Consider the following 133,118-nt stretch of genomic DNA (forward strand, 5'->3'; position numbering starts at 1 on the left):
TCCTGCAGTCCCACTCCTAGACATGTAACTTAAGGGACTGGGAGCAGGGACTGAAACAGATACATGTCCACCCATGTTTGTGGCAGCCTTGTTCACAATAGCCAAAGGTGGAAACAGCCCAAATATTCATCAACACAGGGCAGACTAACAAAATGTGGTATAGACATGCAGTGGAGTATTATTTAGCCTTAAAAAGGAAAATCTGATGCATGCTACAACGTGAGTGAACCTCAAAAATATGCTAAGTGGAAGAAACTGGACATAAAAGGACAAATATTGACCAGGTGCAGTGGCTCATGCCTATAATCCGAGCACTTTGGAAGGCCAAGGCAGGTGGATCACTTGAGGTCAGGAGTCGAGATCAGCCTGACCAACATGGTGAAACCCTGTCTCTACTAAAAATATAAAAATTAGCCAGGCATGGTGGTAGGTGCCTGTAATCCCAGCTACTCAGGAGGCTGAGGCAGGAGAATCGTTTGAACCCAAGAGGCGGAGCTTGCGGTGAGCCGAGATCGCGCCACTGTACTCTAGCTTGGGTGATAGAGTGGGACTCCATCTCAAATAAAAAAAAAAAAAAGAGGACAAATATTGTATGATTCCATGCATAGAAAGTACCTGGAATGGTGAAATTCATAGAGATAATTGAACAGAGGTTACCAGGGTTTACCAGGGGCGGTGGGGAGGGAGAATTGGGGAGTTATCGTTGAGTGGGTACAGAGTTTATGTTGGGGATGAGAAAAAGGCATGGAAAGGCACAGTGATGATGTTTGCACAACACGGATGTACTAAATGCCAGTGAACTGTGCATTTAAAAATGATGAAAATTGGCCGGGGGCAGTGGCTCACGCCTGTAATCCCAGTAGCACTTTGGGAGGCCAAGGTAGGTGGATTACCTGAGGTCAGGAGTTTGAGACCAGCCTGACCAACATGGTGAAACCGTGTCTGCTAAAAATACAAAAATTAGCTGGGCTGGGGGCACACACCTGTTATCCCAGCTACGCAGAAGGCTGAGGCAGGAGAATCGCTTGAACCCGGGAGGTGGAGGTTGCAGTGAGCCAAGATTACACCATTGCACTCCAGCCTGGGTGACAGAGCGAGACTTCATCTCAAAAATAAATAAATAAATAAAAATAAAAATAAAAATAAATAAATAAAAATATTAAAAATGGTAAGCTTTACGTTGTGTATATTTGGTCACAATTTTTTTTTGCTTGTTTTTTGTTTTGAGACAAGGTCTGGCTCTATCACTCAGGCTGGAGTGGAGTGGCACCATCTTTGGCTCACTGCAATCTCTGCCTCCTGGACTCAAGTCATCCTCCAACTTCAGCCTCCCAAGTAGCTGGGATTTGCTGGGATTACAGGCATGCACCACAATGCCTGGCTAATTTTTGTATTTTTTTTGTAGAGATGGGGTTTCACCATGTTGCCCAGGCTGGTCTTGTACTCTTGGGCTCAAGCAATCGGCCCACCTTAGTCTCCCAAAGTGCCGGGATTATGGGTGTGAGCCACCACGCCCAGCCCTTTATCACAATTTTTTATACAAGGTTTTGTGTCACTGAGAGTGATGATTCTGTTTGCAATCCTTCTTTTTTTTTTTTTTTTTTTTTTCCTGTTCACCATCGTGCCTCCAGGCTCTGTGTTCCCAACACACAGTAGATCTTTAATCATTGTTTGCTGAGTGGACAAATGGTCCCGGCTGGCACCATGGCAAGCTAGTTCGGCCAGCAGTTCATGTTTCCTATCCAGGCAGCTTCTTTCCTTGCGCTCTTCATCTCCCCAAAGCCAATAGCCCCTTGCTAGGCTGCAGGTGGTCAGGGATGGCGCCCGAAAATGCCTGTTCTGGGATTTGGGGATTAGACACAGCCTCAGAAGTGACAAAAAGGTGATTTCTCATGGAAGCCTCCTTCCAGTACCCGTCAGAAGAGGGGACATTCCACACAGCACACTCAAGAACTGGCAAGTTGTCCAGACAAACGGCCCAGACCCTGCTTTGGTTGTATTTAATATTTCACACTCGAGAGGATTCCTTCTTGTTTGACGGCAGTACTTGGATGTGGTTTTTAAGATGTTCATTGCTGTGTCATTGATTTCTTCCCCTGAGCAGTGGACAAAAACAACCAGTACTGGGATAGAGTCAGGCTGTCGGGGATCAAGAAGTTTGCCCCACAGTTGATCAAATGTGAAAATTGTGCTTTAGCTTCAAGGCGACAGAGGCAGAATATTCAAGGTGCTGACTGTGTCACTGAGTCATGTTTCTTAAAATCAAAGGAATGGTTTTCAATGGCATTATTGTGTCAGAGACTTTTTTATTTTTTATTTTTTTTGAGACAGGTTTCACTCTAGCCCAGGCTGGAGTACAGTGATGCGGTGATAGCTCACCAAAGCCTTGAACTCCTCGGTTCAAGTGATCCTCCCGCCTTGGTCTCCCAAAGTGCTAGGAATACAGGTGTGAGCCATGGTGCCTGGTAGAGCAAGATTTAAAAAATTTAAAAAAAAATTTAGGTTAGGCGTGGTGGCTCATGCCTGTAATCCCAGCACTGGGAGGCTGAGGTGGGTGGATCACTTGGGGTCAGGAGTTCAAAACCAGCCTGGCCAATGTGGCGAAATCCCGTCTCTACTAAAAACAAAAACAAAAACAAACAAACAAAAATTAGCACATGCCTGTAATCCCAGTTACTTGGGAGGCTGAGGCACGAGAATTGCTTGAACCTGGGAGGTAGAGGTTGCTGTGACCCAACATTGCACCACTGTACTCCAGCCTGGGTGACACAGTAAGACTCTGTCTCAAAATAAAATAAAATAAAATAAAATAAAAGAACAAAACAAAAAAATTTAAAAATTGTTTTAAAAAGCAAGATTAAAAAGATTGAAAAAATCTTGCCCCTCATTTCAAAAAACTTGACATGCACATTTATTCCACAGTGAGAGCTGCTCAGGTTGGAAAAGCAGTTTTGTTCTGCCCATCTCTTCTGACAGCTGGCTAAAACGACGTCCACTCAGTGGCCTGGGTTTAATTGTAATGTTCTCAGTTTCTCTCTGTGCTGCATGAAGATTGGGAGGCACATTGTTGCCCACCAGCTGCTTGCTGTGAATAAGTGCCGAGTGCTGGCATTCTGAAGCAGGTGCCTCCATCCACATAGCGGTGCCCTTCCTGGCAGCCCACATGGTGGGCACTCTGCCGGTCTGGTTCCCAGAGTCCCTTTCCAGCTCACAAAGTATTCATTAACTTACCCCGTAAACATCCTCCCTTGCAGCATCACTGTTACGTGATGAACAGGACCCAAATACATAGTGGTACCCATTTCCCTCCTGGATGGATGGATCAAGTTGCAAGTTATGGAAAATCAAACTACAATTGGTTTAATAAATAACAGTGCATTCCTCAGAGTACAGGTCTGTCTGCTGTAACAAAAGCCAAAATCACCATGATTTGAATAAGATAGACATTTACTTCTCTGTCAGTGGCAATCTGAACATAATGTGACCAATGCTGAGCGGGTGCCTCTTTTATTACCCATTTTCCTCAACCTGCAGGTGGCTTCACCATCTGGTTTACGATGGCTGCTGCAGCTCCTGCCATCACATCTGCATTTCAGCCCATGGAAAGGGCAGAAAAACAAAGGGAGGAACGCAACTTTTCTTTGGCGGGCTTGAACAGGAAATTGCACAGCTCATTTCTGCCCTCATTTCATTGGCCAGAATCCAGTCATGTGGCCATGCCCATGTGCATGGTAAGCTGGGAAATGTAGTCTTTATCTAGGCAGCCATGGACTCAGCTAAAACTATTAATATTGCTATAGAAGAAAGGGAGAGTGGATATTGAGGGACAACCAGCAGGCTCTTCATGAATTCAATGAAGAGAGATGAGCCCCTACTCTTGCTAAGCACTGTTTTAGGTGGTGAGGATACAGCAGTGGGCAAGATGACAAACATCCTGTTTCTCCCAGAGCTTACATTCAAGTGAGAGAAGAACCTGGTGTCCTGGAAGCCAGAAGGAGAGCATTTCAAGGAGGAGGGAGTGATCAGCTGAGTCTATTGTAGCTGATGGGCGCATCAGAGAGAGGCAGGGTGAATGTCTGGCCGTTGGAGTCCCTGGAGACCTTGACAAAGTCATATCAGTGACATGGAAGGGCAAAGCCTGGAGAGTCTAGTACCTAATGCATAGGAATTGGGGTGAAAAAAAAAGGCAGCTCTTTGGATGTATCTTCTTTCTATTAAGGAAAGGAGAGAACTGGGGATGTGCTGTTGAGACAGGTTTTTTTTTTTTTTTCTTTTTTTTGATGGAGTCTCGCTCTGTCAGCAGGCTGGAGTGCAGTGGCTCAGTCTCAGCTCACAGCTCACTGCAACCTCTGTCTCCCAGGTTCAAGCGATTCTCCTACCTTAGCCTCCTGAGTAGCTGGGGCTATAGGTGTGTGTGTGAGACAGGTTTTTAAGATGGAGAAATGGCAGTACATGCATGTGGTTATGATGGGAATGATCCCGGAGAAGGAAAAATGAAAATACAGGAGGGCTGGGTATAGGGCTCATGCCTGTAGTCTCAGCTACCTGGGAGACTGAGGCAAATCACTTAAGCCCAGGAGTTTGAGATCAGCCTGGGCAACATGGCAAAACCCTGTCTCTACAAAAAATACAAAAAAAAAAAAAAAATTAGCCAGGTGTGGTGGCACACACCTGCAGTCCCAGCTACTTGGGAGGCTGAGGTGGGAGGATCACTTGAGCCCAGGATCAGGAGTTCAAGGCTATAATGAAACATGATGGTGCCACTGCACTCCAGCCTGGGCATCAGAGACCCTGTCTCAAAAAAAGAAAAATGAAAATGCAGGAGAAAGAGGAGAAAGAGGGGTACACACTGCAGGAGTGCCCTCCTTAAGGAAGTAAGAGGGCTGGGTATAGGGCACAGAGGAGGTGGACCTTGGTGAGGGGCAGAATTGATGAGTCAGCCTCGGAAAGAGGAATGTAGGTGTTGGTGGAGCCTCTTCAGACAATTTCTGCTCCCTCAGTGAAATGGGAAGCAAGGTCATGGATGTCTTGAGTGAAGATGGGGAAGAGCGGTAGGAAATTTTGGGGCAGAGGAGGTGTGTTTCTGCTGCAGGGGTTGGGGTTCCTCACATGACAACAAGCCTCAAGGTGGGACAAGATGGTTTCCTCAGTGGGCTCTGGCATCACCACCAGCATTCCAAGCAGGTGGAAGAAAGGTGGGGCCCCACTGGTTGTGTCTCATATCTTTTAAAAGAAAAGGAAAAAACTTCTTTAGAAATGCACCAGCTGCTTTCTGGTTAGATCTCATTGGCCAGACTGGGTCACATGGGTATCCTTAGCTGCAAGGGAGGCTGGGAAATCAGGAACCAGGATCTCCAGACTGGCTTAGAACAGGGTGCACTGCCTCCTCGAGGGTTCCATTAAGAGAAAGATGGGTTCGCTAAGAGAAAGATGGGGGTTGTGCCTGCCACCCAAGTCTGATACGTCCTGTTCACCAGCAGCTTTGCTCACCTGCTAGTGAAATAACTGCTGGCATGCACATGTGACGATTATGGACCTTCCATACTGTTTGCCATGAATTTCAAGCACCTCTCCACCAGTAGTGTTACTTGCCAATAGCCTAACCTGTTTTCTCTGACTTGTCACTCATTGTGTGACTAGCTTTATAAGTGTCTTGGCAATAGAATGGCTTGTACCTGGCTTTTCTACACGGCACACCACTTTGAATAATACCTCTGTGCTTTTGGTCGCTTCTCTGCCTTTAGTGATGGAAGTCATCAATTTTGGACTGGAAAGTTTTATTTTGTGCTTGTTCTAAAAAAATTCCAATGGTTCCCTGGAGTGATACCTTGTTTTGTAGGGGAAAGATGAAAACATTTCAAAGGCTTCCAGCCACCGCCAGCCACCTGAGATAAGAGAGCCCACACTGGCCAGAGGTATGATGCGTCTCCTCTTTCAGGTATTTAGGGTTGCACTTTCTATTTTTACTTTTCTTCTTTGTTTGTGCAAAATCATACATTTCCGAACCAGCACATTCCACAGGCATATAAAAATCCTACTTACCACTTATGATTGTGTTGTATTCTGAATCATAGAATTTTTGTTAATATTTTCATCCCCACTTTGATGTTTCAACAACCATTTTGCCTTATCCATCCATTTTTGTCATTTGGGGCTTAGCACGACAGGAAACACATAGGGCCAACTCTGTGCTGGGCACTATTCTAGGTGTTTTTTTTTTTTTTTGTTTTTGTTTTGAGACAGAGTTTCGCTCTTGCTGCGCAGGCTGGAGTGCAATGGCACGATCTTGGCCCACTGTAACCTCTGCCTCCTGGGTTCAAGTGATTCTCCTGCCTCAGCCTCCCAAGTAGCTAAGATTACAGGTGCGCGCCACCACACCCAGCTAATTGTTTTATATTTTTAGTAGAGATGGGGTTTCACCATGTTGGCCAGGCTGATCTTGAACCCCTGACTTCAGGTGATCTGTCTGTTTTGGCCTCCCAAAGTGCTGGGATTACAGGCATGAGTCACCACACCCGGCTCTAAGTGCTTTTTATAAATACTGTGGTGGTTTTAAAACATGACCCCAATTTTGGACACTCTTCCTGTTGATGGGTGGGGGTCTATGTCCCTTCCTCTTAAATGTGGGCTGGACTTAGTGACTCGAGTATAATCAATAGAAAACAGCAGAAGTGATGTTTTGTTGTTTCCAAGGCGAGTGTTTTCCTCCTGGTTCTCCCGGGATGCTTGTTCTGGGGGAAGCTGGCTGCCGTGTAATAAGCCCGGCTCCTCTGGTTCTGCTATGCTGCAGATAGCCACTTCAGTCACCAGCTCCAGCAGAGCTGCCAACTGATGGCAGGCATCAGGTGCCAGCTGTGCGGGCGAACCATCTTGATTGCACCCATCCCAGCTGAGCTATCAGATGATGGCAACTCCAGCAGACATCTGAGGCCAACTGCATGAAAACCCTAAGCAAAAACAACCCAGCTAAGCCCTTCCATTCTTGACCCACAGAATTTTGAGCAAAATAAAGCAGCTGTGCCTTTTTTTTTTTTTTTTTGCACCACCAGAATTTCTAATTAGCAATGATCACCAGAAGACATAGAACTCATTTAATCTCCATTTCTCAGATAAAGAAATTGAGACCCAGAGAGATTAAGCAACTTGCACATGTTCTCATGGAAGAGATAAGAGATGAGTACAGTTGATTCTAATATTCTGCCTCTTGACAATAATAAGGCGGAAAAACGCAAAGTTAACAAGTAGTTATGCAAAACATGTAAAAATGTGCCAGCCAGGCTCAGGGCTGTTGAGAAATCCATTGTTTTTCTTTTTGTTTTTGGAGACAGGTTCTTGCTCTGTTACCCAGGCTGGAGTGCAGTGGTACAATTGTAGCTCACTGTAGCCACACCTACTGGGCTCAAGTGATCGTCCCACCTCAGCCTCCCGAGTAGCTGGGACTACGGATGCATACCACCGTGCCTGACTAATTTTGTTTTTTGTTTTTTTTTTGGTAGAGATGGGGTCTTACTGTGTTGCCCAGACTGGTCTAAAATTCCTGAGCTGGATGATCCTCCCATCTTGGCCTCCCAAAGTGCTGGGATTATAAGCATAAGCCATGGCATCCGGTTTCATTTGGACCCATTTTGGATGGGTGGACTGTATAGTACACACAGCACCTTTAAGAACTGAGAAATTCCTGCAAAAATCACAATTAATTTCACACTTCAAATTTGCAAAACATCAGTAAATGAAATTCTAACAACCTTTCTTCTTTCATCTGAAACCTCCAAACTGCCCGGGGATCATCACAATTTTGAGACCGCACAGGGGAAGCTCTGACCCCTTAACTCTTAGCATTTTTAGGTCATGGAAGCTCAGAAGCTTCCTGGTGAAAAATATTAGAGCCGTAAAATTAAAGGACATCAAATTTAACTGTTGGATGCCCCTTGGAGTCCATCGCATCTAACCTTCCACCCAGGGCAAGACAAGAAAAAACATGTGTGAGTGAAGCAACCGTTCGATGTGATGGTCTGAGCAGCTGCGGCAGACAACTTGTGATTAACAAGGAACTGCAGAGAAAATATGGACATCAGATCACAGGGCTCAGGTGGTCACTGAGGCCAGGGACGGGGCCAGCCTCAAGGGTATGTAACCTGCACAGTCGCTCAGGGATTCCCACCTGGAAGGATCCCATGCTTGGTTTAATGCTCTGCTATTGCTGTCTTGAAATTAATAATAAATTTTTGAACGAGGAGTCCAGAGTCCAGTATTTTCATTTTTTTTTTTTTTGAGATAGAGTCTCGCTCTGTCGCCCAGGCTGGAGTGCAGTGGCGCGATCTCCACTCACTGCAAGTTCTGCCTCCTGGGTTCACACCATTCTCCTAGGAGCCTCAGCCTCCCGTGTAGCTGGGACTACAGGCGCCTGCCACCACGCCCAGCTAATTTTTATATTTTTAGTAGAGACAGGGTTTCACCGTGTTAGCCAGGATGGTCTCGATCTCCTGACCTCGTGATCTGCCCGTCTTGGCCTCCCAGAGTGCTGGGATTACAGGCGTGAGCCACCGCGCCCAGCCTAGTATTTTCATTTTTCACTGAGCTTCACAAAATCGGCAGCTGGTTCAGTCTGGGGAGGTCAGGGGCTGGTTCAGGAATGACTATTTCAGACAGGGGAGCAGGACAGGCAAGACCTGGGGGCTGAAAAACCCCACCAGTTTGGGAAGCAGTGGCTTGCCCAGGATCACCGGTCAGGAAGTGGTAGCACAGGGGTTTAAATCTAGGCCTCTCGGACTCTACGGCCTGTGGTCTTGTTTTTTGAGCCCAAGTTTTGCTCTTGTAGCCCAGGCTGAAGTGCAATGGTGCAATCTCTGCTCACTGCAACCTCCACCTCCTGGGTTCAAGCAATTCTCCAGACTTAGCCTCCCGAGTAGCTGGGTTTACAGGTGCCCACCATCACACCCTGATAATTTTTGTATTTTTAGTAGAGCTGGGATTTCACGATGTTGGCCAGGCTGGTCTCGAACTCCTGACCTCAAGTGATCCACCTGCCTTGGCCTCCCAAAGTGTTGGGATTACAGGTGTGAGCCACCTTGCCCAGCCTGGCCTGTGGTCTTAAATACTTTACTCTCCTGTCTCCTGGGAAGGACCTCACACCTGAGCTGCTCTTCTGACTATTCTTAAAATTGTGGCTTTCTCTTCCAAGAAGCCTTCCTGGATTGCTCCAGCTCAGTTGTGCTCACCACTCCCTCTTTCCTTCATTCTTTCCACAGTCCTCATGCCCGCCCCCGTTTCCTTTCCCCACTCCTCTTGGCTGGCATCTACCATGACTTCCAGGCCCCCAGGCCCATTCTGATGGGGACTCACCTCCCAAAAAAGAAGTCTTGGGCTCAGTTCTCTTGCTGCATACTGAATACAGACTCCATGGTACAGCTTTTTTTTCACCTTCCAACTCTTAGAGCTGGGCTTCTGCCTCAGTTTCCCTGCCTAAAACTCCAATGAATTGTGGGATGATGGGAGTCAGATGGGCCTGGTTCACCTCCTGCCCTACCATCACCCCAGTGCAAGCAGCTTCACCTCTCCAGGCCTCAGTTTAAGGCCTATCTGTTAAGTGAAGGAAGCCCCACCCTAACCAAGTGACCAGGGTTAGTTTCACCAGCGATGCATCCTGTACCCCCGACACGCAGCAGTATCAATGTACTATACCTCTGGGCTGTTCTCCCCCACCGTGACCCATATTAATGATAAGAAGGCATCAGACAAGCCAGGCGTGGTGGCTCACACCTGTAATCACAGCACTTTGGGAGGCCGAGGCGGGCGGATCACCTGAAGTCAGGAGTTCGAGACCAACCTGGCCAGCATAGAGAAACTCCGTCTCTCTTAAAAATACAAAAATTAGCTGGGCATGGTGGCGCACACCTGTAAACCCAGCTACTTGGGAGGGTGAGGCAGGGGAATCACTTGAACCCAGGAGGTGGAGGTTGCAGTGAGCCGAGATTGTGCCATTGCACTCCAGCCTGGGTGACAAGAATGAAACTCTGTCTTAAAAAATAAAAAAAAGGCAAGCATCAGACAAACCCAAATTGAGAACAGTCTACAACATATCTGGCCCTTCAAAACTGTCGAGGTCAAAGCAAGCATAGTACAATAAACCGTCCCAGGCTAGAGGACTAAGGAGACATGATGGCTAAATACAATGTCGTGTCCCAGATAGAATCTGGGAACAGAAAAAGAATCCGTGGAAAAACAGGTAAATCTGGATGAAGGCTGGAGTTTAGTTAATGGTAATGCACCAATGCTAATTTCTTAATTTTGACAAAGGTACCATGGTTATATAAGATGCTGGCTTCAGGGGAAGCTGGGTGAAGGGTATCTAGGAACTCTCTGTGCTATCTTTGCATTGGTTCCATAAATCCAGAATTATTCCCAAATAAAACCTGTATTTTTAAAAAGTCCCTGCACTGCTGCTGTTGCTGTTGTCTGGCCAGGGTCCCTCCCAGTTCCTCTGCTGACAGGTCCTCTCCCTGGTTACAAGGGCGGGGGTACCTGACCCAGGCTGGGTCACCCTGGCCACAGCGATTGGTGCAAGGGATAAGCATGTGACCCATGCTGGGCCAATCAGAGTCCTTTCCTAGAATTGTTCAGCTTGGAATCGGAAGAGAAGCTCTTCCCACTCTGGCCATGAATCTGTCAGGACGTAAGTCTGGGCCTGTGGAGGCTCCTGGTTCTCCTGCAGCAGGGACAGTGGGCCAGAAAGAACTAAAGTACAAAGAGAGGATGTTGATGGCATTCAAGATGGCCTCCTCCTCCTTCCCAGTCTTCCTCAAGGCACCCTGCCCTGTTATGGGAGTCAATATATCACCTTTGAGTGTAATCCAGTTCAAACTGGTTTAAGTTGGGTTTCTGTCACTTACAACCAATGAGTCCTGGGGACTGATGACATGCTCTCAGGTTGTCATGAGGACATGGTGGCATATCTACAACCTGGCACAGGGGAGCCACCCCTACATGGTGAGGGGTCTTGTTATCCTCTCCAAGGAGTCTGGGAACTGCCCCGAACTCCAGCCTGCATGGTTGTGGCCCTGACACAGGCTCCCCTCCTGGTCCTACTCAGCCCCTGGTAGGAAGGAGAGGTCCTGCTTCAAAGGAGCCCGCTTGGTTCACAAATCCCTTCCCATCTCCAGGCCCCGCTCCAGCCTCCTCCAGCTCCTGGATGTGGGGAGCTGGGGTCTTGGCTGTGACCAGAGCTGGGTCTATGGCGGAAGAGAGGGGAAGTCCCTATTACTGCCCTGGCCAGACCTGGCAGAACCAAGGCACAGCTAGGTGTCAGATGCCAAGGCTGTGCCAGTGCTTGCTCTGAGAATGAGTTGTGATGGGCTGTGTGAGCTGGAGTTCCATGGCCTCCAAGCATGAGGGCAGACGGAAAGTAGGAGATGAGAGAAAATGGGGAGATTTTGGAGAAACCAGTCAGAACTACCAGAAGGATCTCAGTGAGACCAAGGCCTCTTCTCTGGCCCGCTCTCACTGCCCCCTCCCAAAGCTTCCTCCACACCTTGCCCCTTCCAGGTGCCCTGCCTGCGTGCTCCTCCCACCTGTCAGGCAGGTTACTGGTGCATCTCTTCTTGTGTGAAGATTTCCTTTGCCCAGTGCCCACCCCCGGCCCCCAGGGCAGAGTCGAATTCACCGACCTTCCTGCTCACCCGTCCGTTTCTTCTCCTCATGCTCGCCACTCCTTTTTCTTTTCTTCCTTCATTTGTTCATTCAGGCATACACTTGATCATTTTCCTTAGCAAATATTTTTGGAGTGCCGTCTGCATGCCAGACCCTGAGCACACAGAGGTGAATGGGACCCACCTGCCTTTGCCTTTGTGGCAGCGAGGGAGAGAGGAGGGCCTTGGTTTAGCAGGCAGAGCTGACAGGAGCCCAGGTGGCATCCAGATGGCATCCAGGTAGCATCTGGGATTTGGGCCTGAGTAACTTGGTAGCAGCCAAACAAACCATCCCTTCCGCATGGAGTCTTGGGAATATATACTATGCACCCCCCTCCCCAGGGACCGTCAGTCCCCCAGATTCTACACTGAGAGAACCTCAGGAAAGGCACGACTCTGGGAAGTGACAAGTGATCGTGGGGCTAAGAATGGGGCTTTGAGCCTAAAATATCCCCAGCGTCTCGTGGCCACAGCCTGGCTGCATCAGCAGGAAAGCCTGGGGGAATCATCGCCTCTTCTTCACTGTGTGATCCTGGTTAAATTGCTTAGCCTCTCTGAGCCTCCGCAGTCAAATGAGAATAACAGAAGTACCTCGTAGATTGTTGTCATTATTCACAGAGACTTTAATTCATGTAGAGCACATGGCACCAAGCCTGAAGGAGAGTAAACACCTCCTTTTTGAGCTCTTATTATGATTTTAGGAAGAGTGTGGCCAGGCTGCAGAAAACTCCAGATGCCAGTGTAAGGAGCTGGCGCTTTACCCTATGGAGTCAGAGACTAGGAGCTTTTAAGCAGAAAAAAAAGAACATGAAGAAACCAGCCAGTCAGCTCCTTTCCAGCCCCTGCAGCATCTGGAACCTCAGAGCCGGCAGCAGGTCAGCAGTGACAAGCCCAGCCATGAGGCCGGTGACCTCTAGCTCCCAGGAGCTGCCAGCTGCCCCAGTTCCGGACCCAGGCAGCAGCCTGCCCCCACCCCCAGCATCTCCCTGGATGGAGCCAGATAGATGGTTTAATAATGCAGGCTGCCGGGTTGACCTCGTGGCCGCTGAGCCAGCTGAGGCTCTCACTCCACTCCCTCTGCCGTGGCTCCCGCAGAATCCCGGGACGGCAGAATTCCAGAGCTCCCTGCAAGGGTGCTCAGATCCAAATGGCAGCCACACAACAGTGCGGGGTGCAGTGGCCTCTGGCTAGGGGACAGGATAAGTCAGGCAGATGCAGAGACCTGAGCCTTCCTCCCTCGTCCTCCAGCTCTCCCTGGGGTTGTCTCAGAGGAGTCTCCTGGTTCAGAGAGCTGGAGGGGAGGCAATCTGCCGTGGGGCCGTACACACTCGGCAGATCCCACTTCTGTTGGAGCAGGCCTCGGGGTTGGGGGAGGGGTGAACACTCTCAGTCTGGCCCTTGCACCATTGGGTGGGGCAGTTCACCAGGACCCTCTCCAAGCACCTGCTGTGACTGGCACAGATCTGGATTAGATGGTTGAATTGGCTGAAAATGGCTCACCTTCTAGTGGAGGTAGCCGGTATGTCAAAAGGGTTACCCCTTATTGTCCTCTTGTCCCCTCCCTGTCTGACAGCACACTCCGGGGCTGCTCTACTAAGACTGGTGGGGAGGCAACAGGGCAAACCTCACCATCCAGTTATCTCAGCCCCAAGCCAGGCAAGCAGGGTGCCATCAGCACCTCTCAAACGGTTCTCTGGGGTCTCTCCCATAACTGGGTCTCTGGACCAACGGGCATCCACCTGGACCCTTCAAAGTATCTCCCAGAGTGTGACCCTGGCCTCTGGTCCTCACAGGCACCCCCTCATTGGGGCCACACCCTTGGCCGCCCTTGACTCTTGTCCAACCCTAGGGTCTTTACGCACATTCTTCATGCATCATTAGCCTTGAGCTGCCCTTGGTCCATAAACAATGAAGACCACAGGCTCTCAGAATCATGGACTCCTAAGGAATCAGGCCATCCTGTGTTGACCACCACAGGCTCTCAGAATCATGGACTCCCTGTGTTGGCCGCCACTCCTCTCGATCTGTTTTCAGCTTTGCTAGTCTGCATACAGAACACAGAACTTCCTCAACTTCCCCAAATATAATTGATTGATCTCAAACCCACTGGCTCTTGATGATACCTCCCTCCTGGGCTCCACCCCCTGTGTGGCCCCTCACTACAAGGAACGGGTCAGATCCGTGGAACCAACAGGAAAGCAAAAATGAGTGTTACTTCTGAGGACAGGTCATAAGAGACACAGGCTTCCTACTTGTTCTCACTCTGGAGAAAGCAGCCGCCATCTGAGTGTGAGGACACTCAAACAGTCCTATGGAGAGGTCCACGTGACAAGACACAGAGGCCTCCCACCAACAGCCAGCACCAACCTGCCAGCCATGTGAGCGAAGCATCTCAGAAGCAGATCCACCAGCCCCAGTCCAGCTTTCAGATGGGTGGAACCCCAGCCAAACGTCTTGACTGCAAGCTTATGAGACATTCCAAGGCTGAATCACCCTCTCCCAAATGCCTGACCACAGAAACTGTGAAATAATAGGCATGTCTCTTTGCAAATTTAAGCCACTGAGTTTTGAGGTAATTCATTACAAAGCAATAAATGACTCATAGGAGAAACATGCAGACGTTTCTGAAGGGAGTGGGGGGAAGGAGGTGGTAGGGAGACTGAAGTAGGGGGAGGGAGCTCATACTGTACACACCACAGCAACAGAATGTCCAAATCCTTTCTAGAAATACACGTAGTCTTCGCAACTAGGCTTCCTGGGGTGGGGGGAGGGGCTTCCCTCCACTTCACCTTCCTCCTGACCTGTGGTCTCTTCTCTCTCCTACTCATTCTCCCCTAAGCCCCAGCATCTGACAACTACCTTCACCCTTGCTTGCCCTGGCCTGTCGCAGTAACCAGAAAAACAAAACTCCTAGATAAGAGGGCCCACCTTCCCCAGAAGGCAGCTCAGCCCCCATCTCTTCCTAGTCCACTTTGGATGGTTCTGCCGTGGGCAAGCACCATGCTTTTCCTTCCAGGCTCATCTTTTTCTTCCAGGCTCTGTCTCACCACTGGCTCCTGTCCTCAATGAACTGATGTCCTCAGTTCCAGCACTGGAGGCACAACAGAAATGTGATTTTAGGTCTGGATCCAAAGGAGGAATGTGACACCCCGCACAGGCTCTGGTGTGTGTGTGTGTGTGTGTGTGTGTGTGTGTGTGTGTGTTTCTCTGAAAGAATCACTTAACCTAATTTTCTTAGCATCAACTCAAAATGCCACGGAGACCAAGTGAAAAAAATGTCACCTAAGTACAAAGGGTAAATCTTGTTATTCACCTTAAACAACGCGCGAAGCTTTTAGCATTTCTGCGTTCCTCTCGCTCTTCCTCCTCTGTTCTCTAAGCCTTGAAAAAAGGAGGACTTTCTGGAAAAAATGTCCTTCTGGTGACATGGCCGGGGCAGTGGGGTCATTTGGATGTGGGCCATGCTTGTTCACCTTGAAGATAAAGGGCACTTTCTGGTGAGCTGTCAGCCAGGGGCAGCTCCTGTGCACCTCTGGGAGATGGCCGAGCAGACGGGGTTCTGGGATGCAGGGCAGGGGCCCAGCCCACCCGTGTCAGCTGGCACTGACATTTCGGGGATGGTTCTGCTCTGGCTAATTTTCCTACCCACGCGTCACTCCACCCACAGTGCAATTAGCCTACCTAAGGGCAGGAAGAGGTACCTGGATTCACATTCCTCCAAGACCGTACATGGCGGTGGAGAGAGGAGAAATTGGGGTGCTGGTAGGAAGGGGGGTGGATGCTGTGTGCCTGGAAGAGAACCTCCTCATGTCTAGATTTGTGGCTTATTAATAAGAATAATGTGTGAAAATGACCCTGCACAGTGCCTGGCCCTGAGTGAGCCCCTGACACATGGTTGCTACTTGATAGAGGTGACCAAGTGAAGAATAAGTTGGGGGAGGTGGGCACATAGAGAATGAATGATGACATGATGTGATGTGTGCTGTCATTGAGGCCTCTGCAGAGTGTTCTGGGAGCCAGTGGAGAAGGAAGTAGCTCAGCCAGCTCAGTTTAGGAGTGGTCAGGGGAGGCTTCACTGAGGAGGTAGCCTTCAAGCAGTACCTGAGGATAGGTAGAAAGTAGACAGGCAGGGAAGGGATCTGAGAGGAGGAGAGGCTTCCCACGTCAATGGAACAGGATCAAAAGCACAAAGGTGTGAAGATGATGCGGTGAGAGATTCGTGGCATAGTCTGGAAAGGGCAGATCTTGGTGTTGCTGGGACTCAGAACATTTGTGGGGTGATACTGAAGATGCTGGAGGAGTAAATAAGGACCAAGTGCAACGGGCCTTATTTGGGCAAGTTAAAGAGTTTGGATTTTTGGTAGGGTGCTGTGGCTCACACCTGTAATCCCAGCACTTTGGGAGGCCGGGGCAGGCAGATTACCTGAGGTCAGGAGTTCGAGGCCAGCCTGGCCAACATGCGGAAAACTCGCCTCTACTAAAAATGCAAAAATTAGCCAGGCATGGTGGCGGGTGCCTGTAGTCCCAGCTACTCGGGAGGCTGAGGCAGGAGAATCACTTGAACCTGGGAGGTGGAGGTTGCAGTGAGCAAAGGTTGCACCACTACACTCCAGCCTGGGTGACAGAGAGAGGCACTGTCTCATAAATAAATAAATAAATAAATAAATAAATAAACAAAGAGTTTGGATTTTATCCTGTAGCAGAGAGGGCTTACCGTCCATCTCTGTTTATTCCTGAGGCAGACATCACCAATCGATCATGCCATTTTCTGCAAACGGTGAGCACCTCTAGGCAGCTGCTGCCAATCATTCGTCATGAGAAAGAGAACATATTTGCTTCCCTGCACAGGCTCTGGGGAGCTATGGGAGGGTTTAAACAGATGGGTGATGAGGGAGTTTGTTGCAAGTATCCAGGTGACGGCAAGGCTGGCCTGGGACAGTGATTGTGGGAATGGACATGTTACCGCTCATGTTTGTCTCAGTCTTAACCATCCAGCTAAAGATTCCAGGCATCTCCTGAGCTCCCCACTTCCCGCATCCCCAGGTCCTCAGGGTTCCCTGTGTGCGTGTGTCTCTCTGTGTGCGTGCATTAGGTCTGTCTGGGCTTGATTTTAGCAAGGAGCTTGCTATATGTCTAGAGCTGCACTATTTCACATGGCAACCACAAGCCACATTATGGCTATTTAAATTTAAAGTAATAAAAATTAAAATTAAAAATTTAGTTCCTCAGCCACACTAGCCACAATTCCAATCACTCAATAGCCACATGCAGTTAGTGGCTACTGTCTTTGTCAGTGCAGACGTGTATCCTTTCCACTATGGTCTAGAGAAATCCCAATCGAGTGTCTAGATGGTGTGGTCCACTATGACCCTCAGACCAGGCCAACTCCATCTTCTATATGGTGGCAGAAAGTGAGCTAAGAGCTGAAACTCTTGTCAATGCACATCTGCTCAGTAAAAGCAAAGTCTCCAAAGGGAGATTCTTAGACCGTTTTAGAGCTTCAAACCAACTCTGAGCGAATCCAGCCAGACCTGGAGGTCTCCAGGGAGAAGGGAGCAGCCGGCACTGTGCTGGGGGGACTGGCTGCTTCTGCTATATTCCTTTCACAAAGGAGTAAACAGGCGCAGAGAGGGTTGTGACTTGCACTCTGGAAGATGACTGGGAACGTCTCAGAAACGGAGCCGCAAAAGGTTGTTTTGCCACTTGCTGCCTGGTATTCTTTGGGGTCATCACTGCTGAGTTCCTTGGGCAGGAGCGGATTAGGTGGCATCTGCCAGTGCCCATCTCAGAAAGTGTCTGGGCCTGAGAGCCACAGGGGGGCTGTTGGATTGGGGAGCACGCTCGTTTCTCGAGGGATCCGCCAGAGGGCGCAGAGGCCATTATGTTCCGCCTGAGGGGCTCTTCCGGCAGGGTCTGGGAGCTGGGACCCTGCTTCTTGCCCAGCCTTGCGGGGGTTACAAACCATGTGTTGGACACCGCCCCTGCCCTGTAGGAGGGCTCAGTTTAAAGGGCAGAGACAGCATATAGCTTGCTTGGGTTTGCAGCGAGGGACCTTGAAGGATAGGTAGGAATGTGCCAGGCAGCCTGGGGTGCAGGTGGGGAACGCCCAATAGTCCTTCTCCATAACCCGGAACAACCAGTGGCCTGTGACCCAGTGCTTGGTTGCCCTCCCAGCCCCATCCTGGGCCGTTCCCTGTTCTTAGTTGACAGGAGGGAGGAATTTCTGGACAGACCTTCTTTCTGCTCTACTAATACCCAACTCCGTGGAGTTCCCTGTACACACATACAAAGCTGTCTCATGCCTCTGTGCCTTTGCACATGCTATTCCCACAGTCCGGGACACCCTTCTCCTCCTTCTTCAGCTGGCCAACTCCTACTCATCCATCAGGATTCAGCTCAGGCAGTGGCTTCTTCTGGGGAGTCTCCGCATTCCAGACCTGCATGAGATGCTCCGACGGGGAGTTCCTGAAGCCTGGACTTCACTTCTGATGTGCAACACCTGAGAACAGGCGCTGGTGCATGCGGTCCTATAAAAGCGATGGAGAAGTACAGGGCTTGCTGGCGGCAGGCCTCCGGCATGCAGCTCACAGGACCTCGGGAGGAGGTGCCTGACCAAGCACCAAGGTATAGGCCCCGGGTGCCAGAGCTTCTTGTATATTCCACGGCCTCCTCCTCCCCTCAGCATACACCCCTTTGCAGGTGGCAAGGGGCTTTAGGGTAAGGGGTGGGGAACTGGGCCTCTGGAAGGCTAATGAAGCTTCTCTAGGCTGCAGATGAGCCCAGTATCTCTTGGACCTACTCCTGGAGGCGTGGGGAAAGGCAGTGAGCGCCCTGGCACAAGGTAGGGGAGCGTAAAGTCTAATACTATCTGCAGGTTCCCTGTGTAACCTTGGGGGAAATCACTCCTCTTCCGAACCTCAGTTGTCTGGCCTGTAAAATGGGAACGCAGCAGCCGCACTTCCCCAGTCGCCAGCGGTTGAACGCCGGACCAACCAGCAGGGCGCAGGCTGCAGGTCATGGAGGTACAAGGCGGAGAAGGGGCCCATCCGCGGAGGCGGAGTCCAGGGGGAGGGCGAGTCCAGGAGCACCTCCGGCGGCCACGCCGCAAGTTTGCCCCCAGCTGTTGAATGCGCTGGCGGAGGCCGGACCCGGACCCGGACCCGGATCCCGCGGGGTGAGCAGCGCAGGGGGCCGGGGCGGGGACTGGGTGCGCCTGGCCGGGGCTCGGGGCTCCGCGGGGCCGCCGCCGCCTCCCCCGGCGCTGCAGCTGCAGCGGCGGCGCCAGGCGCGGCCCCCGCCCCGCGGGCGTGTGTCTGCGAGCGCGCGTGTGTCCGTGGAGCGTGCGGCCGGCTCGGGGGCGGGAGCGGGCTTGCTGCGGAAAGGCCTGCTGAGGGCGCCGGGCGCGGGCGGGCGGGCGGGCGGACGGACAGACGGACACGACCTGCCGCGGTCCCTGACGCGCGCCGCTTGGCCCCTCCCGGACGCCCTCCCCGCCGAGGCAGAGGCAGAGGCGCGGCGGCGGGGAGGAGGGGGCGGCGGCATCTGCGCGCACACGCGCGCTCCCAGACACACACACAGACACACGCGGGCCACCCCACGGCCACGCGCCACGCACCCCGCACCCACACCCGCGCTCACACTCACATTCACACACACACACTCACACTCACACGCGCAGGCCCCGCGGCCGCCGCTTCCCGGAGGCGGTGCTTGGCCCGGATCCCGGCTGGGGCTGGGGTAAGTGAATTCCTCCGGATCCGAGCGCCGCGACCGGGGAGACGGTGGAAGTCAGGGCTGGAGCCGGAGGGTACCCCCTCCGTCAGTGGGGGTGGGGCTTGGAGAGGGGCACGGAAGGGGGGATGAGACGGGAAGAGCCACCTCCAGTGTCTCCTGGGTCTGGGGATCCCCGTGAGACCCCCGGGGGACCACCCTGCGCGAGGGAGGTGGTGGTGGCGGTGGGCGGAGGCGGTGGGAGGACACCGAGGACGGTCGGTGAGGTGAGCGTTTCTGGGGGTGGTGCAGAGGCTCGATGGTGGATGCTGTGCCAGCCGGTGCCACATTGCACCTCTCTGCCCTCATCTTTTCGAATCGGGGCCCTAATCCCCCTCTTTCACGGGGTGCTGTCGGGTCAAGGCATCCATCCTCTAGCTGGTAAGAGGGGTTGACAGGGTGGATGTCTTCTAGGGAAAGGGGGGCCAGGGTGGGGCTTGACGGCGGTGGGGTTGGTAAGACCAGAATTGGGGGGTGGGGACCCTTGCAGAGGCGCTGGCCAGGGACAAGGAGGGAGGCAGCCCCAGGAGGTGGCATAAATCGCAGAGACTGCAGCTCTGGCAGGGCCGGGGCCATTGCCGTGTGTGTGTGTGTGTGTGTGTGTGTGTGTGTGTGTGTGTGTGTGTGCGTGCTCGTGCCAGCGTGTGTGTGTGCATGTGTGGGCTCCAGCAGCTGTCAGGGGAGGGGGAGCGGGTGGGTGTGTTGGCCGGTGGGGCGCCGTGTGCATGTGGGGAGAATTGTGCGTGCTGTGTGTGTGTGGTGTGTGCGTGTGTGTGTGGACAAGGGGTGGACCCTGCTCTCTGTCTGTACACACACAAGCGCACACACGCACACTGTCAGTGGCCAGGCAGGATTTCCTCGCAATGTTTGGAGGGAAGAAAGCTGGTGTGTGTGTGTGTGTGTGTGTGTGTGTGTGTGTTCGCATGCACATTTGGGGAACTTGTGTCCAAAACAGAGGCCACCAGGCCGTGGTATGTCAGGTGTGCCCAAGGAGGGAGACGAGGGGACAGTGGTGCTGACCGTGCACTCAGCTGAGGAGGAACGTGGTACTCGGCACTTTCTGCAGCTCAGGGCTCTGTGCTATGCCCCTTCCCCCTGGACTCCTCCCACCCAGCAGCTTTGGGTGGAGGGCACTGCCTTGGTCCCTTGCTGAGACACAGGTGTTGGGCTGGAGTGTGTGTGTGTGTTTGGGCTGCGGCTGTCGCTGTCAGCAGGCCAGGCTGTCAGAGGCAGAAAGCTGGAGGGAGGGGGGCGCTGGCAGCACCTGGAGGAATGTGGTGGAAGCTGTGGGGCACGGACTGCCCGGCGCAGTTACTGAGGGGCGTTTTAATATGCAAGCTGCATCACGAGACGGGACTGGGAATGTGTGCGTGTGTGTATGTGTATGTGCATGGCTGACACCCCTCTTCTCGTGGCCCGTGGACACCTGTGGGACGTGTCACGTCTGGGCCATCAGCAAAGCATGTGGGTATTCACATGTGTGCAAATGTGTGTCCCGTGAGAGGGGTGCACAGGCAGGTGCTGTCCTGATGAGCCGGGGGCCCTGCAGCTGTGTGGGTGGGGAGGTGGGTACCTCTGAGCCATCAACCCCTAGGCAGGAAGAAAGAGGGTTAATTGTGGGGACATCAGGAAAAAGTATGTATGTGACGTCAGTGAGAACCTCAGGTGTGACATAAGCTCCAGGCCGCAGGTGACATCAGTGGGACAGTTTTGTCGGGGGTCGCTCTCCCCAGCCGGAGTGTGTGAGTGGGATGTTAGGGGAGTGTGTGTAGCCGGGTGTGGTTATGTCCCCTGTGTATGAGGGGTGGGAAGGGGAGAGGGATGGAGGCTTAGGATGCGTGGTCCCTCGCAAGAGGCCCCCTTTCCCAGCATCCTGAGTGGGCATAGGACCCTTTTTCTTAAGTCCTGCCCCCTGAATAGTGCACCTCACCTGCCCCGACGTGCTACAGCCCCCCCATCTGACCCCACCAGTCCCTGTTTTCCTCTTCATCCCAGCCAGCCCACCACCTCTGGGTGCATGTGCTTTAATGAGTGTGTATGTGAGTGTGTCGGTGCATGTGACAGTAGAAAATGGCCATAGCCAGGGAGCCTGAAACCATTGGTTCGAATCCCATTTGCTACTTTCTGTGTTTTGTGATTTAAGCATTCACGTCGCCTCTCTGATCCTCAGTGTCTCCTCTGTAACATGGGGTGGGAGGTTAGAGAGGTGAATGGGGGTTAAGGAGACCATGGGCCTTGTGGGGGGTGGGTGCTGGTGCCTGGCATATGGTGGGGACTCAGTCCACGTGAGCTCTGTCGTCTCACCTGCTATCCCGTCAGCCCAGAGTAGCTGCTTTCCTGTTTTGGTTTAAGTCTAACTTTGCAAAGGACTTTCTTTTCTTTCCTTGGATTTCCACGACAGTCCTTTGAGGTGGGTGAGTTGGCTGCTGTTATGTGGATATTTGACAGATGAGTAAACTGAGTTCTGGAATAAGCTGTCTGTTGATTTAATGTGAATTCCCACCCCCCACCCCGCCCCTTCAGTGGCTGCAGGGAGACACAATTGATTAGCCAGTCCCTTCTCAAGGGGTACCTTCATTTCATGGAGAGATATGGAGCTATGAGGAATTGGGGGTGGGGTGCCAGGTGATGAGCCGAAGGCCAAGAGATCTCTGGCTCGAGGAGAGGCTGCTCTTGACTCACAGGTCAGTGCTCTTTTGCTCTTCCACCCACAAGCTCCAGAAATAGTCAGGGTGATAGAAACGGGCACACCCAGCAAGCCTTCTCCAGAGGGGCATGTCTGGGGCGGTCACTGGGGGCTCCATGCCTGTTCCTCAGTGTTCCCTGAGGTCTTGTAGGATGCCTGTTTTTGGCGGCAGAACTGGGTTCCAGTGACACCCCTGCCGCATCTGCATCCTGGCTGTGTGTGACAGGGGTCAGCCTCTCCTGTCTCGGTAAGAGGGCGTTGGCAGCTTCCCTTGCAGGTGTGATGAGTGACTGTGAAAGTGTGACAACCGCGTGCGGGGCTGGGAGGCACACGTCGCTGCTTACCCTCACCTGCTCCCGCCACAGTGCCTGGGGACCAAGCTCCTCTCTCTTGGTGCCGCCACCCGCCCTGTGTTGTGACGTGTGCTGTGTGGAGTGGATGGCCGAGAAGTAGGATTGCCTTGAAGCCTGAGCCTTCTTAGCAAGTCAGACCTCTTTAGGAGCTGTGTTAATAGTCTAGAAGGTTAACCCAATCCTCTGCCTCCTGCCATCCCAGTCCAATCCCTGATTAAATTAACCTTCTCTTGGCTCAATTACCACCTGGGGCAGAGGCATTGACATTATTACTGGAGATGGTGTCTGGGGGTTGGAATAATTAAGCCCCCTCTCCTTCCCCCAAGCTCTGCAGACAGTCCCCAGGAAAGCCCCAGAGAAGCCCTGAGGACTGAAGAGCCACCTGGGCAGGCTTGCTTATGCCTGGGGTGCCAGAGGAAGGGTGCTGGCTGCACGATGCTGCTGATTGAAATAGTAATAATTATAGTGATAATAATAATAATGACATCAGCTAATATTATTGAGCCCCTACTGAGAGCCAGGCCCAGTTTGAAGCTCTTTGTGTGGGCGGCATTCGTTTAGTCCCACAAAAGCCAGCTGCGGTAGGCGCTATTATTATTCCTCATTTTGAAGGCAAGAAACAGAGAGGTTACCGACCAGTCCAGGGCCACACAGCGATGGAACCAGGACTGGAACCCTGAAGGGAGACTCTCATATCAGCACCACTGGCGGCCGAACTCCTTTGCCAGGTGGGCCTGGAGGCCTCTACATCTTGGCATACCCCTCTCACTGAAGGCCCTTTCTGGGCCTTGCTTTGCTTACCTGTAAATGGGTCCAGTGACCCTGCCCTAGGGAAGCGGGGGTGGGGGACGCCCTTTGCTTTGGCTACAAGAAGAGACAGGAAAGGGGGGGGCCTCGTGGGTGGCGCCTGCATCTTAATCCCGCCATCCCATTCCTCCTGCGCCCCTCTCCCACAGTGATGGGACACCCCCAAAGGCAGCCCCTCGCTCCCTGGCCCTCCCACAGTGCCTCGAACAGCAGCGCTTGGAGGGCTCCCCCGGGTGATGGTGGGGAGGCTGCCGCAGCGTCAGTATCTTCCTCAGGTCCCGAGTCTATTGCAGCCTCAGCTGTGGCCCCCTGGACTCCCCACTTCCTGACCATCTTGCTTGTGGAAAGGGCAGGGGCCCAGGCTTTCTCCAGGGCTCCAAATCTGACCTCTTTTCCTCCTTGGTGTGTGACCTGAGCAAGTCACTTCCTGTCCCCGAGGCTCAGTTTCCTCAATGTGAAGTGGGGACAAAAGTACCCAATTCTTGGCTGGGCGTGGTGGCTCACACCTGTAATCCTAGCACTTTGGGAGGCCAAGCAGAAGGATCACCTGAGGTCAGAGTTCGAGACCAGCCTGGCCAACATGGTGAAACCCCATCTCTACTAAAAATACAAAAAATTATTCAGGCATCATGATGCATGCCTGTAATCCCAGCTACTCAGGAGGTTGAGGCAGGAGAATCGCTTGAACCCAGAAGGCCAAGGTTGCAGTGAGCTGGGATTGTGCCACTGCACTCCATCCAGGGTGACAGAGTGAGGCTCTGCCTCAAAAAAAACTTCCCCAGTAGCTGGGATTATAGGCACGCACCACCACACTCGGCTAATTTTCGTTTTTTTAGTAGAGACAAGGTTTCACTATGTTGGTCAGGCTGGTCTCGAACTCCTGACCTCGTGATCCTCCCTCCTCAGCCTCCCAAAGTGCTGGGATTACAGGTGTGAGCCACCGTCCCTGGCCAAAACAACAACAACAACAACAACAACAACAAAACAACCAAAAAACCAGAAACGAATTCTTAACCCTTCTGGATTGTCCTAAAGGTCGTGCTAAAGGTTAGGTAACAGAAGAGCACGGGTATAACATCCCCTGGCATGCGGGATGCCATTATTTTCCTCCCCCTTCCCATCTGCCTCCTCCATTCATTCTTGGCTTCCTGGAGGGGGTCTGTACTGTGTGTACATGTGTCTGCTTCCTTCCTACCCTTTTCGCTCTCTGCTTTTCACCCTCTAAAGTGCATGGGAACTGCTGGGGGGAGCCTAAGGACGCATGAGAAGAGCCTGGGTGCTGCCAGCCCGCACCCCCCACCCACAGCTGGAGTGTGCAGTGGGGCCAGGAGGGGCAGGCTGTGTCTTCGCATGTCTGTGTGTGCGTGACTGTTTGTATACACTGGTCCCCACCTCTCTCAGGGGGAAGTAGGGATTGAATCCCAAGGGCTGCCTGACCAGCCTGCCGTGGGCCTAGTCCCAAGACTCAGGCCTGACTCAGTTTCCCTCCTTGGCCTGTCTATTATCCCTCTCCCCCTACAATTGTCCCTGAATCTTGGAGAGACAGAGGCTGTGGGGTCAACCTACCTGCCTCCCTCCCTTCCTGGCCCTTCTCATTCCCCCAGGGGATTTCCTACATCTGCCTATTTCCTGTCTATTTCTCCCACTGCATGTCAGCTCTGCGCAGGCGGAGAGTGGTAGGCCCTCAAAAAATACTTATTAAACAAATTCCTTTCATGTACATGCTACCAAGGACGGATCGCTGCATTTTGCATTCAGATGGTGTGTGCACACACACCCTTATTAGCATGTTTCACCCAGGGAGAAATGCTGGGCCCCGGGGCTCAGGCAGGAACCCCCAGAGAGGAGCCCCTGCCTGGCAGAGCTCAGGGCCCTGGAGGAGAGGTGAGACATGGGAACCTCTGACAAGTGTCCCGCATGGGGTCTGCCCACAGTAGGGCTTGCTTGACAGGTGATTCTTGTCCCTCTGTGACCTGACCGAGAGGGGGTTGCTGCTACAGGCTGGTGACCAGGTGCGGAGTGAGCCTCCCGGGCAGGGCTGGAGAGGTTGTGCCGACTTCTGCTCTGGGGTCTGCAGAATTCCCTCAGTTGTGCACCTGCTATGCGCCAGGCATCGAGTAAGGCACTCTCTGTTATCTTGTTTAATTTTGGCTGGAGGATTGTGAAAGAGGTCTTGCCTGCCCCTGGGTGGGGGCGTGCCAGATGGAGTGACCGTGTGAGTAGGGTCCCGGAGGTGGGGAAGCCCAGAGTGGATTTTGAGAAAATGAGTCTGGATGTGTAGTTTGAGGATCAACCACACGGGACCATCCATGCTGCACCAAGAAATTGAGTAATATCCTTTTTGTCAGGGAGCATTAGAGTCTCTGGGTGTTCGTTAAAATGCAGATTCTTGGGCCCTGTCCACTGAGATTTTGATTGGGAGAGCGGACGAGGGGCCCAGGAACCTGCAATTGTAATGCTTTCCCGAAGATTAATTCACTCACATTTGTTGGTTGGATGGCAGCTGCATGTTCCTCGGGGTCTCTGAGACTCCTCCCAGAATCCTCCGGAGCCAGCAAAGCCATCCTCATTTTCCAGAGGAGGAGCTTGAGCTCAGAGAAGTGCCTAACCTTCGGTGCCACAGCAGCAAGACTGGGGCCCATACTGACTCATACTACTGGCTAATCATCTTCCGTGTTCGTTGCCTGCTGCTCTAAGCCTGTTTAAGGAGTCCCTCATTAAATCCTCAGAATGCCCCTCTGCATCATTCCTGTTGCACAGATGAGGAATTGGAGGCAGAGTGTGCGGTCACGGGTTCGAGGCTGCACAGTTGCTAAAGCTAGGCACGTTAGCAGCCTGAAGTGCGGTCCGGATGAAGTGGGGCTGGAGCGGGCCTGTCCCAGCACCTTGAACAGGGCGAAAGCCCTCCGTCTCCCTTCCTGTTGAGAGAGGGCGCTGGTGGAGCTGAGCTTGCGGCTGTGCACGTGAGCAGAGGCCAGAGGCGGAGGTGGAGGTGAGGGCAGAGAAGCGGCGAAGAGGGCGGAGAGCAGAGAAGACGTCCTGGAAGAGGCGACGCACAGCCGCGTAGCGGTGGCTCGATACGGTCCATCCACTTGGCGGAGGCAGACCTGGGTCTGGCGAGCGGCGGGGCTTGTCCGTCCTGGGGGCGTACTGGTCAGGTGCGCGATGGCGGCTTGGCCGGAGGAGGGGGCGGGCGGGAACTGCCGCGGACCTGGCGTGGTGGGGACGGGAGCGCTCGCTCGCAGCCCCGCCGGGGCCGCACCGCCACCCCGCCCCCCGACCCCGCCGCGCTCGCCACCCCTGCACCGTCCTCCGCAGTCCGCTGCTCTTCGAGGCTCCCGGTTCCCCGCGGCCCGCCCCGCCGGCCTCCGGAACTTGCGCCCGGCTGGCCCGGCCGGCCGGGCTTTCCGCCTTACTTGCCTGTGTTTAGAATTTGCATCCGCAACCCCTGACGCTCGCAACCAATTTCGCAGCCTCTGGGCTCTGCTAGGTGCCCGGGATCCGAAAGCGGCCGGCAGGGGCGGGGGCTGGCGGCGGGGCCGGCCGCGCTGGGCAGGGGTACAGGGGGAGACCGGAGCTGGGACCCGGAGAGTTGCTGGTGAGGGGCTGTGTGTGCCAGGTGGGTGTGGACGGCATGGGGAAGCGCCGCGTGAACTGCCCTGGGAGCGCTGTGGCGTGCAGGCGTGGCTGGCTGGGGGTGTGTTGGCACATGTGCATTGGCACGTGTGTCCGGGAGTGGTTCCCTGTGTGTGGGCATGCTTGGGGCATGTATGTTTTGGCGTGTGTCTATGTTGGGGGCCCTGTGCCCCTGGGCACGTTTTTCTGGGTGTGTTTGGTGAGCCTGGGGTGGGGCAGTCCATGGTGCCCCTGATTCGTGCGTCTGTGCAGTGGCCCCATGCATTTTGGCACCAGCGTGGGCCTGCGCGTAGGGGAGTGTGTCTGTGTGGGGCGCCCCTGTGTTCTGGTTCAGCCGTGGGCAGTGAACCTTGGTCTCTAGGCACGCAGGTGTCTGGGTCTGGGATGTGCGTTTCTCTGCGGCCCTGGGAAGTTCTCCTGTGTGGATTCTCTCTGGGTGTGCTCCGGGAGGACTGGGGTGTGTGTGTGTGTGTGTGTGTGTGTGTGTGTGTGTGTGTGTGTGTGTTTGGGTATAGCGTGTGCCTCTGGGGTGCTTTCCCATCCCTGCTGGCTGAGGGGCTCAGGGTCAATTGTGTGCTCCCAGCTAGGCCTGGGAGCCATTCCTGGAGAAAGCCAGCCCTACTAGTTCTCTCTGCCTTTGGGTAGGGGTGAGGGAGTTGAGGTAGTGTAGGGGGTGGGGGAAGGGAGGCCCGAGTGTGTGTTTATTTTCCGTCGGGCGCCGCTGGCTGCCAGCACTTGGTGGGTCTATGTTTGTGAATGGCAATGCCGAGGGGGCTGAGGTGTGAGCCCCTGCCTGCGGGGGAGGGCCAAGAGTACCATCTGGGCTGGTGGGGTGCGGGGCCGGACCGGGAGAGGGGCCTCCTCGGGAAGGGCTGAGTGTCTGTGTGCACGTGTTTGCGCAGATGGAGGCGAGGTTCCTCCGAGGCCCGTCTTTCTGGGAGCGCCTGTCTGTGCAGGTGGAGGTCAGCCAGGTACTGTGCTCTTAGGCTGTGTGTGAGCCCATATGGCGGGAAGGTGGGCCAGAGGCATTACACCTGGCTGGGCACAGGCTGGGCACATAGGGGAAGGCGTGTGCCAGTCCTGGCAGAGTTCTGAAGAGGAGAGGGTGTGCCGAGGGCGAGGGTCTTTGTTCCCTGGGGCCCGGCTGATGATGGGGTTGGGCGGTGTTGATGATCCGAGTGACCAACAGGAGAGTGGAGTGGTTGGGCATGGAGGAGGCGAAGGCTGTGTGGGGGCACTGGGTGTCAGGGGAGTGTGAGAGTGTGTGTGCATACACACGTGGGTGTGACATGTGTGACCGTGGCTGTGAGTGGGGTGTGAGTCTGGGATGTGACTTGGGAGGCACCTCCAGGCTGTGGAGCCCAGTAGGGAGTGTGGGACAAGGCGGAGGGGTGGGAGTAGGGGCCCCCCGGTTCCCAGAAAACTCACTCATCTGTGCGTGCTCCTTCTGCCCAGCGGCTTGAAGAGCCCCTGTGGCCCCTGACCTCTCCCCTGACCCCTGAGCCCATGGGTTATGATGGGAAGCCTCAGCCCTCCATCCCTCCTGCCTCATCATCCTTCTGTCTCTACCTCCATCTCTTCTCCTCTCCCTGCACCATCTCTCCATCTCTGTGCCTTCGCGTCTCTGCCTCCATCTCTCTCTGCATCTCTCCATCTCTCCCCACCCAGTCTCCCCCATCTCTCTATCTCTGTCTCTCTCCATCTCTCTTCCATCTCCCTCCATTCTTCCTCTCCCTTTACCTCCTCTCTCTGTCTCACCCTGATATTCATTTGTGGTATATTCGGTTGCCATGGGAAACCCAAGAAAGAAGTGAGTGTACCCTTCAAGACTTCAGCATTTTTCCCTCCTCCCTCCCTCCTGCTGTCCCCCCTCCCTCTCCTCCCCTTCTCTTCCCTCCCTCCCCTCTCTCCCCCTCGCCTCCCTGCAGAAGGAGAGGACTTGGGTGAGGAGCTGCTGCCACCCGGGCTGGGCCAGGACCTGAGATCTCATTGCTCCTGCTGCCGCTGCTGCCTGGGGGACCTTTCTGAGACCCAGGTCGGGGACAGTGCTGGAGGGGCCTCCTCTGCTGCAGACATCTGGTAAGGACAGGGTCCTTTTGCCTGTGTGTGTGTTGCTGTCTGTGAGCATAGCAACACATGACCCGGCCTTGCAAACCTGTGATGTGGCCCAGCCTCAGGCTTCTGTGTGTTCCTTCCTGCGGGCCCGGCCCCTGCCCCCAGCCGTGGGCACCCCTCCCACCCAGCTTTCCTTCCATAGGGCCTGTGAGGCAGCCTCCACAATGACAGGCCTGTTGGGGGCTAAGATAGGCCCACTGGGGAGGGTGGGCAGGAAGCCCCTATTGGCTCAGGGACCCCAGCTCCTGCCCCATCACCCGGCAGAGAGGCTGAGCCAGGCCTAGTCTGCACCCCAGAAGGGCAGGGGGCATCTGTACACCTGCTGGGGGTGGACAGCCAGCTTGCAGGGGAAGGCCTGGGAGAACGTGGTGGGGGTCTCTCTCAGGTGGGGGTCTTTCCATTGTAGAGAGAGGGGCTGGAAGTGAGCTGGGAGCAGGGGAAAATGCCAGCGGAATTGATATGGGGCCTGATCCTATGTCATTGGATTTTGGAGGCACAGGGAGAGCTGTCTGGCACTAGGAGGCCGCAGGCAGGCAGACAGGCAGGCAGAAGGAGCTGCTCCGTCCTGGCTGGGGCTGGTGGCTGCCCTGGAGAGGAGAGGAGAGGCTGGGGCTGTCGCTGAGGCTGTGTTGGTGGCGGCCACGTGGAGGGAGCTGTTGTCCAGGCGGCGCTGAGTGACGGTGGTTGCCGTGGCGAGGGAGCCGCCTCTGTGGCATTGTGGTCTCCGTGGAGAGAGGAGGAGACAGAGGAAGGAGGCTGGCTGGCTGCGCACAGTGTTGGTGGTTGCTAAGGATAGGGAGGTGCTGTCTCCAAGGTGCGGTGGTCCCCACGTGGAGGGGCTGTGGCTGTCGAGGTGTTGGAGGTCCCCAAGAAAGGGGTAGTGATGGGTGCCCTGGAGGGGGCTTGTGCAGGGTGGTGGGTGCACCCCAGAGGATGGAGGAGGTGTGGTGGGGGAAGGGCTGCTGCAGGGGACTTGGTGCTGCTGTCACAGGCTGAAGTGGGGATTCTTGGTGGTGGAGGGGTGGGGAGTGAGGCACAGTGGGCGGGTCTGTGCTTATCTTGCCTGCCCTGTGGAGGGACTGGAGACCCTGCTGCACCAGCACATGCTTGCTCCGAGCGCCTCCACCCAGCCCTTCCCTCCCACTTCTATGGCCACTATCTTCCCACCTCTGCCTCCTTGAGCCCTCTCGCTCCCCAGGGCCTCTGGTCACATAAGTCTCTCCTCTGGGCACATGCTCCTTTCTTGCCCCCGAGTGACTTTGTCCCCATTCGTCATGCTTGCTGAGGACCTGTTGACCCAGTGCCGTTCTCTGGGGGGACCACATTGGTACCTGCCTTTGAGGAATCAGACAGGGGAAGTGACTTGCCCAGGGTCACCCAGCAGGCACATTCTGGGGAGCGTCTCCCTCCCTGAGTGCCGGACTCAGCAGGCCTAACTCCTTCCTTGAGCCTGTCTGTCTGATCCCGTTGAGTCCTCTCTCTCCCCGCAGTCCCCAGGGGTTCTCCTGAAGCAGCATTTCATTCAAATACTAACAACAGGAAGCTGCATAGGAGAACACAAGTTCTGGGTTTGCAACCTGGCTCTGGTTTTTACGGTGGGGGACCTCTTGCCTCAGTTTCCCCCTCTGTGAAATGGAGATGAGGCACATGCCTCCTAGGGTGGCTGTTATTTGGGCTCCTGGATGTGATACCCTTTGTGTGGCTCCTGGTATGTAACAGACTCTCAGTAACTGGGAACCACCACCACCACCACCATCATTATTCCTTTTTTTGTTTTTTGTTTTTTGAGATGGAGTCTCGCTGTGTTGCCCAGGCTGGAGTGCAGTGGCATGATCTCGGCTCACTGCAACCTCCGTCTCCCAGGTTCAAGTGATTCTCCTGCTTCAGCCTCCTGAGTAACTGGGACTACAGGCACGTGCCACCATGCCCGGCTAATTTTTTGTATTTTTAGTAGAGATGGAGTTTCACAGTGTTAGCCAGGATGGTTTTGATCTCCTGACCTTGTGATCCGCCCGCCTCGGCCTCCCAGAGTGCTGGGATTACAGGCTTGAGCCACCGCACCCGGCCTACCATCATTACTTTCAAAAATCGTTTTAAAATGATTTTCTGACGCGCGCGGGGAAGCCAGATCTCACTAGAGTTCTGTGGCATTGTACCTTTCCCCATGACCCTTAGTGGCGGGAGTACGGTCCTGAGTTCATGGTAACAGGAACGGGGCCGGAGAGGCAGAGAGCCTCCTGACAGGCACATAGTGTCCTGGTGGCTGAGCCAGGATGGAGCCGGGTGTGGCTCCCTGTCTGGTACTCCTTTCCAGCCTGCCCCAGGGCCTGTGTGTGCACTTTCATCAGGCGAGCCCTGTCCCCCAGGCGTTGCCTGAGCCCCTGGCCACTGGTCTCCTTTGTGGGACTTGGGTGCTCTGAGCTGCTCAGCCAGCCCTGGCCTAGGCCACAGCATGCCAGGCATGTGACTGGTGGTGCCCTGAGAATAACCGAGTCAGGGGAAGCCTGTCCTGTCTACCATTTGGGCATCACCAGGGGGACAGGCCAGGCAAGGGACTGAGGGTGATGCCCAAAGAAGGCCATTTGAGAGGCCTGGGAAGTGACAGGTGACTGTCTTTCAAGTGACAAAGGCCTGCGTTCAGATCCCAGCACTGCCACTTTCCTGACAGCTGCCGTTGGGCATGTTTCTCCACCTTTCTGGGCCTCAGTTTCTTCACCTGTACAATGGGGATGATAAGAATCCCTACTTCACCTTGCCAGAGCAAAGCCAGGGGACAAAGTAAGGCACAGTGTTGGCACTGGGAGATAATCTGGGTGGCAGCCGCTAACATTTCAGGGTGACCTGGGAAAGAGGAGAGAGGGCTGTCCTGGTTGGCCTTAAAGGGCAGGCTCAGACCTTGGTTCATGCTAGAGATATTCTGACAGGCTGCGCTGTCTTGGGATGGGAAGGGGGAATGTAGTGAGAGCCCTTTGTAGGTGAGACTGCCCAAGGCTGCCAGGAGCATGGGGTTTGAGACCACTAGAGTTCGGTTCATGTCTCGATGCTGTTGTTTATGGGTTATAGGATCTTGGGAACCTCAATTTTCTCACCCGCAAAATGGGAGGACTATTAATGGAAGCAGAGTTACTTTAAATGAATGAAGGAATGTGGAAGAGACCTAGGATGCACTTCAAGCTGCATCACAACCTGGTTTCCAGAAGAGGAAGGCAAGGAACAAGGGGTTTGTGGGGTTTAGAGTAATAATGCTCACAGCTGCAGTTTATTGAGCATCTACTATGTGCCAGGCATTTCCCCACAGGCTCTAGCTCTCATTTGATTCACTGGCCTTTGGCCTTGCTGTTCCTTCCGTGCTCACTGCCGCTCCCCTGGCTCAGTGCATGGCTGTCTCCTGTTCTGGTTAACTGTCACCTCCTCAGGGAAGTCCTCCCTGACCACCCTGTTCTTTGCCCTTGGCCTACTCCCTCTGATTTCTTAAAGCCCTTAACACAACTCGATGCTGTTTTATTTGCTTGCTTACTCTCTGCCCTCCCACTGCTATTGAGTATCAACGCCCTGAAGGCAGCTTTTTTTTTTTTTTTTGTCTTGTTCTCTGCTCTATCTCAAGTACCTTGAGTGGGGCCTGGCACATAGTAGATGTTCAATAAAATTGTGGGACTGCATGGGTAGGTAACCCCACCAGCCACCCTGGGAGGTCAGTCTTGTTATTCCCATTTTACACAAGAGGACAGTGAGGCCAGGGAGGCCTGGTAAGTTGCTGTGGGTACACAGCAGGATGTGAGTGGCAGGCCTGGCATTTGACTCGAGGTCTAGTGCTATCTTCTGCTGCTGTATATATACCACCTTGCGGGGAGGCCTTGCGTTTCAGGCTAAAGAACTTGGACCTGACTCTGGATGCAGAGTCAAAATCACAGATTGTTAGGGAGTGCTTGTGCCATAACGAACAGCTTTTGGTAACAGCCTGAATTGTCAAAAGAAATCACTCCAGATGCTCACTAGCTGTGTGATCTCAGGCATATGACTTAACTACTGTGTACCTCAGTTTACTTGTCTGCAAAATGGGGATAATATCTAGGCTGGCTTCTAGGAGGCAGTGGGCTTTGAGCTTTGATTTGCAGGCTTGGCTCTGAGGCCTCCTCCCCAGTGTTGCCATTAATAGGCTGTGGGATCTTTTTTTTTTTTGAGACAGGCTGTTGCTCTGTCACTCAGACTGGAGTACAGCGGTGCAGTCATGGCTCACTGCAGCCTTGCAGCCTTGACCTCCTGGACCCAAGTGATCGGCTCATCTCAGCCTCCTGGGTAGCTGGGACTACAGGCACATACCACCATGCCAAGCTAATTTTGTTTGTTTGTTTTTTTTTTTTTTGGTAGAGATGGGGTCTCACTGTGTTGCCCAGGCTGGCTGTGGGGTCTTGGGAGCCTTAACCAGCCTCGTCTTAGGAGACTTCACTGCCGGCTGTAGAGGGATTTGAGACTTTGATTTTGGAATAGGCAACCTTTTAAGTGCCTGGGACAGGTCATTTTCTACCTTGCCAGCCTGTGCCCTCTCACCCCCACTTCTGCCAGCCCCACCTCTTATCCCCCTGGGGCAGAAGAGGGAATGGAGAGAGAAAAACCGGTTTGTACTGAGCACCTCTTCTGTGCTGGAATTTTCTGCCTGTACCCCACCCCATCTGTGGCCACAGCAGCCCCTACAGCATGGGGAGTGTCACACCCACTTACAAACGACCAGACAGAGGCCTGGAGAGATTCTCTTCCCGGGTGCAGAGCAGGGATTTGGACCTATGCTCAGAGGTTGCCGCCCACACTGTGTCAGGGGAAGGGAGAGAGGAGGAAGTGGGGAGTGTGGTTAGGGGCGCCTGACCCAGGCCCACTCCTGGGTCACCTGGGGAGGCGGGCTGCTGGTCCCAGCCCTGCCAGGACGAGCTTAGAGTGCCGGGCTCCCAGTGCCAGAGACTGGACCTGGAGGGGCTGTGGAAGGGACAGACCGCTCCGCGAGCCTGACTGCCCACCCCACTGGCAGCAGCACCAGTCCAGGGAATAGATCTGGCCTTGTGCGTGGTTGTCCTGGTGCCTTACTCAAGACCCCATTTGTTTGGGGAGGAGAAAGGGGGGTCTGTGGTGCCCAACAGAGGTGGGATTCATGGACAGGGCCCGGTGGTGCGGGGGTAGCCTGCCTGGTACTGGCCAGGCCTGGAGGAGTGCCAGGAAGAAGGGAGAGGAGGGGCTGAGGCGTGGCCTGGAGTCCTGCTTGGCCCCTTCAGGCAGAGTCCTGCAGTCGGGTAGGGGGCTGGCTGTGTGGATGGAGGTGCTGGAGGAGGGAGTCCTGGGACTTCTTAGTCTTTGAGAACGGGAATGCCCCGTCTGAGGGAGATAGAGCCTCAATTCCCAGGAGCCCCAGTCTGAGGGTGGAGGCACTGTGGGTGTGCTGGCCTCAGTTTGCTTTCTTTTTTTCTTTTTTTTTGGAGACGAAGTTTTGCTTGTTTGGCTAGGCTGGAGAGAAAGCTGAGATTACAGGCGCCTGCTACCACGCCCAGAAAATTTTTGTGTTTTTAGTAGAGACCGGGTCTCACCATGTTGACCAGGCTGGTCTCGAACTTCTGACCTCAAGTGATCCACCTGCCTTGGCCCCCCAAAGTGCTGGGATTACAGGCCTGAGCCACGGCGCCCGGCCTCAGTCTGCTTTCTGAATGTCGGAGGAGAGATGGTCCACTGAGCCGAGGTTCCAGGAGCTCAGGGAAGACTTTTGTTTTTGGGAAGAGGCTGTCCCTGAGGGCTGGGAGTGGTCGGGTTGGGGCAGTGGCTGCAGGAAGGTCTGTTTGGTGGTGGGAAGTGAGGCATCCTGAGTTAGATCCCATGCCTGAGTGGTCACAGGTCCCAGTCTCAGTTTGCTTATCTGTGAAATGGGGATACCGCCAGGCTCCTGGAGGGGACGGAGTGAAATAGGATTGGAGATAAGAGTATATGCACACAGTAGGCCCACAGGGTTGCCGAGGGCTGCGTGGTAGGGCCTAAGGAGTTCTAGAAGCTACTGAGAACCCATAGCCCCATCCCTGTCTCCACACTGGGTCACAGCAGCTCAACCTGCCCAGCATAGGAGGTTGGGTGCCCTCCGTGCCAAACTGGGAGGCAGAAATGAAGGGATGTCGGGCCCCTTCCTGTCTCCCACTTGCTGTGTGAGCCTTGCTTGTCTCACACTCTCTCTGGACCTCAGGCAAAGGACAGGCCTTGTCCCGGAGGACACTATTTGAGGTCTGTGGGGGCACAGACCTTCTCCGCTTCCCCTCCTCACCTGGGGCTGGGACTCAAGGATGGAGGTGGGGGCTCTCCAGGGACCCCAAGCATCATCCTGAGAGGAGATGGGCTGCAGAGAGGGGTCGGCACTGGGGTGCCCCAATGGCAGTGGCTCTAGAGCCCCTGATCTAAGCAGAGCTTCTGGGTGAGGCCTTTACTGCCCCTCTAGACACTCCTTGGCTTGGGGGTGGCAGGTCAGAGTGGAAAACCTCCCAGGTTGCTGGATGGGGCGACACAGTGATCAGGCCCATGGGCCCAGCTGTCAGTTCCCGATTCTACCCATGGCAAGTTGCCCCACCTGTGTGTGCCTCAGTGTCCTCACCCGTCAAATGGGAATGAAAGTAGTACCCACCTCCAAAGGGTGACTCTATGAAGCGCTTGGCGCCATGCCTGGTGTGCAGTGAGCGTTCAGGAATGCTAGTTGTGGGCTTGTTTCTGGCTTTCCTGGTGGTGGGAGCAGGGAGGCAGGGCTTCAGGGGCCATTCTAGAGTCACCTCTGAGGCTGCTGGAGACAGGCTGGGGCCTGTGGAGTCCCGGGTCTGGGTGCTAGGTCAGGAAATGTGGGGGTGTCTGCCTCTATGGCCCCTCCTGCTGCCTGCTGAACAGGATGTCGTGGAAGGAGCCGATGGGCTTTGAAGTGGACGCGTGGGTTCCATCCCAGCTCATTCATATTCATTCATCCCCCGCCGGCCGTGGGGCTCTGGCCCGATCGTGCTCTGAGCCTCGGTGGTTTCGTGTGGTAGAATGGGATCAGGGCTGTGATGGGGATTAGGTGAGATGAGGTAGGAAGACGGCAGTATCCACGCCTGCGGTTTCCGGTCAGTGCGCGGCTTGTCCCTCTCCGATTTGGCGCTGGGGCTGATGGCAGGGGAGGGAGGGGCTTTGGGAGTGATTTCCCGGCTGGGTTGAGATGGCAGCTGACCTGGACACTGTCCTCGGGACCATCTGGGGAGAAGGGAAGTGGGGCCTCGACAGGGAACCAGGACCCCCGAGGGCTGGAGGGTCGGAGCCAGCAGGTCTCCCACCCACTGCCTGCACTCGTGGGCAGGCTGCAGCCCAGAGAGGTGAGGCGCTGGCTCGGGGCCACACCGCAGTGAGTGGCCAGGCTGAGGGTGGAGCCTTGCCTGCTCTCCTCTTGGGCACTTTGGCTTCCTGCAGCCCCTGGGCCAGTCTGAAGTGGCTGCTCTGAGCAGGATCACCCTAGGGCCTGAGCTGAGCTCATTCGTTCTGTTTCTGTCTCTCTCCGTGTCTCTTCGTCTCTGCCCACCCGTCTCTCTGGCCCTGCCCCGTCTGTTTGCCGCAGCCGCCTCTCTCTCTCTCAGGCCGCGGGAGGGAGCTGGCTGGACAGAAGCTGGGCGCGCATGGGCAGGTGTGTGTGTGTGTGTGTGCCCTCGTGATCTCTGTGCGCTTGCCATTTGCTGGGTTTTGGGACACGTACATGTAAAACAATGTGCAAGTATACAAACCCCCTTATACCTGGGGAACTGACGCATGCTCTCGGCGTGCACAGCAGAACGGAACGGGCCACTGCCTGTTCCCAAGGCCTCCTCCCCAGAGGCTGTCACTGGCCCGTGTTTCCTGGCACCTACAAACACATGTACACCATCTGTTCTTACCCAGGAGGGATTCTCCTCACAGCTGGCCCTGCAGCCTCCTGCAGCCCCTGACTGCACCCTGAGCACCCTCCTCAGGAGTGTGGCAGGACCTGGGTCCTAATCCATCTTGGAATGGGCTTTCCTTGAAAGGACATTTCCCTGTTGTGAGTGCCTGGGCCGTTTGCACTTTTTCTACTTTCCCCGACTTCAGATCTGAAGTGTCCGACTTCAGAATCAAGCTCCTCTGACCCGGCCGGCTGTCCCGGGGCATGGGTGGGCTGGTTTGCGGGGATCTGTTTCTAAGGCTGAGTGTGGACGTCTGGGCTCCTCTCGCTCTTGGCTGAGCAGTTGAGGCAGGAGCCCATTCTGGCTGGGATTCCTGCCTGCGGGCTCCGTGGGACCTGGGGAAAGGTAGGGTGTGGGGGTCCAGGGCCAGGACCCCTGGCTGTCTCTGGGGACAGAGTACCCAGGGACTTGGAAGGCGGTGCCAGGAGACCACACGATTCCCTGCTGTTCTCTACCTGCTGTGTTCCAGGATCACTGGGCATTGGGCTCCTTGGGGCTACGGGGAGCTGCTTCAGGGCCCAGGAGCTTCCCAGTGTCCTTGAGCGCCGACAGGAGTGCCGGGGCCTTCTGGAGCTGGGGGTGGGGCTGGGTAGGCGAGTGCAAGGCCCAGAGGAGGGAGGTGCAGGCGATGGAGCAGGCTCTGGCCCCTGGCCTGTGGCTCTCATCCCTTTAGCCTTCCTCACAGACTGTCTTTCCTGCTGGGGGCTGAGCCTGGGCCAGTCCTGGCATGTTTTTGTTCCCTTGGCCAAGCTGGAGATTCCTTAATGCTGTAGGGAGAGAGCGCTGGACAGAGAGTCCTGAGTCCAGTGTTTGAATTGCAGATCTATCTCTTACCTTCTGTGGAAGCCAAGGGTCAGGCCATTCACAGAATCAAAGGGAATCATATCTTCCTTTTATCAACAACACTCAAGTCACACCATGTGCCAGGCACTGTTCGAAGAACTTTATAGAACTTAGCAAAATCCTCACGACAACCCAGCAAAATAGATATTATCACTATCCCTACTTGACAGACGGGGAAACTGAGGAACAGAGAGGTTAAGGATCCTACCCACGGTCACACAGCGACTCGGTGATGGAATCAGGATTTGAACCTGGCCATCTGAACCTGACTGCCTTGCTGTGTTGGGTACCCTTGGCAATCCCTGGAAGGCGGTTATTGGGCAGGGCTGGTCCAGGCTGGTCCCCTGGTTTGAGCCTTGAGAGTGGTCCAGGAAGAAGATCCTGGCACATGGTAGGGGTGGCAGTTTAGGATCAGGCCCAATTTGAGTGCCTAGCTGATCATTTACTGAGCGAGTGACTTGACCTAGCGGAGCCTCAGTTTCCCCATCTGTAAAACAGGGTAACAGCCCTTCCTTGGCAGGGCTGTTGTGAGAATTCCATGCAGTGAGGCTCAGGTGCTCAGCACATGGTGGGCCGCTGCGAAGGCCCCATGACCAGGTGCGAGGGAGGCAGTTCAAGGGACGCCTATGCCAGCAGAGCTGAGTATATCTCCTGGAGTGCGGACCCCAGAGGCCGTGATTGGGAACTGATGGGCCCTGGGGCATGTGATGCCCTGCCCCTCTCATTATCAGGCACATACCTGTCTACCTGGTATATCCATCATGCAGCTGGACCCAAGACTGGGGACATGGTGGTCATCTGTGTGTGTTTCTATAAATGTGTGGGCCAGACCGCAGCCCCTGGGGGATCACGCAGACATTCTCATGCACACACTCGGCAGGGAGAAACTCGTGAGAACTCCCGCTTGTGGGACCGAATCAGCCTTGGACAGTGTCTCATCCAGCTCCCGTGCTGTGTGCATGAAACAGAGGTCCAGAGAAGGGAGGGGGTTGCTCTGAGGCCCTCTGTGAGTTGGGATTATCTGAAGTTTAATTGCTGGGTAGGGCCTTTTCTTTTCTTTTTTTTTTTTTGAGACAGAGTCTGGCTCTGTCCCCCAGGCTGGAGTGCAGTGGCATGATGTTGGCTCACTGCAAGCTCCGCCTCCTGGGTTCACACCATTCTCCTGCCTCAGCCTCCCGAGTAGCTGGGACTACAGGCGCCCACCACCGCGCCCGGCTAATTTTTTGTATTTTCAGTAAAGACGGGGTTTCACTGTGTTAGCCAGGATGGTCTCGATCTGCTGACCTCGTGATCCGCCCTTCTCGGCTTCCCAACGTGTTGGGATTACAGGCGTGAGCCACCGCACCTGGCCGCTGGGTGGGGCCTTTTCTAAAAAATGCTGCCATGAGCCCTACCTGCGGTGGCCCCGATGCTTGCCCACATTCTATGGTTCACTTCTCTACAGAGCATTTCCCTCTATCTGCCAATGCCAAGGCACTTGTTTCTTGATTTTCATGTTTACTCCCTGGCTCCCCCATCACCGTGAAAGCACCGTGAGGCCGGGGACCTTGTCTGTCTTGTTCACGAATGTGCCTGTGGTGCCAGCACAGAGCCGGCTGCATGATTATTGAGTAGGTGCTCGTAGGTGCTCAATAAGCATTTTTTGAAGAATAAGTGGCCTTGTGGTCACGTCTGAAATGATTTCTGAAAATCGTGCCCTCCAGCTCGCTCATGGTACAGTCTGAATTTCAGAGGGGCAAGGACTTTCCCAGAGCCTGAACAGGGAATTGAACGCAGGCTTCCTGGCTCCCAGTCCCGAGCCCTCTTGTTCTGTGTGCTCATGTACACACACGACACACACACACACACGCACACACAAGCACACACACATGCACACACCCAGTAGGCCGTGATCCAGAAGCTTCCCTCTGATCATTGCTCAATTATCCAGCCTCAAATTGTCCATCTGTCCTCTTGGCCAAGGCCATGGGCTGCATGCCTACTGGGGCACCTGTTCTGGGCCTCCCCCCAGCCCGTGGCTGCCCAGAGGATGGGGCGGGAACCCTGGGAAGGTGGGGCTGTCCGGGTGACCACGGGCACATTCCCTGCTTTGCCCAATGGACTCTGTCTCCTGCTTCTGACCACGTCTCCTTCATCCCACCCTGAAATCCCACCTGCCCAAGCCTCCCGGTCCCCCTGCACCACCACCCTCCCATTGCTGGGCTCTCAGGCTTTAGGGGAAGGAGGTATCATTCTCAGGGACCAGCTTCCCCCTCAGCCTCCCCCAGGAAGTCTGCCCTAATGCCCGGGAGGATGGTAATTAGTATGAGGCAGGCTGATTAGCTCAGAAATTAAGTCTTTGTTTCCCTCGCTCCCCAGTTTCCCTAATTGAGCAGATGCAGAGCGGGGGACGGGGAGGGGCTGCTAGTTGGTCACGGGGCTGGGGCGCACACGTGTGGCTGTGTGGTTGCTGCAGGGATGGTGGGAGTGGGGGTGGCATGGATGGGAGGCACCGTCTAGAGGTCCCTTTGCTCTCTGCCCTTTCCCTGATGGAGTAGTGCCAGGGAGGGCCACCTGGGGGTGAATCCTGAGACACGCAGCCCTCTGGGGTGTGTGATTGAGCTGACAGGCACCACACCCCGGCACTCTGTTGTGAGTGCTTATATGCAGTCATTCGTCCCCATGTCCAGGTCTTCATATCCAATCACCGATCATAACTGCTGTCACTTGTTGAGCACCTGCTCTGTGCCATCACTGGACTGGACACCTTTTAGGTATCTCCTCGTTCAGTCCTCAAGACAAGGGTGCAGATAGGGGACGCTTGCTTTTTATTTTTCATTTGTTTTATTATTTTAGTTTTTGAGTTTCACTCTGTCGCCCAGGCTGGAGTACAGTGGTGCAATCGAGGTTCATTGCAGCCTCAACCTCCTGGGCTCAAGCGATCCTCCCATCTCAGCCTCCAGAGTAGCTGGGGCTACAAGTGCATCTCACTATGCCCAGCTAAGTTTTTTTTTTTTTTTTTTTTTTTTTTGAGACGGAGTCTCGCTGTGTCTCCCAGGCTGGAGTGCAGTGGCGTGATCTCGGCTCACTGCAAGCTCCGCCTCCCGGGTTCACGCCATTCTCCCGCCTCAGCCTCCCAAGTAGCTGAGACTACAGGCGCCCGCCACCACGCCCGGCTAGTTTTTTGTATTTTTAGTAGAGACGGGGTTTCACCATGTTAGCCAGGATAGTCTCGATCTCCTGACCTCGTGATCCACCCGCCTCGGCCTCCCAAAGTGCTGGGATTACAGGCTTGAGCCACCGCGCCCGGCCGCCCAGCTAAGTTTTTAAACAACATAGCTCTCGCTATGTTGCCCAGGCTAGTCTCAAACTCCTGGGCTGAAGTGATCCTCCCGCCTTGGCCTCCCAAGGTGCTCAGATGACAGGTGTGATCCATTGTGCCTGCCCAGGACCCCCTGTTTTTTTGAAGGGAGGAATGTGGGGCTCAGAGAAGTGAGATGACTTGTCCAAGGTCACACAGTTCGGAGAGGCCAGGAAAGGGTTCAGATCCTGGCAGTCTCATGCAGCCCTGTCTCAGGCTAAGGGGACCGTTTGGGCCGGGAAAGGGGATCCTGTGAACACATGGTGGTCAGTCCAGCTCCTGGATGCTAGGTTGAGGCCTTTGTCTTTCTTGTTTGTTGTTCGAGCATCAGCACGTCCCTCTTCTTGGGTCATTGGGAGGAGCAGTGACAATAAGTGTAATAATGACAGCAGTGATGAATTATTTAGTGCTTGCTGTGTCCCAGGCAGGTGACCCATGCCTGACATGTTTTCTTATTTCATGTTTACAATGACCCCATGAGCCGTGGGGTTGATACCTTCGCTATCCCCATTTTACATTTTAAGAAGCTGAGGTGGCCGGGCACAGTGGCTCATGCCTGTAATCCCAGCACTGTGGGAGGCCGAGGCGGGTGGATGACCTGACGTCAGAAGTTCGAAACCAGCCTGGCCAACTTGGTGAAACACCCTCTCTACTAAAAATACAAAAATTAGCCGGGTGTGGTGGAATGCACCTATAATCCCAGCTACTCAGGAAGCTGAGGCACAAGAATCACTTGAACCTGGGAGGCGGAGGTTGCAGTGAGCCGAGATCACACCATTGCACTCCAGCCTGGGCAAGAGCAAGACTCCGTCTCAGAAAAAAAAAGAGCTGAGGTTCAGGGAGGTGAGGGGCCTTGTTCTGGTTCCACAGTTGGTAAGTAGGGGACCCAGGATTCAGCCCAGGGCCTGACGCCCAGCCCTTCCTTCTTGATCACCACTCCATGTGGTCTATTACACATGTGAGGTGCCTGGCACATAGTGGGTGCTAAACACAGGTTCGTGTCCTGACCCCCCTCCCTGAAAAAGCAGGTAGCTGGAACTCCTGTGTCTCTGGGGCTCAGCTAAGGATCTGGACCCTCCTCACAACAACCTATGTGGTAGGTATTGCTTTTATTCTCATTTTACAGGTGGGGGAGTTGAGGCTTAGAGAGGTGAAGTGACTTACCAAGGATCCCATAGCTGGTGAGGTGTTGTGTTCGGGCTTTGAATGCAGGCGGGTGTGGCAGGCTCCTGAGCACCAGCATCCACTCCCTGCTACACCTGTCCCTGAGCGCTGACCCTCCCAGCCCGGGTGTCAGCCGCTGCTCTTGGGCCAGCATCTTAACAGCTGCGTGCGAGGGATGCCTGAGTCTCCATCCTCCGCTGTCACCTGCCTCTGGCTGTAGGACATTGCGTGTGGCCACCTGCTGACTGGTCACTCCTTTGGGGTGTTCCTCTGACCCCTTAAACTCAACTGGTCCCACCCGGGCTCTGCCTCTGTCCTCCTGCACTGCTATTTGCCCATTCTCTGAGGCTCCCTGTTCCAGGGCAGGCACTACCCTCACTCAGACACCCTCCCAGACCCTGGGCGGCATCCCTGAGCTCCCCGCTTGGTCTCTGTCTTCATCCTGCCCGACTCTCTTAACCACGCCTGACTCAAATCTGCCTTCATGTGCCCACCCTGCTGTCTTTGCCTGCAACAAGTCACCCTCCAGCCCGTCTCACTGCAGCCTCCTCACAGGCTGCTGGTGCCATTCCCGCCCCTCCGATGCATTCTGAACCCTTCCATTGGTGGCACCTCCCCAGCATGTCGCTGGCTCCCCACTGCCCTTGGGCCAAGATCCAGAACCTTGAGATCTGCAAGGCGATGGCTCGGCCTCAGGCTCCCTCTCCTCCTGACGTTCTATATCTTGATCTCAGTTCTCCTGACCTTGTTCCAGTTCCTCAAAAGTGCCACCTTCTGCGTACCGCGTACATGGTTCCCTCGCCAGGATCACCCTCAGCAAAGCCTTCCTGGACCCCAGGACAGATGAGGCCCCTCAGATGTCCCTGCACTGGGGACGTCCCTCTCTTTCTCCCAAGAGCTCTTTGAGGAGTGGTGTTGGCCATTTTGCAGATGGGGAAGCTGAGACTCAGAAGGCAAAGCTAGCAGCCAAACCCAAGGCTCTCTCATTCTGGGGCCTGTGGTCTCCTCAGCGTGTGCAGGTGTGTGTACACGTGTGCACACACGATGGGCACCGCGGATGGCTGTCTGTGTGAGACCTCGTTTGGGCTGAGATGATCATCCTCGTTGGGGAGAGGAGGTCCCAGGTGGTGTCTGGGTGCCTGGCCTGACTTTTCTGCCTTTTCCTGTGGTGGGGGTGAGGGCATGCTATATGAATTTGGGGCGAGTGTCAGCCCCTTGCTAGACCCTGAGGTCACAGCCTCCCAGACCCTCTTGCTTCTCTCCCTTTGCTTCAAAACAAACACGTGTGAGCCCAAACTACCCATCCAGCCAAGGCACAGATGGAGTCAGAATTAATTAGTGCTGTTGCCAAGGCAACCGGGACCCAGACCAGGATCCAGTCTTCTCTCGGCCCACCCCCACCCTCCAACCCCTTGCCCCGCCTCACATGGCCCCGCCCCTTAGGGGCCTGGCCCCGCCCTCTGCCCTGGGGATGCCCCTGGGGACTTCTAAATCGGGAAGGTGGTGGTCGGGATGTCTAGGAGCTGGGTTTCACTCTGGGCTTGGTGGGACCTTGGGCAAGTCCCTGCAGTGCTGGGAGCCTAGCTTTGTTCTGCAGAATGAATGGATGGACAGGTGGACCTGCCTGAGGGTGGGGGGTGGAGCCTCATGGAGTGACACGTCATGGAGGACTTGAGACTGGTGACAGAGGGAAGAATGAAAGTGGCCTCAGCTTGGGATGTTGTTGGAGAAGATGTAGCTGGTAGTAACTGGGATAGGCTGGGGCTGTGGCTTTTTCTGCCAGCAGGAGGGGGCAGTTGTAGGCAAGTGGGGCATAGTCTCTGGCCCAGGCCATTCTTGGAGGTGTGCTTAAGCGGAGGATGTGGAGACGACCTGAAGGAAACAGGCCCCCTCTAACCCCCGTCTCCTATACTTCAGAGTCCCCAGTGCTGTGCTCGGTACACAACAATGCCACCCTAGCTTGGCATGCCTTGGGTTGGCTGGGACGAGGCCCCGGGCACGCTCTGGCTTCTGCTCAGTCTTCTGCCTGGTCCTGGGAGCCACCGAGCCCCTGGAGGCTGAACACCATCTCTCCTGCCACCTGCGTCACTGGCCATTTATTTGCTCCTTCAGCTGCTGTGGAGGCTTCCCTCAAACTGTCGTGGTGGCGCAGGGGCTCAGGAGAGAAGACAGGCTGGGACTGGTGGCTACACTCTCGCCTTGGCTCCACAGCCCCTTCCTTGGGGACTGTGGGCAAGTGGCTGCCCCCCTCATGAGCCTCAGTTTCCTTTTCTGTCAGCTGGGCCCAGTGATGCCTCTAATGAGATCACCAGTTGGAAAGGCTTTTGAGAGGCAAGAACTAGGGGTGGGAGACTCAGACGCTCACCAGGGCCGGGTCACTGCAAGGTGCACGTCTGGTCTGTGTAGGGTGTGGTGGGGCCTGTGGCAAACTCCAGCGGTCAGTTTGGATGGCATCAAAACTCAAATGTGTGTCAACACCGAGTCTGCCAACAAAACCGAACCACAGGCTGCCTTTGGAGCTGCCAGCTTGCCCCGGAAGGCAAACTCTACAAATGGATTAGCTGGGGGATATTTAACTCTTCTTTACATAATAACAAGGGCTAACATTTATTGAGGGTTTGCTCTGTGCCAGAGACAACTAAGCACTTTACTTGGATTATCTCCTCTGATCCTCCTAGGAACCCCAAAGCAGGCAGGGTGCAGCTACCGTTCCTACTTTGTAGATGAGGCAATTAAACCACAGAGAGGTTAAGTCAGGAGCCCATGGTCACACAGCTGCGGAGGAGGGAGCAGGGCTCACTCCTGGGCCTTCTGATTTCTTATCTGGGGCTTCTTCCTTCAGCCTCCCTGGGGCAGGTTGAGGCGAGGGCAGACCCCATAGGCAAGGAAAGACAGAAGACGAAGATGGCGGCTTTTCCCTTGTCGCCAAGGAGGCTGGGGGCAGGGAGAGGAGAAACAAAATTAAACAAACGAAGGGTGTTGTGGAGCTGGGGAAGAATAACTTATTTTTTATGGGCTTGTTAACATTTGTGAAGTTAAGTAAGCAGGAATTTATACCCCTCGTTTGCATGCATTAAAGGGAGGGCTGCCGGGGCCAGCTCAGTTACTGGGAAACCTCAGACGCCTCCCAGGGTGGTGGCCCCCAGGCTCGCATTAGGCAGCTCCTGTGCAGCGATGGTTTGTTTGGGCTGTTTCTAGTCATTTCAGCAGGTCCAGCTGGGGCCGTGTTTCCTGAGGGCCCACTGTGTGCTTGGCATTGGCCTACCCTGGCTGCTGGGAGTGGAGCAGCTGGCCTGAATCCCATCACAGTGGCTTGGCCCTTAGTTCACCGGCTGAATGTTCTAGAAACTGTTCCAAGCCTCCCCAGGGACCTGAGAATGTGCAGGAGGTCCCATGACCACCAATTTTGCTGCCAAGAGCTGTGACACCTGAGGCATGTTGCTCTGGCTCTCTGGGCCTCAGTTTCCTCATCTTTAAAATGGGGACAATGACAGTGTATATATACTGCCCAACTGTGTGTCCCCTGCTTAGACACTGCCCATCTGAGATGACACTGGCTAGTTGGGAAGCTGTGCTCCCTTTGCTAGTTGACCTGTGTTTTTGGAGACGCTTTGTCTCCAATAGACCTGAGAGCTTGGTGTCCCTTCCTCTGGAAGACCAGGCAGCCCCACCTGGCCTAGGCCCCACGGTCCCCACACGTTCCACTTGTAGTTCCTGCTCCCCTGCATGACTGACTCCCTTGGGGCTGTGAACTTCCTCAGGGCAGTGCTGCATCTGTTGAGGTCATTGCCAGTCCCCTGCACCTGCCCCAGTACTTGGCACAGAGCCAGGACTTGAGACGCGGTGTGAAATGAATGAGTGAAAGAAATACTTAACCTGTGTCCGTTTTCGCCACTTAGGGATTACGAGTCCCTTCCAGGTGTGTAGTGATTAATGGGTTTGAAGGCACTTTCAGGCTAATGCCCTCATTTGATCTCCACCTTTAGATCCCCCTACAAGAAGGCAAGGCAGGGCCTGTGTTCGGCATGGACTGTCTCACGCTTTTGTTTGTTCAAGGAAACTCTTGAACTCCTGTTCTGGGCCGGGTGCTGGGACCCTGGTGGGGAGTGAGGCTGTGTCCTTCCCTCCAGGGGCTCAGGGGCTGCTCCCAGCAGGCGTGCCCACTGAGGGTGGGTGGGGAGGCTGAGGGGGCTTTGGGGAGTCCTGGCACTGTTGCAGGCCTCAGGCTCCCATCTGTCTAATGGGTGACAGCGAAGAGGTTTAAGCTCTCCCAGTTCTGCCAGGCTGTGGTTCTTCGTTGTCAGGTTTTGTCACCAGGCACCTGCTAGGAGGCCCTAAGATGCCAGGATGGCTTTGCCCCAGCCCTGCCCAGGCAGCCCTGACCCTCCCGGTGGCTGAGGTGCCCCTCAGGCACAGGTGTGCGGGCCTCTGGGGGTGGGGGGAGGAGGCAGCTGCCCCTGCTGCTACCCTCAGGCCCGTGTCAGTGGGGGCAGCTCTCTGTCCACAGTGGGAGTCTGCCTGTGGACAGAAGGTGAAGTCTCATTGGACCGGGGTGGGGTGGGATGGGGGTAGACAAGAGGGGGTGGGTCAGCATCTCTGAGTGGAGTGGAGGGTGGTTGAGGCCCCTGACCTCGGAGGATAATAACCCCACCTTCCCTTACATTCTTCTCCCTTGCACCCCCTTGCCCCTCCCGGTTTCCCGGGGACCCGCTGCATGGGCTGGGGACATGGAGGGCCTGGTCTTCGGAGGCAGGGAGGGGGTGGTTGCAGGCCTCACCCTGTATCTTTGGGCAGTTGTTTCCCCTGTCTGTGCCTCAGTTTCCTCCTCTGTGCCTTGCGGATGATACTGGTTTGAGGGTTCAGTGAGTGCTGAGGAAGCATTTGGTCAAGCTCTGCAAGCCCTTCCTTCTTTCATTCACCAGGAGGAGCAAGGCGGCCATGGCGGGGAGGTGGTGGCTGGAGCGAGTGAGTGAGGTGGGAGGTGAAGAAGTGAAGTCTGGGAAGATTTTGGATACTATTCCAATCTCATGGGAGCCAGCAGCCGGTGAGGGCAGAGGCCGGTGGCCCAGGTGGGCTACATGGGGGGCTCGGTGGAGGTGGGAGAGGTGGGCCAGTGGTCTCCGTGGTCGGTGGAGGTGGCAGACGTGGGCCGGTGGTCCAGGTGTGCGATGCGGGGGGCTCAGTGGAGGTGGGAGAGGTGGGTCTCTGTGGTTGGTGGAGGTGGGAGAGGTAGGCCGGTGGTCTCTGTGGTCGGTGGAGGTGGGAGAGGTAGGCCGGTGGTCTCCGTGGTCGGCGGAGGTGGGAGAGGTAGGCCGGTGGTCTCTGTGGTCGGCGGAGGTGGGAGAGGTGGGCCGGTGGTCTCCGTGGTCGGCGGAGGTGGGAGAGGTGGGCCGGTGGTCTCCGTGGTCGGCGGAGGTGGGAGAGGTGGGCCGGTGGTCTCCGTGGTCGGTGGAGGTGGGAGAGGTGGGCCGGTGGTCTCCGTGGTCGGTGGAAGTGGGAGAGGTGGGCCGGTGGTCTCCGTGGTCGGTGGAGGTGGCAGAAGTGGGCCGGTGGTCCAGGTGTGCGATGTGGGGGGCTCGGTGGAGGTGGGAGAGGTGGGTCTCCATGGTCGGTGGAGGTGGGAGAGGTGGGCCGGTGGTCTCCGTGGTCGGCGGAGGTGGGAGAGGTGGGCCGGTGGTCTCCGTGGTCGGTGGAGGTGGGAGAGGTGGGCCGGTGGTCTCCGTGGTCAGTGGAAGTGGGAGAGGTGGGCCGGTGGTCTCCGTGGTCGGTGGAGGTGGCAGAAGTGGGCCGGTGGTCCAGGTGTGCGATGTGGGGGGCTCGGTGGAGGTGGGAGAGGTGGGTCTCCGTGGTCGGTGGAGGTGGGAGAGGTGGGCTGGTGGTCTCCGTGGTCTGATGAACTTGCTTGCTCTGCCTCCAGGCACTCAGGGGCGGCACAGGAGGGAGCGTATTTCCTCAGCAGACAGTTCTCAGGGAGCCAGTATGGGCCTGGGCGTGAAAAGAATCCGTGCCCTCAGGAAGCCCACCACAGGGGCAGACTTGCCGGCCAGTCCTTACAGTCCTTACAGGGTGGCTGAGGCCTGGTGGGCTGGAAGGTTTCCTGTAGGAGGCAGCTTTGAGTCCCGCCTGAGAAGCAGCACTCACTGGGCAGGGATGGGGCAGGAGGATACTCCAGGCCTGGGAATCTCAAGGGGAAAGGCCAAGAGGTGCGAAAAGCCTCTCCGAGTTCAGAGAGGGGTAAGGAGCTCAAGTGCCCATGTCTGGGAGTGGGAGGGAGGATCCAGGAGTCTGGGGAGGAGGCCAGCGGCCCCTGAGCTCCCTCCGGGCCAGGAGAGGGCTGGAGGCTGTGTCTTCCAGCAGCAGGGAGCACGTGTGTGTTTGGGAACAGGCCATGTGGATGCTGTGCTGCAGGAAGGAGCTGGTGGGGGGAGCTGAGGAATCGGGGGGCATGTTTCTTGGAGGTGCTGTTCTGGGGTGGGGCTGGAGGTGGGAAGATGGATAGGGCAGGAGTGGAGGTAGGGGCCCAAGCAAGGGAGGAGCCTAGGAGATCCCGCACCAGCTGGAGAGGTGTACATGTGTGCACACGTGACGTATAGATGCGTGCGTGTGCACGCCTGCGTATGTGAAGCGGGGAGCAGTTTGTCCGGATGGTGTTGGAGGGCACATTGCAGAGACAGGGCCCAGCCGGATCACGAGAGGCCTAAACTGTGGAGCAAAGGAGCTGGGGAGGCACCGGAGGCTTCAGAGCAGGCCGGCGACGTGACTGTGCTGCAGGAGGCTTCCTTCCACTGCTGTGCAGAGGATGGGCTGAGGCAGGGTAGGCGACAGTCAGTTAGGAGACTGCTGTGCTGTGCTGGGGGGTTTTACTGGGGTCGGGGGAAGGGGCCGGAGAGGAGCGGGGTGGTGGAGCCCAGGGCAGCTCAGTGGAAGAGGTAGCATTTGATCAGAATGTAAAAGGGGAGAGGTTTGCTTTCTGGAAGTGGAAGGAGAGACACAGCAGGTGGCTGGAACAGTCCCTACAAAGGCTCGCAGGAGGGAGAGGCCAGGCTGGGGGCCAGTATATTCAGGGGCCTTTGAGGAATAAAGGGCAGGTTGGAGTCAAAAAAGAATGTCGTTTAGTGAGGCCCTCCGTGTGCTCGGCACGGTCTACCCAGGACTGAGCGCTAGCTCTGCCACCCACAGCTGCCTGGGCTTGGGTAAGGTGTTTGACCCCAGCACCTTCATTTCATTGTCTGTCAGATGGGGACCCTGTTAGACTCAGCCTCACGGAGTCACTGTGAGGATTAGATGAAATAATCCACCCGCAGCGTGGCCTGGAAGATGTTTGGCCGTTATTGGCTGTGTCCTTACCATCTCATTTAACACAGCAACCCTGCAGGGCAGCCTCGCATCCCCGGGGTCCAGTGAAGACATCGGCTCAGAGAAGCTGCGCAGGCTGCCGAGGCCACACATCTGGGAGGGGAACCGAACAAGGATCTGAGTCCAGGTTATGAGGACCCCAGACTTGGTGTTCTTTCCCGGGTGCCCACAGCCTCCCAGAACGCCTGTAAAATGCCCAGCCCGATAAACTCGTTTCCCTCCTCACGCTTAGGAAGCTCCTGGATCCAATGTAAGAAGAAGCGGGCAGGAGACCAATGCCGATCTCTGGGTTCAGGTCAGCTGCTTGCTCTTGGAGCCTCAGTTTCCTCATCTGGAAGTGAGAGCCCCATGTCCCCTGATAAGATCACACGGGGCTCCCACAAGGCCAGCCGTGTCAGCTGACCCTGTGGTCTAGGCGAGGCTCCTGGCAGGGTCTCTGTCCATGTTCCTCCCCTTTCTCTGTCCCTCTGCACCCGCCTGACCAGACTGTCCTGAGGGCAGGGCCAGCATGGGGGCCATCATACTGGATGGCTTCCTGATGGTCACAGCAGCCAGAAGGAGCTGGGAGGCCTGGCTGTCATCAGTCATAATGGGCACACTCAGAGTGGAGACGGAGGCCAGCTGGGAATTACATGCCCGGGGGCCTATGTGGTTCTTTTGCTTTTTCAGTTTTCACTCCCTGGGTGCCTTCTCTGTGCCAGGCTTCTCACTGAGGGCACAGAGGGGACACAGAGGGGCACGCCGTGCTTCCTGGCCCTCTGGAGGGGACACAGTGACCCTTCAATGGGATGCCACTTGGAGCTGGTGAGCATGGGGGTGCTGTGGAGTGGAGTGGTGAAGCCAGACCAGGGATTCAAAGCAGGCTTCCTGGAGGAGGTGATGCCCGAGCTGAAGCTGGTAGGAGTTCACGGTGTTAGTGGTCACTTACCAAGAAGGAGCTTAGTCTCTGGCCCTGGGGCTGCAGGGAGCCCTAGAAAGATTTTGAGCAGGAGGGACAGCGTCAGAGCTGCCTTGTGGAAGGCTCCCTCTGGCTGGAAAAAAAGGAGATCCCTGTGAGGGACAGGCAAGTGATGATAGTGGCCTGTCCTGGCATGGACTTGGAGGCTGGTCTGATCTTCATCTTCCAGTGGGAGAGGCAGGAGTTGATGGGAAAGCTGGGATCTGTGACCTGAGCAACCAGGCAGGCGGTGGTGGCCATGACCGAGTGAGATCTGAGCAGCCAGGGGCATGCATGCAGCCACCCTGGAGGAGAGGGCAGATGAGGGCGCCACAGGCCAAGGACAGAGCTTGGAGGAGCAGCGGTGGTTAGTGGGTCTGGGCAGGAAGGGGGCGCCTGGAAGGGGAAGGGGCATGGCTGGGAGGCCATGGGGCTCAAGGCTCTTGTCCTCTCTGGGTTCAGTTTCCTCACCTGCTGCATGACAGGGGCCCTGGATAGTGCTAAGGGATCTACTAGCTCTGACCTCCTTCAGAGTACCCCAGAGGGTCTGAAAGTAGATGGCACAAGGTGTGCCAGCCAGGGGATCCTGGCACCCAAGCAGCTCTGCTCCTGGGGTTTAGAAATGAGTCTGCCAACAGAGTTGGCTTCTGCAGCATTTGCTGAGCCTCTTCTTCACGCTGGCCTCATGTTGGGGGCTGGGGACATGGTGGGGACACAGCCCTGGTCCCACCCTTGGGACGTGCAATACAGAAGTACCTGGAAAGCCAGGAGTGTTGGCTCACTTTCGGCAGACCCAATCTGAATTCAAGCTTTTGATGAGGAATTGGAGGCTGATACTTAGTTTATAAAATAATTCACAGGAAGCTTTCTTTAAATGTTGAAGTCTCTGGTGCATTTGTCTGTCTGTAAGTTCCTGGCTTGTCTTTGTCTTTTCCACGGCGTGCCTGAATTCCTAGGCCGGGTGCTCATTGGATGTAGAATGTCTGGTTAGCTGGATGCAGCCCTTCCAGGGGTCTCCAGCCCTCTTGGGTGGTAGCAGGTCCTCAGAGGTGCTGAGCCTCTCACTTAATCACCAGCTTCGTGTCTAGGGGCTCAGCTGTGTCCATGACCCTTGTTCTGGCTTCCTGTTGGCTCTGTGGTGCTTGTGTTGACAGCAGACAGAGACCTGTACCCTGCTTGTCCCCTGAGCCCTGAACAGGTGGCTCCCTGCCCCTCCCACCCTGGGCCTCCCTTGGTGATGCCCTACACACCAGACACTGCTTTTGCAGGTCTTTGCAATCCACGGTGCCAAGCCCAGAGCCTGGTGTGTGGAGGGCCCATGGGTGCACGGATATTGTGCCAGTGCTGACAGGATCTCCGGGTTGTCTTGTCCACACCGCCCCCCGTGGGTGAGGAAGCCAAGGCCCAGGTAGAGAAGGGCTTTGCACCACTCCTGGCTGCTGCAGAGCCAGCCAAGGGGCACTTCTCTCCCCCAGAGTGCCCCTGACAGCAGAGGAGGCTGGGAAGGAGATCTGGGCAGAGCTAGAAGGGGCAACACCTTGGTGTGTCTCAGACCCTGTCCCTTCTTAGCTGTGTGCCTTTGGAAATTGGCTTCACTACTCTGGGCCTGATCCCTCGTGTCTCAGATGGGTGGAAAAACAGTGCCCGTCTCGCAGGGCCGTGGAGGGGGTTTCATGAAGTGATTGATGTAAATGCCTACTTGGGGCTGGCGTGTGGTTGGCACTCGATGGATGCTGCTTGACTACTTCTAGGACGTTTCTTCTGGTTGCCGGAACCAGGCACAGGCAGAGCCAGGTCTGAATCCCAGCCTCACCACTTACCAACTGTGATGTGGTGAGGCCACTTCGTCTTTCTGAGCCTCCGTCTTCTCATCTGAGAAATTAATCCAACAATCTTAATTTAATTTAATTTTTTTTTTTTTTTTTTGAGAGAGAGAGTCTCACTCTGTCCCCCAGGCTGGAGTGCAGTGGCGCGATCTTAGCTAACTGCAACCTCTGCCTCCTGGGTTCAAATGATTCTCCTGCCTCTCAGCCTCCCAAGTAGCTGAGATTACAGGCGTGTGCCCCCTTCCCCAGCTAATTTTTGTATTTTTAGTAGAGATGGGGTTTCACTATGTTGGCCAGGCTGGTCTTGAACTCCTGACCTCGTGATCCACCCGCCTTGGCCTCCTAAGGTGTTGGAGTTACAGGTGTGAGCCACGTGCCCAGCCTGATAATCTTTATCTTGACATCCTGTAAGCTCGGGGGAGGGTGTTGAATTTGTGGCAGCCAACCCAGTGCTCAGTCCCAGGCGAGGAGTGAAGAGTTCTTCATTTACAGCGTATGAGGCACTGTTGACAGTCACCACGGCCCGTGGGATGAAATTTTTGTCTGCACTCGACGGAGGCATTCCTTCAGGCTGTGGGATCGCTCTGCGTACTGTGTGCCGGGGGCGGAAGCTGCAGGGGAGGACTCACTATGTTGGCCACTGCGGCCCCCGACGGTCCAGGGCGGGCCGGACACTCACCAAGGAGTCACCCTGGGAGAGGTGAGGCTGCCCAGGAGGAGGGCAGGAGGGAGCCTGGAACAGGTGGCTGGACCAGGCCCTTGAAGGGCCTTGACCTTCAGGAGAACATCTGGTTTTAGCCTGGGAACTGTGGAAGTGGCTGAAAGGGCGTTAAGAAAGAGGCGTCAGTGAGTCCACAAAAGACAGCAAGCGAGCCGAGCAGAGGAAGGGGAGGACCTTGGGGTACACTAGAGACCCTGGGAAGTGGTTCTGCCATCCAGACAAGCTTGGACTGAGGGACAGCAGTGGACACGCAGGTGTGTGGCCTGGAGAAGTGTCAAGATGGATGGGAAATGAAAGACGAGGGGAAGGATGGAGTCAGGTGTAATTCGGAGGATGAAACTGAGGCACAGAGAGGTTAAGTAAGGGGCCCACAGTCACACAGCCAGTGGGGCCAGGAGCAAAGCCTCCCTCCTGGCATCTGTAGGAGGTGGCAGCTGGGCCTGTGGACATCAGTCCTGGCCCTGCGGCCTGGTGTGCATGTTGGGTGGAGGCGGCAGGCAGGTCAGAGCCAGCAGGAGTGACGCTGGCAGTGGCATCATCTTGCTTCATTTGTGGCGCTGCTTAGCACCAGGCATAATGGAGATGGATTGGGGCATCTGCCAGCGAATGGGGGACCCATTCCGTGTCGCCTGCCGCTCCATTAGGCAGAGATCGGGCCTATAAAGGAAGAGCTTGGGAAGAAGGTGCTGGAAGGAGCCAGGGCAAGAGGGTGGCCGAGTGCTGGGGCCTCCTGGTGGCACATGTGATGGGGACATCCTGAGGACCCCGAGTGAGAGAGGCCTGGGTGCAGAGCCAGCTCCAGCCTTGCTTAGGGAGATGACTTGAGCTCACTGGCCTCAGCTTTCCCATCTGTTAAGTGGAGGTTGATCTAAGGATGGGACAGTGTGGGACTTGGCGCAAGGCCTGGTGCATGGTCCAGGCTCAGTAAGTGCTGGGTGCTATTGCTATTACTGTTGTCATCATCGATATTATTGTGTGGCAGTTGGAGTCCAGCAACTGGTTGGGGGGTGTCAGGTGTCCTCTCTGTTTTGGGACGTTTGTCATCGTCTGCCCAAGCCCAAGCTCAGTTAGCTCAGAGATGCCGCCCTCAAGATGATGGGCCAGTGCCAGGACCTGAGGCCCACAGACTGCAAAGCCCAGGCCCAGGCCCAGGTGCGAGTGGAGGCTGTTGATGGGGGAGCGTAAGGAGAACCCCAGAGAGGATCGACTTCTGTTTTGAGGAGGGATTATGTGAGTCCAAGAAAGACATGCAGAGAAAGGACAAAGGATGAGACAGGGCCACCTTGATGAGGCCAGGTGGTGGTCAGATACCATCCTTTGCCTGATTTTACAAGGTAAACATGCAGGAGGCTCAGAGAGGGTGAGGGCCTGGCTCAAGGTCACACAGCAGCTGTCACTGGGAGCACGCCTGCCAGCTCCGGGGCCTGGGTGCTGTCCCCCTCTGTGAAGGAGGGGTGTGATCATTTATCAGGGGAGTTTAATAATGAATGAAGTTGAAGTGTCTTTAATGCAGGCAGCAGGACTGAAGTAATAAGGGACCCTGTATTAATTCGGAAGTTAATGAATATGCAGGTGTGTCTGAATGATTAATGGAGCTCCTGAAGGCCTTGGAAAGGGGTGTGTGAGCTGTTGCTGATGGAAATATGAATATTACATACATCTGGGAAGTCGGATAAACTGGGGAACAGATGGGCATTAACCAACCAGAGGGTTCTAGCAGCCACTGAGAGTGGAACATACAGATATGTGGGGGCAAATATACAGTGGCGTGGGGAGCACGCTCACTTTCTTGCAATGTGAACTTGGGGGCGTCACTTAATCTCCGAGAGCCTTACTTCCCTTATCTGCAGAATGGGAAGAAAAATAATGCCTGCTTCTGGCCGGGCACGGTGGCTCACGCCTGTAATCCCAGCACTTTGAGGGGCTGAGGTCGGTGGATCACGAGGTCAAGAGATGGAGACCATCCTGGCCAACATGGTGAAACCCCATTTCTACTAAAAATCCAAAAATTTAGCTGGGTGTGGTGGTGCGCGCCTGTAGTCCCAGCTACTCGGGAGTCTGAGGCAGGAGAATTCCTTGAATCTAGGAGGTGGAGGTTGCAGTGAGCCCAGATCGTGCCACTGTACTCCAGCCTGGGCAATAAAAAACTGGTTCCTAGTATCCTGAAGATGAAATGTGAGAGAATCCCTTAACAAGGGTGGGCTCATTGTGAGCATCTCACAAACACGGGTCAGCCTTTTTAGAGATGAGGGCGGAGAATTGGTTGAGGAGGGCCAAGGAAAGCGAAACAGTAGCAGTTAAATTCCCTTAAGGTGGGAACGGTGCTTCTGTTGCACTGACAGCGATAAGGAAGAAGAAAGATGAATGGCCCTTTACAGTTTATAAAGGGGAATCGCTCATTGGTTATCCTTTTCCTCCTTGCAGCAGCTACATGGGGCGGAGGAGATGGTTCTTGGGGAAACCAAAGCTCTGAGGGGGCCGGTCACTGCCCATGTCACCCAGCCAAGCGAGGGCAAGAGTTGGGCCTGGGCCCAGGTCTGCATCCCTTCCCCCTGAGTCTCAGAGGATGTGGGACGCACGCACTCCCTGGGAAGGGCCTTTCCAGTATTTGCCAGGCCTGGGGCTGGGGACAGGGTCATCTCCCAGAGCCTCAGTTTCTCTCCCTGTCATGTAAAGGTCTGTCTGCTGCTCGGGGTTGATTTGAGGCTCTGATGAGGAAGTGGGACGCTGTCTGTTCACCTATGCTTGGCCTTCGGGGAGTCCCAGACACCGTCCTTTTGATGCGCAGTCTGCTGCATCAGCTGGACTTATATCTGGGGAGTCGTGGGCACTGGGCCACTTTAGCCGTGAGCTCTTGGGCATGTCTCTTGTCGTTTCTCAGCCTCAGTTCCCTCATATGACAGTGTGGCTGCGATGTGTGAAGTGTGCAGGGCCTGGCACACAGCGGGTGCCAGTGCGGTGTGCTCCTCTGTCCCTGGGCCCATGCCATGGCCCTGTGCGTGGTGGCTCTCTTGTGTTCCCAGGGTGATTTTCAGCTGTGGACGTGTACAGAGAGCCTGCTGGGGATGGGGCCGGGCCCTGGGTTTACAGGGTGAGTGAGACTGTCCACACTTGGTCCCTGTCCTCTACGAGGCCATGGTCCAGGCAGAAGTTGGATGTAAAACCAGTGTCCCTGTCATGCGACCTGGGATGGGCGTCAGTAGCCAGAGGACGGCCGCCACACAGCCTTGGATGGATAAGGAAAGGCACGCTCATTCATCTCCCTGTCTTCCCCACCAGAGCCCCAACCAGACGGCCTGGCTTTGGCTATGAGTCCTCCGCTCACCAGAGGCAGTGCCCACAGAATGGCTGTTTGAACGAAGAGGGAGGGAATGAATGAATGGCTGCCTTCTAGGCTCCTTTCTCTGCCTCTTCTCAGCTCCGGGCCGGTGAGCTGGGGTGTAGCCAAGCCCCTCACTTGATTGTCTCAGGGATCCGGGGTGATCCTGTTGTACATCCTTCTCTTCTCCCAGGTCTCTGCCTGGGCCTCCAGGGCCTCCCCCTGGGCCAGCGTGGCTGGGTTCAGAAAACTGTGTGTTGCTGGGTAAAGAACCTTCTGGCAGTCATGGTCGGGGAGCAGCCTGCTGTTGACAAGCAAGGAAAGCGAGGCCCAGAAGGGAGAGGGGTGGCGGGAGGGGGCAGGGCTGGGGTTACAGCCTCTGTCTTGACTGTGCCAGGTCGGCTGCCCTGCAGTGTCCAGCCCGGCCATGTATTTATAGTCTCTACTGTTCTAGATTAACACCCAGGCCTGCCCAGGCCTTTGCAGCCTCTGGATCTGAGGACGCCTTTGAACCCTCTGGGGGGCTGTGGAATCAGAGCTCACCCCCATGGGGAGGGGAGAAGGCAGCTTCTCACCCTTCCCTTCACGGCTCTGGGGCTCACGCTGGGCCCTTTGCCTGCAGAATCTTTGCCAGCCTGGGTGAGGGTTGGGCCACCCTTTGGTGGGTTCAGCTTCTTCATCTGGGGTTCATTTTTGCGCCTTGTTTCCTTCTGGCTTGGCAGGGAGGCCGTGTGTACAGCATGAGATCAATGCACGGGTTGTGTGGCCTTGGGCAAGCCAGGCCCCTCTCCAAGCCTCAGTCTCCTCATCTGTAGAATGGGCATCACTCGCACCCGACTCTCCAGTGTCTGGCACTGGGCACTCCATGCTTGTGAGCTGGGGGTCGCTGTTTATACTCCTCACATCTCTCTGGTCCTCATCACAAGCAGTCCTCAGAGCCTGGAGGGACCGGAGTGTCATCTCCATTTGACAGATGAGGCCAGTGAGGCCCTGCCGCAGCGTGACTTACCAGAGCCATGCTGCCTATTGGGGCAGAATTCAGACTCATCTAAGTCTGAATGTTCCAGCTTCCCAGGCCCCCTCCCCAGGGCCCGTGGGCTCCTTGGGGCAGGCCAGGCTTCTCACCCCACCAGCTTGGTTCCTACCCTCTGGTCTTGGGGAGAGCTCCACTAACTCTATGCTTTTCTTACAGAGCAGAGACGACTGGCCGCCCTGAGCGCAATTCAATTCAACAGACATTTACTGAGTGCCTACTATGCGCCAGGCCTTAGGCTGGGCACTGGGGGAGGGGCGCAGAGAGGAAGATGGGGTCCTGTCCTCAGGTAGCTCCGGGCGGGGCGGGGCGTGGAGAAGACAGGCAAGGGCTAAACAGCTCAGCACCAGGAGAGAAGCTGCTTGGCGGGCTGGACGCAGCAGAGACCTGGGTTCAAGTGCATCACTGGAGAGCTGCTGTTCCTCATCCGTACCTCAGTTTCCCCACTTGTAAAATGGGGGAGGTGATCTCTAGGACCCATCCAGGATTCCAAGGGCTATACCTCGGGGTTGTGGGGGCAGAGCAGGGGGGTCACCCTGCAGAAGGGAGATCTCCAAAGGCTTCTCAGAGGAGGAGGCATAAGGTCTGGGCCCGGGGGATGGGGACAGGTGGGAATGGGTCGTAGGGTTAGGACCAGCTAACAGCCAGTGAGTAACGGCCTGGTGGACGTGGGTGTGGGCATGGCCCCAATTCCATAGGGTTGCGAGAGGACATGGTGGGGTGTGAGCTTAGAGAGGGGAGAGAGGGGTTCTAGGGCCATAGGTCAGGGCGTGAGCTCTATTCTGGGGCCAGTGAGAGCCATTGTGGGCTGTTGAGGGCGAGTCAGGAACAGCTGGTCCTGCTCTGTCTCACCCTCTTCTCTCTCCCTCTCTGGGGCACACTTCAGGATCACATTCCCATAGAACCTTGCAGCCGTGGGGCCTTGGCAGCTCCTGCACTGTGTCAGGCACTGTGTACGTTAGTCCTCATTGCGGCCCCAATTCACAGAGGAGGACGCCGAGCTTGGAGAGAAAGCTCTTGCCCAAGGTCACGATCTGACTCCCAAGCCCCCCATGCTTCTCCCACTACCTCCCACTGAAAGGGTTCCTGTTCTCTGTGACCTCTCCCATCCTGGGGACCCCCTCCATAAAGCTCTGGGGGGTGCCTGCCAAGGGCGATGCAGTTGGGTTTGGAGGGCGAGGTCAGGAAAATCCCAGATGTTAGCAGGACTGGCTTTCTCCAAGACCTGAGTTTCTGCCCTAGCAGCCGCCCTCTGGGATACAGAGTGAGGCGGGGCTCCTTCCCACTTTACAGATGAGAAGACTGAGGTCCTGAGAGTCATGTGGCTAGTCCAAGGTCAAACTCAAGGGAGTGACAGCCTAGGCTAGAAGCTGGTCTCTTTATTGCCCAACTGAGGCTGGAGGGAGACTCAAGTCCCCCTGAGATCTGTGCAAACGCTGACTCCTCCCCGGCCTCCCCAGGGAGCAGAAGAGCCCAGCACCGGAGTCACAGACCTGGTTCAAATCCTGGTTTTGTCTTTTGCATGAACTGTGTGATCTGAGCAAGTCATGAATTACTGGGAGCCTCGATTTCCTTATCTATATGAGGGTGGCGAGCTGGCCTCCTTCACTCAGCCATGAACAAATATTTATTGAGCACCTACTGGGAGAAGCAGGACCCTTCCTCGGGGAACTCAGTCCAGGGGTAACAGCAGCAGTTATGATTCCGGTTGTGATGGAGGAAGGGCAGGGGGCTGTGAGGAGCCACAGGAGAGACCCCAGCCAGGTGGGAAGAAGGCAGGCAGGTAGGAGGGCAGAACAGGCAGTGGCTCCCGCAGGACCACGTGGGTTGGGCTCTGGATGCTGTTGGAATTTTCCCAGATCAGCCTGAGCCAATGAAGACTTTTCGGCAGGGAGTGCCATGCTTAGGTTGACGTTCTAGAAAGCTCGTCTTCTGCTGGGTGGAGGGGGCATGGAGTGGGGAGGTAGGGTTGGAGGTAGAGAGACCAGCAGGAGCAGTAGGGGGAGGAGGTGGCACCAAGGCGGGAGTAGGAGCAGTTGGGGAGGTGTGGGTGCCTCTCAACAGGTCTGGGAACTGAGAGAGAAGCAGGGAGGATGGGGAAGGGGCTGTGGGAGATGAGTCCAGTCATGGAGGTGGACATGGATGAGTGAGTTTCAGGTGCCAGAGAAGGGCCCAGGAGGCAGCTGGGTACGGTGGTTTGGGTGTGGTCAGCCTGGGGCTGACATTAGAAGCCTTGGGAGGGGTTGAGGGGCTCTTGGGGTAGGGGAGGAGGAAGCAGGTTTGAGAAAGGCAAGGCAGTGAGCAGGGACCAGGACATCAGGGGAGGCCACTGCTTAGCGTACAAGCAGAGGAGCCCGAGGGGCTGCAGCCTGGGAGGTCACGGGAAAGCAGAGCTGCAGGTCCCCAGCCCAGGAAGGAGGTGGTAGGACTTAGGTCTGCGGGGAGATTTCAGAAGGCGACGTGTCAGGCGCTGTGCCTGGTGCCGGCGTGAATGAGGTGCCCAGGAGGGTCAGCTCCTGCATCTTTTCACCCAAAGGCAGAAGTTTAGTCTATCCCTTACCCTCCTGAGGAGGACGAGGCGGCTACAGAGGGGAAGGTGTTGGGGAAGGAGGAAAAGGGGAAAAACATTTGCATGCATGACAAGGCTGAAGTGAGGGAGAGAGAAAGGGGGAGAAAGAGGATAAGAAATTACCATACACCAGGATCTTGTTATTCAAGCTAATTTTCAAAGGACCACAGCTGTCACACTGAGATAATTCGTTAATTATAACAGCCATTGTGCTTTGGCAATGGGAGAGAAACCGAGGCCGGGGAACAGGCTGAAGGTGGGGGTGGGAGCAGGCTGTTGGGGGGGCCTGGACTTCAGAAAGAGGACAGGGACAGAGACAGAGGCAAAGAGGGGTGTGTTGCCCTCAGGACTGAAAGGAAGACATTGTCAGGCCAGGCCCCATCCTTCCTCACTGTCATTGTTGCGGTGGGTAATGAGGTCCTCCTGCCTGCCTGGCATGTGCCACGGTGCCACGTGCCAGGCCCCCACAGCGATACCTGCAGGAGGCAGCTTCCTGCAGCTGTGACCCTGCCCAGACCCTGGCCTGTGGCCATCCCCTCCACAGCCCTCTGAGCTGGTGCCCTTCTTGTCCCACTTTACAGAAGAGGAAACTGAGACCCAGGAAAGATTAGCTTGCCAGGACCATGCGGGTGAGGTGGCCTAGCCTGGATTCCAGCTGAATGTGGACCCTGCACTTTGGCAGCACATTAGGGAGGTCCGGTCTTGGTGGACTGGCCACGCGGAGTTGGTGGACGCAGGAGCTGTCACATAGATAGCCTCACGTTCGGGCTGTGGTTTCTGCCCAGCCGGCAGTCCTGGGGCGGCCCTCCCCGGGGAGTTTCCGGGGCTCGGTGTCGACCCCTCTGCACTAACAGAGCCTCCTTGTTCTCTGATGCTGCAGCTGCAGGCCCCCTGTGGCCTCAGAGGCGGCCGTCAGTCTGGCCTGGACCCTCCCACCTGCTCTAGAGAAAGCTGGTCTCAGGGCCGGGGGGAGGGAATTTGGGCCACCCCAGGTAGTGTCCATAGTGACCCCTTGCGACTGCCTGGTTAGAGGTTCTGAAGCGACAGAAGCTGAGTGGGCTGTGGCCTGAGGAGGGGTTTCTCAGCCTGGGCCTAGAGGGCTCCAGGACCCTGGGTGCTGGGCCCTGGTAGGGACGGGCTGGGGCGTGGCAGGCAGGTGTTCCAGTCCCAGGTGAGCAGAGTGAGGGGATCCTAAGTCCGTGGGGAGAGGGGTGGGACCAAGGAGCCATTCCAGAAACCCCAGGGCCCCTTGGTGAACTGTGGTGTGACTTCAGGAACTCAGGTCTCCTGGTGTCCACAGTGGCCATGCCTGGAAACAGCACCTAGGCTCGGTCGGCTGGCAGCGTTCTGTGGGGTGGGAATAATGTTTGGGAGAGGGTAACCCCCAAATCCCAGTAGGAGCCCCAAACTTGACCCAGGCAGGGTTGTTGGCAGTGGAAAAGTGGGCCCCACAGGGTGGCAGGTGGGCCTGGGGTGGCTGTGTGGGAGCTCCCTTGGCTTGGGGACCTCTCCCCAGTGGGGCTGCTTGCAGCCAAAGGGAAGCTGTCGGAGGGTCAGGACAGCTTAAAGTCCTGTAGAACTGGTGACCCACAGTGGCCAAGACTCAGGAGACTTTTAGGACCAAATAAATGGTAGATACATCCTAGAACCCTTGAACCCCAGACTCATAGTTGGAGACCTCCCTCCCTGAATGACAGATCCACACTGTTAGTATCCTGGTGCTAAAACCCAGGAGCCGTGGGTCAGGAGGATAGGGGAGGGGGCTCGAGGTCAGGCAGGGGTCAAGTACAGGAGGCAGGGATTGGGGCACCCTTGGGTCCCAGGCTGAGAGGCTCGCAGGAATACCCCTGACAGACTGGGGTTCTACTTGTCCCCACGCTGGTGTCCCCTTGTTGCTGACCTCATAAACTCCAGTGTGCGGGGGTCAGCTGGCCACCTAAGCCAGAGAGGCAGGGAGGAGGTTGGACGCCACCCCGGCCGGTGCCACTGCTGTCCCTCCAGGGATGCAGCCCCAGGGAAGCCAGATCTTCCCTGTATCTCAGTGGATTCCAGAAATGAGAATTTTTGAAATAAAATCTGCCAAGTTTTCAATATTGGCAACTGATTTAAAAAAAATGTGAAAACCACCATCCAGATGAAACAGGATCCCACAGCAGCTTGAACAGAGCCTAGGGCCGTGGAGGCTGGAAGCCACTGCATAGCAGTTGTGAGGCCTCAGTTTCCTCATCTGCAAAGTGGGAATAGTGATAGTGCTTTTAAGACGTTTAAAGTTGGCCCAGGATCAAATGAGTTCATATGGGAAGTGCGGAGGCCCAGCCGGTGCAAGCACTGAAGCCTCTTCTCATCTTGTCCGTGGCCACCCATCCCTCCCCGGGCTACCTCTCAGGGGGCTTCGCTCTCCGCCACTGGAGCCTCCACTTCCCCCTTGGGGTCCCCACATGCACTGCCCCTGTCTTGGGACAGCCCTGAGGGTGCTGGAGGGCAGGGAAGCGTCCGCCCCTTGGGACCCTGGAGGAGGAGCAGGTGGAGGAGGCAGAGCCAGGAGGGCGGGCCTAGCCGGCGCCTGGTACATAGTAGGTGCTCCATAAATGTTTATTGAATGAATGAATGGAGGCCATGCAGGCAGAGGCAGCCGTGCTGCGCAGGCACTGGTGAAAGAGCGGGTCCAGTGGACACTGGTGAGTAGTGCCCAGGGGCTGCAGCTGAGGGGGCCAGCAGGGGCCGGTTGGGGAGGCGAAGGTCAAGTCGGGAGAGGGCAGGGGTCAGATGGGGAGAGGCCAGGGGTCGGGAGTGGGAATTGGCGTCAGGTGGGGAGAGGGCAGGGGTCGGGAGTGGGAATTGGCATCAGGTGGGGAGAGGGCAGGGGTCGGGAGTGGGAATTGGCGTCAGGTGGGGAGAGGGCAGGGGTCGGGAGTGGGAATTGGCGTCAGGTGGGGAGAGGGCAGGGGTCGGGAGTGGGAATTGGCGTCAGGTGGGGAGAGGGCAGGGGTCGGGAGTGGGAATTGGCGTGAGGTGGGGAGAGGGCAGGGGTCGGGAGTGGGAATTGGCGTCAGGTGGGGAGAGGGCAGGGGTCGGGAGTGGGAATTGGCGTGAGGTGGGGAGAGGGCAGGGGTCGGGAGTGGGAATTGGCGTCAGGTGGGGAGAGGGCAGGGGTTGGGAGTGGGAATTGGCGTCAGGTGTAGAGGCCAGGGGTTGGGAGTGAGAATTGAGGTCAGGTGGGGAGAGGCCAGGGGTCGGGTGTGGGAGGCAGGGTCAGGTGGGGGAGGCAGGGTCAGGCAAGGGCAAGTGGGGAGTGGCTAGAGGTCGTGGGGGGTGAGGCCAGGGGTCAGGTGGGGGAGGTGGGGTCAGGTGTGAGAGGCAGAGTCCATGGATGGAGGTGGGATCCAGGGGAGGAGAGGTAAAGGCCAGGCTGGGGAGAGAGCGGGTGAGGGAGGCAGTCTCGAGTAGCCTGGAGAATTCTGGGAAAGCCAGGAGGTGGGTTTTTAAACACAGGTCATCGGTCATCCTTGGCTGTGGGACAGTCCTGTCCCCAGGTGCTTGGTGGTGGGTGGGCTGGGGTGGGGGTTTGCCAGGGAGTGGGCCCTGCTCACGGGCCGTGCGGTTACAGCTGCCCCCAGAACCAGGCTCAGGCCTCTTCTGTCGGGCCATGGGGTGGTTTGCCAAGGCCAAGCCCTTTGGTAAAACCCTTCACCCCCTGCCTCTCTCCTTCCACCAAGGCTTGGACACGGAGTAGGTACTAAAGATGACTGTGGCACCCTGTGAGCAGGGGAAGCACGGGGACCAGGTGAGCCATGGGTGGTGACACGGTGGGCAGGTGACAGGGCTTTGGGGTGGCTCAGCAAACCAGAGACATGCGTGTACTGTGGTTTTCCTCCAAACAGATGAGGAAACTGAGGCCCAGGGAAGTGAGGTGCTGACTTGCCCGAGGTCACACTGGGCCCAGCGGCCCAGCCCCAAGCCCCTTCTTTGGATGAGGTTACACCTGGAGATGCGCGTCCCAAGCACCAAGGCCTTGCAGAGCCCCTGACGCCTTGGCTGTCAGCTGCTGGTGCTGTGTCGTTTTTGTTAAGCTCTTTTGAGTAAGAAGGCAGCTTAGTGAAGGGGAGGCAAATCTGTCTGCCCCAGGACCAGACGCATAGTAGGTGTTCAGGGAATATACGTGGAACGTGTAAGAAACATGGGCAGTGTGCGGCTGCTTGGGCCGCATGCCTCACCCAGCCCAGGGCTAAACTGCAGGCAGGGCCTCTCGCCCGGGCCTGGTCCCTGTTTCCCTGTGACACAGATGCAGTCATGGCCTGCTCACCCAGTGCAGGATGACACAGAGCCCGGAGCAGGTGCCAAGGCAGTGAGGGGCAGGAGCCAGCTCCCCCGGGACCCAGAGCAGCTGGTGTGCAGGGCTGAGACTAACAAGACATGATTGAATGGGGGTGGATGAACACCCAGCACCTTGGAAGAGACCTAAACAGATACTGCCCAGAGCTGCCCGAGGACCTTGAGAGGGCACCAGGGCTGCCTGGCCGTGTGTGTGAAGGGGCCTGGGGGTTTGGTTGACATCTAGGACAAGGTGAGGACATGACGCTGGTCCCTCCTTACTGTCACTGCATGAACAGAAGCAGGGAGCCCAGCCGAGGGAGGTGGAGGCCTCTGGAGCTGATCCTGCTCCGAACGCATTGGCACTGGTGCTTGGTTCCAGGCAACACATTGTAAGAGGGACCTTGACAGTAAGCATGACCGGGGCAGCTGTACCCAAGGGCAAGAGGGACTTGACACCATAGTGTAGAAGAGCAGGTAGAGGACGCGGTGCTGTTTAGCTTGTATAAACAGAGCGATAACAGACCAGCAGATGTCAGAAGGGTCTTTATGGGGTACTGGCCTTGTCCCTAGTGGCTCCAGAGAGTAAGGTGGCAGCCATGAACAGAAGCACAAGGAGCCAGACTTGGCTTTGTAATAGAAGAATTTTCTAGCAATCGTAGCTGTTCAAGAAGGGAATCAGGGCCGGGTGCGATGGCTGGGTGTAATCCCAGCACCTTAGTAGGTGTAGGTGGGTGGATCACTTGAGCTCAGGAGTTCAAGACCAGCCTGGGCAACATGGTAAAGCCCCATCTCTGCCAAAAATACAAAACAATTAGCTGGGCGTGGTGGCGTGAGCCTATGGTCCCAGCTACTCGGGAGGCTGAGACACGAGAATTGCTTGAGCCTGAGAGGCAGAGGTTGCAGTGAGCTGAGACTGTGCCACTGCATGCCAGCCTGGGTGACGGCTAGCTAGACTCTGTCTGAAAAAAAAAAAAAAAAAAAAAAAAAAAAAAAGCCGGGCACGGTGGCTCATGCCTGTAGTCCCAGCACTTTGGGAGGCCGAGGCGGGCAGATCACAAGGTCAAGAGATGGAAACCATCCTGGCCAACATGGTGAAACCCCATCTTTACTAAAAATACAAAAATTAGCTGGATGTGATCGCGCGTGCCTGTAGTCCCAGCTACTTGGGAGGCTGAGACAGGAGAATCACTTGAACCCGGGAGGTGGAGGCTGCAGTGAGCAAAGGGAAAAAAAAAAAGGAGAACCAGTAGCTTCAGGTGGGTGCTGACAGCCCTGTCACTGGAGGTCGGCAGGTGACGGGACATCTCCCAGGGAGGAGCCTTGTCTGCTGCTTCCACGAGCTCAGGCTGGCCTGGGTTCTTGGCTGTGTGGTCTTGGGCGCATCACTGCACCTCTCTGAGTCTCAGTTCCTTGCCTATAAAATGGGAGGCATAAGGAGGGTGGTGAGGCCAAAAGGAAGGCTCGGTACATTTTGTGCCCCATCACAGGGAGGCTTCTCCCTCTGATATTGAAGATTCTGACTCAGTGAAGTCAGGGGCTCCAGGATCTCCCTCGCATCCCTAGCCTGGAGCTCTCATTCCACACAGCACGTCCCGAGAACCTGCTGTATGTCTGACCCTGTTCTAGACATGGGGGTTACAGCAGGGAACAAGGTCAAATCCTGCTTTGCTCTTCTGGGGATGGGGCAAGGCAGGGCAATGATGAACTAAGTGACATCAGGTGGTGCTGGCTGCTGTCAGGGGACTGAAGCCTGGGTTGGGTGAAGAGTGAGTTATCTCAGACTGGGGGGCCAGAGAAGGCAGGGGTCAGGGGTAGGGAGCGATTGAGCAGAGATCTCAGTGAAGTGGATTATGGGGATTCTGGGGGAAGAACATTCCAGGCAGAGAGAAGAGCAAAGGTCCTGGGGTGGGAGTGTGCCTAGGGGTTTGAGGAGCGCAGCTGGCCTGGAATCAGTACTTCCTGATTGATGGAAACATCGAAGTCTCTCGAGGCTTGTGGACATCTCCCCCATGCACCTTTCCTCTGACAGGGGCAGAAAACCCAGTAGACTGGTCCAGTGTATGTCCCGCCCCTGCCATGGTCCCAGCTCTTTGGAGGGAAGCCAGGGAGGAGAGAGCCTTCGTCTCCTCATCTGTACGATGAGGCTGACAGCGCCAGCTGTGTGGGGTTGATATCAGATTCAAGGAACGTCAAATGTCAAGACACAAAGGAGCATTGGACAAAGGGTATATGACTATCTTAGAGGCCAGGAGACTGAAGCCCAGAGGAGTTAGGGAATGTGCCTGATGTCACACAGCTCAGCATTCGATCCCAGGACCCTTCCTCGCACCATCCATGCCCTGAAGCAAGGGCTCATTGCGCTGGAAATCCAAACAGTTAACTTACCGAACGGTCATTCCATGGCGAAGGTATAATCCTCCCACTTTACAGACGAGGAACTGAGGCCCAGGGAGCTCCAGGCGGTGACAAGACCAGTGTTCAGACCCCCGCCTTGAGTCTCTTCCCCAGGGGGTGGCAGACTTTGTCCCTGAGGGCGGAGTTCCTGGCCTGGTGCTAGGGTTCCAGCAGTGAGGGGTGAGGCGGCTGCCTGCCTGAGAGATCTGGCTGGGCCCCAGAAGTCCTCCATCCTCCTAATCCTCAGTAATGGCATTGACACGGACGGTGACAATGACACCTCCGGGAGCCTTGGCCAGCCTGGCTCAGGGAAGAGCCCGTGCCAGGGCTTATAAGCTGCTGCAAATGAGATTTCCCTGGCCGAGCCTCACGTCCCTGCTCCTGGGAGGCCAGACCGAGCTTTCCCCACCTGCTCCTGGAGCTGACGGGTGTCCCTGCAAGAGTGTGGCCACACAAGTGGGAGCCTGGGGTGGTGCGTTTGTGGGGCCTCCTGCCCTGGACTGAGCGTGTGTGTGTCTGTCATGTCTTGGGATTTCGGGGGAACTCTGGGAGCCGGGTGGTACTCACCTTGCCACATGGGGAGAAACTGAGGCTCGGAGAGGGCCTGCCGCTCACCCAGGGTCTCACAGCTGATGGGACCTTCATCTTCCCTGCTGACCTCCGCTGACTGCATCCCCAGCTGGCCTCGCTCTGTCCACCCTCTCATCCACCCTGAGGAGTTAGCCCAACCCCCTCAGCCCCTCCCACACACCACAGTGCAGTGGGGGCTGTCCCCGGGTCGGGGGTCCAGACGCTCCTCTGACAGGGAAGCTTGGGAGTCAGCCTATAGTAGGGGGCCGAGAGGACGTGACCCCGAGGTTCAGCGAGCTTGAGTCCAGGGGAACCCTGATCTTGGGTGATGAGGGTTGTGAAGAAATAATGATAAAACCCCCGTTAACAACAGCGGCTGTCATTCACAGAGGCCAGGCACTGTGCCAGGCTTGCCCTCTGAGGGCGGCAGGGGTGGGGCTGATCCAGGACTCCCTTGTCTTCTCAGTTCTGAGTCCAGAGAGGGGCCTGGGACCTTGGAGCACCCGGGCGGAAAGGGCACAAACCCAGCGGGATCACTGGGCAGCTGACTACCTGGAGAGGGGAGGCATTTGCCTAGAGTGACTCTGGGGTCTGCGGTCCTGCCCAGCTCTGAACTGAGACCCCTGCACCACCAGCTCTGCCCTCAGAGCAGCAAGGGCTGTGGGGTCTCACTGACTCTCCTTTCTGCCCACGAATGTCCCCATGAGAGGGGATGTCATACAGCATGCAACCTGCAGACCAGGAGCCCCCGATAACGGCATGCACCCTGGCTGTGCAGCTGTTTCTTCTGTGGTGGAAGGAGAGAGCGCCCCTTAAAGACAGCTGCTGCTGGGGCACTTGGGACCTGAATGGGGAAATGCTCTAGGGGAAGGGTCCAGTCAGGCCAGGGCGGACTGCTCTTTGCTGGAACACGCCACCCCTCAATGCCTGCTTGCCTGCATGGCTGCACCCCTCCTGGGCTGTGCCACCAAGGCTCTGGGCAGAAGAGGACTCTGCGCCCCACAGCTGCTTCCGCCGCTCCCCCTTCCCTCTGGGCTGGTCACAGGCTGCATTCCGGTGGTTCAGCCAGACCAGGTGTCAATTGTCTCCCTGGCCTCTGGGCCGGGGAAGGGAAGCAGGTGCCCATGTCCCCCGCCCCCCCCATCCATCATCTAGATAGCTCACTACCATCGGTGCCTCTGTCTCAGACGCGCTTTCTCCTTTTCTCTCCTCCTCTGTCTGTCTCTGCTCAGCTGTCTTAATATTTTTGCTTTTACACCATTCTCAGTGCTTGCCTCCTCCCTGCAGCGCCCCCCTTCTTCCCGTCTCTCACCACCTGGGTACGTGGGGTGCTGCCGTGTCCCCCCTGCTGTGTGTGTGGGAGGACCACCCTCATGGGAGGAGGGGAAGGGCATGACTTTGGCCATGTGACCACTGGACCCTCAGCCTCAGACCTGAGAGGACAGGCTGGCGTCCCCACCCTCCACACCTTGAGTGTGTGAGCAGCTGGGCCAGGGGCCAAGTGCTGCTGTCAGCGCCTTCTCTGCCTCGGCCTCTCTGTTCCTTCCGTGGCTGCGTCAGGTCTCCACGGGTGGCAGGCAGGCAGGCAGCCCGGGATGGGGACCGGGCAGCTGATGCACCTGGGACAGGGCGATGGGAGCCTCCTCCCAGCTCCATCTGAGTCACGGGGGTGGGTGGCAGCTGGTTCCAGCCCAAGCCATCCTGGAGACCAGGAGGAAGAGGAGCGAGGGCCACAGACAGGTCACCTTGAGGCTCAGGTGGGCAGAGCTCCGAGTGGCTGGGGTTGGGGCACGGAGGGCCTCTGCCCACCCTGGACTGTTTGGGAAGAGCTAGTGGGGGGGCTAGCTCCCCTCCCACCTGGGCGTCTTCTCTCACGCCCCTCCATGCTCAGCGTCCTCCCATCCTTCGGCAGGGCCTGGGCTTTCCCAGGGCTCCAGACGGCTTGACTTTGCCCAATACCCTGGGTCTGGCTGTGGGGATGCTGGTTTGAGCAACTCAGATGTGAAGAGAGGGGCTGGAGTTGCACGTAGGCACACACGTGTAGAACACACAGAACACACATGTACTTAAACATGCCAACTATAACATAGATGGGTGCTTGCATTCCCTGGGTCGTCCCCGACACGCATACCTTCCCGCCCCTCCACACACAAGCACGTACCCCCGCAGCGGATGCACGGGACGTGTGCACACGCGCCTGCCCGCACATCCTTGACTTGTACACGTCAGCACACCCCAGCATCAGCACTCTGAGCCACCTGCGTGTGCACCTGCATACAAATGCGGTCTCCAGACATTCCCCGATGAGGAGGAGGGACTGCATTGGAGCAGACGAGGGTCCTCTGACAGGCCGGCTCGTGGATCTCTGAAGTGGCAAGCAATTCCAGTACAACCTTGCTACCTGTGGGAGGGGAAACTGAGGCTCAGAGAGGAATAGAACTGGCCTGGGGTGCCCTAGGATCCGGTGGCCATGCTGGACGGGGGCCAAGGTCTCTGCAGCCCTGAGACCTTTGCATAGCACAGCCAAGGACGGAGCTGCTGTCTGCTGCCTGGGCACCCCTTGCTGCCTGGCTGCCTTGTGGCACCCCCAAGCTGGTTCTGTAGCGACTGGGGAGGTGTGAAGCTGGCCTCAGAGGTCCAGATCATCACAGCCTCTGACGTAGCGTCAGCCTTTAGTCCAGCGGACCATGTGGACTCCCTGTTCACCTCTCACCATCCCCACCTCGGACTTCCTGTGGGATTAACCCTGCCTCCGCACCCATTTCCCTTTCCTCTGTTCCAGCCCTCTGGGGCTCAGTGCTGTAAATTGGTTTTGCTTTAATGGCAAAGGTTTAAAAATTGTTTTAAGTGCTCTTTCCTGGACTTTCCCAGGAGGAGGAGGAGAGAGAGGCAGAGGTGGCTCTTGTGAAAAGTCTCTGACTTTCTGTGTCCAAACGTGGATTTCTCAGACCTAATCTTCACATCCCTGGCCCCTGCTGGGCTGTTTCCATAGTTGAGAGCACAGGGTAGGGGCTGGGGCTGGGGTCTGTCCAAGGGGCTGTGTCCAGCTTGCTGGGCAACCTGGCCAAATCTCCCCTGAGTCTGTGGCTCAGTTTCCCCACTTGGAAAGTGAGGGTTGATGCAGATGGTCTGCTGCTGTGACCCCCGTGGTGCCTCCCTGCCCTTCTGCATCTTGGAAATGGGCAGCGTGAGTCCCCTGCTTCTTCTCCCCCATCAAATGGGCCGGAAAGGGACCGACTTTGTAGCTGTGGAAATAGACTCAGAAGATGTTGTGGTTTACCTAGCTGACTGGGCTGAGTAGATGTGGGGCTCCAGGCCTCCTGACTTCTGGCTTGGGCTCAGTGCCTTGGGAACCTTGATCCTGGTCCAGGCTGTGCTGTGTTAGTTGGGGCAAATCTCTGTCCCTCTCTGGGCTTCTGACTCTCCAGCCATGGAAGGGGAGCTGGGCCTCAGCCATGCTATTCCAGAAGGCTGGCCCCCTCCCAAGGATCAAGGTGTGCCAGGGAAGGCACTTTGGGGAGATGATACTGGGGCACCTCTGGCCTCCCAGAGGCTTGCCTTTCTTTCCCTTGTCTCTGCTCTGCCTGTGCGGTGAGCTCTCCCCATGCCCTCCCACTGTGGGAGACCCTGGCTTCTGCGTCCCCCTGCTTGGGGGGCCCCACAGCTGCGATGTTCTACTCCCCCTCCCCCATGGAAGCTGAGACAAGGGAATTATTTTTGGAACAAGAGCAGTTACACAACAAATGAATTATTTATCTTTGGGCCTGGAGGAAAGGAGGCATTTTGCTGGGCTTCTTAATTCTTTATCTGGATTCAGGGGTACCCGCTTGGGTACGTGGACATGTGTGTATGCGCCTGCTTGTCGTGTGCAGATTGTAGGTGTGCTCGTGTGTGTGTGTAGCTGTCTGTGTGTGCATGCCATGGAGGTCTGGCTCATGTGGGGGCATGTGGGTCTCTGTGCAGGTGGGGGGATGAGCGTGGTCTCCAGGGTGCTGGGGGGTGTGTGTCTGCACCTGTGCCCACCTGTTTCTCTCCGGTGTCCCTTCTGTGCCCATGGTCCTCAGACTCTGCCCCTACTCCCACTATTCTTCTGTCTCCCTCCATCCCAGCCCCTGGGCCCCCTCCTGCCTCTTGCCGCCCACCAACCCCGCTTCTTTGATGTAACAGAGACCCCGGAGTGCTTGCTGGCACAGAGGCCCTGGGACGGGGTGTGGAGAAGGGCCGGGGGGCCTGCGCTGGAGCTTGACAGGGCTGCTCTGAGCCCTCACACTGATCTGTCACCCATTCTCGATGCTGCCTTTCAGGAACCAGGTGCAGATGGGTCTCTTCCTTCCTGCCCCCATCTCTCTCACTCCCTGCTCAGTGCGGCACTCTCCAGCTTCCTGTGGGAATCGTCTGAAGTTCTGAGCCCGGAAGCCAAGGAGGAAGACGAGGAGGAGGAGGAGGAGGAGGAGGAGGAGGAGGGAGAGGAAGTCAAGCCCTGAGAACTCTTGCACCTTCCTAGCAGGAGACAAGGAGCAACCCTGCCGTGGGGCCCCCAGCCCCAGCCAGGCCTAGTGCCTGCTGTAGCACCCTAGAAGGCCCCCAGCAGTTGGCACTAGCTGTACCCACCTTGCCTGGGGCCCCCGTGCTGGGGGTTGCCCCCAAGATGGTGGCGGCCCCAGGGAGGACTGTACTGCCAGCCCCAGTCTCTGGCCGCTAGGCACCCCCTGCCTTGCCCCGGCCCCTCACTCCAAGGCCAGCGCCATGCTGCGCCTGGGGCTGTGGGCGGCGGCGCTGCTGTGCGTGTGCCGGCCGGGTGCCGTGAGTGCCGACTGCTGGCTCATTGAGGGCGACAAGGGCTACGTGTGGCTGGCCATCTGCAGCCAGAACCAGCCGCCCTACGAGACCATCCCGCAGCACATCAACAGCACCGTGCATGACCTGCGGCTCAACGAGAACAAGCTCAAAGCCGTGCTCTACTCCTCACTTAACCGCTTTGGGAACCTCACCGACCTCAACCTCACCAAGAACGAGATCTCCTACATCGAGGACGGTGCCTTCCTGGGCCAGTCGAGCCTACAGGTCCTGCAGCTGGGCTACAACAAGCTTAGCAACCTGACGGAGGGCATGCTGCGCGGCATGAGCCGCCTGCAGTTCCTCTTTGTCCAGCACAACCTCATCGAGGTGGTGACGCCCACCGCCTTCTCCGAGTGCCCGAGCCTCATCAGCATCGACCTGTCCTCCAACCGCCTCAGCCGCCTGGACGGCGCCACCTTTGCCAGCCTCGCCAGCCTGATGGTGTGTGAGCTGGCCGGCAACCCCTTCAACTGTGAGTGCGATCTCTTCGGCTTCCTGGCCTGGCTCGTGGTCTTCAACAACGTCACCAAGAACTACGACCGCCTGCAGTGCGAGTCGCCGCGGGAGTTTGCCGGCTACCCGCTGCTGGTACCCCGGCCCTACCACAGCCTCAACGCCATCACCGTACTCCAGGCCAAGTGCCGGAACGGCTCACTGCCCGCCCGGCCCGTGAGCCACCCCACGCCCTACTCCACTGACGCCCAGAGGGAGCCGGACGAGAACTCGGGCTTCAACCCCGATGAGATCCTTTCGGTGGAGCCACCAGCCTCGTCCACCACGGATGCGTCGGCAGGGCCCGCCATCAAGCTGCACCACGTCACGTTCACCTCGGCCACCCTGGTGGTCATCATCCCACACCCCTACAGCAAGATGTACGTCCTGGTGCAGTACAACAACAGCTACTTCTCCGACGTCATGACCCTGAAGAACAAGAAGGAGATCGTGACGCTGGACAAACTGCGGGCGCACACGGAGTACACCTTCTGCGTGACCTCGCTGCGCAACAGCCGCCGCTTCAACCACACCTGCCTGACCTTCACCACGCGGGACCCCGTCCCCGGAGACTTGGCGCCCAGCACCTCCACCACGACCCACTACATCATGACCATCCTGGGCTGCCTCTTCGGCATGGTTATCGTGCTGGGAGCCGTGTACTACTGCCTGCGCAAGCGGCGCATGCAGGAGGAGAAGCAGAAGTCCGTCAATGTCAAGAAGACCATCCTGGAGATGCGCTATGGAGCTGATGTGGATGCTGGCTCCATTGTGCATGCCGCCCAGAAGCTGGGCGAGCCTCCCGTGCTGCCTGTGTCTCGCATGGCCTCCATCCCTTCCATGATCGGGGAGAAGCTGCCCGCCGCCAAGGGGTTGGAGGCTGGGCTGGACACGCCCAAGGTGGCCACCAAAGGCAACTATATCGAGGTGCGCACAGGCGCCGGTGGGGATGGTCTGGCTCGGCCCGAGGATGACCTCCCGGACCTCGAGAATGGCCAGGGCTCTGCTGCAGAGATCTCCACCATTGCCAAGGAGGTGGACAAGGTCAACCAGATCATTAACAACTGCATCGATGCCCTCAAACTGGACTCGGCCTCTTTTCTGGGAGGCGGCAGTGGCAGTGGGGACCCCGAGCTGGCCTTCGAGTGCCAGTCCCTCCCTGCAGCTGCTGCCGCCTCCTCAGCCACTGCCCCCGGGGCCCTGGAGCGGCCCAGCTTCCTTTCACCTCCCTACAAGGAGAGTTCCCACCACCCACTACAGCGCCAGCTGAGCGCCGACGCGGCCGTGACCCGCAAGACCTGCAGCGTGTCGTCCAGTGGTTCCATCAAGAGCGCCAAGGTCTTTAGCCTGGACGTGCCCGACCATCCGGCCGCCACAGGGCTGGCCAAGGGCGACTCCAAGTACATCGAGAAGGGCAGCCCCCTCAACAGCCCGCTGGACCGGCTCCCACTGGTGCCGGCGGGCAGTGGTGGGGGCAGCGGCGGGGGCGGTGGCATCCACCACCTGGAGGTGAAGCCAGCCTACCATTGCAGTGAACACCGGCACAGCTTTCCCGCCCTGTACTACGAGGAGGGCGCCGACAGCCTGAGCCAGCGCGTGTCCTTCCTCAAGCCGCTGACCCGCTCCAAGCGTGACTCCGCCTACTCACAGCTCTCCCCCAGACACTACTACTCAGGGTACTCCTCCAGCCCTGAGTACTCATCCGAGAGCACGCACAAGATCTGGGAGCGCTTCCGGCCCTACAAGAAGCACCACCGGGAGGAGGTGTACATGGCCGCTGGTCACGCCCTGCGCAAGAAGGTCCAGTTTGCCAAGGATGAGGATCTGCATGACATCCTCGATTACTGGAAGGGGGTCTCGGCCCAGCAGAAGCTGTGACCCCCCTTCCTCCCTGGTGAGGTCGGAGCCAGAGGGCTGGGGGCCCTTTGGGGGAAGGGTCCAGGCGGCCAGGGCGGGGAGCAGACTCGGGGGCCGAGGCCCAGGAGAGGACGCACATGCAGACCCGCACGCACGCACGCACACACACACCTGACCACCACCCGACTGTGAACAAACCAACATCCGACAATAACGGACAGGAAAACAGAGACACATTTTCCTTAAAGTTTACAAACTGATACCGAAACCAGTCGTCTACTGTGCTGCCCAGGGACTCTGCTGGGGTGTGCAGGGCCGGGGGCCGGCGTGGGGAGGAAGGAAGCCAAGAGAGGGCGTGGGGTCTGGGGGTCTGGGGCTAGAAACAGGTGTGGGGACCAAGAAGGCTCGGGTAGAGAGGGACTGAAGCCCCTCTGGGGTAGGGAGAGGGTCCCCTCCCAAGCTGGGGGTCAAGTCACCTGCAGATTTAGCATTAGACAGACAATGGGCAATGTCTCCTTCCACTTTAGAGAGGGGAAAACTGAGGCCCAGAGAAGGGAGTTGACAACCCCAGGGTCACACAGCAGCTTAGCCTCAAGTCCCCCAACTTCCCAGCCCAGTCCTGTCCCAGACCCCCTGCAGCTCCCTTGTGGACCCCTTCCCGCCTTCCACCCACCCTACATCCCTTTCTGAAGTTCTCCCCTTGGGGCTGAGGGACTTGAGAATCAGGCAGTGCTTTTTCTTCCTAGAAAGCCACATGACAGTGCCCCCAGAGCGTGCAGCTGTGATTCAGAATCCTGGGGGGCTTTTGCCCCCTACGCCAGCGCCCAGGAGAAGGGAGAGGGTCCCGTTGACGGGAAAGGAGCCGAGGCAGGGCGACATTCCACCAGCCCACTTCAAGTGTCTTCCACGTGGCCTGGGAAGAGTAGGGCGTGTGGCGGGCAGGCCAGCTACCAGGACATCTCAGGTGCAGGTCCCCGGCCTCAGCTTCTCTGGTCCTCCGAGACCCCTGCCCACTGCAGAGGGGCAGCGGTGCACTGTGATGCCTGGGGGGCTGCAGGGAGGAGCTGTCATGGGGGACTTCCTGCCTGTCCCCATGGCCTGCGTCCCCACCTGCCCGACCCCATCGTGGGATCTCGGCTCCTGTCTCAGCTGCCCACCCGGGGAAGGAGGGCTTTCTTACCCACCCACTCTGGGCTGCTCATCCAGGCCTGGCCCCCTGGCCAGAGGGGCTCCCATGTTTCCATGGCAATGGCCACTCCCCTTTTTCTGACCCCCCACCCAACATCAAACAAAGCACAAACAGTGAGGCCCCCACCCGAGAGGGGCGGGGAGCAGGTTGGGTTCGTGGCGCCCTGCCCCCTCCCAGGCGGCCTCTGTCACCATGGTAACCCTGTGCCTGGCAGTTGGTGCCCAGAGTGACCGTTGGGCTCTGGCGTTCTCTGTCCGTGTAGGCGGTGGCAGAGGGTGGTGAGGGTGGTGAGGGAGGCCCAGCCTGGCAGCAGCTCCTGGGGCCAGCTCTTTTGGGAGGCAAATCTGGGGTCCTGATACTGGGGTCTTGACCAGTCAGGATGCTGATGGGCTGAAGTCCATCATCCTTCACCTCTGGGTGGGAGCTGGGCCAGTGGGGTGTGGGAACGCTTGTACTAGCAGCTTTGCCTGCCTAGCAACGTGTCCCTTGGCTCCCACCCACCTCAGCATGGGGGGGCCTTGGCTCTCCCCACGGCCCTGCCGGAGACCTCCAGTCTTGGGCCTGTGGCCCACATGGGTTTCCTGAGATTTGGGGAGTGTGACTGAGGGGTGAGGGTAGGCACTGGAGTGGCACCAAGACCGGCACTGTTGGTGGGGAGGGGCTCTGACCAGGAAAGCTAGTGCCATCCCCTAGGGGACCCCAATGACCTTCCTGCTGGGGGCAGGGGGTGGGGGAGGACAGCAGAGGGCTAGGAGGCTTGGGCTCAGCTGAGCACCTCTCTCACACCAACTTTGGGTGAACAAAGCCCAGGGCTCACTTTGAGAGTGACGTTTGCAAAGAAAAGACTGTTCTCCCGGGGCGAGGAGGGGAGGGGGCGGCATGGATGCGCGGAGCAGACCTCCCTCCCCCGGCCCCCAAAACCTGCCCCCCAACCCCTCCTCACACCCAGTCGGCACAACTGAGAAAAGCAAGCAGGCAGAGAAGCCAGGGGTGTGAGGAAGCAGACTCCCTGTTATATTTGCATGACGATTTTACTGTATTTTTCTGAGCAAACATCTGTCGTGTATGTGCCAGTTTGTCCAGACTCCCCCGCCCCCTCTCTGATGCCCTCCTTTCCCACATTCCGTCTGTTGTGATCTGACGAGCAGCTCTTGAAACCCAGGGAGGGGTCAGCTCTGCAAAAACAGACCCAAAACAGGTGCCACCAAGACACAGCCCTGCCCCACACCCACCTCCTGTGTTTCGAGCATTGGGCCCAAGTGCCACCTCCCTTCCTCCCTCCCTCTCTCCACTGCCACCTCCCTTGTCCCTAGTTCCTTCCCCTCCTCCATGCCAGGGAGGGCAGCCCCAGGGAAGCCTCCTCAAGGGCTTGTGTCCCGGTGGAAGGGACTGTCTGTCAGTCCCGCTTGTTCCCGTTTTGCAGATGAGGAAGTCAGGGCTCCCAGACAGGGGCCTGGTGACTTGGCTGGCCAGCTGGGGTGGAGGATCAGTCACACTGCTGAGTATAGGAGGCCAGGAGCTTGAGGCTTCTTGGGGGGCTTCATGCAGAGGCTGGGGGCTTTGAGAAAGGAACCCGTGGGAAGAAGGAGCATGCCTGGGGTGGGCCCCAGGGAGGGTTCCCGGCAGCAGGAGTTGGGGGCCCGGGCTTACCATTTCCCCATCCTTCCTGCGGGAAGATATCTATCAAAACCTCAGACTCTCTGACTGCGGGGACAGGGGCCCTTCTAAAGAGCAGGACTCTGACCATCCACCGGGGGCACTGGCCTTGAAGACCCAGTTCACGTGGTTCTTTGTGAGGCCGAGCAGGGTCTAAACTCGGGTCTCTGGCCTCCCGGCCAGGCCAGAGCCCACCCCAAGGCTGGCCTGCATCTGTGTCCCGCATCCTGCTCAGGACGAGTTTTTCCCAGGCAGGCAGGAAGTATTCACAAAACGCTGCCATGCAAGGTCTGGGTTTGTGATGGTGATGAGCATGGTGGAGCTGGGCTGTGGTCTGGGGCAGGCCAGCAGGGCAGACACCAGGAGAGGAGGACAGGGGGGCCACAGGGAGGGAGGGGAGATGAGGGCTCGGTGGAGCAAGGGGCCAAGCTGGCTGGAGGACATGTGGGTGCTGCGCCCTGGACGGAAGCCTCCTGCCTTGGGCCCGAACGAGGTCACACCTGGGCTTGCCTGCCTCTGTTGGAGAATCTCCTCTGAAGCTGTTTCTGGGAAGTAGCACGATGGATCTGCTCCTTCCTGGAGGGCACAGCAGGTGCAGCTAACCCTCCGTTGGAGCTTATGGCCTTCCAGAAGCAAAACACAGAGGTCTGGAAGGAAGGCAGGGAAGCCTGGTTGGTGGGGAAACCTCGTCACAGGTCCCGGCCTTGCTTCTCCCCACGGCAGGAGGAGTCTCTCTCTGCCCACCAAAGATTCCTCACCTGGGCTCCCTTCCTGGGGCAGTGCAGGAGGCCTGTGGGGGCAGCCTGCGTCCAGGCTGGGGAGCCGGTGTCTGGGTAGGTCTGGGAAAAGGGCTGTCAGGGGAGTGAGGAGGGTGGGAGTAAAAAGACCCACTTGGGAAGGCCAGGCCTGGATCGCCTTCGGGAGGCAGCTGGGGCAAGGCAGCAGCAGTGGGGAGTGTCAGGCTGGCTGAGAGTCATCCATGTTCTCAACTGGAAGTTGGTCGCCTGCCCCACCCCCTCCTGGAAATTGAACAGAGAGGGGAAAAGAAGTGCAGAGAAGGAAAGGAGAGGAAAGGAAAGCTAGAGTCAAGAAACGAGGTAGCGACAGTGCTAAGGCTGGGATGGCATCAGGAATGAGGGACAACAGTGACAGGTCCCGGCTTATAAGGGGCCTAAGTGCAGGGAAGGGATAGACACAATGCTCTCTAGTGACTGGTGCCTTTTGCAGAAAATTAAAATGGGTGATGGGGTGGGGAGGGGCAAAGCTGGGCAGGGAGCATCCCTTGTGGGATGGGGGGACAGGGAGTCAAGCTCTGAATGACAAGAGGAGCCAGAAGGGTGGGTGGGTGGGTGTGAACACGAGACTGGAGGGAGTGGGGTTGTAGTGGCTGCCTGCCCCCCAAGCCCCGCCTCTGTCCCCTACTACTCTGCCCCTGCCCATTCCTGGCCCAGCAGAGCCCCCTTTCCATGAATGTGGATGGGTGGGGCAAGCCACTGGGGAGCCTGGGGAAGCTCAGCCCTGAGGGGTTTACTTTGCCCGTGGAAGCCAGTGTGAAGGTTGGGGCAGCCTTGCCCGACCCCATTGCCATCTCTCCTCTCTGACGAGGTGGCTGCTCCGGAGGTGGCTGAGCCCCAGGAGAGGGGACCTCCTCTAACTCACGCTCAGATTCCATCCCGACACACTCCCGCCGGACCCTGGGTCCTCCCACCTCTTAACACAAAACCAGGGTCCATACTGCTTGCCTCCAGAGGCAGCCTCAGCCCTCACTAAAGGTCAGGCAGTCCTGCCGAGCAGGAGGGAGAGGAAGGGGGTCCTGTAGGGCAGGCAGGATGGTCTGGTCCTCCTTCCTCCTGCCCCTCTGCCACTCCACACTCCAGCACAGGGCTAGGACAGGGGCTTGGAGTTCCTGCAGTGGTGGCCGCACTTCCTTCCCTCCTTCCCTCCCTCCCTCCCTCCCTCCGTCCGGAGCCGCCAGTCCCCAAGTTGGCTGTGGTTGGGCACCTGGTTTGGGTCCTGCAGAGCTGGGCTCAGGCCCTGGGCTCTGAACCTGTGAACCCTTGCTGTGTGACAAACCTTTACTTCCTCTGAGGGCCTTGAACCCTCTCCTTTTCTTCTTTTGGGGGTGGGGGTTAACTTTATTTTCTCTTCCCTATATCTGCCTCTCTCCCTCCCCTCAATTTCCTGTTTTAAAACTGAATGGCACGAAATTGTTTTCCTCAACTCGGAGATTCCTGTATGGAGAGAATCAATTTCTATATTTGCAATAAATTTCTTATTTAAAGCTACGGGGCCACGGTCTATGCTGTATTCCTCCCACGTTGCACCGCCATGACCCTCGGTGCCCTTTTCCCCATTTCCCTTCCCACTGGAAGCCCCACTCATGGGGCTAAGCCTTAGTGGACGGCGGGGGTAACTGCCTGCGGTCAAGGAAAAAGAAGGGGGTCTGCCAGAGAGAGGGGGCCAGCGGGAAACTCAAGTCCAGGGTCACTGTGCACCCAGACGCTATAGCGTCTGATGGGTGGGGAGCCTGATGACCTCCCTTCCCAAAAGCCTAGACGTCCCTCTGTTGTGTACTCTCACTCAATTTTCTGCTGCCCTGGCCTCCCACACCCCGGGATTCAGAGCCCTGTACAGGGAGGCAGGGCCATGTGGGGACATTCCTAGACTTCAGCTGCTTCCCAGGAGAAAAGCCCCCAGTCAGTGACCACAGTCTCTGAGGTCAGCCTCTTTCTGCCCCTGTCTCTGGTGGGTCCAGTGTCTCTGTAGGACCCCACTGGTCCTCCTCCACGCCTGGCCTGGGCAGCCTGTCTTGGGCCCCTGGCCCACCCCTCCTCTGGTGGCCTCCCACCATCTGCTGCCATTCTCCACGGCTGGGAAGCGATCCTCTCTGGTCCTTCGGGGTTTCTGCTCCTTCTCAGATTTAGGAGATGCCTTGTGTCTCTGGTCAGGCTGAGGCACTCAGGTCAGCGTCCAGTGACTGTAGGCTGAACCGCCCAAGCCTCTGTTCGGGGCCAGCCTGGGGCCCACCTCCCAGCCCCAGCCTCCTTGCTTCCTAGAGGCAGAGCCCACCTACCCTTTTCTCAGACTCTTCTTCTCCAATTGCGACAAAACTCTCCTCCAGGAAGGCCTGGATTCACCCTGGATTGCTATGGGGTATTCTAAACTCTGTGGGTCTGAGCTATTCCCTGATGTCACCCTGTGGCCTTCAGCCCAGCCCTAGGTCTGCAGGAGCTGTGTCCTAGTGGCTCTGGCGGCCCACAAGTCTGTCCTGCCGCCGCCACCCCCCGGCTATCTCCATTAAGAGTTGGTTGTACTCTGGGTACCCTCTGGGATGGCCCAGAGCCTGAGGCTGCTCACCTTCTACCGCCTGAGCCCCAGCTGGATGCCTGTCCCTTCCAAGTGCCCTCACACAGGCTCAGTGCAGCCGTCCCAAGGGGGCCACAGCCAGCCAGGGTCCCTCCTTTGCTCTGCTTCCTGCCAGCCCCAGGCCTCCTTCGTGAGGGAGGTTTCAGTGTGAGCCTGCACCAAGGGAGGAGGAGGAGGACAGCGGTACACATTTGTGGGAAGCACAGAGGGGTAGGCCCTGGACCCTGACAGGCTCTGTCCCCTCAGGCCCCTCAGCCAGGGCTGCCTTATGGTCCCCAGACCCAACCCTGGGCTCCAGGAACCCCTGCTCAGCTGCCTGCCTGTCGCACTGGGTCCCCGTTCTCTTCATCAGCAGGAGCTGCTTCTGTTGAAGGACTCATTCTACTCCTCAGGAAACTTAAGAGGTGATCAAAGTGGTCCACGAACCTCGGGAGTCCAAGTCCAGGCCCTTCCCCTCGGCTGCCTCCGCCGGCCTTGGGCGGGGGGAACCCTGTGGCCCCTGGGAGGGTGGAAGTGTCCTCCGGGATGGCTTTGCTCCAGTGGGTGGAGATCCGGCCAAACAGTTCTTACTCAGGCTTAGAAAGTCACTTTTATTCCTTCATGTTACAAACGCAAACACCCTTGCCTTTTCATTTCAACTCAGAAGTGATTCTGTTTCTAAACGGAGCACATTTAACACACGTGTTTTGGGGCTTTGGGCTAATTTTGGTCCTGTTTACAAAGACAATTAGGGAAATGTCCTTAGCTACCCCCCACTTCATAAGTGTGGCATATCTGCTTCCCTTTCTGCACGCTTCAATCATTTGAAAACCGAGCAAACGCTGTGAGCCCATACATTTTCACCCGTGCTTGCATCTTAACATATGAGCCATCACTTAAAACCCCAATTCTGAATTAATGCCTTACAAATAAGCATTATTTATTTGTAAGTGCTCAAGGACATTGGCGAATATCTGAAACACTGCGCAGGCTCAGATATCGTGACACAAAATGTAGACGACAAAAAGGTGACGTTATGGCATAAACGTGTAATTTTTCCTGGGGTGAAGGGAAGTTCCTCCATCTGTTGGACGAATGTCTCGAAGTGTGGCTGTACCTTGTGGACAATGTTGGGTTAAAGCTGCTCTGTCGGCTGGGCCCCAGGAACTGGATATTTCAGGTGGGACAAGGGTCTGGGTGCTGTAGACAAGACCATTGTTGCCAGGGGCACCCCACTTTGACACGTTCTGTGTCATGCCTTCTAAGTGGGGTGCTCTTCCCAAGCCTCGCCCAAGGGCTCAACTGCTGGTATATAAGTTCTTCCTCCTTTTTCTTCCTTCTATTTTTCCAAGATATCTGTAACTCAGACTTCACTGACCACCCAGCCCTCTCCAGCCCGGGCAGGCTTCCTTCTCCAGCTTCTTTAATGTTCTTCCCCGTAGCAGGGCTCCAAGGAAGCTAGGTGTCCTCAGCACAGCTCCCTGGGCTCTGCTGGGGCTTGGTTTGAAGGAGTTGACAGTTCCAAGGTGACTCTGGTGACCCTTGTAGCTGCTGGGCCAGGAACTTCCTTTTCTCTTTAGTTGTTTAGCTGAATATTCCCCTCCCTCAAGTTCCCCCTGCCTTAACAACTATAAATGTTTTCCTTCCAGAGGTGGGCCTAAAAGAAGCCCTTGTGGCTGGCTGCAGGGTTTAGGGGATCACTGGGTCTCACTGGTTCTCAGGGTCTCCTTTAGTCTCTGAAGGCAGGGCCCCAGGCACTCAGCCCCAGGCCCAGCATCTCAGAGGCTGGCCTCCTCCTGCTGCTGTCATTGGTGGGTCCAGGGTCTCTGTGGGACCCACTGGTCCTCCTCTGGGCTCAACCTGGGCAGCCTGTCCTGGACCCCTGTCCCACCCGCTCCTCTGGTGCCCTCCCACCATCTGCTGTTCATTTTGTTCACAGCCAGGAAGCGCTCCTGCTCCTTCTCAGATTTAGGAGATGCCTTGTCTCTCTGGTCAGGCTGAAGCACTCAGGCCAGCATCCAGTGACCTCAGGCCTAACGGCCCAAGCCTCTGTTCGGAGGCAGCCTGGAGCCCACTGCCCAGCCCGAGCCTCCTTGCTTCCCAGAGGCAGAGCCCACCTGCCCTTTTCTCAGAACTCCTGTTCTCCAACTGCTACCAACCCCTCCTCCAGGAAGGCCCCTGGATTCGGCCTGGCTTGTTATGGCTTGCTTTAAATGAACTCCCTCGTTCTGAGCTATTCCCTGTGACTGGTGTCACAGTGTGGCACTCATCCCTGGCCTATGTCTACAGGAGCTGTGTCCTGCTGGCTCTCGTGGTCCATGGGGCTTTCCTGCTCCCTTTCTGCATCCATGGGAGTTGGCTGAACTGTGGGGACCCTCTGGGATGACCCAGGGCTTGGCCCCTCACCGTTTTCCTGCCTGGGCCCCACCAGGCCCCTGGCCCCTCTGAGTGCCCTCACACAGGCCCAGTGCAGCTGTCCCAGTGGGGCTGTGGCCAGGCCAGTCTGTCTTGCTCTGCACCCCCAGCTCTTTCCTGGCAGCCCTTGTGCTTTTTCCGGAGCCCCTCATCCCTGAGGTTGCCCCGTGGCCCTGTGCCTGGCCTTGAATCCCAGGCGCTCCTTCCCTGCTGCCGCCATCACCCTGGCCTCCCCGAGGCTTCCATCCTGTTGGTGTCGTGAGGTTGGGGTCTGCAAGCCCCTTTTTCCAGGAAAGCCTTTACTGTCTGCTCCTTGGCCAAGGGAGACTTAGGTGATCCCTGCTGGCTCAGGTGTTTTCTTCACATTCTTCCCAGGCTGTGGGGCTGGGGAATCCAATTCTGAGTTCTGATCTTGGTCTCACTTTACCCCAGTTCCCCTGGATTACAGGTCCCATCTGCAGCTTCCTGGTCTCTGCATCTGAGGACTCCCACATGGGGAACTGCTTGGCCCCATGAGCCACCTTCCCAAGGCCCTTTGTCTGCAAGGAAGGAGACCTGATGCCAGGTGTGCATTGGAGGTGACGGTGCTGGCCTCCCGCTGCTCCTTGTTGTCCAGGCTGCTCTTGGCCTTGCCATGGTGGGAGCTCAGCCATTGCCCCCTCCCTCAGGCATGTGGGGACATGTCAGGAAGCTAGGGCTTTTCTGTTTTCCCCACCACTCCTGCCTGGAGGGTTTCATGACTTGACTCCTAGGGCCCAACCTCCAGTTGAGGCCTGGGCTGCCTCTCCAGCATACGCTGGCAGCCCCTTCTCTTTCCCTAGGCCTAGGGCCCCAGCCTGCTGTCAGCTCTCCCTTCTCCTTAGCACCAAGCCCACCACAACACCCATTCCTACCCAGTCCCCACCCCAAAACCCCCCTCTCTCGCGGCCTCCTCTAAAACTGCCCTCACCTGCATCTCAGACAGTGCATCTTCCGTCCTCCCGGTCCTTGTCAAACTAAGCAAGGTCACATGTAAAGGAGTTCCCAGTGGGGTGAAACTCCTCCAGCAACTCTCGCATCCCTTGATTTCCATAGCTCCCAGAATCTGCAATGGTCCAGGGGAGAAAACTCACCCATCTACCCCTCTCTCTTCTCACTTTTCAAACAAATTGTATGGCCCAGTCCCCGTATAGTAAGCACCATGGCTGTGAATATATAAACCTCAGTCCGGGGTCTATTGCAGAGAACAGAATTCTCTGTAACTAATTTAAGCAGGAAAAAAATTCACAAGAGGAAACCAAGAGGTGGATGGAATTGTCAGGAGGGCTGCAGACCAGACTCGAGGGTGGCCTTTTTGGACTGACTTGTAAAGTAACTGCGCGGGACTGGCCCACCAAGGAAGCTGCCGCCTGTTTCTGCTTAATGGGGCTGCTAAGGGAACGAAACGGTCCCTTGAGGGGCCCTGGGCTGCCGGTGCCGGGATCATAGCAGCTGCATGGGTACCCCCTTGGGTGCTAGCAATGGGCTGTGGACTCTCATCCTAGGGCGGGGATGATGGCGGTTGAAGCATCTCTCTGCCTCACTGCCTCCTTCCAAGGCTCTCAGAAGAGCATCTGATCTGCAGAACCCAAACATCTGTCCTGCAGCTTTAAGAGGATTTGGCAGGGTTGGGCTGATGCCTCACATCCGGGGCGTGGACCAGGGTGTGTTCATTTCTTCAGCAGCTCCGTGAAGTAGGGGCTTCACCCCTGCTCAACACTTTGGGGGAAAGACTCAGAGACAGTAATTGCCCCAAGCAAGCACAGAATACCCAGAAGAGCTGGAAGGAGTTCCAACCCACTTTACTCCCAAACTTTGCCTGTTCCCCCTAGAGATCAGGGCCCAAAGACCTGAGTCCCAGATCGGGCATGGCCAAACATCCCAACTTTAGGCTAGTGGAGTGTCGAGAGACGCCAGCCGTACAATAATCCCGGGGCCTGTGGCGGCCCTGTCAACCCCTGCATCCCCTGTCTTGTTGCTAAAATTCTGGTTCCTGCTGAGATACCTGCTCCAAATCCTTCCTTTAAAGATGAGAAGAGTGAGCCTCAAAAATAAGGGTTGGAAGTGGGGAGAGCCTTCCTGTGGTCATAGGAAGCATGACCAGGGAAGAGGAGGTCATATTTGCCAGTTATTTCTATTATAACCCAGAGACGGGAGGAGGAGGAGGCAGGCGGGACCAGGGTCAAGGGGGTCCCTGCCACAGGGCATGTATGTGAGAAGGGTCTGCTCTGACTCTCCCTTAGCCTCCTGCTCTTCCCCACAGGCTGATGAGCCTGCAGGGCCCACGGGCATTCCCAGACACTTTCCATTTGACCATGCTCCAAGCACCTGGGATGCCAGGATTGACTGTCCAGTGGGGCCCTGGGCATGTTTCCAAGGCCTGTCCTTCCCAGGGTGGACCGTGCCACCCATGTGGGCACTCTTAGGCATGAGAGATGACCAAGGAGCAGCTGTGTGTGGGAGTTATAGGCAGAGCTTGAATGCGTGGGGTCGTGGTCGCTATGCATGCCCGTGAGATCCTTTAAGTTGTGAGATAGTGCTGTGGGTGAGAAGAGGGTGTCCTATGGGCCAGGGAATGGGACTTGACTTTCCATAGGCCACCACATTCAGGGAGGTCAGGAATTTGAAATTCAAACCTGTTAGAGGTCATCGTGAAGGTACATTTGTCAAGGCAGGCGGATATTCTAACAGTTTGTTAGCTGAATGGAGAACTTTTCAGTATTTAGACACACAGGATTTGGGCTTCCCTTTGTACTCATGCCCTGGCCTGGCAAATACTAGGGGGAGGCCTGGGCTCCGGGTTAATGGGGCCTGGGGATAGAAGTCAGATGGTGTGGGATGAACCCACTGCTTGGAGGAAAAGGCTATAAATGGAGGAAAAGGAAGAGGAAGTGGTTTTGCTGTTTTGTGTCTGGGCAGGAGCAGGGTGGGCTTGGAAGGCTGCTCATAGAGGAGGGAATGACCCCGTGGGGACTGGGGAGGTGGACGGGGAGATGGCATCACTTGGGCTCAGGAGTTGGGTGGGGCTGGCAGGAACTTCTCCTGGGAGTGGGAGGAAGGCGGGATGGAACCGGCTACTCATGGAAGGCAGGAGAAGGGGTAGGGAGGAGCGGGGCTCAGAAAGTCACTTTACATTTGGGGTATCTTCCTTTTACCCTTTCCAGCTAAGTAAAAAACATATTTTTTTTCTCTCTTCTGCTGCTCAGCAGCATTGCATGGCCCCATTGCTTTTCCTAGTTTCTTGCTCTGAGGGTCAACTCACAAGTCTTCTTCTAGGTGCCATGTGAGGCACCAGCCCTGGCTGGGGCCTGCAGTGGAAAAGCCTGAAGGAGACAGCACCTCTGTCTCTGGGGAGCTGCCGGGATGTGGCTGTCCTTTAGCTGTTTATTAGAAAGGTCCTTTGATATGCTTCAGGTGAGGGTTCAATGCGGGAAGTAACCCTAGGAGACAGTGGAGCCTCGAGTGGCTCGGTCTCTGCTGTAAACACCATTCCAGGGGGCACAGTCCACCCATCACATAGCACTAGAGGGGAACGCTGCGCTTCACTCTGCCCACTGCAGTGAGGCTTCTGGGCCATCTTGGTTCTTCATCTCCATTTTTGTTCTGCCTTGTACGAACCTCTTCTTCGTTCTGCTTTGTTGCCTCGTGGCCAGAGCTGCTCTTGCCTCCTGTTTTGCTTCTGTATATTTCAGTTCCTGCAGCTCCCATTTCCGGTCCATGGCCCCTGCTTTCCCAGCTCCTTTCGGTCTAAGGAACTTTCTGACTTTAGGACCTGAGAGTGGAAGTCTCCCCACTGAGTCCCCATTGACAGCTGCTCATCGACTCCCCTCAGTCTGTCCCTGAGCTGTCCCTGTGCCAGCCGGACAGAGGTTGCTAAGCGGGGGTGGAGTGGGGTGTACAGAGATACGTGGTCCACGGCTCTTACCTGGAGGACTTCACTGAGGGACAAGTCACCCACTGTGTGTCCGCACTGTGCTCACACGCAGAGCTTCCAGTGACACCTCACAAGAGGGCCATGAGGTAGGCATGAGGCCATTTGATTTCTGCTGTACTCTTAATGAGGGAAAGGTAGTTATTTTTACCCTCCATGTATGGACCAGGGAACTGAGGCCCAACAAATGCTAGTTAACATAGGCAAGGCCAGGCTGCCCACTCTCCCTGACTCCAGGGGCTCATGTCCCCATCCCAGGCCTGGCTGCCTCTACACCCGTAAATCCATGATGAGACACCCCAGGCCAGGCTATGAACATAGGGCTGGATTGACCACCAGGGTCAAGGGAAGGAGTGTGGTTGAGGTAGGAGATGGAGACTCAACTCTAGACCAGATTGAAGAGTGGCTAAAACAGGAAGAGGCCCTGAAAGCACCTCTCTCCAGAAGTCATGCCCACCACCAGCACCATCAGTTTTACCTGTGTCCATAGCAATACCCGGAAGTTACCACCCCTTTCCACGGCAGTGACCCGGAAGTTGCCCCCCCTTTCCATGGCAATGACCCAGAAGTCATAGCTCCTTTTCTAGAAATTTCTAAATAACCTGCCCTTTAATTTGCAGGTGATTAAAAGTGGATATAAACATGACTGTGGAACTGCCCCTGAGCTGCTGCTCTCAGCACACTGCCCGTGGGGTAGCCCTGCTCTGCAGGGGCAATCACAGAGCTGTAACACTGTCATCTCCGTAAAGCTGTTTCTTCCACCACCAGCTCACACTTGAATTCTTTCCTGAGCAAAGCCAAGAAACTTCCTAGGGTAGGCTCCAAGTTTGGGGCTCATCTGCCCTGCCCCATGGTGGTCAGGCACTGGGCCTCGGAGTGCTCCTCCGAACTCCAGAGCTTCAATTTCCACCTCTGTGAAATGGAGTGAGCTACACTTGCTTCACGAAGCTGCATCGAGGCACGGAAGCCTTGAGAGCTGAGAAGCATTCATACCGTGGCCTGGCCCAGGTAGAGGCCGCTGAAGAATGTTGGCTGAATGAAGGAGGCTGCGACAGTGTTGCAGATACAGCAATGGAAGCAGATGTTTTGTTCAAAAGAAATAGGCCCCATAGAGGGCCGAGAGCCAGGAGAACCTCCAAGTGGGGTAAAGGAAGAGGGGAGTGGCAGTGGCCTGGCCAGGGAGGCCAGGGGAAGGCTCCCAAGAAGGACCAGGCCAGTCAGAGCAGAGCCGAGCCCCTTGTGCTGAGGGTCAGTGACAGCGACCTCACACCATCTGAGCCTTTCTGAGATCCAAACTCGGGAATTACTTCAACTCTTTCCTCTCCTTCCCTTCCTCCTTCCTTGGATTAGATCATGGAGTCTTACAAGTTATATTTTCAATTCTCTGCAGGGTGGCCTTAATCCAGGTCTCCATCTCTCACTTGGATTCCTGCCACAGCTGGAGACAGTCCCGGGGGTACTAAAGTGTCGACTCACTGATTCCCTACTTAGTGCACTCCCCCAAGTCTCAGTGCTTCCAATACCAACATATGGATATATGTTGGTGGCTTCCAGCCCCATGTCCATCTCAGTTAGCCCAGCAGCCCCCAATCCTCCTGCTTCCTATGTAAGTGGCAGTCCCCTGCCACTCAAGCCAACATGATGGGTCGTTTTTTGGAGCTAGTCTCCACCTTCCCCTCATCTCATACTGACCTGACCTTGAAAACTCATCTGAATCTGGCTGCTCCTCTCCATGTACCCATCCCCTCTGGGGTGCAAGCCACACCACCCTTCAGTTGCGGGATGATAGCAGCCAGTGGGCCCACATCTGGCTGTGCCCCTCATCTATTAAATCATCTCACAGGCTCTTCCAGTCATGCTGAGAAGGTCCATCACCCACTCATGCCTCTGGATCTTGGCACCCGCCAGAAATGGTAGTCCCACTCCCCCTGCCAGTGATTGGCTTAGGAATGGCCACGGAACCCAGTTCCAACCAGGAAGAGGAAATGGGCAAGGGAAGGAAGGGATATCATAATCCTCCTCTAGAAATGGTTGTATCTAATCGGGATGCAGATGCCTGAAACTCTGCAGTTTAGGAAACACTAGGGCCCGCTCTGTGAAATATTCACATGTCCAAGTGGAAAGAGAACAGACCCTGTGGACTGAGGCTCGCCCCGGGGGACCTGGACCTGCGTGCCTCTGCCTTTTCATGTGAACTGATGTCTCTTGCTTGAACTCACTTGAGTAAAGGTTTCGTGCCACTTGTAGCATGTGCAGATGTAACCATCAACACAGAACTCCTACTTCCTGGAGACTGTGGGGAATTTGAACTTACCATAGGTTCACGGAGTGACAAAGCTGTTTCTAGGGCCGATGCAGCGGTGGGCCATGTGAATAGAATCACGGGGTCTGAGCTGGGGGAGGTGAGGGTTCTGGGCTGTCCCGTACTGGCCAGACTCCACCTGGAGAGACTACGGTCAGTCCAGGGTGACTATGCCAGCAGGGAGGTTGACCTGCCAGGTCCATCTGCTGAGAATGATAGCATTTAGAAGGGCTGGGAAACCCTGCCACGCAAGGAATGAGTGAGAAAGTGGGGCTTTTTCTCCTGGCAAAGAGAAGGCTGGTGGTGGGACTTCATTTTGGCTTCAGACGCATGCAGGGTGATGTGTGGAGGGAGTGGCCATGCTCATGCTGCTGACCAAGAGGAAGTCAATGACAGTATAGAGTTTGTCAACAATTGAGGACAAATTCAAACTTCAGTATGTATCATTCTCACCCAGGGAAGTTGGTAAAAACACAAAGGCCCAGGCCCTGTCTTTCAACGAGCCTGGGCCCCAAGTTGTTAGCACTCTAGGGGGTTTTGGGGCACGCCAACATTTTTGCAACCTCTGACTCAAGGGAAGGAAGCTGACATTTGTGAAGCATTTAATGTGAGCCAGGTGCTGAGCTGGGCCCATCACTGTGGCTCCCATTTGATTTTGACACAAATTCTTAGAGCCAAGCACTGCTACAGATGGTTTTGGGAAGTGTAGTGAGTTTCCCATGAGAAGTGTGGCTAAAAATCAGTAAGAAAAGGATGATTAGTGTGAGAGGAAAAGGAGAGTAGGCAAAGAATTCTTAAATGAAGAAATATAAATGGCCAAGAAACCTATGCAAAGATACTCCTCTGTTGTGGCAGAGATCACAAGCTGTTCTCCAGTATCCACCTTCCCTTCTTCCATAGGAGCAAAACCCTTGATTTTCGGTCAGGCATGTGGTCTATTACTAAGACACTCCCATCTAGCATGAGGCTCCGTGCTCAAGTTCTGGCCAATGAGAAGTAGCAGATTCCAGGAATCGTCCTAAAAAGGCAGCTGACAGGTGTCCCTTATTTCCTTTTTCTTTATCTTTTTCTTGTGGCTGGAATACGAGACATGATGGTTGGGGCTCCAGCAGCCTTATAGGGCGGTGAGGAGACCTTGGGGACAGAGATCACACACAGCAAAGTAACAAGAGGAGGGGTCTGGGTGGCCAAAACCATGGAGTGCAGCTGACATGCCAGCTCTAGACTGCCGTCCTCCTGATTTTACTTAAGCAATAAATGTCTGGCTTGAGTCTCTGTTATTTGTTCCCGTGCCTATTCCTAGCTGATAACAACAGAGAAATACAAAACAAGACATGAATTTGCCAAACTCCTGATCGCTTTTCACTCATGAGATTGGCAGAAACCTAAAAAGACGATGATATTGTTAGAGACAGTGCAGTGCTGTGGTTAATATCCCTCCTGCTCTGGACTTACCAGCTGTAGAAACTTGGACAAAGTGTGTAACCCTCTGTGCCTCAGTTTCCTCACCTAAAAAATGAGTTTCAAACCCAGCACTACCCCACAGAGTCATTGTGAGGAATCAGCGTTTAGAATAGAGCCCCGTACAAAGCACACATAAGTGTCTGCCGTGACTATTACTATTTAGCTGGCATACCTGAGGTTGGTGTGCAGGTGTAGAGGAAAGACGCTCATGCCTGGCCAGGAGTGTGAAACGTAGACAGCCAGAAGGCTCTTGCTGTTTCAAAACTTTCAAACTACATACAAGACTCCCCGCAGGGTGCTCCCTCTAACCCAGAAATTCCACCTCTAGAACCCTGAATCCCTTGGGGCCAAATGTGTTTCAGATTTTCGGAAGCTAACTTGGTGCATATGCCCCATCCTGTGTTACTCTTCCACGGGGTCTGGGCGTGCCCCATGCTGTAGACCCTCTGGGGTGTTCAGCCCACCTCAAGTGCATCTGGGGAATTCTGGGGAGTGAATGCCCTTGGGGTAGCCCTCAGCTGGTAAAGCCCAGGGGCAGGTGGGTAAGTGCCCAGCAGCCTCTAGTCCTTCAGAGAAGCACCCCACATTGCTCAGGAGGTCCTAGAGAAGTTGACTGCCCCCTCCTGCAGTGCCCTCTGCAGTGACCTCCCTAACCACCCTTGTATTATCTTCTCCCGACCCGCATCTCACTCTCCCTGGTTGCTCCCTCCTGGATTCTGGTGTCACCTTCCAAAAAACCACCTGCACTCAAGTCCCATCCCAGGCTTTGCTTTTGGGGAACTCAGTCCAAGACAGCCCCCTGACCAAACACATTATTTCTTCAGCAAGCTGCACACATAGCACAGAAAGTGGGATAAACAAAGACGCTGAACATTCTCACATCAATCTGGGTCAGGTTTGCTGGCAAATAGGTAAAAGAAAAGGAGTATGGTTCTGGTTCTGGGAGTGTTTGGGTTTCGTGGCTGTGGAGATGGGACCGGACTGCATTCTGCAGAGCACAAAGGCACCCTCTCTTGCTGAGTTCACTCGGTGTGAGTGGAGAGGCTCCCCCGGCCACGGACTGCACTCAGAAGGGCCCGAGACCACAGCAGTCACCAGGAATTGGGCCCTCCAGGAGCTGACACTTGAGGGTAGAAGATGTCTGATGGGGCTTCTGGCCTAACTTGGGAAGGAGAGCTCTTGGGTGGGGAGACAAGGCCACAATCAATGGGTGCTCAGGGGTGGCCCCGCTGCAGAGGTGAGGTCTGAGAAGGGACTTGACCATGAGAGGAAGCCTAGGACGCATGATCCGAGGCAAAGAGAACAGCAGATGCAAAGGCTGCCAGGTAGGGCAGGGGTTTGAAGAGGAGGAGCAAGGAAGCCAGAGAGGAAGGCGGAAGAACTGGCTGGTGGGAGGATGGGCACAGGTCACACGGGGCCTGAAGAGCTACGTTTCTAGCTTAGAAGAACAGCTGGTATACAGAGGGACTTCCAGCCCGCGGGCACCGCCATCTGATTTGAGCCTCTGGTTTTGTTGTGGGCATAGATGGTGCATTTTCGCAACAGGGCAAATGCGGAACCGGCACATGGCGTTTGCTGCCCGCCTGGCTCCCACACTGCGTTTGTCCTAATGATACCCGTGGCTCACCGCACCCTACAGGGGCCTCGGAAGGAGAGCCAGCGCCACCTCCACCTCCACCTCCACCTCGCCACCACGGCAGGGGCTCCTGATGGGTCTCAGGGTGAGCACCACCCTCTGCCAGTGACAGGTCAGGTGTGGGCAGTGACCAGTCTCAGCCAATGAGACATCAGGGAGAGCCCGCAGGTGGCCTCGGACCCCGCCAGCCTGGATGCGGAGGCCGACCTATGAGTCTGACTCGAATTGGGGAAGAGCAGAACACACAAGGGGCCGATGCTCACCCTGCTCCCTGCCAGGCCGCACTGTGGATGGGCTTGTGGCCCGCGTGAGGCTGAGCAGGGATTTCCGTCACTTGTAGCAGAAAGCCTCCCACTGGCTAGTGAGCACAGTGTCCATCCCAAGGGACAGACTGACAGGCTGTGGCTTGTCCCCGTCATGGAACACAGCAGCGCGCTGAAAAGAATGAGGGGGTATCCTCCCGTCCTGAAAAGGAACCAGCGACGAGAGATGTCGTCTCTTCTCAACCAGGGGTCATTTTGCTCCCTAGGTAGGTTGCCAGGTTGAGGAAATAAAAATGCAGGGCAGCCGGTTCAAGCTGAATTTCAGACATTGCATATTAACTAGATGTCTTGTATTTACTCTGGCAACCTTACCCCCAGGGGACATTTGGCAATGTCTGGAGGCATTTTTGGTTGTCACTGGGGATGGTTAGGTGCCACCAGCATCTGGTGGGAAGGCACCAGAGATGCTGTCATACATTCCACAATGCGTAGGACAGCTTACGAAAAAAAAAATATCTAGCCTAAAATGTTAGCTGTGACAAGGGTGAGAACTCCTGTATTAAATGAAAGATAGCAACAATTCCATAAGATATGGTAGGATCCCATTTGTACGTCCTGTATTTATTCTGGCAACCCTACCCCCAGGGGACATTTGGCAATGTCTGGGGTTGTCACTGGGGATGGGTTTGTGTGTGTATGTGTGTTTCTTTTTTTCTTTTTCCATACCCAACTAAGCCGTACAATTGCATAGAAAAAGGTATGGAAGGTCACATACCTAAGTCATGTGGGGTAGCGAGTGGTCATTCCTTTTACTCTAAATACCTTCTGCAGTATATTATTATTTGTGAAGTTAATGATAATTGAAGTGAATATACATGTGTATACACACATACAGAAAGCATGCCAATCAAAACAATAGATATTTCACAAAGTAAACACAACCATGGCACGGCCTCCTGATGAAGATGAAGAACATGGCCAGTGCTCCATGAGGCCCTTCGCAGCCCTGCCAGCCTCTCCCTCGAGGGCTGCGAGGGGAACTGCTGTCCTGACTTCCAACCTGCTTTGGGCCCCACGTGAACCGAATCCTGCCCGACGTCCTTGTTTGAGACTGGCGTCTTTCCCTCAGCAACGTGTCATGATTCATTCATGCGGATTGGAGCAGCGGTTGGATCATTTTCATTGCTGTGAAATACACCACAATGGGTTTATGCATTCAACCGTTGATGGACATTTGGGTTGTTTCCCGTTTGGCAAGACGATGAAGAAAGCTGGTATGAGCATTCTTTCACACGTCTTTTCTTGGGCATATGTACTCGCTCCTGTTGAGTGTAAACCTAGGAATGAATCGCTCAGTCATAGGGCAAATGTGTGTTCCTCTTTCCCAGACACCATTCGAGTTTCCAAAGTGCTTGCAGAGGTTTACACTGCCATCCACCAGAGATGAAAGTTCCACTTGGGCTGCTGCCTCCTGGCCAAGCCTGGCTAGGTTGTAGCTTTTGCGTTTTACTCCCTCTGGTGGGTGTGTAAATTGCTAATCACTGTGATTTTAATTTGCATTTCCCTGATGATGAAGCTGAGCACTTTTTCGTATCTTTATGGGCCATTTGATTGTCCTCTTTTGTGAAATGCCTATTCGGGCCATTGGTCCATTTTTCTATGAGGTTATCTCCGTTTCTCTCATTGATTTGTTTTTTTTGTTGTTGTTGTTGTTTTTTTTTTTTTTTTTTTTTTTGAGACGGAGTCTTGCTCTGTCGCCCAGGCTGGAGTGCAGTGGCCGGATCTCAGCTCACTGCAAGCTCCGCCTCCCAGGTCTACGCCATTCTCCTGCCTCAGCCTCCTGAGTAGCTGGGACTACAGGCGCCCGCCACCTCACCCGGCTAGTTTTTTGTATTTTTTTAGTGGACGGGGTTTCACCGTGTTAGCCAGGCTGGTCTCGATCTCCTGACCTCGTGATCCGCCCGTCTCGGCCTCCCAAAGTGCTGGGATTACAGGCTTGAGCCACCGCGCCCGGCCCTCTCTCATTGATTTGTAATTAAGAGTCTTGTTGCAAATATCTTTCCCCACCGTGCGGTTTCTTGCCTTTTCCTTCGCTTACAATGCTCCACGCTGTCCTGGACCCTAGCATCACCCAGGCCTAGGTAATAGAAGGGTGGCCTTTGTAAAGTGACTCAAGGCTGAAAAGGGAACAGACACTCTTACCATAATAAGCTACAGGCTGAAAAACAGCCGGAGGTGAATCTTTGCCGCGCGAATGGTCTGGCTGTCTTTTATAAAAGTAACTCGATTGGACTAGACCCCATGAGGGCCTCTGCTCCTCCCCACTCCCCTTTCCCCGAGGACCTAATTCCCCACTGGGTCAGTCGCGGAACCAGATAGAGCTGGGGACTCACTACGCATGCTGAAGACTGGATACAAGAGGAGGAAGGACTTTGGTGGAGAGAAGGAATCAAAAGGAACCAAGGTATGCAGCTCGGGGGCAGCGGAGGTGAGAACGTGGGAGGGGGTTCCAGAAACGGGCTTACTGCTCTCATGGGCAGGACACATTGAGTAGATCCCATCCTGTGGTCTCTGTATAGGCCAGAGCCACTTCTCTGCCTTTCTATGAAGCCACTTTGCCCCTTGCCTGAATCACTGCAGCATCCTCTTTACTGGCCTGCCTGCTTCAGCCCTGGCCGTCTTTCACCCCCATCTGTGCCCAGCAGCCAGAAGTAACAAGATCGTGAAAAACGAACATCGGAGTGCATTTCTCCTACAAAGCCTCCAGTGGCTACTTCTTGCCCTCAGAATGCATCACAAACTCCTTCCAGGAGTGGCCATTCAGGCAGGATGTGATCTGGGTGGGAGAACCTCCCCCGCCACTTTCCTGCCCCAGCCACACTGGCCACATGTTGCTCAAACAACCACATGTGTTCCAGCCTTAGGGCCTTTGCACTTAGCGCCGCCTCCATCTAGAATGCTATATATACCCCAACTTTGCCATGCCAGCTTCTTATCATTTTGGGCACATCTCAGGGTCACCTCCCCCGTGGCGTCTTCCCTGAGCCCTCCGATCTGGCCCTACCCTGGGTCAGCATCCCCTCACTCTGTTTTCTTTCCTTCATGCCACCGGCCACTCTGAAATGAGCTATTTTTCTATTTTGTTTGCAGAATGTGAGACAAGAGGACTTGCTGGCAGGGTCCGCTGCTGTGTCCCCAGAATCCCAGCATGTGCCTGACACACAGCAGGTGCCTGATTGATAGTGACGGTTCCCCAAAGGCTGCTGGAGTCACCTCTGGGAGTCTGCGCGGGCTCCACCCTCTGGGGAGGTGTGCTTGGTAGAAGACAAAAAGGCTACTTGTTGGGGTTACCTTAGTACGTGCGTGAAGAGTAAAAAGTAATTAATAATAATCAAAGAAAACGATTGAGTTGAGTAAACCATTGGCGTCCTTGACCCTTGCGGACTTACGGCACCCACAGGGTAGGGCATGGGGTCCGGGAGTGAGGTGTGTGTACCTTCCACTTCCAGAGGGGCACCCTCTTGGGCTGCCTGGGATGAGACCAGGTGGCGCTGGTGGCCAGGACGTAGGTTACCTGAATGCCCACCGGCCCTGGGTGGCTCCCAGCTCTGAGTCGGGCAGCCCAGTCTACTCGGGGGCCAGGCAGGCACAAAGATGAGTGAGGCAACTCCCGCAACAGAACAGGAAGGAGAGAATCTGCTAGAAACTGGAATCCTAATGCCCTGGACCAGAGCCATTCCCAGTGAAAATAAAAACAAGATTTGAAATGGCTGCCACCAGAGCAGGTTAGGAGTGACCCCGCAGCGGCCCTCTGCGTTGGCTGAAAAGCTGATGCGTCTGGGGGTCACACAGCCTGAGCGGGGAGGGCTCCGAGGTGGAGCCTCGCTTCACAGACACGTAAACTGAGGCCTCGAAAGGAGGCCTGGCCAGCATGCAGGTGTGGAGTCCCAGCCCAGTGCTCTTTCCTCCAAGCCTTGAACTCGGGGATGGTCAGAGGTTGAGAGGGTAGGGGAGCATGGGGAAGGGGCAGAGTGAGAGGAGCCTTTGGGGCAGTGAGAGGAGGCTGCAGGCCTGGCAGGATGAGAGCAGTGGGAGGGTGCCCCCACTGGGAGAGTCAATGCCAGCACCCGGCACCTGTCACTCGAGGAGAGGTGAGGGAGGGGGAGGAGGGCAGGGCTAGGGCATTAGGATTCCAGACAGCTCTCGACACCCAATTTTCCAGCTGGGTGCCCTAGCCTGCTCTCTGAGCCTCCTGCCAGAGCCAGTCTAATTGACGGGGAGAGAGGAAGCTGTTGGGGGTGGGGGCAAGAGAGGAGAAGAGCAAGGGACTAGAGAACAGGAAGAAGACAGAGAGGAGGAGGGAGAGAAGAGAGAAGAGGGAGAGGAAGAGATGGGAGAAGGACCCGGAGGAGAGAGGGGAGGAGGAGGAGAGGAGGGAGGAGGGCGGAGAGGCAGGCAGGTGGCCACTCGGCCCAGGGGACTGCAAGGGAGGAGGGTTGACTGTCTGATGCAGCTGGAAGGGAATCAAGAAATGGCACCCTCATTTAAAAGAGGAGGAACCGGGCCCGGAGAGGAGAAGCCATGTACCCGGGGTCCCACGGCCCACTGAGCCAAGGGCAGGATTAGAGGGCAGAGCCTGGTTTCCTGACTTCCAGGCAGGGGAGGGAGATGGAATGGGGCAGGGGGTAGGGGTGGGGGAGTTCTGAGAGGGGAAGGCCCCTCCAAGGCTGCTGGAGGTGGGGTGAAAGGAGACTGCCTGGAGGCCTCGGGTTGTGGGGAAGCACCACCTTGCCTGTCCCGCCTCCCGGCGCCCCCCTCGGTGGCTACCCACAGCCAACGTGGAGCAGGGATGCCTGGCACTCCTGACACACTCTGCCAGAGCTGCCGCCCCCCACCCTGGGGAGCTGATGGGAGTAATCAGCGCTAATGACAGGACTGGGGGCTCTGGGGTCACACACACTCTCAGCCCCCAGGGGCCCAGGCCCGGGGAGGGGGAAGGGGCTGGCGGGTGGGTCTAGGGGCCTGCAGTGGGGAGGCAGGGAGGAAGAGGGGATAGGTCCTGGGGCTGTCTCTAAAGCCTCCTCAGCAACGTGGTGTCAGAAGTGGGCCTGAGTGAGTGGGTCCCTCCCCTCACCCCCTGGGTGGTCAAAGCTCACTGAGGTCACCGAGTCCCCTGCAGCCGCCTGACAGTGTCTGCTCAGTCAGCTGCACACTGTGTGCCAGAGGGACCTTCTCAGGCTGCAAACTCAAGTGGCAGCAATTGAGTTTGCCTCCAGGAGCAAAACTGAATCATTTCCTTGGCTCCCACCCTGTTCCTGCCGTTTACGCTGCTACCTGGCCCCTTCTAGACAAACTCCAGACAAACTCGGCCCACATGGGGGTTTCACTGTTGAATCGGGTTCTCCTTGGATCCGCTCACTCCTGGGCATCGTGATGCCAGCTGTGGGGCTCCCTTCTCCGACAAGGGTGTCTCTGGGTGCTGTGTCCTTTGAGCCAGCAGCCCTCTCTGTCCCACAGCCCAGGCAGCCTCACACCCTGTTCCCACTGCCTGCCAGGACCAGGTGCCACTGCGAGCACTCACCGCTCCCCACTGCCTTGGCTCCCTGATCTCATAGGGGGCATCTCTCGGGAACAGGAGCCTCGCGCCCACTTACCTCTTGACTGTCCTCGGGGAATGCTGTCTTTTAGGCCTTCTGTGCCTGGGGATTGGCTGGAATCTCCTTCCAATGTTGCTCTCTCTGACACAAGTTTCAAATTTTTATTTCAGATTTCAAAATCTGAGCCTTAACTTCCGTGGGCACAACCCTACCTTGAAAGCAGAAGCTGGAATGTCCGGGGCTGGAGGTGTAAGATGGTGGTGGTGAGGGTGGGGTGTAAACCACGGCGTGGGCTGACGAGTGTGCCCTGCAAGGCCCCACCTGCACCCCCCACCCACCCAGTGCCTTCTCTGCAGGGCAGGGCAGGAGGAAGGGGCTGGCAGATCTGATGTCCCTGGGGGAGGAGGGGATGCAAAGGGGGTCCCTGTGCTGGGGCTTAGCCTGTGCCAGGCTGGGGGTCAGATTGTGTGGCTGTAGGAAGGAGCAGACGCTGGAGGTGGGTGTGGGCAGGGCCCCTGGGGGCCTCTTAGGAACCTCCAAACATCCTTGAGAAGTAGGCCGGGCTGCCCCAAACTGGGGCAGGTGCAGGGAATCTGGGCCGGGGGCACCGTGGGTCCCCAGGGCTGGGCCTTGTGCACTGGTGCCTCTCTACCACCTGCCCCTGTGGGGAGAGTCCAGGGCAGGGCCACCGGGACACCTCCATCCCATCGGCCTCTGGCTCTCACAAGCACACGGTCCTTTGCCACCTCTGGACTGCACGACAGATAAGTGGTGGGGCTGGGATCTGCACTCAGGCCTCCTGGTGCCCGGGTTTGGCCTCTTTTCGGGTGTATCACATTGCCGTGGGGAGCGGGGACCCAGGACTGCCCATCAGAGTCAACCAGCCCAGCCCAGGCTAGTGCCCGGCATGCAGGACAGATGCTCTGTAGAGATCGTGGACTGCCCTGCTGACATGTAAAGCACCCAGCATGCAGTAAACGCTCAGCAAATGGGAAACCAGCTTGTGGGTAAGTATGTAAGACGGGTAGATGCAGACCTCCCCAGGCCCTCGGGCTCACTTCCTACCTCATCTTCTCCAGGAAGCCTCCTATGATGCCACCTCCACCAAGCAAGCAATCTTATTTATGATCTTCTCCTGACCCCTCATGCTCTGCTGTCCCGCTGGCAGGGTCCGATTGACCTCCACATCCTCTCCCACCTTCCCGCTCCCCAGGTCCCCTCGAGTGTCACATTCCTCAGATAGGACACAGATTGGTGGGCTCCGGGAGCTGAGGACAGAGAGAGGGAAGGGAAGCCCCTGAGTATCCTCCCTGGGACAGCCCCTTCTTCAGGAGAGAGACACCCAGACCATGGGGAAGGGTTTGGACACAGGAGCCGTGCTCCGAGGTCTGGTCTGGCCCGGGGTCAGGCCTCACCTTCTGGACCTTGCTTTCCCCTGCACCGCCAGGGGACTGCCCAGCTTGGAGACACTCCAGGAAGGCTGCCCCTCCGTCATCTGGGGTCCTGTGCCCGCCTCAGCCCCGTTTCTTGTCCTTTCACATCTCAGGAAGCCCTCAGTCCTTCCCTGCCCCCTAACACAGGGCACTTTGTTTCTCAACCCCGCAGCCACATCTGTCTCCACGGAGCCTGGAAGACCCTTGCTAAGACTTCTGTGAGAAGGAGGCCTTGTTCTTGCTGTCTGCACAGTGCCCTCACCTGGCACCCCCAGCCCCAAGGGGTGTTCTCCCCCAAGAAGATGGGCCCTGCTCTCCTCCTTTCCCAGCATGAAGGCCAAATGCCTCATACATGTGCGCACGTGTCTGTGAACTTCCAGCCTCAACATGGCCCACACTGGTCTCTGCCAATAGACTTGGAATGAGGAGGGCATCCCAGCTGGGCTCCTGAGGTTGAGGACAGCCAGAAGAGGAGAAGGCTTGGAGCCCCAAGGCAGAGACCCAAGACCTAAGGTGGGAGAATCCCCGGGGGTAGAGTTCAGCTCAGCAGAACGAGGGACTCCAGTCTTCACAAGAGACCAGAGATGGGCAGGTGGGAGGGAGCTCCCCAGCCCTGGAGGTATGCAAGTGCAGGCTGAAGAGCTGTAGGCAAGGATACTGTAAAGGGGTTCAAATATCAGAGGGGTTGAACTAGATAGAATTTAGGGCCTGCTCTGTCCTCCAATCCAAGGAATTTGGGGGTTCCCTGCCTTAGTATGTCAGACATTATGACTTTCCCAGGGGCCCATCTTCATAGTGAACGCTTGAAAATCTTCCAGATACAGAAGAATGAACTGATAATGAGAGACTGCAGCCAGTGATGTGTGTGTGTGTGTGTGTGTGTGTGTGTGTGTGTGTGTGTGTGTGTGTTCTGCCACCCAGCACCTGTACAATCTTGTGTGAGTCCCTCAACCTCTTAGGTAAGCGTGTTTATCTATGACATGAAGGGGTGCGGCTGCAGGCCCCAGGCACAGTCCCAGCAGCTGCCCATCCTGTCAGGGGCTGCTGAGGCAGAAGTGACATGGAATGCAGAGGTGCTTCCACAGCCAGAGGTGTGGGTGGTTCTGCCCATGGTTTTGGATGTGATTATTGTCCAGCCAGGTAATCGGGAGCTCGTGAAGCTTCTTGAGTGAGGCAGTGATGTCTGATTATGAATACCTGCTTCAGATTTGGAAAGAACCTTTGGAAAGCAGTGGAAGTCAAGCTTTTCAGGAAATAATGAAGATGGGAGGCTGGGCGCGGTGGCTCACACCTGTAATCCCAGCACATTGGGAGGCCGAGGCGGGCGGATCACCTGAGGTCAGGAGTTCGAGACCAGCCTGGCCAACATGTTGAAGCCCCGTCTCTACGAAAAATATAAAATTAGCTGGGTGTAATGGCGCACACCTGAAATCCCAGCTACTCGGGAGGCTGAGGCAGGAGAATCACTTGAGCTCCGGAGGCAGAAGTTGCAGTGAACTGAGATTGTGCCATTGTACTCCAGCCTGGGCAACAAGAGGGAAACTCCATCTCAAAAAATAATAATAATGATAATGAAGATGGGGTCATTCCAAGAGCAAGATGCATTAGGGCGTGGGACAGAGACAGAGAGCTGGGGGTGGAGAGAATCCAGCCATACCCTGTTCCTGCACTGCTGAGGGGACTGGGGACTGGAGGCATCCACGGTGTTTCACTGAGGGCTGTGTGTGTGTATGTCTTGGTGTGTACAGTCCGTATGCATGTGTGTGTTTCACAACATGTGTGTGCTGCATGTGGTGTGCACATGTGTGTGTCATACAGGAGCCGTGCCTCTCTGTGTGCACCTGTTTTCTGCTGTCACAGCAAGAGAATGAACACAGGCCCCTAGCTTCCAACCAAGGGCAGAGGAATTCTTTATTTCCATGGCTTTCCCCGGTGATTAAGTCTCCAAATTTTTCCTCCACCATCATTTCTTCAAAATGAAAAACCAAATTATATCTCCAAACAGCTTGGAAATCGATTTCTTTCAGAATGAACTTTTGGAGAAGAGGTTTCAAGAAGAAATAAGAGGAGGAAGGCAGGAGGGGTGTGTGGGGTGGGGACAGAACAGCTGCCAGGGCCACCCAGGGCCTGGGTTGGGAGGGAAGGAGGGGCGGGGTAGGAGGTGCTGGAGGCCGGAGGGCACTCTGGACTCTGAGTGGGTGGGGAACCTGCTTCAGCCTCACCCCACCCGCTCCTTGGCCACGGCCCTCAATGCCAGCCTTTCCTGGGGTCTGGTCTGGGAGGTCTGGGGAAGTGCCCAGCGTGTGCACAGGCAGAGCTCCTCCAGGCCAGAACAATAATAGACTCTCAACTATAAACCCAGGCGTGATGTGGCCGCCAAGTTTTGAGCCAGGCACTGGGCCAAGTGCTTTTCCCGAATTATCTCCCTTAATTCTCACATCAACCTCGGGCCGGTGTTATCATCCCGTTCTAATGACAAAGAAACCAAGAATCTGTGGCCCAGAGAGGTTAGTGAGTGTTTTTGAGAGCATAGTGGAGAGGGTTCCAGGGGAGGGTGGATGGGAAGTGCTCAGTACTGCTTCTGGGGGCGGTTTGGGGTCAGCAGATGTCAGGGCCAATGGGGAAAGAGGGTGATAGCAGAAATAAACAATGGGACAAAGAAAACACCCCCTGCTGAGGGTAAAAGCAAGGAGGCCATGGCCTATAATCCCAGCACTTTGGGAGGCCGAGGTGGGTGGATCACGAGGTCAGGAGATCGAGACCATCCTGGCCAACATGGTGAAACCCCGTCTCTACTAAAAATACAAAAATTAGCCGGGCATGGCGGCGTGCACCTGTAGTGCCAGCTACTTGGGAGGCTGAGGCAGGAGAATTGCTTGAACTGGGAGGCAGAGGCTGCAGTCAGCTGAGATTGTGTCACTGCACTCCAGCCTGGGCGACAGAGCGAGACTTCATCTCAAAAAATAAATAAATAAATAAATAAATAAATAAATAAATAACAAAAATAAAAAACAAGGAGGACATGGCCCTTTGCAGGGGAGCAGGTGTGCCTCAGGGCTGTGGAGCACCTACTGTGTGCCAGGGCGTTTGACTTCCTGGCAGGGAATGTTATTAATGCATGTTATGCATAAGGAACTAAGTCTCACAGAAGTGGAGCAACTTGCTGAGGTCACACAGATAGGGAGAGAACCCAGATCATCCTGGGTCCAAAGCCAGCACATCACTTCTCAGCGTCACCAAAGCCGGTACATCACTTCCCAGCGTCACCTTGCAGAGCATCTGGGAAGGCTTCCTGGAGGAGGTGGCTTCTGAAGATGATGGGGAGGGAGGGGCAGAGAGGAAACTGCACAATGACATCCAAAGAGGAGAAAAGACTGTGGATGACGAGGAGGAGGCCAGTGTGGCAGGATGCAAGGTGCACACAGATTGGTGGGACCAGAGGGGAGCACAGGCAGGTAGTGGGCCAAGTGGATCTCTGTGATGGAGGCAGCGCCAGGTGAAGGGGGACCCAGAGGAGAGAGGCCTACTCTGCAGGGACTCTCAGGAGTGTGGCCCCACAGGGACAGTTACCTCGGCTGGCTCCTGGTGGGAGAGTGGTGCTGACAGCAGGGAAGAGAGTGGGGAGGACCCCCTGGCAGAGCGGGGGGGAATGTGTGCTCTGGGCATGGAGGCAGCATGGGATCATGATGCCCATTGGGGGAACTCACCCCTCAGTGCCCCCTGCACACCTGAGGAGCAGGGTGAGGGCAGACGTGGACGGGGACGGGGTGCCTGTGGCAGAGGGGACGCTCATGGTGGTGCCAGGACAGGAGAAGCAGTTTGCAGAGGTCAGCCTTTGAGGACTGTGGATGTCAGCCATGCTGGGGATCGGGCTTCCCCTGAGGTCCACGTGCATGTAGCTTTTGTGGAAGGGGGGTAGTGATAGTGTGGCCACAGTGGGTCACAGCGTCCCTCTCCTCCTGCCACATCAGAGGCACCAGGATGAGGGCCGGGAGGAATGTGTTCCCAAGAATCGAGGCTGGCACTGGGCCAGGACCAGGAAGGCTGCCTGTGTGGGGACAGCAGGGGGCGCTCTGGGCGCCCTGAGCCTGTGTCTTGCTGCCCCTCCTGTCCACTCCCAGTGCCCTGTCCACCTGGTGCTGAGAGCCTGCGACGCTAGGGGTTTGGGATGGTGTCAGGGCTCCTGGGTGATGGTGTATGTGTGCGTGTAGATTTGTGTGTGAGTGTAGGAGGTATCTGTGGGAGCAGTGTGTGTAGGACTTGTGTGAGTGTGGTAACTGGGCTGTGGGGGGCGGGGTGGTGGCTGCCACCACTGTGTTGTAGGTGGGTGTGGGCAGGGTGGTGTGGGCAGGGGCATGGGCAGGCGGGTGTGGGCAGGGGGCATGGGCGGGGGCGTGGGCAGGTGGCATGGGCAGGCAGGCATGGGCAGGTGGGTGTGGGCAGGCCAGCATGGGCAGGGGGGCGTGGGCAGGGGGGACGTAGTCAGGGAGGCATGGGCAGGTGGGCGTGGGCAGGCGGGCTCGGGCAGGGGGACATGCCTCCACCCACTGCCCTGTCCCACTCCCTCTCTGACAGAGGCCTGGCTTAAGGGATCCAGGGGAGGTGTGAGGGGCGTAAGGAGCAATAGTGTTGGAGGAAACTGGGGAAGATGAGGGCCAGGAGGCTTGGGAGAGCTGGAGAGGGTGTGGGGAGGATTAGAAAGGGTTTGGGAGCTGGAGGGGCTGGATAGGACTGGGGGGACTGAAGTGGGTGCAAACTGGAGATAAGTGGGGGAGGCTGGGGTCCGGGAGGGTGGGTCTGGGAGCCGAGGGGTGGGTGCCAGCCAGGCACGCTCTCTGCGCTCCCTCCTGCTGGTGGCTGGCAGCCTGGTGGGTGTTGATCATCCTCACGGCTGAGCAGCGGGAGCACTGGGGAGGGAGCAAGACAAGCTCGGCTCACAGCAATGAGGGAAGCTGGCCAAGGTGGAGGCGGAGGAGGCGTGAAACCAACAGTGGAGCCCAGGGCGGGGGCTGAGAGAGAGACAGAAACCTCAGACTGGAGGCAGCCTGGAGCGGGAGAGGCAGGCATCAGTCAGCAGATGGGAACCCTCACAGCAGACCAAGAAATGGGCGGGTGTGGTGCCCATCTCCAGGTGGGGAAACTGAGGCTCAGGGAGGGCAGGTTGTCCCAAAGCCACCCATTCGGAGCCCAGGGGCATAAGGGTGGGGGAGCAGGGAGGAGTGGACCTGGGACGCAGACCTTTGCAGCTGGGGTCCCCACCTGCCTCACTCATGGGATTCCTTGGACAGAGGAAGGAGCTGGGCTGAGGGTTCAGGAGCCTGTAGTAGAGTCTCTGCCTTCCAGTGTCCGCCCTGCTGTGGCCTCACTGTGTGTCCTCGGCAAGTTTCAGTCCCTCTGAGGGCCTCAGTCTCTCTGTGAAATTGAAGAGGCCTGGGACCAGACCATCTGCCATATTCCTTTCTGTTTCTGTGACTTGAGCCCCAGGGTAGCCACCCGCCAACATTCATGGGGTGCCGAGTGGGCCCAGGTAAGCTGTCCCTTAGCTACTGTGTGACCTTAGGCAAGGCTCTCAGGCTCTCTGAGCTTCAATTTCCCCATCTTCCAATGAATGGGGGCTTGAAACAGACCTACCTATCTGGGCCTGGCCTTGGGCAGCCCTACCCCCTCCCCTCCCCTCCCCTCCCCTCCCCTCCCCTCCCCTCCCCCCTTCCCTTTCCTGTGCCCCCCTCTCCCACCACACCTTGTTCCCCAGCTCTTGAAGCTGAGCCTCCTCAGGGGCCCACAGACTGGCTCTGATGAAAGGTTCATTATCCTTTCTTTGTGCAGGTGACAAATTCTACCGCCAATAATCACTTGTGAAAAATCAACAGTGAAGCCCAGCAGCTCCCGGCCTGGAGAAATTTGAGTGGATTTCCGGAACAGCAAGTTGGAAAAAACCCAGGGGCAGCAGTGGGACCCAGGAGTGGGGGGGCCTGGGAGGGAGGGCTCCGCTCAGCAGAGCGCAGGACCGGGCTGCACCTCGGGGGAGGGCCCCACTGTGCCCCACTCCTCCCATCGCATCACGAAGCCTTTGCATAGGATGATCCCTCTGCCTGGAATGGCCCTTCTTCTCCCCCTCCTCTGCAAGAGGACGGGGGGTGCGCAGGAGACACTGGGGAACAGGTGCTGCTAGAGGGAGGCTAGAGAAAGGGCAGTAATGGCAGAAAGGGGCAGATGGGCCTATTCTGAAGGCCCTAAGCTGAAATGCTGGGGAGGAGCTGGATCACTTGCAGGACAATAGGGAGCCATGGAAGGTTTTTGAGCAGGGGATGGATATGTGGAAAGCTCTGCTTCACTCAGCTTGTCCATGCCTCTTCAAGTCTTCAGGGGAAGACTTGCTCAGTCTCCAGGGACCCAAGCCCTCATCCTTTCTTGGGAAGGAGTGTAAAGAATGCACGGAGGTGCGGCGGTGATGGAGGGGCGAGGGGACAGGTTGGGATGACTAACGCAGATGGTAGGCCACCCCTGTGCCTGTCTTATGTCAGGGTCAGGGCTCCTACAGGGCAGTGCAAATGGCGAGTGGGTGAGCCGGGCTTGGAGCCCAGGTCTGTCTGACCACAAGGCCCCAGCAGGAGGAGGATCCTGGTAGCGACCTGCCTGTGGGAAGAATTCCCCTAAATGGTCTCATTTGTACCTCTTCTTCATTCTGAGGAGGGACTCTGTCCTCACTGACCCATTTTGCAGACAAGGAAACCAAGGTTCAGAACCATCAGGGGTTCCAGTTCACCAACGAAACCAGTATTTCTGGCTTCTGAAGCAGTGCTTGGCACATGGCAGGTGCTTAACGAAGGGATGGGAGTCAGGCTTTGAGGCTTTGGACTCCAGAATCAGTTCTCTCCAAATAGCACCCAAGAGATTTCTCGGAGATGGGGCTGTTCTCAGACAGTGTGAAAACCCCAGAAATAGAACTTTCCGGGAAACCTTCAACCATCTTGGAAACATGGCCCAGTGAGGGAAAGTGGCTTGCCTAGGGCTACATAGCACACTAGTGACAGAGCAGGGACCAGGACCCAGGGCTTTAGACTCTCCTTCCTCCTCTAGGCCCAGGCTGGTGAGCACAGTGGGCTCAGCCCAGAGCTGGAGAGGAAAGGCAGGTACTGCCAACCTAGTTCCGACCTCCACAGCTGCATAGGAGGGCCTGAGACAGGCAAGGAGAGAGGATGGCTGGCCATAGTGGTGGAGCAGCAGGACTCCAGAGGGGACAGCAGTAAGGTGGGAGGGACTGAACTCCTTCAGCTCCTGCCCTACACCACTGCCGTGCGAGCCTCTGAGGCCCACCTGACCCACTCGAGACTGCACCGCCCCTCCCATGCTGCCACATCGCCACTAAGCACACAATATCCATGGTGACCCCTGCCCCCTGGCTGCTGGTGAGGTCGGTGGGTGCCCCTCATGGTCCGGCTCACTTGCTCTCTCTCCGTCTTTCTCTCCATCCCTCTTTATCCCTCCCCTTCTCCCTCCCTCTCTCCTTCTCGCTCTCAGTCCAGTCTCTGCCCTGCTGCCCTCCATCCATCTAGTTCTCTCCTAGACTTCAGCTTCAGACAGACGTGGTTTGAAAGCTGCAGCCCCGGCCTTCCTCAATTGTGTGACCTTGGCTACGCCCATGTGCCCATTGCCTCACCTGGGCCTCACTTTTCTCATCTGTACCATGGAGTTGGCACCCCTGGCTCTGGCCTCAAGGTTTGCCGCGCCTGTGAGGCCCCTGAGCATTCAGCAGGTACTCACTCAGTGGGAGCTGCCAGACGCAGAATGTGTGATGGGAATCATTGGATGCGGCCGCCTCTCCACCCACCCGCCACCTGACACCGCCTCCTGGCTCTCCATCACTGCCCAGGAGTCGGGCAGCCTCCCCGCTCCCTGCTATTTCTTCTCTGGAGCTTCCCAGGAGGTTAATAGCAGCTTCTCACCAGGATATTTGGCTTTTTTTAGGAATCTCCTTGCCTCTTTCTTCTCTGTGAGGATATTCTCAGGATGGCTGTGGCAGAGAAGGGAAGGAAAGAGACTCTCTAGGCATTTGCCAACTAAGAGGGGCACTTAGGAGTAGGTGGGGTGCCAGTTCCAGGCAGGACTTGGGGCAGACAGTGCCCTGTTTCCAGAACAGCTCCCAGTGCTGGGCTGGGCTGGGCTTAAATGCAGTGGGAGAAGCTCAGGGGTGGGGTGGGGTCACAGGCTCCACTTGGTCATTTGAGTATGGGGGTGTCTGTGAGCCTGGTGGGGCCTCAGTCTCCCCTCCTGGAAGGTGGGCCTGATGATCTATGCCAGCCTCTAAAGGAAGGGAAAGAGTTTCGCTGAGCTGCAGGTGGAGGTGCAGACAAGGTGAGGGGCTGGAGTCAGGGGAGGCCAGCAGAGCGCCCAGGACCCCTCTGGCTCCACCCCAGGTCCTTGGGCTCCACCTGCTCTCAACCCTGTCCTGAGCTCAGGAATGGTCCCAGGACTGAGAAGGAGGTCAAAACTCTGCAGCCCTTCCACTACTACTTTGGGGGGCTCAGCACAGCTCCTCCGGGCTCATGTCCCCAGGCCCTTCCCTGGTGTGACCCCCCCAACCAGCCCTGCACAGGAGCGGAGGTCCACCTCTTATGTGTGTGTTTTAAATTGCAGTAAAATGTATGTAACATGAAATTGACCATTTTAGCTTTGTAAGTATACAGGTCCATGGCATTCGGTACATTCACAATCCTGTGTGGCCGTGACCATCATCCATTTCCGGGGCTTCTGCATGATCCCGAATAGAAGCTTGCACGCCCTGTGCCACGCCCCCTCCCACCTCAACCCCCCGTAACCGCTGGTCTTCGTCTCTATGAATTAAACTATTCCAGGTACCTCCCATCAGTGAAATCATAAAATATATGTTCTTTTGCATCTGGCTTATCTCACTAAACATAATGAGACAACCTCCTCTTAACAGACTAGTAAACTGAGGCACAGAGCAGCTACGGGACTCTCTCCAGCTGTGCGCCCCTTCTCACCGCCTTTGCACCTCCTCTCTGTTCTGCCTGTCCCTGTGAGGGTGGAAGTATGCCGGACATGCCCACATTTCACTGAGGAAGAGAGACAGCGGCCCCACGGTGCTATGAGCCCCCAGGATTAAGATCTCCAAGTTTGGTGTTCACAGATTCAGGGGAGCCACACAGCACTGCCCAGGAGAGCCCAGGGCCTGAGCCGGGCCAAGGTTTAATGGGGAGCAACCAGGGACCGCCACGCCTCTTTTTGGGTCCCAGTGCCTCTTTTCTGAGGGTGACTCTGTAACTAGGCCCTGAGGGTTGCCTTGGGCTATGCTGACACCACGCTTCCTCTGGATTGTCTGGGTAAGGGAGGGGACAGGAGTGGAGTCAGCAACATGGCCCAAGAGGCTGCCCAGGGCAAAGAAGAACCTGATAAGGGACTCTGGCCTCCAGGTGACCCACACTGCCTGGCACAGCCTCCACCCCCATGCCCTGCTGGGCCTCCCAGGCTCAATTTGTGTGTGTGACTGGGGAGGGCCAGGGTGGCTGGGAAGATTTTAGGATATGGGAAACACATTTATTATGCTTTCAACGTAAGCCTGGGGACCCAACAAAATCAGGCATCTGGTAAGGGAAGGGAAAATGAAAGATCTTTCCTTGGCCCCACTCACCTTCTTATGCTAATACTTAAGACCTTTTGTGATCTGGCCCAGTTCATACGTCCATCTGGCAGTCTTGTCCTCCACTCCTTGATCTTTCCATGGAGTCATGCATTCGGTAAGTATTGACTGAAGACGCCTCCACCCAGGCACAGCGTCAGTCTCTGGAGCCACGGCTGCAGCTGTGAGGAAGACACATGTGCCCTGATGTTCCTGGAGTTCCTGAGCTGGGGTCCTATGGCAAAATCCAGCATGAAGCAAATAATCAGATGATGCCTAAGTACAGGCAGTGCCCAGGCTGCTGAGCAGAGGGATAGATGGAGCCAGCCAGGCAAAGGGCTTCAGGAAGATCAGTCCGGGCAGGGGGAACAGCATGCAACATGGCCCAGAGGCACCAAAGAACTCAGTGAGTCTGAGACACCTGGAGGTCAGGCAGCGTCGGCCATCATCAGTGAAGAACAGCTGGGGCAATGGGGCCAGGGACTGCGCAGGGGTCACTCACTCAGGACTCAGGGCCAAATGAAAATAGAGTTGGAATGGGGGCGACTTACTATAGGGGATTGGAAGCGTTAGAAGGGGACAATGAAGGCCTGGCGCGGTGGCTCATGCCTGTAATCCCAGCACTTTGGGAAATCCCAGCACTTTGGGAAATCCCAAAGAGGTGGTAAAACCCCATCTCTACTACAAATACAAAAATTAGCCGGGCATGGTGGCGCACGACTGTAATCTCGGCTACTCAGGAGGATGAGGCAGGAGCATCGCTAGAATCCCGGAGGCGGAGGTTGCAGTGAGCCAAGATTGTGCCACTGCACTCCAGCCTGGGTGACAGAGCAAGACTCAGTCTCAAAACAAAAACAAAAACAAAAACAAAAACAAAAACAAAACAAAACAAAACAAAAATGAAAGGGACAATGAGATCACAGGGTAGTAGGAAAGCAGGAAGTTGCTGCTTCCTGAGGCCAGGGGGACAGAGGGAGGAGGTGGCTCTGCTGGAATTTCAGCACCATGGAACCAGGAGGAGCAATTCTGGCAGCAGCTGGAGCCCTGGAGGGTGTAGACTTGGCCAGAGCCGTGCCCAAGGCAGACAGAGAGGGGTAGAATCCCCTGGCGTTGCCTTTCCTCCTGCCCTCCAGGCTCTTCCCAGCCGGGTGCCAACTGATTCAGGAACCAAAACAAGGCCTGTGTGGCCTGGGAGAAGACACTTGCTTTGAGCCTCAGTTTCCTCTCCTGTTAAAGGGAGCCATCAGGCCGGCCTTGCAGGTCTGTGGTTAAGGCAGGGATGTTTCTCTGCCTGGCACTGGGCCCCGGCTCAGCCCTCTTGGTCTGCAGAACTTGCCATCACTCCCCTGCCCTTCTGGGCTCCTTGTGTCCAAGGGGCCCTGAGGACTCACAAATGAGTCAGATCCTGGCCTCTAGGTTCTCCACTCACTTGGGGGCCAGGCTGTGGTTGCAGACTGCGTAGTTCTCTCACAGAAAGCAGGCGGGTGGGTTCCTTTCACTCCAAACGGAGCGGAGAGCACAGGTTGAGGTGGAGGCTGGAGCTTCAGAAAGGAGGCTGCACCTGCAAGGCCAGGGAGGACCTCCTGAGGGCTCTGAATGTCAACCTGTACTGCATGAACTTGATCCTCAAGGGGAGGCTGGGGACAGGCCTGGCAGGTGTGCATTGGGAAAGCCCTGTTAAGAGCCAGCACGTGGCTGGGCGCGGTGGCTCAAGCCTGTAATCCCAGCACTTTGGGAGGCCGAGACGGGCGGATCACGAGGTCAGGAGATCAAGACCATCCTGGCTAACACGGTGAAACCCCGTCTCTACTAAAAATACAAAAAACTAGCCGGGCGTGGTGGCGGGCGCTTGTAGTCCCAGCTACTCGGGAGGCTGAGGCAGGAGAATGGTGTAAACCCGGGAGGCGGAGGTTGCAGTGAGCTGAGTTCTGGCCACTGTACTCCAGCCTGGGTGACAGAGCGAGACTCCGTCTCAAAAAAAAAAAAAAAAAAAAAAAAGAGCCAGCACGTGTCAAGTGCCTTGAACTGTGCATCGGGGATGGTGGCCTGGAGGCAGGAAGACTAGAGAGGGGGTCTGCCTAGGGGAGCTCCAAGACTCCTCTTGGACAGGCTTTCTGGGACTGCAAGGGTGATTCCCTTTTTCCCGTCACGGAACACGCCTCCCTGTCCTTGAGCCCCGTTCTGAAAAGGTCCCTGGTTCCTGGGCCAGCCCCACCCTGCCCTGCCTTGAGGCCACATCTGCCACACCCTCAGCCTGGCCTACTGATAGCTAGTTACTTGTTGCTGTCTCCGGGGACCTTCTTGTCAAGACTGTGTCGTGAAAGGGGCGGGGAGGGGAGGAGCCGAGAAGAGGGGGATGGGCAGGCCAGAGGTTGGAGGTGGGAGGGAGTGTAGGCTCATGCTGTGCTGGGCTGTGTGTGTATGTTGGGGGCGTTTGTCTTGGAGGGGCATGTAGAAGGGATTCCAGTGGTCCAGTAGGGGCTTCACCCACCACTTTTTAATTTTTATTTTATATATCTTTATTTTTTTCAATACTGAGTCTTGTTCTGTCTCCCAGTCTGGAGTGCAGTGGCGAGATCTCCGCTCACTGCAACCTCTGCCTCTCAGGTTCAAGCAATTCTCTTGCCTCAGCCTCTTGAGTAGCTGGGATTACAGGCGCCCACCACCACGCCTGGCTCATTTTTTGATTTTTAGTAGAGATGGAGTTTCGCCATGTTGCCCAGGCTGGTCTTCAGCACCTGAGCTCAGGCAATCTGCCCGCCTCGGCCTCCCAAAGTGCTGGGATTCACCACGCCCGGCCACACCCCTCTCACTCCCAACCCTTTCACCCATCAAAGGTTACACTGGGACCCTGCGTCTGTGAGGTAGGGAGATATCTGAAGCTGGACTGGGAATCCCCTCCCAAACGGGATCCTGGGGACTTGCAGACGGCTCGGTTGCCCCCCACTCTCCATCATCCCGATGGCTCCACCGCAGCCCCGCTCCTCCGTCCTGCGTCCAACCACCCTCCGAGGGGATGGGGGAGGGGTGCAAGGGGCTTCAGCGCAGGGAGGGGCTGCAGGGAGGGGGAGGCGAGGTGGGTGTGAGGCCAGAAGACGGAGGGAGATGGGGTAGGAGAGGGGGACCCAGAGCAGCGGACAGCAAACCTAGTGAGGAGCGACGATCAAAACAGGGGCGGTTCACTGAAACTTCTGTGTCTGCTGGCTTCACACTATCTGGCTTAATCTTCACCAATATTATTCTTAAATTTTAGTTTTGTAAATGTTTGTGTTTTATTTTGTTTATTAGCTGGAATTGCTAATGCATTTACACATTTGAATATTTAAGAGGTGTGTGCAATACCGAGTCTCCCCGCACCCTTTCCCCAGGGACCAGGCTCCCTCCCTGGAGGCAGTCAGCTTCGCCAGCAACTTCCCTCCTCTTCCAGGCTGACTGCGCAGACAAGCAAACATATGCATCGAAAAGCAAATACATACACATACATTTCTCCCTTTTTAACCCATTAAAGGCTGGCATTCCATCACCAGAATCTTCTCACTTCTTTTTCCACTTGCCTACTTACTAAGGCTCGGAGAGGTTAAGACAGTCTTCTAGAGTCACACAGCGGGGGTGGAGAGATGGGCGGTGACCGCAGTCAACCGGTGGAGTGGGATGGAGGGGACAGGATCAGTTTCCGGCAAGAGAAGCGGGAGGAGGCGAGGAGAGAGCGGGGAGCGGGGAGGAGGACGGAGGCGCCGGGCGGGTCGTGGGGGATGGGTGGCCAACCGGGCGCAGAGACTGGAGTCGGGCGGGAGAGGGGAGTCGATGAGGTGCGGAGGCAGGAGGGTTCCTGCTCCTGCTGCCCCCGCCCTGGCGGATGCCGGTGGGACCTGCGGCCACCGGAGCCCATGGCCCTTCTCCACTCCTCCTATCCTATACTACCCTATCCAAGGCTGGGGTGGGGGCTTCTTCCTGGATGCCCCGCTCCGCCCCCGCCCAAGTTCTCTGACAGAGTCTACAGGTCCTCACTCCCTTCCCACCCTCGTTTCCAGCCTCTCAATCAGGCCTGGGAACGGGCGATGGCGAGGCGGTTCTGGGCCTGCCCTAACCCTCTGAGCTAGGACCTGCCATCTGTGAAATGGGTGCATAGTGTGTGGGGGTGGGGCGGGGGTGACTCGGCCTTGGCCGTTCGAGGTTTGGGGACAGCTCGGTGACACCGGCCCCCCACCCCCATTTGATGCTCTCCCCAATACCCGAGTGCACTCGCCCCCCTCCCCGCTACTCCCTGGCTTTGGGGAGGGGGTGGGTGACAGTCTCTGAGCATCGGCGGCCCTACCGATCCCCGCCCCGTGCCCCCTTCCCAGATGCTCCCGGGCCGACGCCGCAGGTCCGGGCCAGCCCGGAGCGCCCAGGCGGGACCGCCGCGGGCAGCCTGCGCGTGGCTGAGCTTTAATGAAGGCCCCCGCGGCGCCCGGCTAATGAGCTCTGGGCCCGGGGTGCGCGCCGCTCCGCTGGGTCTTCCGTGCACCGCCGGGTCCTAAAGCGCGGCCACTACTGACCGACCCTGGGTTCGATTCCCAGCCGAAACGCTTCTGCTCGATTCCGGCGGGAGCTACCTCCCCCAGCCGCGCTTTGCTCACCTGTAGGAGAGGTAGAGGGAAATAAGATAGCCCTTCTTAGGATGGTGGAGTGGCTAGAAAGAAGCAATCCACGCAGAAGGCTTAGCTCAGTTCCTGGACTTAGTAAATGCTCAATAAATGTCTGCCATTGTTATTATTATTTATTATGCTTCCAACTGGCCTGGAAGGAGGGTTCCGGAGCCTTGGAGAGACCTCAGTTAAATCCCTAGCCCCATCTTTATTTTTAGAAAGGAGTAACTTGCTCAAGACCTACAGCTAACATTGTGGAGGGAATGCGGTTCTCAAGTAGGAATTCTTGACTAGAACTCTCAGCAACCCTTCCTCTCCATGACAGTGGGTGCTACACCCCTGTTTCCCTTCACTATGTGCGTTTGTTCACCTGCTTTTCTGAAATGTCCAAACTGGAAGGGTTGTTAGCTATCTTCTGGCTAGCATCTCTCACTTGCTGTGTGATTCTGGGCTAGAGGCTCACCCTCTTGGGCCCATATTCACACCTGTCAACAGAGAGGACTGCACTAGCCTGGCAGTTCCCAAACCCCAGCTACATGTTGGAATCATTTGGAGAGGCTTTTTATCATTTTAATTTTTATTTACTTATTTATTTTTATTTTAAGAGACAGAATCTCACTATGTTGCTCAGGCTGGTCTTCAACTATTGGCCACAAGGGATCATCCCCCCTTAGCCTTCTGAGTAGCTGGGATTACAGGCATGAGCCACTATGCCCAGCTTGGAGAGCCTTTTAAAAATGCCAGTTAGGCTAGGCGTGGCTCACAACTGTAATCCCAGCACTTTGGGAGGCCAAGGAAGGCGGATCACTTGAGGTCAGGGGTTCAAGACCAGCCTGGCCAACATGGTGAAATCTCATCTCTACTAAAAATACAAAAATTAGCTGGGCGTGGTGGCAGGTGCCTGTCATCCCAGCTACTCAGGAAGCTGAGGCAGGACAATCTCTTGAACCTGGGAGGTGGAGGTTACAGTGAGCCAAGGTCATGCCACTGCACTCCAGCCTGGGCCACAGAGCAAGACTCCGTCTCAACAACAACAACAACAAAAATTTCTGGCCCCTCCTGAGAACCCCCAGGGGAATCTGCAGCCAGCTGGGTCCTGGCCCCGGGCCTGTGCCTGGGAAGCACATACTTTCCAGCTATGACTGTGAGCCCCTCCCCAGCCCCTTCCTGGGACAGATGGGGACTCTAAGAGCTAGAGAGGGGAGATGTGTAGCAGAGTTGGAACTAAGGGCCAGGTATCCAGCCCTCCAGTCTCTGCTCCCACTGGGATTCCTGCCCAGCCTCTGTCCACTCCGAAGGCTGGAATGAGAATCTAATGACTGTGTGCAGGGAGAAGGTTGGGGGCAAGTGAGGAGCAGGCAGCCTGGACCCTGCCTCTAGCAGACAGCCCCCGTCCCCTTGTCTGACCCCATGGTTGTCGGGGTGCTGCCTCACTTTTCTGAGCTGACAATCGTAGGGTCTCTTGGATGCTCCCACATACTTCGAGTGCCCACAGCCCCGCCACGGGGTATGTGGGAAGGAGAGAAGCGTTGGTTGCGGGGAGAGGGATGGCAGGAGTGCAGGAGCGGGGCTCAGCTGTCTACGGCCTTGGGGGGCTTATGTTCTTGTCCTGGCTCCTAAGAAGGAATGGTTTGGGAGAGGAACTGATTGAAATGTACTTTGCGTTTCTGGAAATTAAAATAGTCAATTTGAGAGCATGGCGGCAATTAGTGTTTAATCATGGGAGGATAGAGCATGGGTGGCTGTGCCTGAGCTGGGGAGGACGGGTGGGCTGATTACACGTCCTGCTCCCTGCTGGGGAGGCTGAGTCCCATTCCTCCCCCTCCCTAGGACAGATTAAAGGTGTAATTTGATGAATCAATTTGTTTTCTAGAGGAGAGAAGGGGGAAGCAGAAATCTGATAATAGCTGGAAGCAAGTTGCTCCATCCTGTCCTACAGGAGTCATCATTGGGGAGCCAGGGGTGGGGGGAGGCAGACCCAGTAGAGGAGGCCTCAGTGGTGTCTTCCTTTGAAGTCATGCACACCTGAGTTCAAATCCTGGTTCTGCCATTTACCAGCTGCACGACCTTAAAAAATCTACTTAACCCTCCAGTTCCTCATTTCTAAGAGGGACAGCCCAGCAGGGTAGCTGGGCTAATATTTACTATTAGTCAGTGTGCCTTCTGCGGTGTCTGGCACTTAGTGAGTGATCTGTAAAGGAGAGAGGATACTGGGGGTGGGGAGGGGTGGGGCTGAGACAATTGACCCCTGCTAGGCTGGGCTTGAGGTACATGACCACATGGTTCCCTGTGGAGCGCCCTGTAGGTCCCAGCAGACACGGCACCATAATGGAAGACTTCTAGGCAGAGGGCAAAAGCTCCAAACAGCAGGTAGCAGCATCCGCTGTGTGGTGGCCAGGAGCTGGTCTAGCCTCCTCCTTCCTTCCTTCCAGAAGTCTCCCCAGCATCCTCAACCAGGTCAGATCCCCCAGCATGACTCCACATCCCTTCAACTTCCCTTCTGCAGCCCTGTGAGTGCTGGGGGTGCTTGCTGTATGTGGTGGTGGGCAGGTACTCTGTCAGTGCAGAGCTGGGCACTAGTGGCCCAGGGTGACAGGCTTTGTCTGGCTGGAACAGGGCTGGGTCAGGGTCAGGAGAGGCTGGGCTGCAGCAGAGACAGCTCAGGTCTGAGTCAGACAGACCTGGGTTCAAATCCCACCCATCCCTCCCAGTGTCGGGACCGGGGGGCAAGTTGCTGCCCTTCTCTAAATCTCATTTGTAATTTCCTTTCCTGGGCTGGTTATTAAGAATAGTAGCATTTGTCTTCTGCCTTCTCCTGGCAGGTGGATGCCTTAGCTCCCAAGGGATGCCTTAGCTCCCAAGCTCTGGCATAATTGGGGCAAACCTGCTTGTATCACTAAAGCCCTGAGATTCTCCAAAGAGTGAGCATTTTCTTGGGGTGGGGGTCACTACTCCAGTGACCCCCATGATTTTTACAGGGTTCATTCCCATAGAGTACGGAAAGAGAAGAGTATGGGAAACTATCCAAGGGATAGTTTTGGGTACTGAGAAGGAACAGGGACAGGGAAGGTGGCCTCCCTTTTACTGAGTACCTACCAGGCCTGTGTTAAGCTCCTATGCACTCTGACTCCTCTTCACTCCCTTGTAAGGCAGAGTAATTCTTTGCATTTTCCAAACAGAGAAACTGAGGCTCAAAGAGGTTTCCTAGCTTGCTCAGGCTCAGCAGCGAGGAACCAATTGTTGAACGTGGGGCTGTGTGACTCAGAGCCTGGGCTCTGTCCAATCCCAGCTGACAGTGGGGGAAGGAGGGGCCTGAGCGGGAGGCTGCAGCTGGGCGTGGGTGGGCAGGTGGGTACGCAGGCCCATAGATGCTGGCTAATGGGCCCTGGTGGGCCAGGCGCTAATGGGCCCTGGAAGTGGCAGGCGTAGATTTAGTGGGAAGGCAGGTGCTGGCTGCAGCGGGCCAGAAACTCTGCTGCCTCTCCTTTCCCTGCCCCAGTCCTCAGGCCAGGGAGGATCGGGGAGGAGCTGGTGGCTCAGGGAGGGGGCATGCGCCTAGCTTTGCCACTGACCCTACATCTGGGTCTCAGCTTTCCCTTCTGCCCAATGGGTGAATCATTCCCTCCCCTCAGGTTTTGTTCTGAGTACCAAGGGTCATACTCTATGGGAATGAACCCTGTAAAAATCAGGGGGGTCACTGGAGTAGTGACTCCCACCCCAAGAAAATGCTCTCTCTTTGGAGAATCTCAGGGCTTTAGGGATACAAGCAGGTTTGCCCCAATTATGCCAGAGCTTCCCTTTTCTCCTCCCCGCGCCCAACCCCTGGCAGTCCTAGGTGAGGGACCGCACAGCCAGGCCTGAGTGGGTGGGTAGGTGGCGCTGGCGCAGCCAAGAAGTGCCTGCTTCTGATTGGAAGGCTGGTTTCCATGGCGACTGATTGATTGCCGGAGCTGCAGACTCAAGGGGAATGAGCAATGGGGCCTTTCTCTCAAGCTTCGCTGCTCAGCCTTGGGCCTGGAGGCCAAGGCAGGGGTGACATCTATGTGTCCTTTCAGGGACAAGGGGCCTTCTAGGTAACAGAAGGGCACCTCAGCCCAGAAGCCACCATTGGGCACCTGCTGTGTGCACATTCTGAGCTAGCAATGGAACAGGAGGAGGGGACCTAGTGTTCATGAAGCAACTACTATGTGAAAATGAAGCTACTGGGACTAGAACCTGGCCCAGTGGAGTTCCAAGCCTGTGAGCTTAACCACCAGGCTGTGATGCTCGTCCATGCTGCTTGTGAGGACTAAGCACATTTATGGGACGCCAGCAAGCCACAGACTATAACCCCACTCACAGCAAGCTCTGAGGGTGAGGGAGAGACGGTCATTGCTGAGGGAGGTCAGGGCTGGAGAGAAGGCTGGAGGAATTAGGGAGGAGGATTAAATGTTTGGGGTGAGGGTAGGGAAAGAAAGGCATCCTAGGCAGGGCACTGGCTTGGGCAAAGGCAGCGAGGTGGGATGAGCTGGCCATGTGGCAAGAGTCAGCCTCTCAGCCTGTCGTGTCAACTTCAAAAGGAGGGGCGGCCGTCTCTCTGATTGTTAGCTACACAGGCCTGTGCCAGCCACATCCTACCTCCCATCTTACCCCTTTCCCATGCCCGCCTTCCCGCCTATTCTGGCCATTCTGCCTCCCCCTCACTGGGGCCTGGGTGAGTCCCTGGCCCTCTGGCCACAGGGGTGCCACCGGCCAAAGGAGAAGGCTGGCACCAGTGGCGCTGCCTCCAGGACTTTGGCAGGGGATGGCTTCTCCCCCTCCCCTTCATGGTCCCTTCTCAGATTCCTTCTTCTTCTTTCTCTCCTTCTTCCTTTTTCCCTGCACACCCTCCCTCCACCCCCCTCCACCCCCCCACCCCCTGCCGCCACCAATATTCTTACTCTCTTTTCCTGTCCCGGGGGTGATTTTGTCTGATTGATTGCCCAAGCAATCTGAATTGCCCTGAATCAGAAATCTGACTGGTCCCTGCCCCAGCCCCATCTCCATTGTGAACCCCATCCTCTGGTCCCACCCTGCCCCTGCCCTGCTCCCTGGCTCCTGCCCAGCCTGGCTCTGTCCCTTTTCATCCCAGACTCTCACTTGGCCCTTGGTACTCAAGACAAAACCTGAGAGGAGGGAGTGATTCACCCATTGGGCAGAAGGGAAAGCTGAGACCCAGCTTTGGGTCAGTGGCAAAGCACTGCTCTGCTCCTACCCCTGCTCTGCCCTGCCTGCCCCGTCCCTGTCCAGCTCCTCCCAAGCCCTGGCTTCATCTGAGCCTCTGCCACAGTCTTAGGTTCCCCGATGGGCTCACTTAGGTCCTGGCCTCATTGTCATTCTGTTCACACCAGCATCAGTCGCTGGCTGCAGGCACTGTCGGAGGTGAGGGGGAGAGAGAGAGGGAGAGAAAAGAGGGTGGACAGAGAGAGGGGGGAAGAGAGAGAGAGAGAGAGAGAGAGAGAGAAAGGTTGGGGCAGGTTGCGGGGAGCTCTAGGTCGGCTCTCTGAGCCTCCTCTCTGGGCAGAAGGGTTGTGTACAGGCTGGAACTAGCTGTCCATTATTGAGTACCTACAGTGTGCTAGAGAGGTAACAGCATCTTTAAACCCACAGCAGCCCCAGGAGACAAGTAAAGTGGACTCTTCCTCTTTACTCCAAGAGCCGAAATGACATCTCTATGGTAAACATTGGCAGGATTTATTCGGGACCCAGGTCCTCCTGGTCAAACCCCCTACTCACTGCCTTCTGCTGTGGGATTTGGGAAATGTAGAGGTAACTCGTCCCTACTGCAGGCGCCCCTGGATCCCTGAAGCCCTGTAAGATCTCCAAGGATGGCCAGGGCCCCCACAGGCACAAATCGGGGTAGGCTGAGGAGGATAAACAGGGAGGGGGAACTGCATGAACGGAGGCTTGGAGGTCAGGACTGCTTTGGGAAGACCGTGTGGGAGACACAGCTTGAGACAAGGTTGGGAGGTGAACCAGAGCCACTTCGTATAGGGCTTGAAGACTTGAAGACCAGGCTGGGCCTTGACAGAGGGAACCTGGGAAGCCTCTGAAAGTTGTTGAGCCAGGGAGGGAGATGATCCCAGCTGTATTAATTCCTTCCTTCCTTCATTGACTCATTTATTAAAAATTTATTGTCTTCTCTGGGCCATGCCTTTGCTGGGACTGGTGATTCAGAAATACTAGTCATAGGCCAGGGATGGTGGCTCATGCCCGTAATCCTAGCACTTTGGGAGGCCGAGGTGGGTGGATCACTTGAGGTCAGGAATTCAAGACCAGTCTGGCCAATATGGTGAAACCCCATCTCTACTAAAAATACAAAAATTGGCCAGGTGTGGTGGCGGGCACCTGTAATCCCAGCTACTTGGGAGGCTGAGGCTGAAGAATCACTTGAGGTGGAGGTTGCAGGGAGCCGTGATCATGCCACTGCACTCCAGCCTGGGCAACAGAGTAAGACTCTGTCTCAAAAAAAAAAAAAAAAAAAAAAAGAGAAATACTAGTCACAGTTCTGGTCCTCAAGAGGCTCACAGGCTCACCAGGAGAAACTCATGCATATTCATAAAGGTACCAAAGTTCCCCTGGTACCAAGATAGCTTTGTATACCGGGGCAGTGGAAGAAGGGGCAGAGAGCTGGAAAGGCTTCATAGACTTAGAGGGTCAAGTAGAGGATGCAAAGCCCATTGGATTGGGAATAAAGAAGGTTCCAGGCAGAGGAAACTGAATGGGCAAACACCTGGAAGCTTGATACAACCTGCTGGGCTCAAGGAAGTGCTAGCAGTTTGGGTGTTTGGTGGAGGATGGTGGCCCAGCACCTGTGCTGCACTGGGGAGCCAGGCGACCCTGGCTACAGAGTCGGGGATGAAATGAAGAGGGGGAGCAGGGAGACCTGGAAGGAGATGATGGAGGCCAGAGTTGAGGGAATGGAGAAAGACTGCAAAGAATCCACCCATCCATCCATCCATCCATCCATCTAGAAAATGTTTGCTGAGGCTGGGCATGGTGGCTCACGGCTGTAATCCCAGCACTTTGGGAGGCCAAGGGGGGAGGATCACCTGAGGTCAGGAGTTCGAGACCAGCCTGACCAATATGGTGAAACCTCATCTTTACTAAAAATACAAAATTAGCTGGGCATGGTGGCGCATGCCTGTAATCCCAGCTACTTGGGAGGCTGAGGCAGGAGAATTGCTTGAATCTGGGAGGCAGAGGTTGCAGTAAGGTGAGATTGTGCTATTGCACCCCAGCCTGGGCAACAAGAGTGAAACTCTGTCTCAAAAAAAAAAAAAAAAAAAAAAAGAAAGAAAATGTTTGCTAAGAACCAGTGTGGGGCAGGGACTGTGCTGGGTGCTGGAGGTGGAACCCGTCAGGCTGGGTCACTGACTGGGGAGGGCGGCTGGAGGTCAGGTTGATAAGCTTGGAGTGAGGACAAGAAGGATGAATGGGGGCAGGGGATGAACATCTTGAGTTCAAGGTGCATCCACCCAGGTAGCTGTGATTTGGGATGGGGAGGCAGCAAGCAGCAGGGGCTTGACAAAAGTCAAAGGCATTTCTTTTTCTTTTCTTTTTTTTTGGAGTCTTGGTGTGTTGCCCAGGCTGGAGTGCAGTGGCACAATCTTGGCTCACTGCAACTTCCACCTCCTGGGTTCAAGCGATTCTCCTGCCTCAGCCTCCCCAGTAGCTGGGATTACAGGCATGCGCCACCATGCCCAGCTAATTTTGTATTTTCGGTACAGATGGCGTTTCTCCATGTTGGTCAGGCTGGTCTCGAACTCCTGACCTCAGGGGATCCATCCGCCTCGGCCTCCCAAAGTGCTGGGATTACAGGTGTGAGCCACTGCACCTGGCCAAAGGCATTTCTAAGACATGTGTTTCCAACTGTGCTCAGGGCTTGCCCAGCCTTCACTTCATCCTCACTTAATAGCATTCCCATTTGTCCAGGTGAGAAAACCGAGGCGTAGAGGCCTCATCCTTGCCCCATTAGTGCAGGGATGGGCAAAGCTTTTCTGGGAAGGGTTACGTAGTAAATATTTTTGACTTTATGGGCCATGATTCTTGGTCAAAACTATTCAATGGTGCTACCATAAAGGGAAAGCAGCCATAGACAGTACCAGAAATAAGTGGGTGTGGCTGTATTTGAATTAAAAATGTGGATGAACATGGAAATTCAAATTTCATGTAATTTTCACATGTCAGGAATTTCCTTTTAATATTCAAAATTAGAAAAAACCCAGCTGGGCGCAGTGGCTCTTGTCTGTAATCCCAGCACTTTGGGAGGCCAAGGAGGGTGGATCACCTGAGGTCAGGAGTTTGAGACCAGCCTGGTCAATCTGGTGAAACTCCATCTCTACTGAAAATACAAAAAAATTAGCTGGGTGTGGTGGCAGCCTGCAGTCCCAGCTACTTGGGAGGCTGAGGCAGGAGACTTGTTTGAACCCAGGAGGGAGAGGCTGCAGTGAGCCGAGATCATACCACTGCACTCCAGACTGGGCAATAAGAGTGGAAACTCCATAAAACAAAAACAAAAACAAAAACAAAACAAACAAAAAACCATGCTTGGTTTCTGGTTGTACCCAAACCGTTGATGGACAGGATTTGGCCTAGGGGCTGTAGTTTGCCCACCCCTCGGGGGATGGTTGGGAGGTGGCAGAGCTGGGGTTCAAACTAGGTTCTGCGGGTCCACGGGCTTCTGGACCAGATCAGCTCCAAGTGTGTGCTGGACCTCAGCTCCCTTGTCTTTCCCTTTCGGGTTTGTTCTCCCATCTTGAGATGCACAGAGCATCCTGCTCCTAGGCTGCCCATTTTGGGCAGGAGGCAGTGTGCCGGGCAGGCCACGGGCTCTGAATCCCCCAACTCAGAAAAGGGTCCCCGCTCAGCCACTTGCCAGCTTGGAAGGCTGGAAACCTCTCCAGTCCTCAGTTTCCCCACCTGTAAAGTGGGGCATAGTAGATAACTCACCCGCAGGGTCGCTGTGAGGCTGCAGTGAGAATGTACCTTGAAACTTCTCCCCACCCCGCGGCTGCCTCAGTTTCCCTCCTCCCCTCCTTGCCTCTGAGCCTGGTCTACTCCTGCACCGCGGCCTCTCCCACCTCCCCACACCGCCGTCCCCCTCTTTAATGCAGAGAACGACATCCTGGGTGTCTCCCAGCTGCTTCCTGCGCACGGACGGTTTCTCGAAAGCTTTTAAAAACGAGGCTCCCTCCAGGGCGGCGGCAGGGATGGTGGGGAGGGGGGCGCCCACCCTCGGGAGCTTCCCCGGTGGGCGGCGGCTGCCGCTCCCAGCCTTTTCGGGAGATCTGTGGCTGATTATAATGGAAATCAGGCCCCAACAGAGCGCCCGGGTGGCGCGGGAGCGGGAGGCGCTCGGTGCAGCTGAGACGCGCGCAAGACCCGCTCTGCCAGCCAAAGGAGCCGTGTAGGGGGAGGGCACGTGGGAGCCTCCCGCGCTCCTGGGATACGCGTGGCCTGTTCTGGCCCGGGTGCCCGGCTGACACTGTTCCCGCACAGGGCCGATGGGCTGAGCTGCAGCCAGAGGGGCTGGGGGTCGCGCACGGAAACCTGGGCGCCCAAATCTCGGAGTTCATTTCCGCCGGGCCCTGGGCCCTTGATATGAGCGGTGCTGGATATTTTCAGTGCAATCAAAGGCAAAAGCAGTGGGGTTCACGCCACCACCTCAGGAACAGAATTGGGGCGTGTAATGAGCTCAAGCCCTGTGTACTGGGCGCGTGTACTCAGCGCCCAGCACCGACCTCAGGGCGCTGATCTAGTTAAATCCTTCCCTTGGGCATGGTCAGGCCCATTTTACAGATGAGAGGACAGACACCCAGAGAGGCAAAGCTCACACTGCCAAAGCAGTCGAGGAGAGACCTGAGCCGGGAGTTGTCCAACTCCTCTGGTCAGTTCTTACACCTTCGGTCATCCTGTCTCCAAACTGAGGATGACGTCTTTAACCTTCCAGCAGCGCATCCAGCTCTGGCCTGCCATGTGCCTCTCTGCGGGGGGACTCCACAGATGGGGAGAGAGACAGCGTGGCCAATACTGGGAAGAGCTGAGGATGAGGGGTTGTCCTGGTGCTGAGGGGCCCTTAGTTTCCGACTATGCCTTCTATCACCACCACAGGGTTTGAGATGAGCCAGGATCCCCCACCCCCACCACCCCTCAAGGTGCAGGAAATCTCATCATTCAAAATCCATTTCCTTTGTATTGTCACATTCTGGAGAAAGGCTCCAATCTAAGCTTAAAAGTGATAGAGAAAATAAAAATGGGTAAGTCAGATGGATTCAGCCACTCTGAAAGCCAGAAAAATGGCCCCAGCAGACAGGTGAGCAACAGCTTTGGAAAAATCTCAAGCAATCAAGCACGGCCATGGGGGTTTATCTTTGCTCTGTAATGAGCCCAGGCAGACAGAGAGGAAAGGCAGAGAAACCCGCAGGTGAATGAACGGGCAAAGGGCAGGAGCAATGATTCACACTAGAAAGGAAACACAAATGCTTAACCCTCACAGGGAAAACGTTCATTCCCACTCAGATATGAAAGGAATACATATATTAATCAATGCAATTCCATTCAAACTCACAAATATTTTAAAACATAAAGTTATTTAATCTACCACTGAATAACTGTAACTAGCTTTAACTGAACTCTTGGTTACCCTGGCAGTCCATCCTCCCAATGGCTCCAATTCACAGATAGGAACCTAGGCTAAGAGAGGCTAATTGCATAATTTGCTCCAGGTTAGACCTCTGGTGAGTAGCTGAGCAGGGTCACCTGTCCTGCGACAAAGCGGCGGCATCTGGCTGGGCGCGGTGGCTCATGCCTGTAATCTCAGCACTTTGAGAGGCTGAGGCAGGTGGATCACCTGAGGTTGGGAGTTTGAGACCAACCTGATCCACATGGAGAAACCCCATCTCTACTAAAAATACAAAATTGGCCAGGCTTGGTGGTGCATGCCTGTAATCTCAGCTATTTGGGAGGCCGAGGCAGGAGAATCGCTTGAACCCAGGAGGTGGAGATTGCGGTGAGCCGAGATCGAGCCATTGCACTCTAGCCTGGGTGACAAGAGCGAAACTCCGTCACAACAAAACAAAACAAAACAAAAAAACAAAGCCATGGCATCCGTAGTTTTCAAGTGTGATTCGGAATTTGGAAAACAGCCGCATCAGCATTGCCTGGGAACACATTCAAAATGCAAAGGTTGGCTGGGGGCGGTGCCTCACGCCTGTAATCCCAGCACTTTGGGAGGCTGAGGCGGGCAGATCACGAGGTCAGGAGATCGAGACCATCCTGGCTAACATGGTGAAACCCCCGTCTCTACTAAAAATACAAAAAATTAGCCGGGCGTGGTGGCGGGCTCCTGTAGTCCCAGCTACTCGGGAGGCTGAGGCAGGAGAATGGCGTGAACCCGGGAGGCGGAGCTTGCGTGAACCCGGGAGGCGGAGCTTGCGTGAACCCGGGAGGCGGAGCTTGCAGTGAGCCGACATTGCGCCACTGCACTCCAGCCTGGGCGACAGCGAGACTCCGTCTCGAAAAACAAACAAACAAACAAAAAAACCGCAAAGGTTAGGCTTCACCCCAGCCCTAGTGGATCAGAAACTCTAGGGCTGGGGCCCAGCAATCTGTTTTAAGGAGCTCTCCAGGTGAGTTGGAGGCTACAATTAGAGAATGACTGCTCTGGGCTCCAGGAGAAGGTAAGGAAAGCAGGCACAAGCTTCTGCTGCAGAAGGCAAGTTGTATGGGTCCAACTGTTTTCAATTACATATGGACAACAGGTATTGTGAGCCTGTAAACGGCCACCAATGGCACCTCTGAGAAGCCACGCAGACATGGCTTTATCCATGGAGGTATTTAAGACAATGTATTTATAAACATGGAATACTGGAAACACTGAGTCTCCAGCAATAGGGGACTGGGGACAGAAACCTTGGTTCATCTACGAGATGGCTGCTGTGCAGTTTTGAAAAGTGAGTGTGTGAAGGCCACACAACGTGGTACGATAGGAGCAGACAAGTCCTCCTGGGTTGCACAGGACTTTCCCAGTTTTAGCACGAGAAAGCCTGCGTTTTGAAAAACTCCTTGGTCCTGAGAAAATGGGGACAATTGGTCACCCTAGCCATAATCGGCACTAGTGCCGCTCACCAAGTATTACTGTCCTCCCATGTTGCAGGGCCGGTGGTAGGATGGTATTTCATCTCCCCTTGCAGTGAGGTAGCTATGTGACATGTTTTGCTCAATGCAATGTGAGCAGAAGCGGTGTGTCACGTCCAGACAGTGCTCCTGGCAATTCATGCCAGGATGGCACCTCCTCAGCCTCAGTCCCTGAGTGATTATGATAAGCAGAGACTCCATGCCAACCCCTCCCCTGCAATCCCAGGGCATAGGGTGTGAGCAAGACATAACTTCTTGTGGTGTGTGAAGCCACTGAGATTTGGGGATATTTGTTGCCACGGTGTAAACTAACCTGTCCTGGCTGGTATACATGTGGACATCCGGGTTTCATAGTCTTAAGGCTTAAGTGTTAGGCCGGGCACGGTGGCTCACGCCTGTAATCCCACTACTGTGGGAAACTGAGGCGGGCGGATCACCAGATCACTTGAGGTCAAGAGTTCGAGACCAGCCTGGGCAACATGGCGGAACCCTGCCCACCTCCAGTAAAAATACAAAAATTAGCCGGGTGTGGTGGCACATGCCTATAATCCCAGATACTCGGGAGGCTGAGGCAGGAGAATTGCTTGAACCTGGGAGGAGGAAGTTGCAGTGAGCTGAGATCATGTCACTGTACTCTAGCCTGGGGGACAGAGCGAGACTCTGTCTCAAAAAAAAAAAAAAAGGCTTAAGTGTTAAGGTTACAAAACTGCATTTGCTGTATCATTGCAGAGACATAACACATAAAGTGTAGAGGTGTGCTGGAAATATTCTGAAATGTTTACAAAAATATCAGGTAGAGAAATTCTTGGTCTAGTTTTTTTTTTTTTAAACTTTTAGGTTTGGGATACATGTGCAGGTTTCTTACATAGATCAACTGCCATGTGAGTTTGGTATACAGATGATTTTGTCACCCAGGTGACAATAGGCATAGTACCCACCAGGTATTTTTTTCTAATCCTCTCCCTCCTCCCACTCTCCACCCTCCAGAAGGCCCCAGTGTCTGTTGTCTCTCTCCTGGTATTCATGTGTCCTCATTGTTTAGATTCCACTTATACGTGAGAACATGTGGTATTTGGTTTTCTGCTCCTGTCTATGTTTGTTTGCGTAGGGGAATGGCCTCCAGCTCTAGCCATGTTGCAACAGAGGACATGATCTCATTCGTTTTTTGGTCTAAGATTTTTCTTCCTCTTCATTGCGCTTTCCAATTTTCTGCAATGAGCATGTTTTATTAATTTTTAAATAGGGGATGTTTTCTTAAAACATCATTTCTTTGGATCAAAGGTTGGTCCCCTCTGGGCTCTTATTTATGAACTAAAAATCCCTTGGGGGAAGGAGAAAGAGAAGAATTAAGCTTTAGCTTCAAAGGATCAAAGGGACTGGAAAGGTCACAGAATTCATCTTCCCCTTCTGCCGGAGCCTTCCGGTCGGTGGGTCCTCCTGGCCTTAACAATCGGATCAGATGCCTGTTCCTGGCTGTGTGACTCTGGGCAAGTCACAAGCTCTCCGAGCCTCCACATCCTCGTCTGTTAAATGGGAATAATCCTGTTTATACCTTGTGGGCTCTTGGGAGGATCAGATGAGATGAAGTATGTTCTACAAATGCCAGCGCCTTCTGCCTCGGCCTTCTTCATGGAGCCTCTGTGCTGGGTGATTTAGGGCTTGTCCCTGAATGTCCGTGAACTTTGGTTTCCTCATGAAAGAACAGGAAGGCTGCTTTTATAGGCCAGGGCATTTCTGGATAGGGCTGGAGGGCCCCGTATAGAAGCCGAGAAGGATGGAAAAGGAGAGGGCTTGTAGGCCTTGGCGTTCAGCAGCCGAACAAAATCTTTGAGCCTGGCAACCCCAGACCAGGAAGCCACCCCACCAAAAGCCAAACTGTGAAACCTCTGTAGTCTTAAAGGAGCCCTGGGGACAGGGGTGGTCAGGGAGGGCTTCCTGCAGGAGGAGAGCTGGCAGGATGGCATAGACAGCCCCCATTACCTTCCATGCTTCTGTCCTGTTCAGAGTCCTTGGTCTCAGCCCTCTCGAGGGAGACTCCATCAAGAACGTAACAGTGACAGCTAATATCTGCTGAGGGCAGGCAGTAGACCAGATTCACCCAATCTAGCGTCAGTCCACATGGTGCCACTTTGGGGTAGGACTTGGGGAGACTCACCGTGGAGAAAAGTTCGCTGGGTGAATTGGTAGCAGTAGAGGCTGAGCCCGATCTGCTCCGGAGGAAACAGCTGTCCTTTCCTTCTCCAGGATAAAGCAGCCACGGGGCACAGCTCTTCCAGTCCACAGGGCCACCCAGAGTGACCCCAGTTCCTTGCTGCGCTTGTGCATATGTCTGATATCTAGGGTGATATCAGACATATATCTTGGGGTGCCTGGAGCAGTCCTGGTTTGTGCCTGTTGTCCTGGCGTCCCCTGAAATCCAGATTCTAGCACTCACAGGAAGGGCCTATTATGGATGATGAGTTTGTGGCCGCCCTGACACAGGTTTCAAATCAGATGGCTCTGGTTCCATGCCGGCTCAGGTCCTTCTTGGCTGGGCCAGATCGAGCCTCAGGCCCTTCTCTGTAAATTGAGGATAGTCACGCCTGCTTAGGGAGTGCTGGAAGGTTGGAAGACAGCACGTAGTGGGAGGTGCTGGCCTTAGTGAGTGCTCCATGGTTGGTGGCTTTAGCCATGACATATTGATGCTGGGCATGGTGGGGATGGGCAGGGGTGTCCAGAGCAAACCTGGGTCTTTGTGAGTTACTTTCGAGGGTCACGTGCTGTTAAGAACCCACACACTTGGATTGGAACCCAGGCCTGCAGGTGGACCCCAGGACCCAGGTGCCTGCCAGTATACACCACTGAGCCAAGACTAAATGGCCAAGAAGCCGGAGGGGGTGGAATCGGGTAGACAGGGGAGGGAGGGAGGGGCAAATGAGAGAGGTGGGAGGGGGGAGAGGAGGAGGAGATAAGAGGGTGCGGAAGAGGAGGTGGGAAGGGCTGTCTGCTGAGCCCAAGGCCCTCGTCTAACTCGCAGTTGAAGGTGTCCACGGGGAGGTCCTGCTGCCCCTCTGACACAGTGTGACCTGTTCACCTCTCCTCTTCCCAACTCCTTCCCCCGACCTGCCCTTTGCTGGGCTGTTTTGGGGAATGCTGTCACCTCCCACAAGTCTTAGTCCCGGAGGCCCGTCAAGCCTCTTTCCTCCTGTTGAGCAACCGCTCTGTTCCTCCCTCATCTTCTCCAGCCCCCTATGGCCCACCTAGCCTCCTTAATCCATCCCTTGAGTGGTCGATCTGAGGGGCTATCCCCAGACGGCCTCCAGCAGAGCCTCTCTCTTGCTTTGAACCCTTCCCTGGCTCCCGTCATCGTTCTGGTAAAGTCACCCATGCAGGCTGGCCAGTGTGGCTCCGCTTCCGTTCCATTCCAAGTCCCGCTATTCCAGGCAGGCCTCCTCCAGGCCCACCAAAGAATTCACCGCTTCTCAAATGTGCCAGACTCCTGGGTGGGGTCTCTGTGCTTCGGTCTCCCCAGGCCCCACAGCCCCCCTTTCCCTCATCCTTACTGTCACTCCTCACCGCAAGGTCATTTCTTCCTCCTCTGCTGGCCCTGCCTGCAGACCAGATTCGCCCACGTTTCTCCAGAGCCCAGCGCCCGGCCTGGCACTGTCACGGGAAGAGCTTGTTCTCCCCAGCGAGGCCCTGCGGAGTCTGGCTTTTCTCCTGGAGGGTGGTTGGTGGATCTTGGGCAGAGGAGGCTGTGCTGTCAGGAAGAAGCCGAAATGGATGGGACAACATTGCCAGACAGGGAGGGAGGTGGAGCTGACTCGTGGGGCGGTCCAGAGAGGGTCCGCCACTGGGCCAGGATCACATGGCAGTTGGGGACAAGGTCAGGATTTTGACCCAGATGTGTCTCATTCTCCGGCTTCATTCTTCAGCCATTCTGGGTGCAGTCTGGAGAGTTGGGGGGCATGCAGGTGTGAGTGGCTGGGTCTCTGGTACCCCTCAGAGGCCAGGCTCTCAGGACACTTGGGGTAGGAGGTGGTCCTCCCGGAAGGAGGGGCTGGAGCCTGCCAGTGTCCTGGTGGGAGCAGGCCTGTCTTTGATGCTCACCCTTGCAGACCCCTGGGGAGGGCCTGCGTCATTGCCGAGCCAGCAAACATATTTAGCTCCTTTCATGTCTGTAATAAATCAATTTCTCCAGGTCTTTCACACCTGCCACTCGACTTGGGCTGCCTGCCCCCCTCTCCTGTCCCCCAGCAGCTCTGCGTGCCAGGCCTCAAGATGGAGGGGCTCCTCCTCCCCAGGTACCTGGCAGGGGCCCACTCTGCCTTCTCCAAGCCCCGCTGCCCTGGTCTATTCCAACCCAGAGCCTTCTGTGCCCAGTTAGTCCTCCCTCAGGCTGGGATGTCTCCGTTCAGCAGCCACATTACTGGATGTCCCACTCAGAGCTTCATGCAGCCAGAGCTGCGGCCCCAGAGCTGCAAAGATCCTGCCCTGTGCACGCAGCTCAGTCCCGGCCGGCACCCAGCCTCCCTCAACCTTGCATTCTTTTGACCCACTGGGGCTTGTGTTTGGGGCCCAAGGGAGTTCCAGAAATACCTTGCCTTGACCTGCATCCTTGTCCTGTCTCCTACTGGCCCCACTGGCTGGAAGGCTCAGGCCTCCACTTGGCTTATCTTTCCTAAGCACACCTCTTCCAAGAAGTCTTCCCAGATCTCCCCCACGGCCCCACTGCTCACATGAATCTTTCCCCCTCCAATGGCCCCAACTCCATGTTTTTGTAGCTGCATGAATGCATGCCCACAGTCTGCCTTGTGACAACAATAATAGCAGCACGTAACATCCCAGGAGCTGCCCAACGCTGTTGTTAGCGTTTTACATATATTTAATTATTTCCCTTTTATAGATGGGAAACCTGAGGCTCAGAGAGCTTAGGAAACCTGTTTAAGACACAGGGGAGAGGTGAGCCTTCACTATGGCCCTCTGGGTGGCTCTTGCTGTTGCCACCCCCACCCCTGTGCCCTCTCACAGTAATGGCTTTCATGGCACCTGCTCATCTTCCTCCCCTGCCATCCCTCCCAGGGCAGGAGCTGTGTTGCACTGATGCCTGAGACCCTCAAGAGCCCCTTTTGCATGTGGAAGTCCCCGTTCAAAGTTTTCATCATGGAACTCACCTGGTCCAACCCCTCAGGGAGGAAAATCCCATCTAGAGAGGGTAAGCAACTCGTTTGAGGCCCCACAGCCAGAAAGCAAGAGTACGAGAGTCTCCCAGTGCCAGGTCCGATGCCAGCCCCAGTGGGGTGACTGTGACCAGCACGGGTGGCAGGGAGGCCCATGCTTGTTTGTGTCCATGGGTGTCTACTGGGCTGCTCGAGCCCTTGGGTCCTGGTAGATCAGGTGCCTCCCCCTTTAGGATGTCCAGGCCAGGCCTCTACTCTGGACAGAGATCCCATCCCTGCAAGGGATAGCCGGTCAGTCCTGGGACCCAGTCTGGCTGCAGCGTTGAAACCTCTTATCCACGTGTGGTGGGAGCCCCCTGCTGACCAGAGCAAGGAGCGGCAGAATGGCAGGAAGGTGAGCAGAGACGCCCTGGAGAGACTCAGGGGGCCAGCGAATCAGAGCCCAGCTCTCCACGCTCCTGGCCTGTGATGTGGCCTCTCCAGGTACTCCTGCATCTCCTGGAGACACCAACGTTCTCATAGCCCTCGAGGCCTCTGGACATTTGCACCTGCTGATGCTGAGACCCAGAGGGCCTTTTATCAGTTAACTTCAGGTGAACTAGCAGTTATTATGCACCTATTGTGTGCTGGGCACTGAGCAGGTGCATAGTCTGGCCCACAAGGAGCTCGCAGTTCTGTATGGGGCAGACATGAAGTGAGCTCACTGAATTATCAGGTGTATGTCCTGTTCCCGGCCTGGCTACCAACACTCGAGCACCCTCCTCAGAGAAGCCTCCCCGGATTGCCCTCTGCCCAGCCCAGCCCAGCCCTCCACTGCCTGCTCTGCCCCCTCTGGAAGAGCATGTGTTCAGGACTGCAGGGATGTGAGTCCTATGCAGGCAAGGATTCTGCCTTGTTGCACCAGTGTCTGGGACAGTGCCTGGCACACAGTAGGTGCTCCACAAACATTTGTGGGATGTACAAATAAATGAAGGTTATTGAATTCAAGCTCCTCTATTACCCGCCAAGTGATCCTTGGAGCAGCAGTGCTTGCACTCCTCCAGCAACAGGGAACATACTACTCACCTCCCATGGCAGCAGGCTCTTTTTCTCTTTCTTTTTTCTTCTCTTCTTTTCTTTTCTTTTGAGTGTCACTCTGTTGCCCAGGCTGGAGTGCAGTGGCATGATCTCGGTTCACTGCAACTTCTGCCTCCCAGGTTCAAGCTATTTTCCTGCCTTGGCCTCCCAAGTAGCTGGGATTACAGGTGTGCACCACCACACCTGGCTAATTTTTTGTATTTTTAGAGTAGGTCTCCCCAGGTTGGCCAGCCTGGTCTCGAACTCCTGACTTCAGGTGATCCACCAGCCTCAGCCTCCTAAAATGCTGGGATTACATGCGTGAGCCACCAAGCCTGGCTCTTTTTTTTTTTCTTTTGAGATGGAGTCTTGCTCTGTCACCCAGGCTGGAGTACAGTGGCGCCATCTGGGCTCAGTGACACCTCCGCCTGCTAGGTTCAAGCAATTCTCCTGCCTCAGCCTCCTGAGTAGCTGGGATTACAGGCACCCACCACCATACCCTGCTAATTTTTGTATTTTTAGTAGAGACGGGGTTTCACCACGTTGGCCAGGCTGGTCTTGAGCTCCTGATCTCAAGTGATCCTTCCACCTCGGCCTTCCTGAGGTGTTGGGATAACAGGCGTGAGCTACCACGCCTGGCCGGCAGCGGCTCT

The 133,118-nt window shown here is 56.0% G+C and overlaps 1 protein-coding gene and 2 long non-coding RNA genes across 11 annotated transcripts; all 3 read left to right on the forward strand.

Annotated features, from left to right (window-relative positions):
• The first annotated feature begins 18,752 nt into the window (after positions 1–18,752).
• Positions 18,753–78,477, forward strand: ELFN2 (extracellular leucine rich repeat and fibronectin type III domain containing 2). 9 transcript variants are annotated; one of them, XM_015457230.4, is made up of 4 exons: positions 19,020–19,421; positions 28,865–29,015; positions 57,702–62,789; positions 71,694–78,477. In XM_015457230.4, the coding sequence occupies exon 4, from the start codon at positions 72,136–72,138 to the stop codon at positions 74,596–74,598; it is 2,463 nt and encodes an 820-aa protein (XP_015312716.1). In that variant the 5' UTR covers positions 19,020–19,421; positions 28,865–29,015; positions 57,702–62,789; positions 71,694–72,135; the 3' UTR covers positions 74,599–78,477. The 9 variants fall into 9 exon arrangements, with proteins under 9 accessions (XP_065378239.1, XP_015312716.1, XP_005567420.1 ...); XM_005567363.5 differs by lacking the exon at positions 57,702–62,789; XM_045363690.3 differs by lacking the exon at positions 28,865–29,015.
• Positions 78,478–94,819: 16,342 nt separating this feature from the next.
• LOC135965426 (uncharacterized) lies at positions 94,820–96,197 on the forward strand. Its single transcript, XR_010578351.1, has 2 exons — positions 94,820–95,260; positions 95,947–96,197. It is a non-coding gene; the product is annotated as an uncharacterized lncRNA (long non-coding RNA).
• Positions 96,198–99,997: 3,800 nt separating this feature from the next.
• On the forward strand, positions 99,998–108,691 carry LOC141407837 (uncharacterized). Its single transcript, XR_012418766.1, has 2 exons — positions 99,998–100,339; positions 105,653–108,691. It is a non-coding gene; the product is annotated as an uncharacterized lncRNA (long non-coding RNA).
• The last annotated feature ends 24,427 nt before the right edge of the window (positions 108,692–133,118 follow it).

The sequence above is a fragment of the Macaca fascicularis genome, chromosome 10 (genome assembly GCF_037993035.2).
Source record: "Macaca fascicularis isolate 582-1 chromosome 10, T2T-MFA8v1.1".
NCBI lineage: Eukaryota > Metazoa > Chordata > Mammalia > Primates > Cercopithecidae > Macaca > Macaca fascicularis.

Coding starts and splice junctions, on each gene's coding strand:
- ELFN2 (XM_065522167.2), top strand. CDS start 72,136: ATGCTGCGCCTGGGGCTGTGGGCGGCGGCGCTGCTGTGCGTGTGCCGG.